The sequence below is a fragment of the Gadus morhua genome, chromosome 15 (assembly GCF_902167405.1).
Source record: "Gadus morhua chromosome 15, gadMor3.0, whole genome shotgun sequence".
Classification (NCBI taxonomy): domain Eukaryota; kingdom Metazoa; phylum Chordata; class Actinopteri; order Gadiformes; family Gadidae; genus Gadus; species Gadus morhua.
In genome coordinates this window covers 5,198,020-5,326,527 of record NC_044062.1, presented here as the reverse complement: position 1 = coordinate 5,326,527, position 128,508 = coordinate 5,198,020, and the positions used below count along the sequence as shown (strand labels likewise).

The window sequence follows — 128,508 nt, the reverse complement described above, 5'->3', positions numbered from 1 at the left end:
TTGTCACCTGTTGTTAAACATCGTTCCAATGCATCGACTTTAATTTGAAGCGTTATGTAATGTCTTATAAATGCTAATGCAGTTTTGCACCCTCATAGATTTTTGGAGAAATTCTGTGTCAGTAACCTTTACATTGTGTCTGTATACTGGAGATAACAGGTTCATTCATTTTTAACACAAGAATTTTTTTCGCTTGTTTCACGCTCGTTTATATTTCTGTCACCTAGCACCTTTCCATAATGAGTACTGCTATACTATGCTATGTGTTTGAATGGAGTGTCATTTCAGTGTGTGGGTGAATGTGTAGAGGGGAGTGCAACGTTTTGGCCAAACAGAACGCACCGGGCAGCGGTCACATGATGTATGGGTATGTTTCCTGGTTCGGTCCCCAGCAGTCATACCCTAAGCAGCAGTCACACCTCGGCCTTACAACATCTGCAACCTGAGCTCCTTGGTCTGGACGTGCACTGCATGTCATTGCGTGCAGACCTACGTGTTGTAGGCTATGTGTTGTTTCAAGGCCTTCCTTCCTGCAACTTGACCCCACTGCCGACTTGGGCCATATCTCATGTATCTGATGTTGGCTGTAGAACTTTAATCACATTCCAAACTGAGAACCATAGTCAAGAATAACTGAATGAGTATGGGGCTAGCTCATTTCTCCATGACATGTCACCTCACACAGATGCCCGTTATAATGTATTATTTCATGTGGATATGAAATATAGTTATAGGTGGATGTTACGCTAATCTTTTATAATATATAAATTATTATCATTATATATATGTAATAGCAAAGCTTGATTGGGGAAGTGACCATACTATACCTATACTCACTTTCATTACAAACATGAACAGAACTCTCTGCATGACTTTCTACATAACATCAATTGGCACACCATACATTAAATGAATCAAACCACAGCTCCACTCCAACGAGCTCGCTCAAACTCAAAACCAACCATCTGCAAAGCTCAAATGAGCACCCAAGCCATAACGTATTCATACACATAGTCACATTCATACTATTAAGAATCATATTTCTACAAACTATCCAAACAACAAACTGAAAAGTTCCCAAACGACTCACCGCAGCCAACGAGAGAAAGCGTTTGCCTCGTGTGGCTCGACTGTTTACACTTGAACTCAGGCTGCTGTGTGGCTGCCTCTTCTTCTGAGGAGCCCGACTCCCTCTGTGTCTATATTTGTACTGTGTATATGTTTGCTGTGTTGGGTAACACTTTGGCCTGTGTGGAGCGGGGTGGAGAAGGGGGAGGGAGGCGACTGGGGGGTCCGCGAGGGGGGGGCTGTAAGGTTGAAGGAAGGAAGACGACAGGAAGAGAGTTGAGGGGAGGGGAGGGGAGGGTCAAGAGGCCAAGAGGTTTGGGGGAGGATCTGAGGGATAGGGGAGTGTTTTGGGGAGGGGGGGTTGTGGCAGTAGAGCGACTGTACGTCCTCTGCCAGGGACATGAGACACCTGGCAGTCAGCTGAAAGAGACAGTTCTACGGCAACGCTGTAAACAAACAGGCGCGCTGGTACGAGGGGGGGGGTGCTAAGCCTCTCTCCTCCTCTCTGCTCTTTCCATTTCCCCTTCGTCCCCAGCTCTCCTGTTCTCCCCCCCCCCCCCCCCCCCCCCCCCCCCCCCCCCCCCCGTATATTGGTTCCCATCGCCCAAACCCCCTGTCTTCAAGATTCAAGGGATTGCATACAGAACTGCAGCGAGAAATTTCACTCCACTAAGCAGTAATCATCACCGAGGTGCCAGGCTTAATAACATGCTCACAGGGGGTCCCATCAACAGAGTAAGGCTCTACAACACAAGCCGAGATCTCTTTTCTGCTTCGCGCGTATCTCATCGCACCGCAGGGTGCCTGCAAACTGTAGTGATCGCAATCTGGCCGGCCACCACACAGCCAAGCACTGTTCAGCGGCTTGCTCCAACCTAATTTGTCGCATTTGCATGAGAAACATAAAAAGGCAGAACATCAGACTGCCATCCCTGTTGTTGTTTACTCTACCATCCTCCACATGACCCTCATCTCACGCTCCATATCCAGCCGAGTGGGCCTATCCCTCCCCTCTTCCTCGTTTGTTTTCTTCCTCATAACACTGAGCCCCCCCCCTCCCCTCCCCCTCCATCTCCTCCCGCTCTCCATCTCCAAACACAGCTCCGTATCCATGCCGACGTCATCCCTCCTCCGGCACTGTAGCGCAGCGACTCCCCCTGCGCTCGTCCTGGTGCACACACACACGCACTCACACTCACACACACGCACACGCACACACACTCAGCCGGCTCAACCAAATTGGGCTCATCCCTTCCTCTTAAACACACTGGCACCCTCACTCCCCCCCCCCCCCCCCCCCCCCTCTCTCTCTCTCTCTGTGACACTCCCACAGGCGCCAGAGAGAGATGTCTCCCATCCACCACCGCCCCTGGCAGCATCTCCTCCTCCGCCGTCGTTACCTGGTTGCGAGCAATTCCGATGCAGTTGCCCATCCTGTATTCCATGTCCTCCTGTGGCGAGGTGACTCTGGCGCTACACGGTCGGCAGAACGCCTCCCTGAAGAACTGCATGGTTGTCCTCGTCGTCGTGGGCAACGGCGGGCAGCAGCATCGCGGAGGCAAGGAGCTTTCTGCAGGAGCCGGCGGAGCAGGGTCCGCGCCTCTCTCTCCCTCTCCCTCTCCCTCTCTCTCTCTTTCTCTCTTATCTATCCTTCTGCCTGTTCACGCTTGTGCATGAGTGCATGAGTTAAATGAGTCTCCTCCACTGCATCATGGCCACTGGGTGTGCCTGTGACATAGACGCCACTGTTACATAAGATCTACGTTGGGGAGGAAAAAAAACAACCAGATTCAATGAGTGTGAAGGAAGAGCAGTCGCAGCAGCTGCACTGTACATACCCGAGCTCTGCTATAGGAAGGTGAGGCTCTGGGCTGAAGCACAGCACAGGCAGGAGGAGTGAGGCAGGGGAAAGCGCTCATACAGGGGGAATGGGAGAGAGTGGGGAAAAGGGTTTGAGAGCCTGTCGCTTTAACGGTCCCCAGAGAGCTTCTCTGCTTAAGGCATTATAGACATATGATAAGGTTAATACGCACTGGTAAGACAACATCGTAACTGAATAGAAAAGAAAGACAACGAGCAAAAAACCAACAAGATGATGGAGCACCCTATTTTTTATGCTCATTTGACAGTACTCATACCATTAAAGCCTTACTAATTAATTTATGTATATATATATCTATATATATATATAGATATATATATACATATAAACACACACACACATAAATATATGTATAAATCTATCTATCTCTATATATTAATTTATATCTAGATAATGCAATTCGGAGGATGATTTATCCAAATCCTCTTACTATGGTGTAAGTGCATACATTGCTTTGCCTGAGTGTCCCCCCCCCCAAGGGAATCAAACCCCTAACCCCGGCGGCGTGTTAATGCTTTGCTCTACCGACCGGGCTGCAGAGGCGCACTTATGGTTCTACAGCAGCATAAGAGCCGGCAGTGGAGGGAGACGGGAAAGGGGGGAGAAGTAAGAGAGAAGGGAGGTTGTGTGAGGAGTTAATGCAGATCGGTTTCACTTCCCAAAGAATGCAAGGCTCCAACCAAATCATGCCATCTTCAAGTGATAATAACTCATCATAAACTTAAACCGGCTACAAAGATAGATGTAAACGGCTTTTACCTAGCCATTGTTTAAATCATTTTTTTCACATCACGTTTGTCGTAGACCACTAGATGTCGCCAATTCTGACTTTCTGTTCTCTGTGTTTTCCCGACTAATTATGTCTCTTGTTAGCAGACTCACACCTGCACCCTGTTAATTAGTCACGTGATTTGGTTAGCCATTTGTCTCACAGTATTTAAGCCTAATCTTTTCACTCTGTCTCTGTTGAGTCTTCACTGAACCCCAGTGCATTTTGGTTTTGCTGATTGCCTTCTTGCCTTCTTGTTCTTTTTTTTTTGAAAAGTTCTTTGACTTTTTGAGTTTTGGATTACCCTGTGGATTTGTTCGCTCTTTCTGAATTGATCTTGTTGCCAACCTTTGCCTGTCTGCTTACCCTGCCTTTCGGATTACCCCTTGAATTTACTGTCAATGTGTTTTGCCTTTTTGGATTCTTGGACTGAGTTTATGTTTTTTGGATCCACTTCGCCGTCGTGTCAGGAATCACAACGAGAGTATTTCCTTGCATTTGCTTGACTCCCCAGAATTTCCTGTGGTCCTGGGTTTCCCGTGGCTGAACCGTCCCAACCCACATATTGATTGGCCGACGGGGTCCATCCTTGAGTGGGGTCCAACTTGCCATGCCACCTGCCTTTTTTTTTCTAGGCCTTCCCCCGTGTCCAAGTCTCCAGATCCCTCCGAGCTAAGCAATGTTCCAACCAAGTATCTGGAGGTTTTTAGCAAACAAAGGGCCAGCACACTTCCACCCCATCGGTCTTACGATTGTTCCATGGAACTCATGCCAGGATCAAGTCCTTCACGTGGTCGGATCTTCTCGCTCTCCTTGCCGGAAAGGGGGACCACGGATGACTACATGAAGGATGCCCTCTCCACTGAAAACAGCCAACCCCCTCTGGACACTGAATACCAAGTAATGCCCTTTGGACTCACTAACGCCCCAGCTGTTTTCCAAGCCCTGATAAATGATGTTTTGCGTGACATGTTTAACCATTTTGTGTTTGTTTATTTGGATGACGTTTCGATTTTTTCCAAGTCTCATCACGAACACTGACGACATGTGTTGGCACATAAAAGTCTCATGTGTGTCCAGAATTTTAATGAATCACTTGTATGTAAAACCAGAGAAGTGTGAGTTTCATGTCACTGAGGTGGCTTTCCTGGGGTTCATCATCAAACAGGGTCAGGTTCTGATGGACTCAAGGAAGACTCAAGTGGTGCGAGACCACTTGAGACCCGTTCCTAAGACCTGTCCCTTTTGCTTCGCACTTGAGTCACCCTAGTTTCCTGTGTACCAAACTGTGAAACTCGGGCCATTTCTAGTATCATTCATATCAATTAAAGCATGGAGGTGTCATGCCAAATTTGTACCGGCTGCCAAATTTGTACCGGGCACGTCAACAGTTGTCCGTTGCCAGGCAACGGACAACTGATTACGTAAGGGTTGTCCGTTGCCGGGCAGGTTTAAAAAAACATTCGCGCTCATGTTGTCAAAGACGAAATAACATAATACAGATAACGGATCGCTAGATAACACTTGTTTTTACTTTATATATTTGTATTGTATTTAAATGTTTAATCAAATTTAGCTAGTAAACTGAGTGTTTAAAGCGGGTTTCAAAAAACATTCGCGCTCATGTTGCCAAAACATAATACAGAAAACGGATCGCTAGATAACACTTGTTTTTACTTTATATTTGTATTGTATTTAATTGTTTAATCAAATTTAGCAAGTAAACTGAGTGTTTAAAGCAGGTCAAGGACGAAATAGCATAATACAGATAACGGACAAGTGCGAATGAACGAGCTTGAAGGTTCGCGAATGTTCGTGAACCTTTCACGTCATTCGACGCGATGGCAACGGACGACGCGATCATCTGTTGCCAGGCAGGTTTGGAATGGATTACGTATGGATGACGCGTCCGGTACAAATTTGGCAGCCGGTACAAATTTGGCATGACAGAGGAATGGTCATGGACATAATAAAGGATGGACCACGGACTGGAAAATGGCCGCCCATTCATTCCTATGCAAACTTAGGGTTAAGAAATTAACCAAGGTTTTCTGAGATATGAGTGAGGTATCTCACTATGGGACACGCCCCTCGCGCTGTCCCCCAGAAGCAATTTTACACTACGCCAGTCGTGACTGGCCAACAGACGTGACGTCTGCCTGCAGAGGAGGGGCTCCCTCCTACTACATAAGCCCCGTCGTCACGTCATCTCTTCAGTCTAGGCAAAACACCTCTTCCTCGCTCCGGGCAAGGAGGGTGGTCTGGTGAGATACCTCACTCATATATCAGAAAACCTTGGTTAATTTCTTAACCCTAAGTTTTCTTTCAATATTCATTCGGTATCTCACTATGGGATATAGTAACTCCCGTATTGCCAAAGAAGTACCAGTGCAAACCCATCAAACAGGCATGTTCACCGATCCAACGCTCAAGACTGTGTGAGACAGATTAGGCGCAGTAACATCCAACCTGTAGAATCTAGCGAAAGTGTGAGGCGTCGCCCAGCTGGCAGCCGCACATATCTCTTCCACTGAGACCCCCTGAAACAGTGCCCAGGATGCGGACATGCCGCGAGTCGAATGTGCGCGCAGGCCGATAGGGGGTTCCAAACCCACGCTACTATAAGCCATGGCTATAGCCCCCACGATCCAGTGTGATAAACGCTGCTTCGAGAGAGGCTTCCCCAGATGTGACGTAGCACATGATACCAACAGCTGCTCCGATTTCCTGAATCCAGCCGTCCTATCAACATAGACGCGTAAAGCCCGCACCGGGCAGAGCGCATTCAGCCGCTCCTGCTCCTGGGAGGAGAAAGGGGGAGAATGGAAAGCCAACAGCTCAATAGGGCGGTATGACAACGCAGAGTCGAATACCTTGGGAACAAACGCAGGGTTCGGCTTTAATAGAACCTTTGAGTTCCCCCGCAAAAACTGCATACACGTCGGGCTAACCGACAGCGCATGGATGTCACTAGTGCGTTTAGCCGAGGCCAACGCGAGCAACAAAGCCGTCTTAAACGAGAGCGTCTTAAGCTCTACCTGTTGTAAGGGCTCAAACGGTGGGCGTGACAGTGCATCAAGCACCGTAGATAAATCCCAAGGAGCAGCCAAGCTCCGCAACACCGGCCGAAGACGGCGTGCACCTTTCATAAACCGGCAAACGATAGGGTGCTGACCTGCCGATTTGTCCCCAAAACCTATGTGACAAGCCGATATAGCGGCCAAGTACACTTTGACAGTGGAGAAAGCCCGGCCTTTATCCAGCAAATCCTGTAGAAATGTCAGAATAACAGGCACGGGACTCTGGAAAGCTATTTCCCCAGCTTTCGCGCACCAAATCCTCGAACGCACGCCATTTCCCTTCATATGCGCTACGCGTGGAGGAAGCCCTGGCGCCCTGGATAGTCGTAATGACATTCAATGGGAGTCCAGCCGTCGTTAGGTTCATCCTTTCACGGGCCAGGCCCATAGAGCCATGCGCTCCGGATGAGGATGGAAGATTTCCCCATGCGCTTGCGTCAGGAGGTCCCTTCGTAAAGGCAGAGGCCAAGGCTGGCCGCACAGCAACTGGACTATTTCCGCCAACCAATATTTCCCCGGCCAACGGGGGGCTATAAGGATCAGCGCATGACCCTTCTCTCGAACCCTTGCGAGAGTAGGAATGATCAGTTCTAATGGGGGGAAAGCGTACAGGAGGACGCGCGGCCACTCGTATGCCAAAGCATCCAGCCCCATTGGGGCGCTCCGACCGGTTAGGGAATAGAACAGAGGGCACTGAGTGTTCTCCTCTGATGCAAAGAGATCGACCTCTGCTCGACCGTATTTCTCCCATATCTGGTTCACGACCACGACGTGGAGTTTCCAGTCCTTGTAGCGAGGGTCGCCCCTGGACATTAAATCTGCACCCCAGTTCCGCGCGCCCGGCACGTGTGTTGCTCTCAGCGACAACAGGTGGGCGTTGCCCCAAATGGTCAGTCTGTGTGCCAACGTGTGCATTTGAGGGGAGCGCAGCCCCCCCTGACGGTTTATATACGCCACCACCGTGGTGTTGTCCGTCCTGACTAGAACATGTTGCCCTCTCAGAAAGGGAAGAAAATGTTTCAGCGCCAGGGACACCGCCTGAAGTTCCAGGCAGTTTATGTGAACAAACTGCATTTGTGAGCTCCAAGTGCCATTTACTGATCTGTCCTCGTATACGGCTCCCCAGCCCGCCCGAGAGGCATCCGTTGAAAGGACCTTCCTCGCCAGGACAGTTCCCATGGTAACGCCTGTAGTCAGAAAGTACGCGCGTCCCCAAGGGCGCAGCGCCGAGACGCACGCCATGGAGATCAAAACCCGGCGATGGCCATGGCACGTCGGGTTCAGTCTGAGTGATGCAACCCATCGCTGAACCGGCCTCATATGGAGGCGGCCAAGTGGGACTACTACCAGCGCCGACGCCATCAGACCCAATAGTCTGAGGCACGTTCTGAACGTCAACATCGTCCCCCTGCGAAAAAGTGCCAGACAAGCCTGAAAGGCTTCCACTCTCTCCGCGGATAGACGTGCTTTGAACGTCACTGAATCGAGGCACAAGCCTATGAACGTTATGCTTTGAGTAGGGACCAAAACACTCTTTTTCACGTTTATTGTGAAACCCAGGGACACTAGGTGCGATATGAGCACGCTGGTCTGCGCCTGAGCCTCCTGGGGCGACTGTGTGGCTAGAAGCCAGTCGTCTATGTATGTTGCCAAACGCATTCCCTTCAACCTGAGGGACGCGATGGCAGCCTCCGTGCATTTCACAAACACCCGTGGACTTAACGAAAGGCCGAACGGGAGAACCAAATACTCGTACGTTACGCCCTGGAAGGCGAACCTGAGATATTTCCTGTGAGGGGGATGAATGGCGATATGGAAATAAGCGTCCCTCAGATCTATGCTTGTGAACCAGCCTCCCGGGCGCACGAAGCGTATGAGAGCGGCGTGTGTCAGCATCCTGAAATTGTACTGTCTCATGTATCTGTTCAGAGCGCGTAAATCTAATATCGGCCGGAGGCCCCCTCCCTTCTTCGGGACTAGAAAGTACCTCGAGTAAAAACCGCTTTGGTTTTTCTCCGGTGGCACTACCCGAATTGCCCTTTTGTTTCTTAGAGAGGTGATTTCCTCCTGTAGAACCTGAGCATTCTCTCCACGGGCCTGCGACTGCAGTATCCCGTTGAAACGGGGAGGAGTGGACGCAAATTGGAGCCTGTAGCCGGCGGTTACAGTTTTTATAACCCAATCCGACGCTCCACATGTCCGCCACTGTTGAGCCCGGCCAGCCAGCGGTCCCAGCGTCGCTGGTTCCGCTGTCGTGCCGGCCCGAACGGGCGTGGTGGGTTGCGCACCGGAGCGCATGCCCACCAGGCACCGTCTTATTACGTTCTGTTCCTTTTTTATGTTTATCATTTTTTTCATTTTTTTTGTTTTCACAAGCAGCTGCGCCCTCGGCTCGGAGCCTGGATGCGCGCTGGCAAACATTTTTAATGAATAATGATTTGGGGAAGGGGGACACATGTGTGATGTTGGGCACTGGTGTGTGCTTGTACACATGCATGTGTCTGCGAGACACTGCTGCGGCTCCACCGAGCTCTCTGCAGGTCCGACCCTTCTCTCCTTCGCGTCGTGAACTGTGAAGGCTGTATGGCCTTCTGCACGCCTTTTGCAGGGCTTGGAACATGCCCTCTGTAACCCTTCTTGGAACTGGGTTTGGAACAGAACACCTAGGGGGGACGGCGACGGCGTCTGGCCGGGCCTGCCGCACCCCCCTGGTCGCAGCGCCTCAGGTAGCGCGCCGTTTCTTCCCGGCCCCCTGAGTAGCCGAAGGGGCTGCACGGCCACCTGGCGCCACCCCGGGCGCGGGTGGCTTCCTCGCCCACGCGCCACTGTGCTCCGGCGCCTTGTTCTGGCCCCGGCCGGCCCCGTGGGTTGGGTGGGGCTGACGCTTCTGGCCGCGGTAGGCCGGCGGAGGAGCGCGGGGCTGGGTGAACACCTAGCCGGGTGCGTTGGCGGGGAAAGGCGCTCTTCTGGGAAGACACAGTCGCAGCGCCTCACCCTCCCTCTTTTTTTCCTCCCAGCGTTTCAGCATGACATCATACGCCGGGCCAAACAGGCCTTTCGGGTCCACAGGCACGTCTAGGAGTTGGGTTTTCTCCCTCAGAGAGAGACTGGAGAGGTTCAGCCACCTCGCCCTCTCCTGAGCGACCATCAGCGCCATGGCCCTTCCGGACGCCTGGACAGCGCTCCTGTGAAGGCGCAGGCACAGGTCCGTCACCACGCACAGTTCATCCCAAAGGGCTGGGGTGGGTGACGAGGACATGTCGAGCTCGAGCTCAGCCTGGTAGGCCAGCAGCAGCGACGACGCGTTGAGCGCCTTCACCGTCGTCGCCATCGCCTTGTAGCCCTTCTCGGTCATTGATGACTGGAAGGAGTCGGCTCTGGACGGCAGTGTAGGGCTCGCTGAAGTCATGGCGGACTTCTGCGTGGGGTGGAGGTGCGACGCCAGCAGTGGTTCAACCGGAGGAAGATGGGAGAACCCCTTTTTCTCCATACCGGCCCAATCCAACCCCGATCCACCCTGGACGGGGATCTTGGCTGAGAGAGGCTTGCCCCAAGACCGGGTCGCTTCCTCCAGGCACTCGAGAAAGGCCGGAAGTAGCAGGCTGGTTGAAGCCTTCGCCTTCGGGAGTCGCTTGCCCTCGTAGCGAGATGTGGCGGTCTCCACCGGGGCCTCCGGCCACTCGATGTTTAGCCGCGCAGCCGCCCTCTTGCAGGCCTCGTGTAGGTCCATGCTCACGGCCGGGTTCGGGGAGGGGGTGCACGCACCGCCCACCACCATAGGCGACGCGGTGCGGGGGGAAAAGGAATCATCATCCTCGTCCTCGTCAGAGCCGAGGCTAATGGATTCCCCCCACGACTCGGAGTGATCGCCCTCGGCTTTGTCGGGCCCTTCCAGCAGGCTAGCCTCGAAAGCGTCGGGCTGAGTCAACTCCAGCGGCTGGGAAGCGTCGGTGAGGTCCACCTCCGATCCCCAGCTGGTTCCCAGTGGGGCGGAGAGCCCCCGGGAACCTCCCGCTAGCTCCGGTAGTGGCGGGTCGGTTACCCCCATTACCGGATCATCTGTGCTGAGCTTCGCCTGCTTAGTCAGCCGGCGTTTGCGGGTTTTATTTGTAAACCGTGCGCAATGCTCGCAGGTAGGCGGGAATGCAAGGGCAGCCTTGGCATGTTCCAGCCCAAGGCAGCGAATGCAGGCGGTGTGGCTATCCGCTCCCGACATTTTGTTCCCGCACGCGCAGAACTTTGTCGGAGGCTTCCCCGAGCCCTCGGTTAGGGTAGGTTCAACCTCTGACTGCATGTTCTCGCCTTCCGTTTATGCCGGCTGCTGTTTGGTGACAGGTCAGCCGGGACACGGGTGTAGCTAGTGTAGATGCTAGCAGCTAGTATGGATACTAGCAGAGGCTACTGTTTGGTGACAGACTAGCTTACTTCTTCAGTCTCACAGAGGTCAGAGGTAGCGATAGGCTAGCGTTCGGTGACCGAGGGGTTAGCTCGCTCAGTGAACAGTGTGCTAGTCCGTCTACAACTTCTGTCTGCGAGGTGCTTCTAGGAGCGAGAAGAGGTTAAAGACTGAAGAGATGACGTGACGACGGGGCTTATGTAGTAGGAGGGAGCCCCTCCTCTGCAGGCAGACGTCACGTCTGTTGGCCAGTCACGACTGGCGTAGTGTAAAATTGCTTCTGGGGGACAGCGCGAGGGGCGTGTCCCATAGTGAGATACCGAATGAATATTGAAAGAAAACGAATGAATATTGAAAGAAAACTGCTCAGTGGCGCATGGTAACATACAGGAGCGATTTGCTTCCGCGTTATGGGGCCAAGACACGTGACTTAGTCCGTGACGTACCGGATGCAGAGATCTTCTTCTTCTTCTAGTTTAGTGGTGGATCATAGTTTTTCCCCATATACCGCCACCTACTTGACTACTACACAGGAGTTTGTGACAAGGATGTTGGCAAATGATACTTTAAATCGTAAAAATAAATTAAAAGAAAAAACCAAACAAACGAAACAAAATAAAACAAACTAACAAAAGAAATGAATAAATAAAAAATAAAATAAAAAAATATATATACTTAAGGTTAAATTATTCTAATTAGGTTAGTATCTTTTAGCTAATTTATCAGCAATTTCATTGCCATATATTCCATGGTGGGCTGGAATCCAACAGAACTGAATAACTAAACCAAGGCTTATAATATTTAAAAGAAGATGCTTTACCTCTATCACCAAATCTTCACATACTGAATTATCTGTTATAAAACTTAGTATCTACAAACCATCTAAGAGCGGTTATTATTGTGGCCATCTCGATTGAGTATACTGATAAAGTCACCCACTCTATATCCATATCCTTTTTCAAATTCTGGAATATATATGCCAATACCACATTGTCCTTTGGGATTTTTAGAACCATCTGTAAATATTTTCAGATATCCATAGAATGAAGTATTTAAATAACTTGAGCAGGCATTGGCAAAACTTTGCTTGGTGAGATGCTTGCTTTTTCGAAATGGAATAAGATGCAGCTGTTAGTGTAGAGCTAGGAAGCAACAGCGTAGAGCATCCTGGAATAAGGTTTAACTGCTGTGGTTTATACTTAAAAGACAAGGTTCATTTCACCAATAGGGGAAATTACATTTTTTTAAAAAGCATTTCAGTCTCTTGAAGCGATAATCCAGAGTGGGTGAAACTGACACTTTTAGGACCAATGCCTTCAGCCTTCTCCACTCTGAATTGTAATTTCAACAGTTTTCAATACTGTAAGATATAATCCAGGTCCTTAATCTTTATTCAATGATGCTCTTCTCTGCGTATTTGATAAATCAGTAATTATAACCTTTTTGGTAATCATTTGCGTTTATCACACTGTTCATTCATTTCACTGTTCTTCCTCTCATTCCTTTCCTTACTTCTTAGGCTACCTGTCTTTGTTTCCCCTTCCACTCTTCTGCCCCAGTCAAACAGCCCAAAAAAGTGTTTTGTTAAAATTTGGGGTGGGGGGTCTTTTAATAAAAGCTTTTTATATTGTAACACTTGGTTCAAATCCTATTTCTTACACATGCAGCCATTTAGACACCATTCTATGATAGCTGATAACCAAGGTACACACTGTAATACTATAATCAAGAGGACATACAGGCAGTTCAAATAAAAAGAGATAGAACTTTATTGATCTGGAAACTTCATAAATATGTAAGATTGCTCCATATAATACCATAGTAACATAGTAAACGTATGTAGGCCTAAAAAATTCAGTTCAATGTTATTGCTTAAGAAACAGATTCCTTCCAACTAACTATTTTACGAAGAATGCAATCAATAATTTATATAAAAGTAAATGTTTACATATCGACCAGCAACGAAGTTGGAGTAGCCTACCCAAATATTGAATTGTAATACACCAACATTGTCAACTGTCATACATAGCTAACCATAACCCTGTCATACATAGCTAAACAAGCAAATGAAAATGAAATACCTACCAACGCAACTGAAATGTTAATATTAGACAATTAACAATATTATGAAAATTACGTAGGTCTCCCATAATCATTCAGGTAATCAATACGTCCGTGCCTGTTACAGCTATTTCAATGATGTGTGTTATATATCCGTGTTCAACGCCATTCATGTTAAGTAAAAGGACAAATCTCAGACTTTGGAAGTTAATGGAGTTAATGGAAGTTAATTCGGAATTTAATTTAATTCGGAAGTTAATGGAGCCGTGCACTTCAAAATAGGTCCATAGCAAGGAGCCGTTTGTTTCCGTACGGCTCCTTTCAGCTGCCCACCCAACATCAACTGCTAATAAAACGCTTGAGGAGGCGTTTTGAAAAGAAAAAACTTACAATTTTTTAGAACAGGGTAGAAAGATAATTATGAGCCTTTGATTGATATCCAGACATTTTTTGCGGAGACACAATCCTGTTCCCCACTTGTATTGGAGTGGACGGCGATATCTACTTCTGGGCCACATGAAATGACGGACCCCCGTCCACTCCCAGCTAAAACAGCTGCAATACCAGGCTTGGCCTCTGAGCACGGGTGGATTGCGGAAGTATATGCCTATCCTGGGGGCCTGGGAATGGTACACTGATGTAAAAACTGATGTTTTATTTGAACACATTTTCTTAAAACATTTTCTTAAAACGGTAAATAAAAGCAACCAAAAAATACAAATAGGAAGGGTTGAGGAAAATCCTTCAGAAAATAGACCAAATTTGGCAGAATTTGTGAGGAACATGCATACTCTAGAATATAAAAAATACATTTTAAAATAAAATTGATACAAAAGGCAATAACCCGTCATTTAGTTTGCGACTGGTGGCTGGATCATCGACTCTTGGATGTCTAAGTCTTCTCGGAGCTCCTGAGCGAGAGAAGCACACAGGAAGGAAAGGTTGACTTTGACAGTGTATCAAACAATGACAACACAACATCACATTAATGCTATTTGCAATGATTCAATACCCATTGATTGGTCGTTTTAAGGATAATATGGTTAAAATAAACGGAGGCAAACCCCAAAAATATAAATGTAATGCTATTGTATGGCTATTACACAAATGATTGACTTTAATTTTTTTGTATTTCAAATATGCAGGAAACACGTCATTGAATGACAAACAAAAACAAGGCTCTATTTTTCTTTTTTTTTTCTTAACACATTTGAAAAGGAGTAAGAAGAAGTATACACTTGTTTGATCCGACCCCCTTTCATCAAATCATACAATAATTATAAAATACTACGTTAAATGACACTTGCAATTTATGCAATTAATACCTGAAAAACGAAATACATAATATTAAAGTTGCCCACTTGGAAGCACAAAACAATGCAACATATTATGCCACCAGGTGCGAGTGTGATTAGCCATTACAAGCAATTTTGAAAATCTGCCTCTTCTGACAGTAAAGGTGGGTGTGTCCACCTAGATGTGGACTGCCCAGTGGACTGCAGCAAACGTTGCTCATCTATCAGATCTACATCTAGCTGGACATGCCCGCTTGTGATGTCATAAGGGCCAGATTTCCAAAACGTCTTGTAACGGCTAATCACACTCACACCTGAGGGCATAATGTGTCTCCTTCAAAAGGAAGGGCTACTCACCCTCCAGCCCTGCAGGGTGATGGAAATGACGCACTGTTTACGGGCGGAGGCTCTGCCCTCTTCCAACATACCGTCCTCCACAGGACCTGAGACATGCAAACACAGTTGTATCACTATGGTTACAGTGTGTTAAGGGGGGGGGGGGGGGTCAGAAGGATAGTTTGACCTGTTCCACTACTTAATAGAAAGCATGACACGAATGGGAGAAATGGATCCACCTATCTGTGGTCACGGGTACTGCATTAATTTAATACTAATGGCTATTGGAGTGATTCAGATGGTTATTTAACTTTATCTATTCCTTTTCAAATTATGTACTGGCTATTATGTAAGGGATAATGTATAGAACGCCGGTCATTAGAGGGAAAATAAGCCCCGACAGGGTAAACCGGGCACCGACGCGTCTTGCTTCGCCCTGAAGGGGCTTATTTTCGATAATGACCGGCGTTCTATACATTATCCCTTACATAATAGCCAGTACATCATTTTAGAAGGAATAGATAAAGGTAAATAACCATATATATATATATATATATATATATATATATATAACCAATATAATATATTATAATCATTGCCAAGTTGCTTCCAATTGAGTAACTTTTTCCATTGTTTCTGCCAGCCTCCAACGTTGTATGCAAATGTTGCACGTCGTTCGCAGATGTTGCTAGAAGGCCTTGCAAGGATAAACACAGTCATTCTCACCAATGCAGGGCATCTTGTCCTCATCCATGTACATCCTTGCTAAACCATCCTACAAGAGGCAAAACACACAAGAGAACATTCACATCTTGCCAATTAAAAAAGAAACACTGCATCCACACAACAAAGATACATCCTATCAGGCTTTCAAACTTAAATCAAGTTTTTGCTAACCAGACCAAGAAACACAAAAATAGAACTGAAAAAGCCTGCAGAAACAGGGATATTGTTCCACTCAACACAATATCTTTATGGTGTTGCCCTTATATCCCAGTTGATTGCCTCTGTGAAGCACATAAATGATGGAGAATCTGTGCAACACAAAAATAATTAAACAAAATAACAACACAATGTGACCCCACTTTGTGTATGTAAAGTCTGTCCCACTCTCCAGGTACAGACCTACACATTAGGGACCAAAGGCGGAGAGGCCACAGGGAAAACCGCAGTCAGAATCTCCTCCTGTCTGATTAACCCAACTCCTCAGCCCCTTGGCCCAAGCCCTTGACTTGCTTTGAGGGTTAAGTGGAACAGCAGTGAGACAGTGAGTGGCCGTGCAGCAAAAATAAACAAAATCCTGATTACTTCTGAATAGGTCTTGTCTGGCGGTCACTTGAACAAACCCAACAACAGACACACAGATGCCAGGCAATCACTTGATCACAGAAGACTCACCCTGACTAAGAACGACGTATGGAAGATGTTCTCCACCGTTCGAGAGAACGAATGGGGGTTGATGACAAACTCATAATAGGAGATCGGCGAAGTGGCTGCGAGGGACACACAAAGCCAAATGATTAGTCGTTATGTACCTCGTGACGGGCAATGCCAGGCTGAGACGATGGACTGTCTGGATGTTTTCAGGGTATTTAGCTGACGCTTTTGTCCAAAGCACCTTAAAACCATTCATGCACACGTTCAAACATCGACGAACAGCCCAACGTTGGGAGCATATAGGGTTAGGTCACGTGTCTTGCTCAGGGACAACTCGACACTAAGCTAGAAGGAGTTGGGGATTGAACTAGCAACCTTTCGGTTACAAGAAGGGGTGTAACGATACATGTGTTCATATTAAACGAATAGGTACGGACGTCACGGTTCAGTGCATAGATTTACACAGAGAATACATACGGTGTAAAATTAAATAAAACTGACGTGCAAATTAATCAGACCGTTTGCGATGCTGCGATTTGCAACTTCAACGCAACATCATCGCAATTTTAACCAACCACCACAACTTTCCCGCAAATTTGTCCAATCAGTGGCGTCGTCTTGAACTGACGTCGACAAACAACCTTCTGCCTTACTTCCGTGTTTACTACTTCAAGCGATTCGAAAGATTGCGAAAAGGGGTCGGCTTAGCTCAGGAGGTAGAGCAGTTGTCTTGTAACTGAAAGGTTGCTAGTTCAATACCCAGCTCCTCCTAGCTGAGTGTTGATGTGTCCCTGAGCAAGACACTTAACCCTAGGTGCTCCTGACGAGCTGGCTGTCTCCTCTAATGGTTGACTCTGCCGTCGGTGTGTCAATGTGTGTATTCAACGATGCAAGTCGCTTTGGACAAAAGCATTTACATTTAAATGCCCTAAATGTAAATTGTAAAAGCAGTATTCTGGGTTTCTACATGAAAGCGGGGGGAAATTATTTTCCACTGCATGCAATGTTGTGGTGGAACATAAGCGGAAATCTTCCATTGATAAGCATTTTGCCACCGCAAAACATAACTACAGAACTGCAGGCAGGACGTCAGACGACGAGGCAGATCACTATGACACTGGCTGTTACATCCAAGTCAATTGCCAGCGCGGTAAAAAACAAGAATCTATTATTCATAGGACCATTTCTCAGTGTTTTTGTTCTTTTAATTAATGTTTTCTTCAGTAATAACTTAATATTTAACAAATTACTCTGGGAAAATTGCAGTAATAACTTAATATTTAACATCAGAAAAATCTCAACTTCATCTCAACTTTCACTTCCTCTCGCACTGTAATCGCAACAAAAACATTAAAAAACACCGCAACTTTCATCGCAACTTTTTTAGAAAAAAACACGCAACATCAGGCATTTTAGGCCGCAACAATCTCAAAAAAGGCCTGCGAAATCCTGGGGGACTGATTCATTAATGTAATGCCAAACTAATTTTAGATACGCGATCTTCAGGGACAACTGAGAGGCCTGAAAGGGTGCCAGCAAGTTCGAGCTACACACGCCGTTCGTTGATTGGTCGACAAAATCGCATTTCCGTGAGACAGGGGGATAATAAACAAACATTATCTGTGAGGTATTTCTGGACAACGGCAACAGCTTCGTTATTATTGAAAAGAAAATGGCCTTCTGCATTTTTGTTTCTTCTTTTCCCTTCATTGTACCGAACTCGTACCGAACCGTGATGTCTGAACCGAGGTATCAACCGAACCGTGACTTCAGTGTACCGTTACACCCCAGTCAACAAGCTCTACCTCCTGAGCTACTGCTTCCCCAACGTATGTACAGTACGTGGATATGACTCACGGTCCTGATTGTGGTACTGCTGCAAGTAGCCCAGGATCCTCTCCACCTCCTTCTCCGTGGCCTCCTGTTGGGACTCCTCCATCTTCTTCAACTGAAGGACAGGTGGAAAGTAAAGGCACTTAGCTAGGAGGCATCCATGGGTGTGCACGAGTCACTTCTAAGTTTCAAACAGTGCTGTGCTCTTGAAAAAAGTCCAAATAAATGAAAAATAATACTATTCTTTTGCCAGTGAACCTACACAAACCATGAGTGCTTCGGAGTTGATTTCTATACATTGACTGACATCCACCTGCATCTTTGTAGCGATTCAATATTTGCACGTGGTGTATCGTGTATATCATCATGATTAGGGTTGCCGCGGTGTGGACATTTTCACACCGAGTAATAAGCTTGTGTCAACACCGGTATTACCGGTAAAAACGGTATTAACTTTGAAACTAGGTCAACCGCCATCTTCTCCGTCAGCTCTCCTCTCACACTCAGTGACAGCGGCTGGCAGCGCGCCAATTCTCGGCTTCTTATAACGTTCTATATATAATAGTATAATATAATTTTATACATCGTAATATCACGGCCAAAAGCTCTGTGCGCCTCCGGATGGCCGTAGCGCGGGGAGCTCACGTAGGGATTGGGCTTCGCGGGGTTGGTTTACTGGCGTTGCTATGGTTACCGGTCTTGTAAAGAAGCACGCCAATTCTCGGCGCGCCAATTCTCTTCCTCACAGAGCAGAAGTGTGGCCTATTCTACACATTTTAATTTTCTTAATTATAATTATATTATTCATTTTTACTGAATTTGTTTTTTATTACTGAAAAAAAACTCGGTGTCTCCGGTGTGCAACACTGAGTAAACAGTGTTGGCCTCCACACCGGTAATACCGTATACCGCGGCAACCCTAATCATTATACTGATAAACAACCCGCTTTTTGGAAAATACTTATGTTGTTTGTGTCAAATAATGACACCATTTATTTGGCTGTACTAAGTTCTATCACTCCACTAAAAATGTAATTGACCACCAAACTCCCCTGACCTAAGCTGTCAATTTGGTACCTGCTTTACAAGACTTTTTAACCAATGCTGTCGGTCTTATACGCTGACTCTTGTAAGGTATGACTTTTGAAAATATATACATCCATCTACAAACACAGACAACCGTCAGAGACAATAGGTAATCAACAGAAGAACCTGTGACCCGTTTCAAAGTAAGAGCGTCCAGGTCCAGTGTGTTCTACCTGAGTAGGCATGATCCTCTTGGCCTCCTTGGTGGGAGCTTTCCTCTGTCGCTCCACCCGCGGCTTCGGGGGAGGGGGCTCTGCCTGGAACGAGCCGTAACTGGAGGAAAAAATCAACGTGTTTCAGATTTCAGACAGGTTTGAATACAAAACAGCCTTTCATAGGATCTAAATAAGGACTATCATGGTTTTCTGCAATCTCCTGCTTGAATTGGCTTCAAGTCCGTCTAAAGTGATGATCAGCAGAAGGAGAGTTTGATCGACTAAAAATTACGCTTTTCACATCCAAAGGAATACTTCCGTTTATCTTAGATACCAAGCCAAACAAGTCATGCAGCAAGTATTTCCCACGGAATTGATGGTGAATTACTGACAAATTACTAACAAACTGCTGGTACTGATATGAATGTTGTACCCCGCCACACACACACACACACACACACACACACACACACACACACACACACACACACACACACACACACACACACACACACACACACACACACACACACACACACACACACACACACACACACACACTTCGTCTCCAGCTCTCAAAACACACCTTTTCATCTCAGCTAGCCTTAAAGGGTGGGTATGGAATTCGCTTTTTTGGCCATTTTTGCAAAATTACTTGAAATCCTTATCATAACCCACTTACAGCCACTGAGTTAGAAGTACTGACATGAAAATTAAACAAGTCAATCATCTGTGGAACGGGCAGGGCTCGAAAAACTCCAGCCAATGATTTCCAGAGCCACCGAGTTGCATTGGACAGTAAGTACGTCAATCAAACGGTCGTACTGCAGTCCCCCTCCCCCGCGCCCCGCCCCTTCGTGCACGTACTCAAACCTCGTGACCCAGAGCAAGCTTCTGTTGGTTGTTATCCTGCGGTAGCTACTGGAGCTAGCTAACTAGCAAATGACTCGCTCTCGCGCATCTGTGTTCGCGCTCGTGCATGATTGCGCGTCCATGTACTTGGAATGGGTGGAGTCAGAGTCAGCGTTGAAGGAGAGGGGGTAGGACCATTTGAGTTGTGTGTTTTCAAAATCTGCTGGCATTTCGCAAATCCCATACCTAACCTTTAATACAGACTGCTGGGTTTAACCCAAACAAACTATCACAGATGTGTTGAGTTTGTCATTAATTTTTTTGGGGGATATTGAAACAATGGCGGCCGAAATTAGTCTCGTCAATGTGTGGGACATACTGCATGCTAGGGCTGGGCGATTAATTGAAATTTGATCGCGATTTCGATTTTAGCGTCTATAATCTTGTTTTTCGATTTTTCTTTTAATGTTTTATAGCATGGGCAGAACAGCTGGATACATATCTGTTGATTATTTTAGATTGGAACATTTTCTTTTTGACCATTTTGTGCATTTTTTTAAGGCAAAATTTGAAAGTTCCTCAGTTACAAAGTTTTTTTTGGGAGAGACATGCTGAATAAATACACACAAACATGTCAAAAATAATCGTTTGAATAATCGTGATTTTCAATATTGACCAAAATAATCGTGATTATGATTTTTTTCCCCATAATGGAGCAGCCCTACTGCATGCAGCAGGGGTTTGGTTGGAGTGGGCCCGCTGGCTCCTGCATTGGGCACACATCGTCATCCAGAGGTGAGAGACAGCCACTCACATGAAGTGGAAGGCCGGGGTGCTCTGGAAGCACGCCTCGGCTCGGCGGGCCAGCCTGTGCCAGGCATTCCGGGGAAGGGAGCCGTGCGATGTGGCCGCTCCTTCGTCTGAGCTCTCCCCCTCTTCTTCTAGCCAGTTGAGTCCCATGAACAACAGCTGTAACGGCCGGGGAGAAGGACCACACGACAACACGGAAAATTAGCCTCCAAAAGGATAAGGGTGTAAAGCGAAACCACCCATGTAATAACTAATCTTCCAGGTCTATAAGTTAACTAAAAGTTCACAGAATTAACGTTCTGATGATCCATATCTGGCTGCAATTGTGACGCATCAGACAAGACTTTTCCAGACAATGGAACCGTGTGTCGGTCATATCCTGCCATATTGCTGGTCATGAGAGTGAATTTCGTTCTCCATGTGTCTAACATGTGGAATGACAATAAAATGAAACTTGAACTCGAAATTGAACTTGTGTATAAACATAATTCAACAGCCTACAAACACCAGCCATTCAGAACAAGCCCTCCAGAACACTCACAGTATGCTGGACAAAGGTAGAAGGGTCGAAAGAGAGGCCTTCAGAGAACAGCTGGCTGGCCTTCTCCTTGCCCAGGTCCGATGCCACCACCAGCAGCTGGGAATCAAGTGCTGCCTCTCTGGCTTGGTGCACTGCCAAGGAGAAAAGCCATCAGCCAAAGCAACGAGCGACACTTGACAAAAAAGCATGTTGTTATTAATTTGAGGTGTTTATTATCTTCAATATATATCGGGTTATTTCTTCAGATACGTATTTTCCAAGACACTATAGCAGAACATATACACTTTGAAGGAATTCAAATTTCTCAGCTGCCTTCAAAGCACTAGAAAGTATTGAGTGGTAACTGCAGCTGTATGTATTTAATATGCATTATGAATTTGACGAGATAATAAACAAACAAAGTCACTGTGTGTAAACACTGCCCTCATCACACATACCTTCCTTAAAAAGTGTGTTCGCTTCGTCCAGTACTTCTGTGATTTTATTATCACGATTATTCAGCATATCCTCTCGGTTCTCTGTTGAGATGGACAAGAACATGGACAGCAGGGCATTACATTCACCCCAAAGTGAAAGTGACAACCATAAACAAAATGACAGGGCTTCATTCATGGCTCATCCCAGTCCCCCTACTCACGTTGAATGCTGCTGATCAGCACCCGGTATTTGCTCCTGATATCTCTTCTATGGGCCGAGTCAACCTCATCGTTCGTGTCGGGCAGGCTGTCAATGTTGCTGGCCCCGGCTTCGGGGTCTCGAACCCGCATCCCGTCGTCGGAGGTACCGTTCTGCGGCGGGTCCGCATCGCCGCTGCCTGTGCACCTTCCTCTTTTCATAGTCCTCCCTTCGTTCGTGGTACCGTTCTGCAGAGGGTCCGAATCACCGCTGCCTCTGCTCCGTCCTCTTTTAATTTTAATTGGAAAGCTTTATTGAAAACCCCTGCCGTTGTGCAGATATGCAAAGCAGATATAAGAACTTGAAACCACAACAGCCTTCTTCTTCTTCTTTCTTTTTTATTTGGCAGTTGGCAAACCAATATGGTGCATTACCGCCACCTACTGTTTGGTTCAGAGCTTCGATGGAGGTTATACTTTATAAACTATGCAAAATAACAAAAATAAATAAACAAAATCCTATAAATAGAAAACAACAGATTAAATTAAAATCTGTCAAATAAACCTGTTGCTTTTAGATAAGTCATTACATGTTTCCATGCTGGTGGTCTCAGTGTGGATAAGGATAGTAAACCCTCTAAGGTCAAGCTTGTTTGACCCAAAGCTTTAACATTTTTCAACAGCTCCCTTCTCTCCAAATTGTACGCTTCACATTGTAGTAAAACATGCTCCACTGTTTCTCTTCCATTACATTTTGGGCAGACCCCTGTTTCATGTTTGCCTATGATGTTCATACTGTGGTTAAGACATGTGTTCCCTATGCGTAGTCTTGTGATGATAACCTCACATCTTCTGTTCCAGTAGCCCTGTCTCCTTGTTACCACCTGCCTCTGAATTCTATGCAGGAACCTACCTTATTTTCCCTATCCCATTGTTCTTGCCACACCTTGTTGATTTCTGATTTAATTATTGTTTTAACTTCAGATTTACTTGATGGAACACCCAGCTGTATATCCTGTTTCAGTCTACAACAGCCTGGTTGTTGCAGCGGTTGATGAAAAGGATGATAATGATTTACACCGCGTAGCAAGACGGGTTTCAACTGCAGGAAGACTCGATCGGGAGGTAATTTAATTTCCGGGTCAATGTCCAGAAATGTAGGGTTAGAAAAGTTATTCGTTTACCTTTTGCGTCAAGAAAAAATAAAATAAACCAATGGTACAAGACAAACTAAATTGGTCTGATCCGTAGCGATGCAGTTATTTTAAAAACCAAAGACGAAAGCATTTAGAAAATGAGGTGCGGTGAACTGCAGGGGTCGCTGTGGTAAGGGCGACTTCGCGTTTACCTTGGAGACGGTGACCGGTCCCCAAGCCCCAAATCACATCACAACTTGGTTCGGTTTTAGCCATGCATCGGGACGGGACCCATTTCACAGCTTTGAGCAACGCATACAAATAAATTCGTAAAATAACAAATAAAAAATTGAACGCATTTATTCATTATTATTTACAGAAGTTACAAAAGGTTTTGCAATAAAGGAGGTGATTTCTCATTGACATGAGGACTATGTCAGCAGGGGCCCGCCTAATATATTGTATTTTCCCGCTAATCACCGATGCTTCCCCGTGTCTCAGCTGGAGCAGGTACATCTTTACTCTTTTTCATGTAATTAAATGCTATCAAATGTTCAAATTAAACGTAGGCCTAACAAAACATTATTATGGTACTTCAGTGACAGATGACTCAACTCTGATTTGAAGCATTGATCCCTTTTCATTGTTTTTCCACCACTTCTGTTTCTTTAGTCACAACCAAGGGCTCAGTTGATCATGTGACGCACGATCAGCAAGGTCTGTCCTCTCCATCTGATTACCTGACTAATCCCCTGTCCGGGGAGAAGCACAGACAACCTTGCTTCGGGTGGAACTAAACGTATTTCTCCAACAGGTTTCCTCTAAAGACCTAAATTCTATCTATTTTTTTATATGAATGGTCATAGGAGTTCTTAATTGCATTTTATCGACGTTAATATCCTAATTGCGAAATGGGAGAAATAACGCAACCTGTCCCTAAGTTGGTTCCGCACAATTTGGAGACTTCCAAGGCAGATAGGAGTCCCCATTCAAGATCGGGTGTGAAGAAACCTGTAGAACTTCTGATCAAGTCCCTCAACGAGCTCGTCGCTGAAAGCCACGAAAAACCGTACGAGGCGGTAACAGTGATGCACCAGACCTACGAGAAGGAGCGCAGGAAGCTCCTGCACCTATGTCGAGAGGGAAGAGAGAAAATCGTCAAGAAGGCTCCGGACGAAAAAAAATCGCGGGCCCCCCTTCCCCCAACGCAGCTCCCTGCTTTAGTAGTGGTCGGTAGGGCTGTCCACGAGAGCAGCAGGAGCGACTGTTGTTCTCCACACACTGACGGTGATGACAGCAGCCCGCCACCACAGCACTCTGTTGCGCAAGGATTCATCCGCAGCAGCAGCGCTGTGGGCAAACCCCCACCTTCTACTACTACTACTTACAAACGTAAGTGTGCGTTGAGATCCCTCAGACCGAGAAACCACAACAACAAGAACAACAACGACGACGGCGGCAGGCTGTCCACCGGCAGCAGCCACAGTCTGGGTGACCTCAGACACTCCCCGGCCACTCAGACCCAGCTGGAGCGGCTCACGGGGGACATCCACCAGAAGATGCGCGTGACGGTGTCGGAGAAGGACCGCAAGATCGCCGCCCTCATGCTGGTCAAGCGCCGAGAGGAGATTGGCCTGCTGTCCCTCCGCAAGCAGGGGGAGCACGAGCGGCAGCAGGCCCGCGGCGAGGAGGCGGCGCGGCGGGCGCAGGAGGAGAAGGGCAGGAGGAGGAGGCTGAGGCAGAGCCTGCAGCGCTGGCGGCAGGAGACGGAGGCCCTGGGCCGGAGCAGGGAGCGGCGGCACCAGGAGTTGACGTCCCTGCGCGAGCGGCAGGCGCGGCTGCAGGAGGAGCGCTGGCTGAGGTCCAGGGAGGAGCTGGAGGCCCGACGCCGTGAGGCGTCGGAGGCCGCCCGGACGGAGGCGCAGTCGCGCAAGCGCTGCCAGGAAGGGCTGCTCCGGGGCCGGGAGGAGGTGGAGCAGGCGGGGAGGGAGAAGGAGGCCCGGCGGGCGGCGGAGCGGGAGCAGAGGGCCAGGAGCGGGAAGGCCACGCGGGAGAGGAGGGAGAAGAAGAGGCTGTCGCTGGAGAACAGCCGGGAGCTCCTGCAGCACGTTCTCCTCAGAAAGCGCGCGGAGCAGCAGGCGAAGCAGGCTGAGGCGGAGGCCAGGGGCGCCATGGAGCGGCGGCTCAGGCGCTCCCGGGAGGAGCAGGCACGGGCCTCGGAGGGGCGGCGCAGGGAGCTGCGGGAGCGGGGCTCCCTGCAGACGGAGCACATCCAGCAGGCTCGCGCCGCCGCCGAGCAGCAGAGCCGCCAGCAGCTCCGCCACAAGCTGCTGCTGGTGCAGCTCAGCCAGCGCCGCACGGAGCGCGCCGCGCGCCAGGTCTCGGCCCAGACCCGGGCCCGGGCCCAACAGGCCCGGCAGCACAACCTGGGCCGCCGCCTCTGCCACCAGCAGCTCCGGGAGCGGGTGCGGAGGGAGGAGGAGGCGCGCAGGGAGGCGGTGGAGAGCCAGGTGGTGGCCAAGGAGCGCAAGAGGAGGGAGCTGCGGGCGCAGCGGGAGCGCACGCAGGAGGAGGCGCGCCGGGCGGCTCGCGCCTCCTTCCTCATGAGGGAGAGCGTGAGGGAGCAGAGTGTGAGGCGGACGTTCGACCGCATGGCGCTGGAGGCCCAGCTCTGCGCCCGCTTGGCAGGAGTCAAGCTCTGAGAGACCTCCTGCTAGGGTGCTGCTGCTGTGTCCTCCTACGGCTGTGTGAGCAGCATGTGGACACTGTCATGATCTGGGGAAGGCCCCGCTGAGATGTCATGTGGTCGGACATTATGGGGGGCAGGAGGGGTCAATGCTCCCCCTGAGTGAAATCATGATGTCAGGTGCAAAATATTATAGGTTTGATTTGGTCTACATTTCATTGAGGAATAGTATAAGTTTACATGACCAACAGTTCTACGTAAGTTGAAAATTTGGTAGAGCCTAAAGATCCCGCTGGCTGGGGAGAACGTTAGCGGCTGGGTTGCAGTTTCCCCAGATTTCAGCCGGCTCCTCCCCATGTTGATCCACTTCAGGACCTCAGCGATGGAAGGCCAAACCAGGGGAAACTGGACCATTACTGGAAAGCTGGATAGATCAGTCTACCAGCCTACCCAGTGGACCTTAGCAAATGTTGCTTATCTATCCATCATACATCGAGTTGGACACTCCCACTTGTATTCTCACTAAAACTCAGGAAAAACAAACGGCTTGCAATGGCTAATCACACTCACACCTGGTTGCATATCACCCCTTTAAACTAGTCTACGTGTGTTTGACCGAGCTTAGCTGTATGGTAGCAAGGTGAGCTTACTTTTTCTGCTTCTTTGCATAAAACCTTGATGTAACTAGAACAACCTGGTCTCACAGGAATCCGTGAAATGACTACGGACGAATAACTCGAAATCCGTGGACACATCACGGAAACACGCTGATTTCCGTGATGTGGCCACGGAATTCGCTCCAAAGCAAGTTAATGACGCTGATGTTCCGTGGCTCACACACGGATCCCCGTTTCAACGAGCGAGTCGACCACGGGGGCTTAACTCAAAACCCGGGGTGGTCTCACTGAAACACTTAAATTGTCCTTGTTGTGTCCACGGAAGTTGCTCCAATGCAAGTAAATGACAATGATATTCCGTGGCACACACACAGATTCCCGTTTCATTCTGTGTGTGTGTGTGCTCCCGTTTCAATCTGTGTGTGTGCCACATTTGACCACAGCGGGGGCTTAACTCAAAATCCGTGGTGGTCTGACGGAATCACTTCAATTGTCCGTGATGTGGCCACGGAATTTGCCCAAATGCAAGTAAATGACACTGTTATTCCGTGGCTCACACACGGATATCGGCGTGTTTCCGTGATGTGGCCACGGATTTCGAGTTAAGCGTCCGACCGTAGTCATTTCACGGATTCCTGTGAGACCATGTTGAACTAGAAATATAATGCACACTACAAATGGAATACAGATAGGAGCTTGTAAAAGTATGCCCACCCGTTGAACATGAACTCTGCTGAGATCTGTATTTGTTTGTTTTTATTAATCACATGGAGGTTCAAAGAGGGTCAATGGTACACGGAAATATGTTATATGAAAAAAACAGGTTCTTCAACTGTCGTCAGCACATTTAACGCTGACATTGCTGGTAAAATATATCAAGGCACTTCTGGGACATCATCAGCCGTTCCATGTGTAAATGTCCCTGAACTGGCTTTACTTGTTTTTCAGTTTTTGCCTATAAGCAGGCAACAGACACAAGTATGTATTAGGCCATGTTGTATTGGGTATCACAGTATTATGCATAGAACAGGCAAATATGTGTATTACAATGATTTATTTTCTTTATAAAAGATATTTCTTGCAAATACTACATTTTGAATAAAGTACATTTAATAAACATTGGCAATGAATCTTAAACTAAGCTAACATTGGGCCATTTCAATTAAGACATTGCTAGCAAACTTTTTGTGTGATTTACGGTTATTCAAAGAACTTCCTTAAAGCTACACCACACTACGGAGAAGATGATTGGCTGAAATCTGCCATCACTCAGTTAACTGCCCGCCCCCTGGTCCAGGGTAGACCGTTCTCACCCCAGACATATGACTCTTCAGAACACTCCCCACACACAGTGTATTCTAGATTCATATTGATATTTGATATCTGTACAGTACAGACTGTGTACGCTATCCAGCTGAATGTTATAAGAAACAAACAATGTGAAAAAACCTGTGACCTAGTTTATGTTTCATCAGTGTTATCTTAGAGGGTGCAACATCAAGATAGTGGACTACATCCAAGGATCCTATTGACAGAGTACAAATCTGCCTTCCTGGTATTCACACATGAGCTAGGATTACATCCAGAATGCCATGTCCCAGAAATGTTGTCTTCCTTTCACATCGCACAATGGAAAAAAAAAAACTTGATACTGATGAGACACACTTCCAGCCTGGTAATGAAATGCGGGATGGTCATTCAGACAGCATATCTAAGAGAGAAGTTTCCCAGAGCTCTCATTCAAGTCAATTCCCCTAGCGTCAAAGCCATGCTTGATTTGCCTTTAAGGTGTACACTAGCACATTGTTTCTCTTAGGATGTTGCATCAGTCGTCCTGCAGCCCGAGCGCCAGCAGAACAGGAATGGCTGCTCCACCGATAAAGGTCAGACTCTCCAAGAGACCCATCGGCCCCCTGGGTTCAGCGACAGCCTCCGTCAGGTGCTGGAGGTCCCCGGGCGACAGGTGGTGTCCATGGCCCGAGCTGACCTCGGGGAGAACGTGTACGGTGGCCACGTACAGAAAGGTCCCGCCTGAGAACAGCATGCCCACGCCCGTAGCAGTGAGTCGGCTCTGGGTAGAACCACCCACCTTCAGGGGGAGAACACGCCATTAAAATACATACAAACTCATAATGAGTTGCATTCAAATATAAATATATATAGAAGACACCCAGAGCGTTTTACAGATTCCAGTGTGTGTGTGCGCGAGTGTGGCAACTCCCACCCTTCCGGTTGAGTTAAAACTTTGAATCCACTAAATTACCCTGTCAAATATTGACAGCGATAAATCTCGTCCTACATCCTGTCGTCAGTCAAGGTTCCTCACCGCGGTCAAGATGAAGTAGGTGCAGATGGCAAAAATAGGAGCAGCGGCCGAAAAGGCCAGCAGGTGACCCTGTATCAGCCTCTTGTTCACCCCCATGTGGATCAAGAAGGAGACCATGCCAAACGCCGCCGGGGCCTTGGGAGTGGACCACACCAGACAAGAGTCGAGTTACGGTATCGTGTTTGGGGACCGGCGCCCGGTGAATAGGGGGGGAAGGTTATGCCCACGGGCAGGGCGTCTCTCACCTTGTGCATGATGACAGCCACGAACACTATGACCTGCACCGCCATGTCGGGAGAGGCCACCGCCGCCCCCAGCGCCACGCCATCGGCTGGACACACAAGTGGAATCGGGAATATGCACTTTTGCTGTTTGCATGCGTTTGCTATCGTGTTCAAATCCTTCAGTTCATACTAGCAGAATGAGGCAAATACTGGAGTACTTCCGAAACATGTGAGAGCTCAAAAGAGGAAGGGATCACATGTTAAGTCACATGGGAGGGGGGTCTTTTGTCTGTTACCTAAGGCAGCGAATATCTTAAGACTTGAATACAGAAAAATATGGAGTTGTTATTCCTTGAAATGCAGAGTCTAACGCTCCATTGTACCTGCACTATGGATCACTAGCCCCAAGGATGCAGTGATGCCGCTGTTGTTGGGCATGCATCCTGAACCTGGAGCAGACAACAATGCAGGCGTGAGATATCTGCTTTTAGAACAATGAAAAGTGGAAGAATAGTGAAATGTGTTTTACCGCGCGTCGCCGTGGAGAAGTAGAGGCTGAGCTGATCCACCACAAACATGAAGATGAAACCGAACACTAGAGATAAGCCGATGTAGAACCGAGAGGGGATCCTGTTGGCAAACGACACCACCGTCGTCCCACTGCTGTTGTTTTGAACAAGTGCGGTTTCAGAGGCTGTATAGGGAAAACCGATACAAGAACAACACATACAATGGGATGTAGATGACTATTTGTATCCGAGCATATGAGCTACATTATGCTCCCCCCCCCCCCCGTCAACAATCGCTCCCCCCCCCCCTCCGTCAACAATCCTCTGCCTAGGGCCCCCACACTACCTAGAATCGCCCCTGGTGATAAACATACTATTTGCCTTGGTTACACTTGGGTTTTAAGTAAGGCAAAAACTTTCGGATACAATTTAATAGAGAAGCAGTCACCTTTCCATGTATCATGGAGAAGGTCGGTTCCCTCCGGGATGATGATCGCCAGAGATGTCCCGCACAGGAGACCTGCTCCCAGGATCGCGACAATTTGTAGGCTTCGCTGAGTCGGAGGAGGTGATTACAATGATTACAGGGGCTATTTTGGTAATAATCAGATGTCTCCTCCAGGAAATGCCACATAACACCAACAGCTTCCAATTCACCTTTTCTCTGCCAAAATACTTGTTGCAAGCTGTAATCATATAGCCTGGTTGTTATGGACCATTATAACTGTTATTCTGATATTTTCTCGCTTTCGAATATTAATTGTGTACATTATAGACTACTGGAAATCTTACATTGCCAATAGATAGGACTAAACCGAAAGCATGGGACCAGTATAATAAATCATTGTTTTACTTACATCAGAAAGTTTGATTAAGAGTGGAATCCAGCCGATTACTAAACATCCAAAAAACATGGCAACCGATAAACATAAGATAGCGATTCCCCCCTCCATAGTCACGTTCCCGTATATGCTGTGTAGCGTTGTTATATCACTTTAATACTATATTACTGGAGCTCGAAGTGCAAAAGTGCGTCTGACGAACACGCGTCCATTCAAATAACTGGTGTGCTCCGACACGGAGAACCAAATGACGCTCCTACTGTACAGCCTGCCCATTCCTGTTCCCTCTTGTTACTCCGATCAAACATCACTCTCAAGCAACACCCAGTGTTTAAACAAGAGAATTACATGCTTTACCAACTGCGTAGATTGCCTTGCCACATGAAATACAGAAAAAAGAAAACGCTTACGAGGCGCATGTAGCGGACATAGTATTGTTTATTGTACAGAGAAGTGGGTCAATTGAACAGATAAATATTGCTATTTTTGTACACAGCCCTTGGGGGAAGAACGGGAAGAAGCTACCCACACATCAGCTACAGTTAATCGGATCATTCAATAAAGACTCCTTAAAAAGGACAAAAGCAAAACACAATCACAAAGCGCTTTTTAACTATCCCTGCTGAGTTATTGTACACATAAGATGATAACTTTTATTGGAGGTCAGCTTGAAAAAAAGATCCTTCAACAACAACAAAAAAAGCATTAACACAAGAATGAAACAATATCTTGACTTGGGACAGTTGGGACATAATTCCATCGTATGCCAGACATAATATGGTAAAGACTTTTCTTTTCTAATAAGATGTCACAACATGTGACTACAACGGCAAAAGCCACTACATATTGTTGTTACATTATGACAACTTCATTTTGGTGACTTACATCACCTTTTACTTTGAAGTCACTAATCAATAAAATCGCAAGCTGGGAGGGGGCGAGAGGAAACTACATTCAGTGTTAATCGTGATGAAAGGACAGAGCTGAGGGATGATCAATGCGTTAAGCTGCAGTAGTACTTCTACTACCACCCCTGGCAGGACCATCATCTATTAGACATTTAGTGATTTCTAGAATAAAAAAACAAAAAACAAAAAACTAAACAAAGAAAAGAAATCAACATAAATCACCTTTTCATGACCAGAAGAGCACCAGGTACGGTGGTGTGAAAACAAACCATCTAGATAAAACCAGAACAAACCCAGTTAAAGAAAGTAAAGGAGGGGGCGGGAAATATTCCCATAGAGAAATGACAACCGTTCTGACTTCATCACACCCACAGAGATACGTCCTTCTGTCAATCATAAGAGTGAAAGTAAAAACACAAAACGCACGTTTTTTTTCCCCATAACAGATCTCTGAGCAGCTTATTCATTCTTCATCACATTAGCGTCTCATAACAAGTGGTCCGTAGTGGCACGCGGTCGTCTTATCAGGTGCCGTCTGCAACAATGTGCCTTCATTCAAAAACAATCCCATCCACATATAATGGGAATACTCGCATCGGTTTAAAAATAGTGACATGAACTGTATAGGAAGCTTGAGAAATCCTGAGTTGGTTCATCTTTGTGCTGGCACTACATTGCACTTAGGAAGGACTAGTGGCCTAGTGTAGAGATTTACATATATTTGTTTGGGCCTCTGCATTAGCCAACGTTTTTAGGACAGAGGCACTGCCAAAAGGACAAAAGGTTAATACACACACCAGTCTCACACAGCATACCTGCTGTGGAAAGCATTCAAACTACAGTATTCTACCACAAAGGGTTTTTAAGTTCTGGCCTTTGGAATGCATCCTTGGGCAAGCTCGCTTGAGTACAGTGTACACTATCGACCAACAGAGAGGAGACGTTGGCCGTTTAACTTACAATGGAAAGGGCAAAAATCGAATAAAGGTCTTTCCATCGGTGGAATAAGGAGAAACCCTAGCCTACGATCCATTGGCCTAAGATTGAGATTCATCATAGATTATATATCAAACACCCCAAGTTGAAAACAATGCGACACCCGGCTCAAACTCATGATCACCTTCATTCTTAAACACTGAGACACATTAGACAGGACGCAGGGCATCACATTATTAAACCCATCCGCAGGACACAATAACAAACTATAATCCTCAACGCTGGTAGAGGCCCTAGCAGCGACCTTTCAGTCACTCTTGTCAGCTTATTCACAAAAAAGACCCCGACAGGCCATGAGAACCTTAGAAACATGAGATGTAAACGTCTAGACAAAATGGTTTGAGGGACGGGCAAACATAAAAAAAAAACAGAACCCCAAACAGCCGCAAGATTTTAGCAGGCCGATTGCTGCGTCCAATGGACCAGATAAGAGACCAGTGTGGTAGGTACTAGGGGCTTATCCTCCTGGCTGAGCCCATTAAGGGCACTGTAATGACTTTCCCCACTACAGGACACCCAGTCCAGAGCAGCAGAGGTCTCAGCGAAGGCCCAGAGGGCAAAAAACAAACTAGGAAGCGAACCAGTGTCAAGGCATAAGTGTGCTGAGATGGAAGCCATAACCGTCCATTCATAAAGGGTGGATCATGATTTCCTGTTAGCGTTTAAATTACCGCGCCTAGAGAAATGAAAATTACTTTGAGAAAGGCCTTCCAGAACTGTGTAGCTTCTTGTTACTTTCCAAAGCAAAAGAGTGTTAGTCAAGGGTTTATTAATTTTAAGGAGCAAGGGGAGGTCATCTAACCCACCATGATCAGGAGAAGAACTGTATGCCGGCATTTTTCTCTCCCTCTTGTTCTCCCTCTCATAAGCTGCTTATGCAGCTGCAGTATCTAGTGCAGACACTAGGGGACGCGGGCAATGGATTATGGGGAAGTCCCCCTGTCCGCACAACTTGGAAGGCATGCCTACAATAACAAACTAATACTCAGAGACGAGGGGACAACCGTGCCAGGGCTCCGGGGCGGAGCGAGGCGACAGCTCGGAGGCCCCTCCTACTCTTTTCAAGTGCAATAACGCTCGGAAAAAAATATTAAGAATAAACAAAAACAAAAAATTACAAATCCATTGATGCATCAGTGTTTTCTTGCTGCATGAGGGTGGGTTGTTAATCCTTGTCAAGGAGAGAGGGTCGCAGCGGTCCTTTCGGTAAAAGCGTATTCCCCTCCGTGGTTAAGCGGATGGATGTCTGGATGAGGTGAGTCTTGCGCGATTCAGAGCGAGTCTTCCTCCTATTGAGCCACAGTTCCCCTCGGTTCTTAGTAATTCTTTAGAGAAAGTATTGCCTACGTTAGTGTCGAGTTCCTCTGGTGGAGGACGAGATGCCCCTGGCGGCGGGGGGGAAAAACCGGTCCGGGTTCCGGTCCTCGCCTAGAATCCACATCTTCAGTGCACGCCGTCATCAGTGCACGCCATCAGTCTCTTATGTGTGTCCCTCTCACGCCCACGGCCTCAGTGCCTCACTTCGTTCTCGATCAGGCTGTCTTCCCCGGACTGGAACTCCTCGTGGAGGCCGTTGGTCCCGTTGAGGATCTCCTCGTCCTGCGAGGAGCCCTGGCCGTCGTCCTCGCTGGCTGAGTTCACCTCCTCCCCGTTGGGTTCCTGCAGTACCTGGGCGATGTACGTCTGCTGGAGGAGGGGGGGGGGGGGGGGGGGGGAGAGCGGGGAGAGAACCAGTCAGTCACGCCTCCACGGTGGTACTACACACAGGCGTTCATCGTTACCTCGAATTTAGCAGAAGTTTCTAATACATATGCAATACGAATAGAAATATCAATTACCGTTTGTTTGCTGGTGGCCGCGGCCCTCGCGGGAATCCCGTTCTCCACCCGGTCCCCATCAACGGCATCAATCTGGGGACAGACAACACAGCCGGCATGAGGAGAGCGCTTTCTCAATGCTGTGGAACGAGTTGATCCTTAAAACAGAACCTTACTTTGTAGTTGTGAGCACTGAGGTACTTAAAGTGTCCGAAGCAGACGTGAGAGAGGCAGATGATGATTGTGATGATCAGGACCACAAACGTGAACATGGACGTCGCCGCGGTGAATCCTGAACGGAGGGGAGAAGGAGAAAAGAGGCAATAAGTGTTTGAAACGCGAACCAAACCCTGGTAATTTCTTCCCTCCCCTTTCCTTGAGGCACGCGAGGACACCAGCAGCCTGCAGGGGGAGCCCTCACCTGTGCGCACAGTGGAGAAGAAGAGCAGCCAGAACAGACAGAGGATGGGGGCGGCCACCACCTGGTTGACGGCCCCAGAGTGGATCTTCTTGTCCAGCTTGGAGGGCAGGTAGGCGTAGTACATATTGTACCTGTCCGCCAGGTGCTTGAGCAGCATGTACATCAGCCCTGAGCGGGGGAAGGTGACACAAGTCGAACATTAACTCAAACAGTACCGCTGTGTGCCACTCGCTTGGGCTAGAAACCGTTTTTAAGTCAATGGACTGCATTTATATAGCACTTTTATCCAAAGCGCTTTACGTTATTGCCCGACATTCACCCATTCGTGCACACATTCACACACGGACAGCAGAGTCAAGGCGACAGCCAGCTCGTCGTGAGCAGTTAGGCTGAGGTGTCCTAATCGGGGACACCTCGACACTCAAACCAGCAACCTTGCGGTTACCGGTCAGCCCGCTCTACCTCCTGAGCTACTGCCGCCCCGTGCCGAACCATGTACGGACGGAGGTGGTGGCCGTTTGTGGAACTGACCGAAAGGGACGATGATGGGGCAGGTGATGCTGTAGGTCATGACCACCGTGAAGACGCACATCATCCAGGCGTAGGCCGCACCGAACTGGAACTCAAAGGCCTGGTGCTGTGGACACAAGCGGGGCACTTACTAACGAAAGCCTTTCCTTGCCAATGGCCAATAGTGTTAGTCACCAACGGCGTGTATTTCACAGGCCCATTAAAAAGCAGATCACAAATAGATTTGCTGCGTCAGCATGAGTTGGTCCTTGTTTATTTTTTTTTAAGCCATAAAACTTGGTGATTTAAGTCATAAGACTTGATGACTGGAGATAACGGATATTCCTTGGCGATAGTGAACTGTCACGCTAATAGTAAAATGATTACAACGCTTTCCTCATGACACCACCCCTCTATGGTAAACATTATAGTAATATTAGCCAGGGAGAATGGTTGACTGCTTATGCAATTTTAATACGAGTGATAAGTTGAGTGTGGTTTGCTCACATTTTGAATCTTAGATTAACCTGGTCTGTAATATATTCTGCAGGGACATCTACACAGAATCCTGAAGGAGGCCAATCAAACTCATCCTCCAGTGTCCTTGAACTCAAATTTATCCAAGAAGGTATTTAGTCACAACACCAGCTCCTATATCATATATATGAGCTAGTCAGTGACCCATTATCTGAACTTGTACAGTATCTGGTAGATGCCTCAACCTACTCCTTGGGAGTGACTGAACTGTTGACTGATATCGAGTGCAGCTAGCCCGCCTGCATAAGAGGCACCGAGTAGATAGCGCAGATGGGAATCGTTTGGAGACTCATTTATGTAAACATCCAGGCCCTAATAAGCACATTACGCCGTCTCCAATTACTCTGTTGATCTGAGTGAAAGCCTTTATTGTAGTACTGTATATAAAGTCTCTGAAGGTTGTGCTGACGTCTGAAATCAGATAACTCTGTTTCATCTTTGATTGGAGGCTTTTTTTTCCCCTCCAGTTCCTGACGTAAGCCACATGACAAACAGACGCGGTCATGTTGCCTTACCCTCTTGACGTTCCTGCGCTCGGCGACAGAGCGCGCCAGACACAGACGGATCATGTACAGGAGCAGGCCAGGGATCCGGAGCAGGTCCATGGCGTTTCCGATAAACGCCGAGGCGATGACGTAGTTCACGAAGAAGGCCCCGTTGTCGGGGAGGAACACGCACCTGGGGAGAACGCGACAGACGGACAGACAGACAGTCGGTCCAAGGCGAAAGGTCCACTCACATGCTCAAGGTTGCATATAGGCGGTTTGTTTCAATTCCTCAAGGTGAAGAGGTGTTGATAAAACACGGGCCTAATGGTTTTTAACCGCACGGTTTACAACCGCTGATCAGGCCATAAACGTTAACTCTCAATCAAATGGGCACCGCAGCAAACAGTGGCCCCGTTGCACCGTGAACATGATAAGGGCTGTATCAATTAGGCCTCCAAGCAAACAAGGTTGCCCCTCAACTGACTCAGCGGGAGCCGGCGCAGAGTCACAAGCTAATTCCTGAGGAATGTACACATATGGCCACCTGTCAGCCATCACCATAAGTGGAAATAACCAGCTGAACCAATGATTAACAGAGCAAACAAACCCGTTTCCTCCCGGCGCCCTGAGCCGACAACAGCTCCGGAAGAAAACTAATTTCTCAATTGCCTTCCGGACTCCGGAGCCTTCCGTACTTACTCGAATCTCACAGTCGCTTGGGCCAAGAAACTCTTGTCGAACAGCCAGCGGAAGAACACATCCAGGCTGCAGGGAAAGAACAACATTGCATCACCTAAACTGGGATGATTATAATCATCTAAAGCACTATATAAAAATGACAGACTCATCGACCAAGCCAACGGAAACACTTCAGGCTTTTATTTTGAAAAGTTCGAGTTTGACCCTGTAGGCCCCTATATGGAGTACCTGCTGAGTCCAAGAGAGGGCAGCAGCAGGACCATGAAGATCAGGAAGGTGTAACACTTGTGCATGGTGGTCCGATTCTCCCCGGACCTGGTTGGGGGGGGGGGGGGGGGGGGTTGGGGTCCACAGACAACGCATAGGAACACATGTTAAGGGAAACGCACATTGGAATCAGGAAGGAAGTCGGTACATATGGAGACTGAAACGGGGGAAGTACCGGGTCCAATGGGCCTCCAGGAAGGCCGAGTAGTACACGATGGTGGGCAGCAGGGCGGAGAAGGACCACAGCAGGAGGGTGGGGAAGAACTGGGTGACGATTGGATTCTGGAAACGGAGGGAGAAGCACAGACACCCTTAAACACGACGGACACGTGGGACCACTCTCCCCAGTGTGAGTGCACTACCGGAGGAAGGAAGAGGGGAACAAAGGTGGACTGCTCACGTTGAGGTACTCGACGGGCTTGGTGACGTTGAACTTGTCCATGGTGGAGATGATGATGGCCGGCGTGGTGAGGAAGAAGAGGAGGATGAAGAGGACGCAGTTGATGATGAAGCAGCGCACCCACCAGGTGACCCCGCCCACTGACAGATGCTCCCTGGGGACAGGAGGTCAAGGGGAGGAGTTAGGTCGTTAGGTTGACCCCAGAGACACTATGGACCTGGCGGGCCCCCAACAGACACCAAACACTCTCAAAAGTGGTTTCTTATTAGAGACTGCATTAGTCCTGGGGTTTACATCGTATACTTTCTGCAGTGTCACCAGAATTTCCCGTCTGGGATAAAATTCTAGTTAAGTGTGTAGCAAACAGTTGCAATTCCTTAGCATTGAAGGCTAAAACTTAAGGTGTGGCCCCATGATGGTGAAGACACACACTTAAGGTTTGTCTCCGTGCTCGTGAAGCATCACGCTAAACGCGAGGGCGCTCTCACCAGAGGACGTTCTGGGGGTCGGGGGCGTAGTTGACGGTCCAGTTGTTGGTGTGCAACGAGCCGCTGAAGGAGGACGACTTGGGCTCCTGGCGGCACTGGCACCCCTGACACTGGCAGGCGTTGAAGTCCTTCAGGATTCTGAATAAACAAGAAGAAAAAAAAAAACAGCTGTAGCAGTTCTAGCTTATGGCGGGTCGAGGCAGTTTGGGAGGGGGGGGGGGGGTAGAAATGTCTCACTCACACACACTTACACAGCGGTCATGGCCTCGTTCTGGAAGGTGACGAAGGCCATCCCCAGGGGTTTGCTGTTGACCTTGTCGCGCTCCCGCCTGTACTCCTCCCTGAGCTTGGCCTCCAGGTTAGTGTAGTAGCTCACCGCCTCTTCCTGCAGGGGGGGGGAACACAAACCTTTACCCTGAGCCTTCGCCAGAGGGCCATCTCAGTCTCTTTCCCTTAAAGTAGATCTTTCTTCTCAGTAAAATAAGTCAAATGAATATCGACCAATGCGTAATCAGTGCACAGCGGATCCTAAAAACAGGCTTGTAGGTAGCAGCACAGTGAGGCACCAGTAGTGCTGGTGTCCTGAGTGCTGGTGCTATGGCACCCACCCGCTCGCAGCCTTTCATGATGCAGCAGCACAGGTGCCCACAGGGCTTGGGGTTGATCATGGTGGGGATGTGCTCCTTGTTCTGCAGGTCCGTGAAGAACTTCTTGCTCCTGTCGGCCTTCTTCCTGTGGAGCGACCACAAATAGACACACTGAAACAGCTACTTCAACGCTTAGGTCAAGGTCAGTGTCACTCTCACACACACACACACACACACACACACACACACACACACACACACACACACACACACACACACACACACACACACACACACACACACACACACACACACACACACACACACCTTTCCGAGTTGAGGGACATCAACATGGCCACGTTGTAACAGATGCGGGCTTCCAGAACGATGCAGTTTTCATACGCCTGCCTGTAGGGAAGGGTTTGGGGCCGCACGGAGAGAGGGTAATGGTTTAGAACAGGCCTCAATGGAACGGCGTCCTGTTCCAGCAACAGCTAATTAAATTGAGCTTACAAATAAGCCCCTCAAACAAACTTAACCACTTTTATCATGTTCATGTTCAAGGCCAAACCCCCACCCCCCCCCCCACCAAACAAGAAAGCCTGATCTGATTTGTCTGTGAATTGCTCAATGGCCGTCCCGACTTATTTTCCAGTGGATCGTAATAAGGACAGTAGGACGGGAATCGGTATAATACAATTTGACAGGACAGGTGACGATGCTGTTAGCCCCTCCCCCTGTCGTAGCGCGGCCTGACACATGACTCGCGTAACCCTGCTCATTTGGCTTCCATCAGCCACAATTACACCAATAGGCCTACCATTGTCCGGGCCCATGCCACAGGGTTCATTGGAGACAACTGCCTTAAGCATGAAGCAACGTGGCTCTCCGAGGGCCGTATGCATTCCCCTCCCCACATCCACTTCTGTACATTCTTTAACAAGACGCCCGTCGAGTCGGCCAACTGAAGAAGGACACACGGAAACAACAGTCGTAAGCACGTTGAGGCCACGCTTACTCAAAGTGCTGCTTTATGTGCTTCTCCTCGGCGTACTTGGAGATCCCGTTGACGAATAAAGTGCGTTTCACCTAAAGGGAGACGGGGGGACAGGAGAGTGGTTACCAATCAGACAACACAACTCCGCCCGCGGTGGACCTGCCTCGGTGACGCCGCGTTCACACGGTACACGTCCGTCGACGGACCTCATTGACTTTGCACGGGTCGCTCTCGAAATGCATTGTGGGTGAATCCGTTCCATCAGCTCCGTTGCCTGCGTCAAAAGTCGAGAACCGTCCGACAGATCCGTCGGACAGTCAGATCGCGTCCCCCATACGTCAGCCACGCCCTCCCTCGACGGACGTGTACAATGTGAACGCAGTGCAAGGAGGAGGATGTTGAGGGAACGGAGACGCGAGGGAACCCACCAGGTCGTCCTCTTTGTAGTGCATCTTGGAAGTGTGTCGCCGCATGCTGTACACCGTGAGTAACAGGTAGAGGAAGGCGAAGGTTGTGTGCAGCCACAACAGTGTGTTACTGTGGAAGAACACAGAAGATGGGGATTTGTCATCATCGCCGTCAAGACACCGGAAAATACCTCGGCAGCTTGGAATCTGGACTGATACCAAGTGAAGACGTGAGATTTGGTGTTACTCACTCTGCGTCCAGGTTGACGATAGTGGTGCGCCCGAAACTGTAGGCATTGTTTTCTGCAGAATCCCCAAAATAAATAAGAATATGAAATTCAGAGGATGCAGAGATGAAACTTGCATTCTAAAATGGACTGATTGAAAGCTGTGTAGAGATAAGGCTAGGCAAGGCTTCATAAACGCCAGAGAAGATTGACAGGATTCCTGAAATTTCAGACTGTGCATAGTAAAGGCTGTATACATGCAAAATTGTGTAGACAATTGTAAAAACAATTTGCCACTTTAAAGCAACATTACTCTCAGAATATCCTTTTTAAAATAGGGTGAAACGTGGAAGTTAACTTAAAGGCCCACAACCCCAAAAAGACTGGATCATATGCAAATGTATGATTCACACAGTGCAGACGAAAAGATTAAATGATTCCACTGGGTTTTGTGGCGTGACCATAATTGAGGGTTATAATTGAATAACTATGGAACCTAATATGGCATTTATCAAATCAGATCATCGCTAATATGTCGGAAACCGATGTCCCAGAAAGCGCTTGAAATAAACATCCCAATGAAGACCTCAAGGAAGGTTAAAAGACATCAGTCGTTTAAGGAACGGCTTTGGTGGGAGGAGACACACGCACTTAAAGAATTGGGTTTCAGTCTCCGCCACCGGCTTACGCACCAAGTAGGTTTCCAGAGAAGTTGACCGGTAAGACGATGCCGACGGACAGCACCCCCACCACCACCAACAGGCCTATGATGTGGCGCTGGAAGGAGAGGTAGTGCACCGCGTCCTCCCCACACTTCTCCCGGATCTCGTCGTCCCTAAGCAGAGCAAAAAACCAACGTCAGACCAGGCCTGACACACACACACACACACACGCACACACACACACAGACACAGCTTTACAAAATGTAAGGGGAACTCTACTGGGGGAAACATTTAATTAATTACACAGATGTGGATGAGACTCATTCCGTTACGGTGTAATCTTCCCTTTATGGTAAACGTATTTCCTGCCAAGAGCTAGTGGCAGCACAGGAGCATAAAAGCATTCCACTCGCCGAGTTGGAAGAAACTATGGCTGTGTTAGCTTGCTAGCCAAACAGTGCAGCGCGCAATGGAGCAGAATATCAACTCTTGTAGTTTGTGGGACAGCCGGAAGCTGGAGCAATGGCAGTGGGTTAAGATTGTGCGACTACACTCGATAAGAAAGTTGGCGGAGGGTTGAACTCTTTCCACTGATAAGAGACTTTTCCACCAACAAGGTGTGGAATTCCCGTCGACGTCGGGTCCAAATTACTCATCACATAAACCGCGGCTTGACTCACTTGATGCGGAAGATGGCCGTAAGCCAGGAGCAAAAGCCCTAAAGCAGAGAAGGAAGAAAAGGAGGAGAGGGCAGAGGTATGAGCCTGGGGCGTCCGCAATGTCCTTCACATCAAGTAAACAAGCAATGTGTTCCGGCACGGATTCAGCCGCCCAACGCAGGGTCCACCCACCGTATCCCGGTGGTCGAGGTCAACGGAGCTGGACACGGACGCTGGCCGGTCGTAGCGGTCGTAGGTGTCCGACGTCGTGCCAGAAGCCACGCTGTAGCATAGGAGAGGGGCGGGGGGGGGGCGGGAGGAAGAAATAACAACACACTATCATGTAAGCGGCATGTGTTTTCACCTGACTCCTCGGAACAATTATGGAGGATTAAGGTGGGGTAGGGAGAGTTGTGTTTGTGGCTCAGGGTGAAGAGGATGAACTTGTCGGGACAGAGGAATAACATTGAGCAAGTTCATCCGCTGACACACACACACACACACACAACATATGCCCGCCCTGAAATGAACTGTAGTGGTTCCACCATGTTGGTACTGTGTTGACAAGAGTATTGAGATTGGTTGACCAGGCAACCACAGTAGATTAAGGAATTTAAAAGATTACATGAAATGGAATTCGTATTTCCTGAAGATGACGCATTTCCAGGTAACTGCTACAGGAAGCGGGAAGAATGCGGTTGATCTTTTTGGATTACGTGGGCTTGCGGCTGTAGTAGTTTTTGTTTACCTTGTAGAAAAGCTTAATAATACGAGTATGGCTAGTGCGTGTGGAAAAGAGCTAAGAATGTGTAACCATTACAGCCCTCCTTCCCATTTCATGTAGTCTTCCAATACCCTGCATGGCCCGGAACGTTACAGTTCCATTTCACACCGTGAAGGAAGGCAACTACGGCTCACAGGAGTAGAGTCTAGTTCAAACAGGTTAGGAAGAGACACAAGACTGTGAGACAGTGTTAGGAATGAAAAGACACGAGAGACATTTAGATGATAAATAACAGGCATGCTGATGAGAGAGGGAGGCGGGTGAGCGATCCAGAGTTTGACTTCAGGGTCAATCTTTTCCATCTCGCACACTTCTGATTGAACTTTGTTTGAACACGCATCCCCGCCACCACCACCACCACCAACACCACCAACACAAGCCAAGTCAGGCATCGCCAATTTCTATTCAACTGGAAAACATGACTTGCACATGTGCCCACAGGGTGTCCTATAGGTTTTCTTTATAACAACATGACAGAACAATGACACACACAGTGGCTAGCGGAGCTCCAGACTATTGCGACATGTGCACACCTTCTACACATGTACATAGAAACATACAGACGCACACACACACACACACACACACACACACACACACACACACAACAGGTCAGGTGAGAATTACCTCTCCCTGTAAATCTCGCTGTGTGGCTCATGCGCTGTACACACACAGAGGAAGTCCACGCTGGGCAAAGAGGTCAGCACACAGATTATCACACACGCACGCACAAATAAAACAGACAGACATTGCAGAGATACTATTAGACGCGATGACAGAGACGGAAGCACCCCCAGGCAGAAGAGAACAACCCGGACAAAGAGGAACATAATGGAGAGGAGCCTGGCGGTTTTTTTGGGCGACGCCTGGAGAAGAAAATAAAAACCGAGAGCGAGATAGCATATCGGTTGTTGTGAGAGAAAGATTTCAATTCATAGGGCCAGGGCACCAGAAGAAAAAAAAGAGCGAGTAAGCAGACCAGTGGGAGAAAGAAACAGATAGAAGGAGCGAGGCCAAGAAATGGGGATGGTGTGGGGGGGGGGGGGGGGGGGGACAACATACTATTCATGGTCATCTAGGCGGCTGTATCGCTGGTCCCTCTGAGCCATGATTCTGGTCAAAATATACAAACAATAAGCAAGTCAGAATGATGACGGTACAAATAAACAGAGCTGGGAGATGGGGCTGGACGCATGGTTCTCCTTCTCAGGCTGCCCACGGTGAGTTACTGGATCCAAATACGTCTTTTAACGAACAATTGTGATGGATTCTTAAGCGTAACCCATGTTCGGTGCGAATCTCTGACCATAGTTTAAAGCAGTACAGGACACAGTGTTAAAAAAACGTTTAAGTACACAAAAACCAGGCCTATTTATTATTGGATTTTCTCCCCCCCTGCAGGGTTAGATAAGGTGCCTGCTCAGCTGGACACAGATACCCAGGGGCAGTTCAAAAGCAAACAGCTGTCAGTGGTTCAGTCTTTATCAGCTAGCGTAGAACAACAAACATCTGCCACTTACATCTCCCTCTGTTTACATTGACTCTCTTTCAATAAAACGTTTTCACCCGATAATTTGCATCTCCTCATCTATCACGATCCTCGGAGGTTAACCACATTCTGAATAATTCTCTTCTTGTTTCGACCCCAAGTTATTTTCTCAGAAAAATGTGCTGCATCTGCTGAGTCCAACTTTTTTCGGCCCATTATGGATATTTCCTATTTTAAAATAGTCTTACGTTGCTTAACTATGTGCGTGGGAAGCACACGCTAGTGACACGAAAAGACCGTGATGAACACAAAAAGGGAAAGACAGACAGCAGGGTCAGCATTTTCTTTTAGTTTGAGGGTATCATAAGACACGTCGACGCTTCGGGTCTGTTGCAAGACACAACCACCCCGCACCCTGCACGCAACCGTCTCAGCCTCCACCCACACGGGCAGCTGTGAAAACCGGTGCCGCAACATGGGACCGAGACACGAAGCAGGGCCGAGTCATCTGGTTCTTGGGGTTAAAAGTCACAGAGTACTGAGGCAGCGGCTGGTGTCTCTCTCTCTCTCCCCTCTCCCCTCTCCCCTCTCGGCCTGTGTAAGCATTCGAAAACGACGAGCGTTCAGAAGGACGCATCACACATCTGTAGTTTGGAGGGCGTCAATAAGAGCTGGCCAAATGGCTAGGTTATGTTGTAGTTAAAAATTAGCACGAGTACTGGGGTCCTGGAGATGCAGGGCGGATATGAGGCGTTATGGAGGGGGAGTGATAATGACATCAGTTGGATTTTTTGTCGCTTCGATGGCTTGTGGAAAGTTAAAACATATTCCCCATGACATAACAGCGTGAGTCTGAGGGGAGGGGAGGGGGGGTTAACATATTGCTTTAGACACAACAGCAGGCGTATGATTGTAGTTGCAAATCAAAGAGCAGTTAAAACACAGTGAGGTTTGCTGAGGCAAAATCTCATACATCAGTGAACGCCCAAAAGGTTTTTAAGCAAAAGACTGACATCATTACATTGAGTTGTTTTTCTAATGCCATGGTTGGCATGCAAAGTTCAATCTATTCAAAAACAGCCAAATATGCGTTTAATGCAAATGGACACATTATAAGTGACATATTTCCTACATTTAAATCACTTTACACCAGAATAGATTCTGAGTATATACAGTACAAGGCAGGAAAGTCCTCACAAAGTGTCTTTATATTATATTTATAAATACAAGAGCTCAAGAGGTACGACAGTATATCTAATTCAAACTTCCATACCGATGATACGTAAGCTCATGGCCCAAATGGCACAACTTCTCTAGAACGTGTCGTTGCTGACTGCAATGTGCCGAATTACCTGTCAGCATCGGTCACCAGTGCAAGACGACCATAGTCCCACGCTACTTTACGCAGGATCGAGAACACAAACAGCAGACCCTGGAAAACACAGGGCAGGCATTTGTTATCACCATACACTGCGGTACATTGGTAAATAGTGAACTCTTTTACAGTTCAGCAAAGCAATGCGGGCCGTTATAAGAGCACTGATGGGTGTAAACAAATGGTATGTTTGGAATGTACAATGTTTAATTACAACTAGAAAAAGAACAATCACATTGCAAAGACATGTTTTTACAGTGTAGTGTCCTAGTATACTGTATACGTTAATGCAATGCCATAGGGCTAAGTTACCCAATTAGCCGACCCATTGATTGGGCTAATCAATGGGTTGCATAATGATGATGAACACACATTGAATTAGTACTGGGTCAGTTTATCGATGGAATGGAATACAAATGGTTTCTCCAGTATGTCCACCCCATGTCAGACCGTCATGGTCTCCAATGGAATTGTTTTGACCATTTCTCACTGCAGGCTGTGCTCTGTTGCTAAGATAACAACACGGGAGCCTAGTGAGTCAGGGTAGAGACTCTTTCGGTATCTCACGTTTCAGTTTTGATTCTTGGGGTTCACGATTGGATTCAAAATAGAGTCTTGATTCATAGGGGTGCTAATTTCAGGATCTACTCCAGTAAGCTGGATGTGTGGTCAATTATGTCGTGAAAGCAGAGTACAGTGTGTACAACATTGTTGTACACACTGTACTCTGCAGTGTGTACAACAACATTGTTGTATTTAAATTATATCAAATGATTATGAAAATGGAAAACCTAAGACAAAAAGGGAAAAACAAAGACAACAAAAAGCACAAAAGGAAAGTTTCAGAATCGCACAATAAATTAAAACGCTATTCTTATTAGATCAAATTTGTTTCCACGTCCAACCCCTTGGCGTTGACGTGAGCCGTTCCCATCCACCCCCGAATAGATCTCTCACTGAGGGAAGTGGCCCACATTTTTCCCCAAGACATGCAGATCAAATTCCAGCGACTCACCAGGAAACACATGAAGTCCAGGGCCAGCACGGTGGGAACCCCCCCGAAGGGAAGGCCCTGAAGCACCGTGCTCCGGATGCGGGCCGAGTAACAGTAATCCTTGGAGGTGATGTTTGGAGGTACCGTGGGACAGGTACCTGGGCCCGTACACGCCTGGGCTCCCCAGATGCCCATCGCTAATAGCAACGCGTGACGCATCACTCACTGTAGCATTTTGGAAGTCTGGAAAAGGGGGGAAGGAACGGTTCAACACTTTGTCGTACGGATTAATCGATTCGGCCACATGACACTGGGAGCCACCAGATACAGCGAGGTTTGTAGACGCACCCGAGCTAATACAACAAAAATCAAGGCCAACCAAAGACAATGACCTGGAATGCCCTGATGTTGACTTCTGTTTGTCCACTGAAAGGGGTGCATTAACGCTTCAAGAATAATGTGCAAGGTTTGATATCTCAGTCAGAGACCCCCCCCCTATTTTAAAGAACCAAGATATTTAAGCTTTAGTGATAGGGTCATAAAAGTAAACGAGAGTAACCTCACTCACAGCACAACAGTGAGTTATTGACATATAACCAGTACTGTCTTTCACTGTACCAAAAAACAATCTACACTATGTTTGATCCATTACGAAGCCCTTCATTCATCACACACTCACACACACACACACACACACACTTGAGTTTTGACGCCACAAGCGTGTTGTAGGGTAGAATCGCGGAAGAAATAAAGTATCAAATAAGATCCCATATTTCGCCTACCTGAATAAAAACCTCTGGTTCATCCCCCTGTGAGCCCGACGACAGCAATCTCTACTATAGATGAAATTTAACGGCAGCTCTCGCCACTAATGGAAGACAAGTAGGCGGCCCGCGAGAGCCGCCAACTACATTTGCACAAGCTTACTTCTATATTTGTTGCCTTCGGCCCACAATCCATTGCATTCACAATACCGCTCATCTGCCCCAACACTAACTCATTTATCCTCCCCTTGGAATGCTGTGACATCACTTGGGAAGGAGGCTGCAGGGGAAGAACAATAGGCTGATAGAGGCCAGAGGCCACAGACTTCAAATGGGTCTTAACTTGCTCACTATACAGATACAACTGTAAATCACAACGATATCACCACAAATATCAGGAATATATATCACAAACATAAGTTATTTGCGACTGTTAAGTGATATCGTGGGAGGCACCGAAAAAACAGCTTTAGACGTCTTGGCATAATTCACCCATTCAGCAATACTACTGATAAATGCAGATTTAGTCATTTCCCGGCATCGATTCGATAACCATGTTACACACGACCACACAGCAGTTCATTTAAAAGGTCAGTGAGCTAAAGGAGTCACACTCATAGACCACTTCACTGTATGAAAGTATTCAGGGCATCTCTACAGCACCTAGAATTCATTTCAGGGGATTCACAGCTCACACCAAATGTCTCTGGCAGCCGTTCTGTTGCTCAACAAGCGTTTCCCATCTTTAATAATATATGGACGGGTTCTTCTGTATTGATATATAATGACCATTGTACTCCTTACTGACAGGACACTCTACCTTTAAAGAGATTGGAAGTCATGGTGCTTTTGTCACAGACTTACATTTATAATCATGTAGATATGCAATGCTGAATTGTAACATGATTGTAGGATTTATGCATTGCATGCCTACATTATGACTCAGCAGAATGCAAACGGTACGCACCGTTTTACCTGTTGCTATAGTGCAATCAGTCCAACGCAGTTCTCAAAATACAAATACAAGAAGGAAAATAAGGAAAATGTAGGTATTGACTGAGGGACAAGACTATAAGCAACACCATTTTGACCAGATTTATCACAGGGTGTAAATGCGAAACAGAAACTAACCTAAGATAGGAACACATAACGTGTTGATGCTTTTATTCAAATAAATGGTTAAAAAAACATGTAACACTATTTTAAGAGTTATAATTAGGTTAAATCCTGAATGCAGAGAGATTGTTAAATGCATGGTAATGTTAATAATTTCTTTCAGATAAGCTAGGTAAACCAACAGCTTGACTGATAATCAAGTATTGCAAATATTGACGCTGCGTGCATTGGTTGGTAAATCATTGACACGGCATAGCTCCACGGGACTATCACAATGAGTGTGATGTCCGCGTCATCTGCGTAGGCGTGATATAATCCTGTGATGTAAATAAGTACAATTATAAAAAAGCAGATCATATAAAAACAGTTATAGGTTAAATAAATTAAGAAAAACGAATTAAACAGGAGGTAGGCTAAATGACTGATGTAATCCTGCCACACAATATATTGCTGCCCTTCTGATGCTGAACTGAAGATTTAAAAATGAAAATACCAATCCATTCATACAATATCCAACTCAACGTTGTGTGACATAACTTGATGGTCAAATATCCATTCTGAACGACAATCTGAATAGTGAATAGTTGACTTGAACCTAAGTCTAATCTTAAACGAGGATGACAATTACGTTGTTAATTAATTATGAGAATCAGTAATACTATCCATGGCACCGAGGGCTGCATGGGGCTGAGCACAAGTGGGCCTACGTCAAAGAAAGGACCTGTTAGGAAAGCGTTCATCAATATTTTATCAGCCTGATCCAACCAAGGCGAGGCTGATGAATACAAAACTAAAACGTACGATGATGCCTGTTTTAAGTATACTTGTGCCATCAGATATGCACAGAACCAATATCAAATCATTGCTAATGCTGTGGCAGCTTCATGGTCATCTTTAAGCACTCTTAATCTGCCATGGAGAGGATTTGCAAACTACGAGAGGCTGTCAGCGATTGGCTCGATTTGGATTGATAAACCAAGATTAGCTTGATCTATACGTCTTAAGAATACTCCACTGAACACCAGAGTAAGGCAGAGAGGGGGGGTGAGGACAGCGGAGGGACACACATCGCAGCAGGGCGTTTATATCGGGTGTGTTTTGAATAATGACACGAAGCCTTGTGTCCGCGATTGGAAAGTCCTAACGCCCCAGATGCAACTTAATGAGAAAATGAATAGGACACCCAACTTTTACCCTACTCCTTCACAATGTGGCCACCCAAGAAGGGATTTCCCTCAAAGTCAGTGACTTTCACATTAAGCTATGTAAATTATATCCTCGCCATACGTGATTTATTACAAGTAACTCAGGGGTTACCACCAGTGAATAGGGACCGGGGTATAGCACAGCCAAACCACATCACAGTAGAACCATGGGTAGATATAAAGCAACTTACCGTAGTATTCCTCGGTATACAAAGGCGGAATATCAGCCCGCAACCCGGGCTGAGTTAGCAGTCGACAATAACTATCCTGCTGTGAATAACAGGTGGAGGCTAGCTAGTGTTAGCCAATTCTTGGTGTAATTCAACCGCACTGTCTTTCCTTGGTCGAAACCGACACTAATGCGCCCCACGACCACCTTTTCATCAAGGAGAACGAAATAAAAAACTTGAAGAAAGTTACGTAAATGGAATCGTCTTAAAGAAAGAAGAGGGTACGGTTCGTTCAAGCAACTGGCAGCCGGTTTAACAACTTAGCTCCAGAGCCTCCTACGACGTGCCGACGACGTCCCGAATCGGGGCGTGGCCACGTACGTGACGTAAAAAAAACAGCTGTAGAGAAACTAGACGAATATCCCCTAGGAGCGCTCCCGAGTGGTTCTACCATAGACGTGTCGACAAAGCCGCCCCATCGGCCGTTGGATCTTACGTAAACGTCGCAGCCATATTGGAGCGACAAAAATTGGCATGCAAACGAGGCCAGAAAGCGGGAGTTTCGGTTCTTCTCGATAAAAAAAGCACTACAACTTTCACATTTCTCAACCAATTTAAATGTGTAGTTTATATTCAAGGGTTTATGACATACGTTAGTTAAAAAAAACGAAACAATATCAAAATCATTTTTGTACAATATGATTTAACATGGATACATAAAAACGACTAAGAGAAATTGGTAGAGAAATGGGAGCATTATATTTTTTCAAAATTAAGAACAAAATATTGCTCCTGTTTCTTTGTATTCGTTTATAGGCCAGTCTTGCCCTCTCAAATATGGCGGCGTGTCGCCGTCTCAAATACGTCTACGTAATGAAGCAACGGGTCGAAGCGTCTGTGTGTACGTCTATGGGTTCTATGTTTGTATATCTATGTTCTTTTGGACTGTCGCGTTTGTGCCTTCCACTAAAGATTGTGTCACGTGTGTAGGTTAAAGTTACATACATATATACCCATGTATCCTACATATAAAGTTGTGTGGGACAAGATAAATCGTGTTATTACGAATTAAAAAATCCAACACATTATTACGATATCGCTCCGAGAGAGTGATACCTCAGCGGAGACTGTAGATTCATCTTGTAACCTGTAACGCCTGTCATTAGCTAGCGCTAATTCTAGCTCGGCGCATGTCAGTGACGTTGCACCTTTGACATTGGCATGAAGCATGAGAGTAGCTGACAAACTATACTCTTGTCTGTTTGAAACAAACGTTTAGCGTTTGAATCTAATCGAGATCTCAAACCGACTGTGTCCATATCTAGATGATAGTACATATTCGCTTACGGTAAGAACACATTTGATCCCCTGAATATAAGTTTCCATGGTGGCTAACGGCGCAACACTTTCGGATTGCTGATTTTCGTTTCTGTCGCTTGATCCGTAGGTTGTAACGTTATGGCTCTTCTAAACCGCCTCGCAAAATGCAAATACATGCATCTTGCATGTCATGCTCTGCGTGTGGATGCGTTTACCCAACACAGTGCATTCAGGTGAGTCAATTAAGCTACACGCTTTCCAGTTCAAGTATTGCCAGTGTATGTGTTTATTTGTTGCTGAGATATTGAGGTCATACTAATATCTGATGGCGAATGTGACTTTTTTTGTTTTGCAGCGTATCAGCGGTGTCCGCTGCCATACAGAAGATGACCAGAGTACGTGTTGTGGATAACAGTCCGCTTGGCAACACCCCTCACCATCGTGCACCAAGGGTCATCCATGTGTACACCAAGAACGGCGTGGGGAAAGTAGGAGACAAAGTTCTGCTTGCCATTAAAGGACAGAAAAAGAAGGCACTTATTGTTGGACACAAGATGCCCGGGGAACGCATGACGCCACGTTTTGATTCCAATAATGTTGTCCTGATCGAGGACAATGGTAATCCGACAGGGACCAGAATAAGGGTCCCTGTGCCTACGCATCTTCGTAAACTGGAGGGAGACTACTCCAAATTGTTGGCAATTGCTAGCAGATTTGTATAGTAAGCAACCATGCAAACAATGATGCTGTCACTATTTCATTCATTGTTCTTCCTGTTTTGTAATAAGATTGTATGCTTCAATGTCTCTATATTCTGGTTAACAAACGCATTATCAGTATGTCTACTTGTTTCATATATTTAAATTGAAACCTTTTTATTCATGTTAAACTGTTCTTTATTTGGCTTGTTGGTCAGTGCCTTATTGAGAAAAAACAACCTGCATGGATAATGTTTATTGGTTTGAGGCACACAATACATTTACAACAAACATGACTTGCATCTCTTAACTGTGTACATTCGACCTGGGTTAAGTGTTAAGGCTGTAGGGAAACAAACCTGTGATTGCCACTGATTGCAGAACGTCAAGCTAAAAAAAAATAACGATTGTGTCAAAATAATACAAATGTATATTTGAATTAATATTCAGCAAAGGAAAATCAAATAGATATAGTAGGTTCCCATTCAGATGGTATCTACTGCCATCTAGTGTTTTAAGTTATGTTACCATGAAGTAATTTGGCTAACGTACGAAATAAAATATTTACATTTTTGATATACTGCTACAAAGTTTGCGGTGACACTAAAGATTTGTGTAGTGGTGTTCTGATGTCATTGGTTTAAAAGACATGCAGAAGTACAGCCAACATGTAGCATTTGAGTCAGCCAATGCAAAATGGGTTGTCGACCTCAAATGTTTAAGTTAATACTACATGCTTTGACATATTCTATTTATATAAAGAAACAAATGCAAGCACAGCCTAGTAAACCTGTCTTGGGTTCCAATTTTGCATAGTTACAAACTAAGAAGGTACAGGCAAACTGCTAGCATTGTTAGACCTGATTTCAATAACCGTTAGTTGTTATTTTGCAAGGACAGTTACATATGTTGTGAGCAGATATGTGAGAAGGCTAGTTTCGAAGCTGGTCACAGCGTATGGAAGGGCACTGTTGGCTTGCGAAAGGGCCCTCTGCCAGGCTGAGGTAGGTCCTCCTCAACCACACATGGTTAGGTACAGCCACTGAAAGTTAAACAAAGGAAAAGTGGGATTGGTGTACAGAAATGTTTCTCACATGAATTCAAAGTGACCCTGAGCAAAGATGTTACCTCTGTCAATTGCATTTCAGCCACTCCTTCGTCGTTCTTATTTAGCTCCTGGAAAGATCCTGTGGAATATAATTCAAATTTTGAGCATTCGTTGGCTAACAAATAAATTGAGCAATGACACCATTGGGTTAAGACTTTAACCTTAAGGTAAAAAAACGAAGTACTCACTAAACATTGCTTCAAGCTTGACCAAGCAGCAAATGAAGTTGTCAAAGTCAATCATATCATTGTCAGCATACCGCGCCACCAAAACCGTGTTCAGTTTGTTGTTCAGTGTAAAACCTAAACAGAAATAGTAAAAGGTTAACTTCCTGGGGTTGTTCCGTGAATACATCCCCTGTACGTTTCATTCGTTTTATCTTGAACATTACCTGCTGCCTCAACAGCCATACGCATCTCATACGAGTTCATGGCCCCAGATTTGTCCAGATCGAATTGCCTAAAAATGAGCTGATGACAAAAAGGAAAAATTAATTGCAGAGGCTGACGATAATTGTTAATTTAAAATTAAAATACTATTGATCAAAATATTAATACAAATATTACCAGCCACTTTCGAATCTTGTTCCACAGAATCTGGAACTCCACCATGCCTAAGCGAGCGCTTCCATCTTTCTGTTTATTGTGTAAAGGGACTGAACTTCACAATGCAACACTAAATCTGCTGTTAACACAGGCCTATTGCTGTTATATTTAAAAATGATTTTCAGGGGAAACAGATGTTATTTGGTGATTTTCCATCATTCGAATACCTTTGTGCTGTATTGAAATGCTCCCCCAGAGTTCTCCTATTAATTATTTACAGGCCACCCACATACTCTGCAAATTTTTTCGATGAATTCACAGAATTATTGTCTAGCATCTCCACAGACTTTGACTGTCTAGTTATAACTGGTGACTTCAATTTTCATACTGATGATTTGAATGACAAGTGTGCAAAAAAACTTTTTACCATTTTGGACACATTTGAAGTGTCCCAACATGTGAAAGAGACTACTCATTGTAAGGGCCACACTCTAGACCTGGTTATCACAAAGGGCCTCAATGTTTCTGATCTCTCTGTGACTGATCCTTCCTTGTCTGACCACTTTTGTGTTTTCTTTAATATATCTTTTATTCCCAACATACAGACAAAATAGAATACTGTCAAAAAACGGTATATCAATGAAGAATCGTATGTACTTTTTAGAAAGGCCATCTCCTTACTACCACCTCTCAACCCATGTTCTGCTGATGATCTTGTAGAAAACTTTAATTTGAAAATTTTGAAAGTCATGGATGTCATTGCACCTTACAAGGTTAAAACGATTTCTGGAAAGCAAAAGGCACCCTGGAGAAAAGCTGCTTCTGTAACAGCACAGAAAAAAGAATGCAGGAAGGTTGAACGCATCTGGCGTAAAACAAAACTTCATATTCACCATGATATCTACAAAGAGAGCCTCCGTGCCTACAATTCAGACTTAAAAAGTGCTAGAGAAACATTTTTCTCCAATATCATTAAATCCAATAATAATAATGCAAAAACCCTATTTGCAACTGTTGACAGACTGACCAACCCCCCAACACAAATTCCACCTGATCTCCATTCCACGCAGAAATGCAATGAGTTTGCAGCTTTTTATACTGATAAAATTGAAGGCATCAGACGCGCCATCAATATCTCCACTTCAAACAAAAATGTTGGACTACCACCCTGTTCAGGCAAAAGTAACGTGGCAGGGATGGCATGCTTTAATGTTATTGACTCTAAAACTCTTGTGGAAACTGTTACACAACTAAAGCCATCCACCTGTTGCCTTGATTCTTTACCTACCAACCTCTTTAAGAATGTTTTTGACTGCCTAGCAATAGATATATTGCAGATAGTTAACAACTCTCTCCAGTCAGGCAACTTCCCAAAAGCCCTGAAAACTGCAGTCATTAAACCCCTTTTAAAAAAGCGGAGCCTAGATACCTCTATTATTAACAACTACAGACCAATATCAAATCTGCCCTTCATAAGTAAAATCATTGAGAAAGTTGTCCTCCAGCAACTTAATCACTTCCTGGCATCAACTGGTTGTTATGACACCTTCCAATCAGGATTTCGACCCCTGCACAGCACTGAGACCGCCCTCATTAAAGTTGTAAACGACATCCGTCTTAACACAGACTCTGGCAAAACCTCAATACTAATGCTACTAGACCTCAGTGCTGCATTCGACACTGTAGACCATACAATACTTTTGGACAGGTTAGAAAACTGGGTGGGGCTTTCAGGCACAGTCTTAAATTGGTTCAGATCCTACCTACAAAATAGGAACTACTTTGTTTCCATCGGCGACTTTGTATCAGAATCAACCAACGTGATGTGTGGAGTCCCACAAGGTTCGATCTTAGGACCCTCTTTATTCAACATCTACATGCTCCCACTAGGGCAAATCATGCATAATAACAATATTGACCATCATTGCTATGCTGATGACACGCAAATCTATGTATCGCTATCACCAAATGACTATCGGCCCATAGATCTGCTGTGCCAGTGCATTGAGCAAGTGAAAGACTGGATGTGCCGAAATTTCCTTCAGCTAAATGAGGATAAAACAGAGATAATTGTATTTGGTGCTAAAACGGAACACCTTCACTCTCTGTCCCTGAAAACCTCAATCAAAGCCAGAAACCTAGGGGTTATCATGGATTCTGATTTACATTTCGAAAGTCACATCAAATCAGTTACAAAATCTGCATATTATCACCTTAAAAATGTAGCAAGACTTAGAGGGCTCATGTCCACCGAAGACTTACAAAAACTTGTACATGCCTTTATCACTAGTAAGCTTGATTACCGCAATGGTCTCCTTACAGGTCTCCCAAAACAAACTCTAAGGAAGCTTCAGCTTGTTCAGAATGCTGCTGCTAGAGTTTTAACAAAGACCAAAAAAATTGAACATATTACACCAATTCTTAAATCGTTACATTGGCTTCCTGTAGGTCAGAGAATTGATTTTAAAATCATGTTGCTAACCTATAAATCCCTACATGGTTTAGGCCCAAAATATTTAACTGATATGCTTCCACTACATAAGCCTTCTAGAACACTAAGATCTTCTGAGACCAATCTGTTAATTATCCCCAGAGTAAACACGAAACATGGGAAAGCAGGATTTAGTTACTATGCAACAAATAGCTGGAATAAACTCCCTGAGGATTTAAGACTTGCCCCAACTCTGAGCACCTTCAAAACAAGATTGAAGACTTTTATGTTTGCTTTAGCTTTCTGCTAAATCTTAAATACTTGACCTTTATTTTACTAAAATGCCTTTTTAACTTTCCCTTTATTTTCTATTTTTACCAGAAAAATACATGACATTTGCTGAGTAATGAAGTTGTGTCATTAAGAGCTTGACGAAGAAACTCTTTTGAATTTGTTTGTTGTTTGTTGTTTGCCTTTGGTTCTGGGCTAGAGTCCTAGAATAATCACTGAATATTTGTTTGTTGTTTGCCTTTGGTTCTGGGCTAGAGTCCTAGAATATTGTAATAGATTGTCCTTAAGGTCGGGTTGTACTCCCGACTTGGGTTCCAGAGAGTCTGTTGATCTGATCTTAAATAACTTTCAATTTAATTTTCTCACTTTCTTAAATACATTGCACTTTCAATTTTACTTACTAAAAAGCCTTTTTAACTTTCTATTTTACTCATTTCTTTGCATATGTTTTCTTTTACTTATCTATTATTTTATTTTATTGTATAACAATGTTTATATGTGAAGCACTTTGAGTCTGCCTTGTGATTGAAAAGTGCTATATAAATAAAGTTGCCTTGCCTTGCCTTGCCTATAAATATGCTGTTTATTGGCACATATTACCACTTGCAGTTACTTTTTGTATCATCAGCAACAAGATGTTAATTGATAACATTTACCATGTAACCCAGACATAACATTGTTGAGGATGCAGCATAAAAAAGACTAACTAATATTTATCTCAAGACACATTTTGCAAAGATAAATCAGGTATTTAACCTGAGGTGAAAAGTCTAGTTATTGTTGAAAAGGATACATCCATGAGATTCACCATGGTCCTGCAAGACACCAGACTGAAGCCATCCGTCTGCAGATCTTGGTCTGAAATCACAAAGCGTTGGAGGACAAGGACATTCAACATGAAGTTGAATGTTACATAAGGACCTTGGCACTGCGGCAAATTTAAAGTTTGTTTGATCCGTGGTCTGTAATTGTAAAATGTTGATGTTAACTTACGTCGAGACACCACTCTGTTCAGAATGGTCCTCAGCTCATGAACAGAAATCTCCATGTCCTAATGAGAAAACGAGAAGGTTGTGTATTCATATAAAAGATGCTTGTGATGTGATAAACTCAGCAGGAGTTAAGAAAACCTACCTCGCCCGCCAGCTGGGCAAACATGGACTTGAAGGAGTCATCGATATCATCTTCAGAGATATCGCTCTGTAAAAAAAATAATTCTTATTTTACACTTGTGCAATGAATACAGTTTAAACAGCAACGAACATTTGCAAACTTCATTTTTAGAAACCTACCTCATCATCCAAATCAGCAGAAATGACATCATCGAGTTCTCTATAACGAGGGGAAAAATACTTTTAACGTCCCAAAAAATACTCAACACACATAAATCAATCTCCAATAAAATAATAATATATGCCCTACTCTGTTTCGGACTGCTTCTCCGTGAAGACTCGGAGGACAAAGTCCGCCTCTTGGTTTGCCTCGAAGGTGGAAGGGACGATGAGGTACTCGCCAGGGGGAAGACGAAGGCGTGTGCTCACCTCCCGCAGGTTGATGAAGGTCTCCGAACGGGCGCAAGATGATTTGGTCAGGAAGAACTGCTTCTTCAAGTGGACGTTCTGGCAGCCCTTGAACTGAGGCAGAGGTAGGGGAGCAGACTTAGAGGTCGATTGGGCATCAGATGCAGTTTATAATTGGTTTTTAGTTGATATCAAAGTGCTATATCTTAAATTATGATTTTGGTTCAAATAGTGTGGTTTCTGAAAGACGTGGTACCTCCTCTGGTATCTGTGTAAAAAACAAAGAAGTGAAACAAAAAAGGAAGATTAACATTGGAAATGAACAACAGAATTACATTGAAACATAATTGGGGCACAGTGTATTCTCTACACACCTCATAAATGGCAAAGCCAATGGTGTGCATGTCTTGGCCTTGGCGGCGGTGGCGTCGGCGATCCTTCTGCATAAGAGCCACCAGGAAGCTGCAGGCAACCTCATCGTCTTCTGGGTCGTCATCTTCCTCCAGCAGGGTGATCTTGTACTGGGGGTTGATCCAGAATGTATCTGTGCAAAGGTGGTCGCACGGTCAGAATTTGCTTGGCTGATGAATGTATTTTCCCTGTACTTTTATACATAAAACAATCTGTACATCAGTATGGGAAGATGCTAGGCGTGTTAACTGCCATTGGCCTGTTCAATAAGATGGTAGTGGCTGATGTTTATCTGTTGTGTCGCATTCATTTTGAAAGGTTATAGACATTGGCTATCAGCCAAATTTATATTTGAAACATTAGTATCTGCCAAAATGTTAACCATTGGCGGATCCCTAGTATAAATACACTGGTAATTACAATACAAATTGACCAACACAAAACCAATCCTGATGTTTGCATGAATTGGACTCACTGGGGCAGTTCCTGCAGCCTCCAGCAGAGCTTCCCCTTCTCCACGACCCGTGGAACTTGATGGTGTTCCAGTGGCTGAGCCCTTCATCACTCAGGGCATCTGCGGTCAAATTACAGATCTCCAGGCGGGAAAACTGCCTCAGGAACTCATTGAAGGACATCCTGGGTTGGGAAAATTGGAAGCCATCAGCTGACAAGCTGCGGATACAGTGTGGGGAACGAGTGGAGCAGAGGTGGAAATCTGTGGTGTTCATACCAGAACTCCCCGTCTTCCATTTGGCAGTGCAGATCCTCTCTCTCTGATGGATCGATTTCATCCCATTCTGGAGAGCTGAAACAGGAGAAGGTATTTCGATTTTTTGATAAAATTACGGTAGAAGAAAACAAAGCTGCAGCAATACAAAAGGAATTGGTTATAGTCCAAGTCAAATGGTCCTGGGTTCGATCCAAGTCCACAACCTACTTGTAGGCCTCTTCGATCCTCAAACACCTAATGACACGCATCTGAATTTACAAAAGATTGCTTTGGATGAAAGCATCTGCTGAAAGTTAACCAACTGGAGCGGTGAGATGACCAGGGATGAGTATTTGAGTAGCAAGGTCTGTGCAACCAGGTTTGTTTCCCATTTACCTGTCACTCCAGGCGCCGGTCCACTCCACCTGTCCCCAGGGGTTACGCACGCGGATCAGCCTCTCCATGCGGCCTCGGTAGTCCACCTTCAGAACCCAGGAGACAGTTGTCAAGCGAAGAACAAGACTCACGACTCTCCCAGAATCAGACCTTAGGACTTTTATTCAGGGACGCTTTTCATTCAGCCATCGAGTTTTTCCTCGCTGACTGTTTTATTGTTTGAATTGTCAAGCACCTACAGAATTTCCTGAGAATTAAAGGTTTAGTATTAATAATATAATAATAATAAAAAAAAAATATATATATATAATTATTACCTATAATAATAATAATAATAATAATACATTTCATTTATAGTGCCCTTTCATCCGATCCGAGCAAAGATTGGAGCCACAAAAGCAAACATATAACCTTTTGACCGTTTTTTACTCCCCAGTTTGTTGTGGTTCAACCGGTCAGGTTGTTTACAGTCGAGACAAACGCGAAGAGCCCCACCCCCTGGAACACGATTGGTCGAAATCAGATAAGAAGCAAAAGAGTGACATGCCCAGTTGACACAGATTTGAGCTTACCTGCCATTAGACTTTAGATGTTAATCTTAAATTAGATTTGTGAGACTTTGTGTATCCAAACACGTGTGGATAAGCAAGAGAACACACACACACACACACACACACACACACACACACACACACACACACACACACACACACACACACACACACACACACACACACACCTGCTTCAGGCCGGTAAGTGAGTAGGCGTGGCCTTTCACAAGCTTCTTGAATGTAACAGCTTCCATGTCCAAAGTACTGGTGATCTGTAATGACATAAAACATTCAGTCTCATCTCGATAAGAGCTCCAGATACATAATTCCTGAAATGCTTCTAATGGAATTATGTCATTATTTTTTTTTCAAGGGGTGGAAAGTATTGATGGGCAAGGCCTGTGCCGCATGCCGGTAGCCCCACGCACGTCGATGGAGCAGCCCAGTAGGGACCCTCTCTCCAGGGCTTTGCTGATGATGCGGTACAGGTCCTTGGGAGCCTTGCGCAGTTCGTACATCTCCGACACACCCCCGGTGAAGTCCTCGAATCCCTCGGTGGTACTGCCTCCCGAGAGGGCCTCGTAAGAGCCGTTCAGCCTGCAATCAAACCACCACAAAACAGAACACTCAGGCCCCGAAAGCTAAAAACTCCATTACCCATCAACACCCCCTTCATAGATGTGCATTCGTGTGTCAGGGGTTCAAGCGGTATAGGTGCTCAAGAAATATGCTGTGGCACTAAATAATTTAGCAGACCCTTTTTAGAATACTCACTTTGCGTAGGCCTTCTCCATCAAAGCACTCCAGAATTCATTGCCCTCCGCAGAGTGGACAAACATAATCTCCCCGTCTTTGACAGGCAATCTGTCATCAATCACCACGTCTGTCCATTCGCCGAACTGCCAGAACTGAAAAGTCATAAGCAGGAAGAAACTGGTTGACTTGGCGCTGAATCATTCATGAAGATGAGAAGGAACTCTTTGGAGATGCAATCTGATGAGCCGCAGACGTTAAAAAGACCTGAAAGTGGAAGATCCCGGCGTAGTCATCCTGGAAGGACTGCCCGTGTGGGACCACCCGGTGGAGCAGCGTCTCGTTCAGGGTGAGGGATGCGATGGCGGCCAGCAGCCAGCAATCACCTGGGAGAGGGCGATGTTTAGGTTCAAGGGGTCGGAGAGGAAAGCAACATCCATAGGAAGGAAGACTTCACTTAATGCTTTTGGCGTAAAGGAATTGATTGTCCTTTTACAAGGTTCCTTTTAAGATGGTTCTGCTGATAGATATATTGATAAATACATGAATAAGTAAACACACAGAGAATGGGATAATGGACTCTAACAGACTCACCGAGTGCTCCCTGACAAATGTCGGTTCTGGTAGCTCCGCCCACGATAAACTGAGGACTATCGGTCAGTTCCTATGGGTCATAAAAGCTCAAGTCAAGACAATAGATCAGTTTGTCTTGAGACTTTCAAGGTTGAAGTCTGGACCGAGCAGTTGGACAGGGCTGTTCTAAAAGACACATATTTTCCTCACAAGCCTATGGGCTGTGATTTCAGCCAATGAAACAAGATACATCATGTCAACGAAATAAAAAAATAAAGAAGAGTTTTCTGAAAATGACATGAACTGCTAAGTCATCGAGTGACTCCATCTCAAGACTGTATTGGTTGTAGAGGAAACTGACAAATTCCTATGTGTAAATGGAAAGCTTGTGGACCGGATTCTAAATTGTCAACACCACCAATCTAGATTCCAATGCGACAGACACACCCAATGCAAAGCATTATACACCAGAGCCATCAAGTCATATGCCTGCGCACTCTCTACAAGATTGTATATTTAGATCAAATTAGACAAGATGTATTGTACAAACTAGATCCACGCATCATCGCATGTCAACAGACTCGGGCAGAACTTTCAGACGCATCCAAGCATAACTTATTCCACAGAATCTGTTACACAGCTTAATGATTAACTAAGATTGGCTTCCTACCGTAGGCCTCAACCACTCCACGTCCCTAGTCTTGGCGGAGTAGGGAGCCAGCTCCTTGAAACCCAGGGAGGGGGGCTCTGCAGGGAAGCAGGGGTCCTCAAACAGAAAGCCCCCCTCAAGGCATTCCTGCTTGAGGGCCTCATAGTCCTGGTTGGAGAAGCTCACGGCCTGCTCCTTGGAGCCCATTCCTTCTGCTCGCAGCCTGTTCTCGTATATGCTTGCAGATATCCCTGTGGCGTGATGCATTCTGTGGGGAGATATAAATATGGGGGTAGCGTGAGTGGGTGTTGGTGGGTATAAATAGCAGCATGCTAATCAGTCAATGGCGCACTCGTCTAAAAGCCAAAGCACAGCAAAGAGGTTAGCGTTTAGCTAAGCATCGGAGCAAAACGGCTGGGGATCCAACTTGGTGATCCATTAGTCTGGTCTGTGACTATTTAGGCGACTCGTTTACTTTCTTACTAGTTGTGACTTAGTGCACACACGCACACGCACACGCACAGTTAGATATTAGTTAGCATATTTTCAAAGCCAGATTCTGATAATAATGCCATTGGTTTTTAGCTATCCTTTAAACTGTTCAGAATGAAGTCCCTGTAAGGCCTATATGGGATAGCTTCATAAAAGTTGTAACTAAACTATAACACAAATGTGTATGAGTGAGCTTTGGGTGGAGCAGCGATAGTCAATGAAAGAAAAGCACCATGTTGAGCGAGTTAACAAAGTTCAGAAAGTAAACAAGAGAAGGAAACGTGATACCTTCTGAATATGAGAAGGCTATAGGGGGGAAATGACAAAAGGGAAACAATTGTTAGCATTCCGTTGTCAGAATATAGGTTAGTAGACATAACCGTGATTCCGATTTTTACCAGCCCTTAATTTGTTAAACTATGAATTTGCTATAGTGTTGGCCTTCATTTTCCCAATATCAACTCCTCTGTAAAGTAATTTTAAAGTAACAACCGGAGGACGTGAGTGTGAGGGCCAACACCTCAGCTTTCAGAAAATAGCCATGCAATGAAAATCTCCACGGTTGTTATAACACAAGACAGCTCTTTGTGGGATAATGACCAGAGTGGGCACATCCATTAGTTGCTCCATCGCACACTGAAAGAATCGTAATGAGCAGAGTTTCTGCAATCTGATGGGATCACCAGAGGACTAAATCGGTGGTAATTGAATTGCACTGATGGGCGTCAGATAGGAGGAAGAAGAAAAGAGCTGTCCGATGCTGTTGTTTACGTAAACACCCCCTGCTTGGGCCCAAATTCTGAATGCCCGCTGGCCTGTCAAACAGCAACAGAACAGAAGGGATTTCTGTTTCCGGGCCGGTGAACAGCTGATCCTTGCAGTACTGTGGTGAAGTCATCCTTTACATTTCGCCCGCAACAATGCACTTAACAAGCGAGGGTGCCCCTCTCCATAGCGCAACAAAAACAACAACTGGGTGGCGTGGCTGGGTGGGTGTGGAGGGGGTCACTACACAAAATCAATACATCCGCCGGCGAGGTGTATGCGCAAATTCCCGTTTTCTTTCTTTCGTGCGAAGGGTTATTTCGGACTTGGCTCTATGATATCAGGAACAGGCCAGACATGCCTCCTACAGTACGGGAGCACCTGTTCCTAAGATACAAGGCCCGAGTGCTATTGTGTGTCTTGCACCGAAGTACATGTCAGTGATTTAGGGGGAAATACAGGCTACACTATCCCACTCCGATTTGTGGGCCGATTCAAGGTTGCTTTAGTGCATGTTGAAATCAAACTCAAAAACTCGCATGAATGAGAATGTAACACGTAATGTGATTGCTATGGGGTGATTACAAGAAAGATACAAACCCGCAAAGGTTGGGAACCGTTAACTATTACCCTGGTGCACTAATTGAGCTGTTGACAATAAAATGAAGAAGTCAAACATTACTTACCACCTTTAGAGACTTTCGACTTCGTTGATCACAATAAACCTTTAAATTCAAGTAAATCTCTGAGAGTACCCTGCTCGGACATCCACAGTCAGCGCACTCCACTCGGCCGTCAGTGCTCACTGCGGAATAGTCCATTCGTAAAGGGGGTGGGACCACTGTCGCCCCGACAGGTTGTGCAGACGATGGGCTAAATCAAATAAATGATTGAATCGCGAATGATTAATAATTGAGTGTAATTGCAATAGTGGATCTGTGTTCAAATTGAACTTTGGGCAGGGCTAATCGAAAAAGATTACAATGCAGATATTCACTTTTTACTCTGTTTACCAAAGGCTGACGACACTCGATATAGGCCTACCGTGACTCAGGTCTTCATCTATCAAACCGATGTTACCTCATTTTTTAACACTAATGTTTACACTGTAAACCAATGGAGTAACCCTGACGGACGGGGGCGCCAGTGCCCTTAGATTGATTTTATTTGGTTATTCGTTTTGACATCAGGCGAAAGCATTACTCATCTTCTCGCAGCCTTTACATACCATTCGATTCGATTCAATTAAATTCAATTTTATTTGTATAGCCCTTAATCACCATTACAGTCTCAAAGGGCTTAACAGGCCAAATGTTTATGACTATCAAATAACATCCAGTGTAACTCTGGAGTAAGACTAATTTAGTTGATTGAGTGACTCAAATAGGCTAATGCTTTTAGTTTTTTCACATAGCCTATATATCTAGCACTTGTGTGTTTGTTTTTTCCTGCTGTGGAGGATGTTCTAATCACAATTAATAGGCGTATTTTGATGACAAAGAGGTGTGGTTAAAAGAAAAAGAAAAGAAAAATAGGTATCCAAAGATACTTTGTAAATACCCTAATAATATGATGAAAATGTGTAGGTTGCCATGTGTTGCTACTGAAAAGCCCATCTCAGTGTAGGGTTTTTGGCGTACCCTTGTGGTTGCCATAAAGCAATGTCGACTGGTTCTGGGTTCTTCTAATGCACGTTGAGAGCTTCACAAATCCGTGACATCGCTTCACCAACATGATATTTTGCAGAAAAGTGGAATACAACCCGAAGGTTGCCATGGGAAACAGGTGCAATATAAACCTTACATGTCCTCAATTAAAATAACCAATAATTAAATTAATTAAAAACATTATAATAAGACATCGACAAGAGCTCAACCTGATTAAAAACCTGATATATAACTATATTGAGAATGGTGGCTCTGTGGAAAAGTTTAATGTTTACACCTACTCAATGTAGGCACAAACTGCCTACTAATAGTGTAGTCATACTATTTTAGTTTCAATGTTAAGTTATCAACATCTGAGGAAATACTCTTGATATATTACAATTAATTCCTCTTGCCTTCCTTCTTATGATAAAATACACGTATAATCCAGTCACTTGAATAAACGATATATATGCAGTTGCTCAAATTGTCCACATGGGGGAGGACTTTCCCTCAAAAGCTTTTCACGGTCAACATTGTAATTAAGCAGACAAAGGGAAACCAGCAATCTTTTTGTGACAAAAGCTCAGAAAACATAAATAACCATTATGTGTAGTCTACCTTACGATTATGTTCGTTTTATTTAGTTAGTTTAACCAAAACCCTTGACTCTAAGAACCGCCTTTTTCGTGGGATACCTCCTCTGACGTCAGGAACATTAACTTTGTTTTCCCAGTAAAAAGGGCTTTACTTTGGCCAGAGTCTGAGTGTGTGTAGACAAAGTGAATCCGGTGTGCAATGTTGACACTGTTTGTGATTGAGCGTGCTCAAAACGTTTGTAAAAGAGCGTCTTAATGCTTTGGAGAGACGCAGGGGACTCGTCTGCCCAGAGAAGCTATGGCCAAGAAGTCAACCGCAGTCTTGTCCAGAAAAGCTCTTTTTACAGCGATATTAGCTATTACTTTGGGAACATTGACAAGTGGTAAGTTGCTGTGGTTGTTGTTGTTGTTTTCTTTATTGGTGCCATTGTGTGCCGTTCTTTCTTTCTTTGTTTTGTTTTCTTTGTTTTTACAAAAGCTTCTCAGTGCTATTCACATCAATATAAGTGTTAATTTTCTGGGGAATTTAGGGACATTGCTCCTAATTTGAAGGTAACCGTTAACAGTGCGGCCCTTGGGGTTAATTATTAATATTGTATGTTCGTTTTAAGTAATATAATAAAGAGAACGGAAAAATCAGATTTTTTATTATAGGACTATATTTAATTTAATTGTTTTTTTTATTTGCTCGTGACAACATTGCATTTTAAACAAACCGATAGCGCAAGCCTTTATCGAACTGGTGCGAAATAATACATTTTGTCACAAACTATTAACACTGCAATCGGTTTTTTTTTGTCACTTTACATTTCTATACAACTCAAACAGACTCCAACAGCCTATGCCTCCCTTTCGTGTGAGCGCATTATTTGTCGATGCTAACCCTTCTTTTGGAATGATCTACAACTTGTGTTCACATAATCTAAAGACATACCGTTACCATCCACAAACGCACAGGTACATAACGTTCTCATTCGTGTAATAACTCCGTTACAGCGTTGCACCCGGCTGCCTTCACCAGACCGTATGGGCGACAGGGTCGAACCCCGAAGCCCACACGCAGCGCGTCCGAGGACTTCATTGCCAAGAAGTCTGCGATGAGACTTCATTTGAGCCAGGAAGACATCAAACAGTTGCAATTCAAGCCCACCATGGGCTCTGGCTTCATTAAGCTGTCAGAAGGACGCGAAGCCAAGTTCAACTGCTCCATCGACCTCCCGGTGCAGCTGGACCTCAACATCGTGTGGCTGAAGAACAACGAGGACCTGGCCGCCAACATGCAGGTGGTGATCAATGAGCTCCAGACCACCAACGATGGAGTCACCACTCTGCTCTCCACCGTGTGGTAATTATTGCTGCAGGTTGCGAAGTCCAGAAGCCCTTCTAGTTGTTTGTATTCATTCTGGCCACCCAGTATGATAATGATGATGATTATGATGATGGTGCATGAAGATGATGAGGAGGAGGAGGAGGAGGAGGTCAATTAGTGAGGATGGGGATGATGATGATGATGATGATGATGATGATGATGATGATGATGATGATGATGATGATGATGATGGTGAGGAGAAGGCCAATGAGTTAGGATGATGATGATGATGATGAGGATGAGGATGATGATTATTACGATGGTTGGTGATGATGATGATGAGGATGAGGGCATTTGGTGATGATGGTGATGATCATCATCATCCGAAGGACATTGGGGGAGTATGGTGATGATGATGGTGATAGTGATGACGAAGGTGAATGTGTGTCTGTAATGTGTGCGGCAGCATCAGCCACGTGCAGAGGGTCGACGCGGGCCAGTACCACTGCCGGCTGAGCCTCGGCGACACAACGGTAGAGTCCCCGGCGGTGCTGATCCAGGTGGAAGGTGAGACACGACAGGCTCCAAAACCTACTCCTACCACCAGCCGATGGTGGATAGAATTGACCAATTGGTCAGAATTGAAAAAAAATGTGCACAGATACATATTAAAACAATTGCATGAGCTGTCGATTTTTTCCACTCGGGCCAAATCGACAAAATGAAAAAATCATAAAAGTACATTTTCGAACCGATCTGTTGATTGTCGTCAGTACCGGACCGATATAGAGGCCATGGTTTTACCGATTGATCACCCGGTTCTTCCAGGTCTTCCGACGTTCATCCGACAACCAGAGGACGTGAGTGTGAGGGCCAACACCTCGTTCGTGTTGTCCTGCGAGGCGGTGGGCCCCCCAGGCCCGATCACCATCCGCTGGCTGCGGGACGGCACACCGGACGGAGACTTTCGCCCGTCTCCCAGTAACCACACCGTCCCAGGTGAGACACCAACATGCACACGCAGCCAAACGCTCTCGCAGTGTGTCCCGCGCTGGGCCAGAGGATACTGGGAGACTTTTGGAGAGATACACCTCATGGTCTGTTTCTCTCACTCTCACTCTCACACTCTCTCTCTCTCTCACTCTTTCTCTCTCTCACACACTATTTCTCTCTCTCACTCTTTTTCTCTCTCACACTCTCTTTTTCTCTCTCTCTCTAACACACACACAAAAATTCTCTCTCTCTTTCTATCAAACATTCTCTCTCTCTCTCACGTCAAAATACGATTTATATTAACCAACTAATGCTTATACAAACCTAAAGATAAAATCTGTCAATTGGTCTGATTCCTCTCCTGACCAGCTGTGGGAATGTTGAACTCCTTTCAAGAAGAGATAAAGAATGTAGTTGGTCTTACTCAGCTTGTCTAGTAGTTTCTGTTCTGCCTTGTCTGTGCTTCCTCAGCGTCTGTCGTACCTCAGTGTCTGTCCTTTGCTTACTTCAATAGTTGCACCATGGTCTGTATCACTGTTGGTGGTGCTTTACTATGGCCTGGCCCTGGGAGAACTGGGATATATCGACAGCTTCGATAAGCATTATCATAGGAACTAATCCAAGCCAGTGTTTAAAAGGATAGACAGCGCTTAATTAGTTGTTTGTTTGGTATTCAGCAACCAAGATTGAATTCCTTAAAAAATAAAAAAACATTGTTGCAGGGTTTAATTGGTAGAAACAGCCTACTCCTTTTGTACTTTACTCCCTTTTATTCACAGTCCCCTTTGCTAGGAATTGCAGTTAAATGATGTTGAATGGGGCTAAAGAATGCGTTTCCAAAACGCAAGCCAAGAGGCTAAAAAGTAGAGGGTCAGGGCTTTGTTTTGGTTCTGCTTGTGTCCAGACCCAACCATTAAAGGGCGTATTGGGGGTTGGGGTTGGGGTACTGGTGGTAGTGGTGGTGGTGGTGGCTGCGGTGGGGAGGGGGGCAACGCAGAGAGAGAGAGAGAGAGTGCTCGGGGGTTGGCTCCCGGGACAATGGCTTGATTCATGAGTGAACACACGGCGCTGCAGGGGTGGGTGGAAAGTGAAGCCTGCTGTATCCAGGCTGGGCATACAGGCCGGGCTTCATCCACACTGATGCACCAACGGTCACAACACAACAAGGGCCTCTTCCTATATATCAGTCAACATATGCCCCCCGCTCAGTCTGCTTGTTTGACTCTAATAATAACAATTATAGGTAAATCTCTGTTAAATGAATTGTAAGCCCCATCCGGTTTTTTTAATATGACACAGTTACACAATGGTGACAGTAATTAGTGCACTCTTTAGTCTACAATCAGCCTCTATTTAGTCCCCCTTATTGCCCTGAACGCACTGAACTCTGAAGCTAAGTGCGGCCTCTCCAAAAGCAAATGAACGTTACGTAAAAGCCAGTCCTACAGTAGGGACGCTCGCTTTCTACCCGATCCGTTGTTAAACGCACTCTGCACCCTGCCACGGATTCATGCACAGCGGTTGAAAGAAAAAAAAAGGAAAAGCAGCTACGGAATATTTTGGGACGGACTGGTGAAATGGAATGCTTCCAAACCTGATAATTATAGGCCCCTTGGTCCACAGTGCTTCCATATGGCTTATTATATATACAGTTGGTCCAAATCACAGCCTAATCTCTGCCATTTGTTGTTCCCATTTGAGCGGCGACTAACTTTCGATGACCTCTCACTTCTGTAACTGCCCTCTGAGATGCAAATGAAAGGGAAAGAACAAGAATAATTCCCAATTTGTTCAACTTTTTGTAATCATGTTTCATTTTATTTTCGCTTTTACTCTACAACATGTGTTCTACTGGCCAGTCTCATTCACCAACCTTTTACACTTTATTCCTCAAACCTGAAGTCAGGCAGGTGTCACTATTGCTGCTGTTTGTACAGTGATCTTTGTCCAACTGGCATGAGATTGAAAAGCCTTTTTTTTTTACAACCACAAACCAGCTGGCTCAATGCCAAATTTGGCCTCACTCATGGCATTCTGTGAATTCTGATCATTAGCCTAGAATTATGGTTTCGACATTAGTTTGCTGAGCCCTGCCTTCAGTGGTATTTGAATGTTATTACCGATCAGTGCCCTATTCATACTTCCCCATCTACTCTCTACTTTCTACATTACTACCATGGTTCAATGTTACAAAGGTCTTTTTATCAACTGCAGTGCAGTGGGGTGAGCCACTGAATTATATGACTCTCTTAGCTGCCTTTGGACTTTGATCAGTTAAAATATGATAATTTGACTCGCATAAAGAAGTCTGATTGATAGCAGTTAAAGGCAGACTCAAGGGAGCAAAGACTGCGGAAAGGCTCTCTGGTTCCAGGCAACTGACAAAAGGATGGCTTCGGATTTGCACTGTTCGAATAGTTCCCAGCAACAGAGGGGACAGTGGGCACAAAAGAGACATTATTTAGTGGCTATCGCAGGCCTTTTGTAACTGGGCAGAGTCGTGTGCTGATTGAAAGATTTTGTGAACAGTCCGGATCACATGCCTGTTGGCGATAAAAAATGCAGAAGCAATTTTGTGAAACTTTTGAGATAAAAAAAGGTGTGAAAGTATGCAGTTGCACATGATTATTTCAGATCCTGATATATTGTCACTTTCAGAAAGAGAGATAGCGCATTGTTAATAAATTAAAAAATATATAAAACTAAAAAGAAATTTACCAGCAAAGGATGGTGCGTTACCCTGGTAGGCTTCTTATAGCTTCCTATACCGTGAAGCATTGTCAGGAAGTATAAAGGTGTTATTTTGTGTTATTGCATATCACAGGGTCACAGTTTTCTGTACTTATGGTTTCCCATGTGTTTCACTTGGTCCCCAGGAGTGGACAAGTATACTCAGTTCAACTGTGAAGCTTACAACAAAAAGGGTATCAGCACTTCCAGAGAAGCAAATGTCCACATAAAAGGTAACATTTTAGACTTAGTCTTTCAACCACCAACAGACTTATATCATACAAGCATTGTCTAAGGGAGGGCCCTTTTGTAATGAAGTGTTTGTGTGTGTGTGTGTGTGTGTGTGTGTGTGTGTGTGTGTGTGTGTGTGTGTGTGTGTGTGTGTGTGTGTGTGTGTGTGTGTGTGTGTGTGTGTGTGTGTGTGTGTGCGTGTCTGTGTGTGTGTTTGTGTGTGTGCTTGTGTTTTTTTTTCCCTTCCCTCCTCTCCTCGCATGAAGTGCTTCCCCAAGCCGTCTCTGAGGTCGCGGTGATCGAGAGGCAGTCCAACAAGCTGATCTTGAGTTGGACCGCGGGACACGACGGTTTCGCTCCATTAACCAGGTGTCACATCAGGGTGAGCATCACACGGGGACACCATTAACTAACCTGAACACTGGCTGTCCAGCTAACTAGAACAATCCCACGAGGGTAAAACGCAACCACGAAATGAAATGAAACCCTTGCCGTCAATTTTGTTATAAAGTCTTTTTTGACTGTATATCTCTGATACATGAACCGTACTCGGTCTCTCCCTGCGTCTTTCATCTGTTGCTTTTTCACCCAAACATGGCTTGTGAAGGTTAACTTCATGCCCCTGCTCTCCCCACCCCACCCCCAGATTAAAGAGGTGAGCCGGAGAAGGGGCGAGGTCATGAACACGAGGCTCATCAACGTCACGGTGCCCCCCTTCCAGTGCGAGGTCCCGGGACTGCAGGCCCTGACCGGGTACAACTTCAGCGTCTCCTGCAGCAACGACATGGGCTCGTCCCCAGGCAGCCCCTGGATGCAGGACACCACCACAGAGGGAGGTGGGTGTGGCCCCCAGACTACCAGGGGGCTAGGCTAAAGGCTGGCGCACGCGGCTGCCATGGTTCATGCCTCCAACCAGATTTTGTCCAAAGGATTCTTTCGCAGATTTACGATGTTGATCTGGATAGGGTGTTGTCTTTTGGCAACAGTGGAAACTTGAGGGCTGCCTTCCTTTGGGGCCCTCCTCATAAGTGGATACGGTCTTTCCAATTTCTCTAAAGAAGGCTATTATAAAACCATAACAACATTTAAGCGAACACTTATTACATAAAAAAAGTATTTTAGGAACTCGCACTGAAATGCTTCATCCATGGCAGGAATTCTCTGAAAGAAATAGTAGCCAAGTGTGTTGCTTTCCTGTGGGTACGCAATAGGAAATAGGATTGACATCACAGAGAAAACATACTGGGTGCGGCCGATTCCCAGTTCCTTCCGGGAGACCCCATGGGGGAGTTTTTAGTTGACTGATGAACCAATATAGAAGATTACCAGATTTTTGTCATACATGGAACGTCGTAAACAAAGTTACAAACGGAGGGATCATTTTGTAGTGTTTTTGTGGTGGGTTCTCAGAGTTTTATTGTAGTTTTGCCATGTATGCCATTATGAAGCCTTAGAGTGACATGCCTGTTTTTATTCTCCTTTCCTCCTTCTCGTTCCCTCTATTGTTCCACCTCTTCTTCTTCTTCTTCTTCTTCTTCTTCTTCTTCTTCTTCTTCTTCTTCTTCTTCTTCTTCTTCTTCTTCTTCTTCTTCTTCTCCCCAGTGCCGTCGGTTTATCCGCGTAACGTCACCCTGCGCCTGAATGAGACGATGCTGGTCGTTAGGTGGAAGGCGCCGCCGTCGGACAAGATAAACGGCATCCTACAGGGTTACGACGTCATCGTCAAACACGGGACACGAGAGAGCAAGGTGAGGGGATGGACGCTGCTGCAAGTACTCTGAATAGTGGGTCTCAGATAGTGGATATTCTTGTTGGCTCTTACGATTTTCTTGTTTTTCTGCCAAAGCTTAATTGGCTTAGCTGATTTAATCAGAGTGAGAGATACAATGCTGACCTCGTCCATAACCATCTATTACTATGAGTCATTTATGACAAATCTGTTTTTAAAAAACTGATTTTGACCTCCTTCCTGTCTGGCTCTGACTCTAACAAAATACTTTCCATTCTCCGTCCTGCAGTGTGTGTGGTATCATTCGTAGCACTTTTAACACTTCCTGGAAGTCCAGGCATGGGATCCTGAATAAATAGTGGCAATTTCTGGGACATGTGTTGTTGCCTGCCCCCAGTCCCCTGATACGATCGGTGTTGTCATGGTTCTGTGACTGCACTCGGATACTCTCTAGTACAATGCTGTGCTTCCTGTCCCCCATAGACTTGTAGTGGTAGGAAGAGGAAGTTGACTCCAGTGTTTTAAACCTGGAAAGGGCCCTTTTTCCTTTTTTCTCCTTCGTGCCCCTAAGCATGAGTCACGCCAAGGAGATGGAATATGAATACAATGCACGGCTCGACGTCGGGCCTGACAAAACTCATGTGCGTTGTCCGGTCGAATGGGTGATGTCATGACACACAAAGCCTTTGTTTTAATGCCCGCGATGACTGGAAATGAGTGAAAGGCCAGTTGTTGTAACTGACGTGTGATCTGCTTCTGTATTGTCGCAAAATAAGACGACAAAAGCACCCTCCAAAATGACAAACAAAAACTAAATATATCTTGAATAAACGTATTTATCCATGTGTATTGTCCTAGAGGAAAGGATATCTGTCGTTTATTGTTACTTTCCTGACACATATTTTATTATATGTTAATCATACAATCGCTTTCCCTTGCCCCATGGGTAGGATTCATCGAGTGTTGCACGTGTTATTGTCGGGCTCTTTGACCCCCACGCATCATCACGAGGTGTTGTGAAACACAGGACTGCGTTCATCACGTGTCACCGAACCTCTGCAGCTTACCGGACGCTTACTCTTCTTCCCTTTTTCAAATGCAGCCCTAGCTTTTGGGAAACAAACTCGCCCACCTCTGACACTTAAAGTCTTAAGATTAGCTGACAATTGGCTGACAGCTACAATCCATATCCATATTCAATGGTATTTGTTGGCGTTTTATTCTGTTTAACAACAATTGTGTTCATCATCACAAATAGATGAAGAACGAAACACAAATCTCATCAAATCCCATTTGTGTCTCTGCTTACGTCAGACTCACAGCGACTCCACCACGGCCTATGTGGCTCTGCTGGAATTCAACACCACCTACAGCGTGGAGGTGGCCGCCTGCACCCAGACAGGGCGAGGCATGACCAGCCCTCCGGTCTCCATCTTTGTCCCCGAGAACAGTAAGCTCCTGTCCCCTCCTACGCACCTCCTGGACTCCCTCCTCCTCCGAGAGCAGACGGGCTGAAAGAGTAAACCAAACCGCCTTATCTCTTCTTTTATTTTTCTTGGTTGCAGCCTGGATCCTTTCCCCGTCCTCCAGCCCGGACACCAGGGGGTCCGACTCCTACTACGTGGTCTTGGCGGTGGCGTCTGGGGCCTTCCTGATGCTGGTGGTCCTCTGGTTGGCTATCTGTGTCAACAACGGCACGCTGAACTCTTTGTTTGGGTACGTTGGCATGTGGGTCTCGAGTCATAAACTAAATCTGGTCTATTTACTGCTGTTTGCTGTTTCGTCATTATCTATCCGACCCTTTCATCCACACTGACTTAAGTGGAAGTTATAGTTGCTGTGACTCGCCATTCGTGAAGTTTGTGGATAGTCCGTGGTCCACCGTCATGGAATTTGTGGTTCCCATTTCTGTAGCAAAAATTTGGATACACATTTCGCACACGCTGTTCGCAGAGCTTTAAAATGGTGGAGGTGCGCGACTTGCGGTCAAAAGCTGTATGAGCCGAGGGGATTCGAGGTTGACGCCGACTGGCGCGGTTCACGCACAGCGACTATAATGGGCCATTACAGTGAATCTCATACGGGTTATTAAGGAGCAGATGTATCCCTACACACTATCCAGGACTATCTAATCAACATCTGTGCTAATTATTTGGATGTGACCTTGCTGCATCTGCTAAATGCTTTTGGGGATGGTTGGTTCTTAAGCTTACACGTCGACAGTAGTAGTTTTTCAGTGACTTATATCCTTCCTTGAACATGCAAACATCTGTTGCAAGTCCTTATCGACTAAATGTTTCCGATCTGAGTTCATATACGAGGTTCCATTTCCTGTAAATCGCCTATTGTCTGGCCCTGAGGTCCACAGCTGGTATGCTGAATTCGTTGTGCTGCCAACCCAAAAGAAACCTCTTCCTCCTCATAAACATCACCATCCCCCTCTCACAAAACACCTAACAGCTGCCCAGGCTGAGGAATTTATTGTCAGGTCTGTGACTCAGTGCCGCCAAGCAGAATGGTGATAACAGCGTTTCACGGGATGCCAGCCCAACAGCAAAACAATAGCGGACTAAAGCCACCCCTCTTTCCCACAGAGGGCTCTTACTATCATACGTAGGACTGTTGATGTTGCAGAGTGTCTCATTTTGCCCTGTGCTATTTGTGATTCCGTTTCCCTTTTCTTTTGCGTCTCCCTGGCGCCCTCTGCAGGCGGCTGTTTGGAAGTGGAGACAAGCAGCAGCCTGTCGTGCAGTACAAGCCCCCAAGGAGCTACAACCGCTCTGTGGTGGAAGTCACACGTATGTTCCGGAATGAGGAGGAGGGATACTGTAGTGTGTGTGTGTGTGTGCTGTACCTTTATGATTGTGCCGAAGGTATGTTCTACATTAATAATAGACGTTTGTGTATCTTCTCTGTAGTTAGGAACCTCGGGGTTAGCGAGGAGCTCCAGGCCAAACTTCAGGATGTCATGATCGCTAGGAGCCTGCTCTCTATAGGGAAGATCCTGGGAGAAGGTGAGCGGAGTGACGACTGAATGTGTCCAAGGAGAGTCACAGTTCATGAACACATGCAGATGTTTATTTATCATGCGTATTCCGACAGGTGAATTTGGCTCAGTGGTGGAGGGACATTTGAGGCGACCCAACGGGACATCGGAGAAGGTGGCGGTGAAGACCATGAAAAGTGAGCTATAGTCTCTGGATGAGGCTACTGTTTAAAAACACTACACGCACAAATAGAACCATTCACAATAATTTTCAAATTTTCCAATTAAATGACTATATATACTCACAATTTTTCCATTTAAGCAATTTGCTAAAAGCTGCTCACATTTTGTAATTTTCCTTCCTATCCAGTGGACAGCTTTTCCCAAAAGGAGATTGATGAGTTTCTGAACGAGGCAGCCTGCATGAAAGACTTCCACCATCCCAATGTCATCAGGCTACAGGGTAATACTTCACCAATATAATGTAATAATCCACACTTTAGCCTACTCAAAATTGTAGACTCACATAACTGGTACCCACTGTGATTTGATTACAAGATGATGAGGAGAGAGCTAAGTGTGTTTCCCTGTGGGTTTTTGTGTTTGTGTGCGTGCACGTGTTTGTATGTTTGTGTGTGTTTGTGCGTGCATCTGTGTGTGTCTGTGTGTGTCTGTGTGTGTGTGTGTGTGTGTGTGTGTGTGTGTCAGGTGTGTGCTTGGAGGAAGGCTCTGGACATTTCCCCAAGCCCATGGTCATCCTGCCCTTCATGAAGCACGGAGACCTGCACAGCTTCCTACTCCGCACCCGCCTGGGAGATAGTAATGTGGTGAGGAGTTTGGGTTCTGGGGTTTCCTCCATGCACTGTACTGGCCTCACACAGCCAGACCCTATCCACTCCACTTGTTAGGTCTGAAGAGCCAGACCCTATCCGCTCCACTGGTTAGGTCTGAAGAGCCAGACCCTATCCGCTCCACTTGTAGGTCTGAAGAGCCAGACCCTATCCACTCCACTGGTTAGGTCTGAAGAGCCAGACCCTATCCGCTCCACTTGTTAGGTCTGAAGAGTCTGCCGTCAGCATGCTTGGCCCCACAGGCCAGTCTAACCCAGATGACGTTCATGCTGCCCTATTTCCAAAGTAAACACCATTAGCGTCATCAACATCGCTCACTGGGGTTCAACGGTTGGCAAACTGAATTTTGTTTGGAGGCCAGCAGTGTAGAGTTTCTAATCTAATATCTGACTGACAGTGAACAGGTGTCTTTTTTTATAAAAGTAGTAGTCGAGTAAAACCGCATAAAGAAGCATATTTTTTTGTTAATATTCTTTTAATTATTATTATGAGATTGTGGATTTTGAACATTAGCCACCACTTAAACAAGTTATAAAGTTTCCATTAACCTATTCAAAATTTCGAATCTTTCTTTGTCTTATCAGGATAATAACTAACGTTTTTTTCTTCTTTCTTAATCTACTCAGTTCCTGCCCACTCAGACGCTGCTGAAGTTCATGGTGGACATCGCTACGGGGATGGAGTACCTCAGCGGGCGCAACTTCCTGCACCGCGACCTGGCCGCGCGCAACTGCATGTGAGGCTTCCTGCTGACCCTCACGGAGATATCAGACCTAGTGAACAGGGAAGGCCATCTGAAGTGTTGAAACTGGGGACGCACAAATATTAAATTCCTTTCATAAGCTAAGATAAACCGATATTGATTAGTTATTTCGTCATGAACAGGAAATCAGACATTTTTATTTATTTATTTATAAAAAAACATTTATAAACCATTAATATCTGCCTCACCACCAAACAATACAGGCATTGCTCAATTCGGCCGATATTGCCCGATATACATCGGGGGACAATATATCGGTGCAATGAAAACTACTGTACTGTATTTTTTTACAAACAGATTGACATGATTTCAACATTACTTTAGGCAAGGCAAGGCAAGGCAACTTTATTTATATAGCACTTTTCATACACAAGGCAGACTCAAAGTGCTTCACATATAAACATTGTCATACAATAAAATAAAATAATAGATAAGTAAAAGAAAACATATGCAAAGAAATGGGTAAAATAGAAAGTTAAAAAAGTCATTTTAGTATTAAAATAGAAAATAAAGGCAAAGTTAAAAAAGCTTTTAAGAAAATGCAATGTATTTAAGATTTAGCAGAAAGCCAAAGCAAACATAGGACAATATAATCCCAGATTTAGACCAAACTGTAATGCTCGAGTCCTCCTGATAGGCTGCGTGACGACATGTCGGTGTGCGTGGCTGATTTCGGCCTGTCTAAGAAGATCTACAGCGGGGACTACTACAGGCAGGGTCGCATCGCCAAGATGCCCGTGAAGTGGATCGCGATGGAGAGCCTCGCTGACCGGGTGTTCACCATTAAGAGCGACGTGGTGAGCGTTTCCTCCTGCGGACAAGAACGTCCCCTTTTAACACGCTCTGCTGCATGACTAGTTGATGTGGTAATAATGGATCGTTATCGGCAACATCATGATTTTTGCGGATAACGATCAGCACAAAATATTCTTCTTCTCTGTAATTACTCGGGTGCTTTCCAAAAATTACGCAGCCATTACTCGTTGCAACACTCATTGTGTAACATTTAAATGTCCCTATCTTAAAACTGAAAGGAATGTAATTACAGCCCAAAATTCCTGAAATAAATACACATGCACTACTTCCCAATGCTATCTAACAGCGCTGATGATAAAGAGGTATTGACTTTGAATATGAATATGAGGTACTCATATTCATATTCTGAAGAACACTGTGTTTCATGCAGTGGGCGTTTGGAGTCACCATGTGGGAGATTTCCACCCGAGGCATGACGCCCTACCCCGGGGTGCAGAACCATGAGATCTACGACTACCTGCTGGAGGGCCACAGACTGAAGCAGCCGGCAGACTGCCTCGACGACCTGTAAGCCTTTAACATTAACACAAAATCAATCAGGGCTCAAGCGATTCAGTTCATTAAAGTTATAGGTTTTTGGAGACTAGAATGATTGTCTTTACGTTAAAGAGTATTTGGATTTGGAAGATATATCCCATTCATCTTCTTTTTGGCAGGAGAAAAAATATACGTAATACTTAATGATTGTTAAAGTACATGGTAAGTGGACTGAATTGATATTGTGCTTTTCTAACCTATGGCCATTCAAAGCAATTCACAATTAGTGCCCCGCATTCACCCATTGCACACATTCATGCAGACAGCTTGCCAGGGGGCAGTTAGGTTGAGATGTCTTGCTCAGCGACACCTCGACACTCTGCTGGGAGGTGCCAGGGTATCAAACCAGCAACCTTCCTGTTAAAGACCCGCAAGCAGCTGACAGTGCTTGTGTGTGTGTGTGTGTGTGTGTGTGTGTGTGTGTGTGTGTGTGTGTGTGTGTGTGTCTGGGTCCAGGTACGAGATCATGTACAGCTGCTGGAGGGTGGACCCCCTGGACCGACCGCTGTTCCCCCAGCTGCTAGAGCGGCTGGAGAAGCTGGCGGAGAAGCTCCCCGAGTCTTCCAGCAAGGACGACATCATCTACATCAACACCAGCTTCCCCGAAGAGGAGCACGACCTGGAGCTGCTCGGCGCGGATGAGGACCCCAACCCGGGCCTCCACGGCGGCGCGTTCGGTGGGGCGTGTGGCTCTCCCTCCCCCGCCTGCGCCCGTCGCGCCCGGGCGCCGGGACACTCGGTGGTCACCGCCGACGTTCACGGGAGCAACCGTGACGGATGCAACCATGACGACGGCCGCGACAACGGCGCCGACAAAGGCGCCGACGACGCCGACGGTGACGTTGACGTCGACGGCGATCGTTACGTCGTCGTCGTCAGACCCTCGGACCCTTCCTCGAGATCCGCCCCCTCCGCAAACCTCGTTGCCGTGGAAACGCCCCTTTTGCCGAGAGACCGTTCGGCGCGAACGGCGGCAAACGGAGCGGGCGTGGATCACGGGTCATGTGACACATCTTCCCTGCTCTAAGGACAAGGGCAGAGGACAGAGAACATGTTTTCGAGGGGCAGCAAAAAGTGTGTGTGTCTAAGGACTTTTGGAGCACATTGACATTTCGCAGTCGGTTGTTTTGTGTTGATTTTGATTAGAAGATGTACAAGGCAAGGCGACGTACCCTCTCCGTGGTATGCCTACACACCAGTGTTAATAGGGACAACGTTTCGGATGTCCAAATGTTTTAATAAGCTTTTGATATAACTGTGAAATAGTTTACTTTACTGAACCATTGCTTCGTCGTGAAAATCGTGGAATATTTATTTTATAACCCTGAGATTTTGCAGCTTACACTAAAATGTTGTAAAGGATTTGATTGACCCTTTGCAGAACCTGTGCATCTACAATATGTGTTCTTTAAAAATTAGCTCTCTCTACGTTAACAAAGTCTAGACTACTCCGCAGACGACTACTGAGGAATAGAGACCTTTGCTTTGGTTTGGGCAGCATTAAGAGAGGATGGACTCATCTTCTGCTTTGATGGGGTATTTTTGCAGCAGAAAATAAATATTATACTATTTATCAACATTACAAAAGGTTTGGAGTAAAAGATATCAAGTGACATCTGCAATTGTCACATTGCCATCAACAGGTTTCTCTCCAGTGCAATAAGTGTTTTTAAACATTAAAGTTAGGTTTATATCCTGTGCATTTTGTCAATGAACGAAAGCTTAGGGAAATGTATATAAAACATAATATAATACGTTTTTAAATCGTTGGTGCCGTTTATAATAAAAAATGCTTCAAACCGTCATAGTGTTGTACCGCAATGTTTTCATGAAAAGAAGGTTGGATTAAAAACAATCATAAATAACGGTAAACCTTCTATGATAATTGGTAAAGATGCCAATACTACATTGTGGCATTGGTCACATTGGATAGCTTTTTCTTTCTTACATATTATTTATTAAAGTGGTAAAATGATTCTAAGTAAGTAGGCTAAGTAAGTATTTTATTTCCTCTCTCACGAGAGAAATTTGCTTTGGGCAAACAGAGAGCATCGGCGACACATACATTAAGATGTTACGTATACAAACATAAAAACATGAAATATGAAACACATTGCATTACAAAAACACATGGCCTCACCACCTGAAACCCATTGCAAAAAACATAGTCTAAACACTACACCCTAGCGCGTACAAGTATCCATAAGGATGATGTACTGCCCACTAGTTATTGCACTATTTCCCAACCAGTTATTGCACTATTGCCCCACCAGTTATTGCACTGTTCCATCACGGAAAGCTCCCTCCACTAAGTAGCTTATTTGATAGCGGAACTAGGGAGAAATTTGATCTATTTAACCTACAAAATGGGAGCCGGTATCTTTTGCCCAGAGGCAACAGCTCATGTTTAGGACATGGTCTGTGGCTGAACCTTGCTTCCTAACTGTGTCCTCAAAAATCTCCTTTAAGGAGGATGGGGGCTGGGTCCCCATTATTTTCCCTGCCCTCTTAACAAGGTTCTGGAGTTGTGCTTTAATTCTTATAGCGTATTATGGACTCAATCGTAGCTCTGTAAAACAACATCATAATGTACTTATCTAGACCATGGACCCTTAGTCTACGCAAAAAATATAGCCGCTGACAGATCTTTGAACAAACCTACTCCACATGAAAGCTCCGCTGTAACTTGCAATCCAAAGTAATACCCAAGTATTTGAATTGAGTGACTTGCTTGACTACCTGTCCTTTAATGGACACAGGCTTATGATCACCCACGCTCCTGGGATCAAAGACCATCTATGTTGTCTTTGTCGCATTTAAAATAAGGTTGTAGGGTGCGATTTGCCGGTGGGGATGGTGGGGATTATCCCCCCCTCTGGTTTACACGTCCTACCCTCTGCTGAATTATTTTTATCCTCGGTGGGGATAAAAATTATCCCCCCCACCCAAAGTATTTTCACCATTACATCGTAATAATTAACAACCAAAATACACAGGGTCCGTCTTCATTTTGATTGTGCTGTGATTTTGATCTACCGGGAGCGAGTCAGAGGCGTCGCGCGTGAGCGCAGGCTGGATGACAACGGGATAATCTCTGCCGCCGCCGCTCTAAATCCATCAAACTGGCCATCTGATGAAGACGAGCGCATCCTCTACGGCGATGAAAAACTTCTCGCCATACACAAAACTCTTGCTGTTGAGGCCGCAACCAGTCCCATACTCCTGAAGGAGTTCGATGAGTTTAAATGTCACGGTGTCACAGGAGAGAGCATGCGCAAAGTTCTCACCGCTGTCTCCACGCTCCTAGTGTGCACAGCCGAGTGTGAAAGAGGTTTCAGCGCCATGAACCACATTCTTGCAGATGGCAGAAACAGAATGAATGTTTCCACACTGCACAATCTGCTTTTCATCTCTGTAAATGCACCAGATGTTGCTTCCTTCCCGGCCCGCAGATTTGCAGAGATGTGGTTGAAGCAGGGTCACCACGCTGCTATCGATCCGCCAACAGGAAAGCAAAAAAAAGAGGCTGAAGTGCGTCATCAGAGCGGACTGTTTTCGTAGTCTGACCTATAGTCTACCCGATTAACCCATAAAATAAAAAAAAAACGTCTTGACAGCACATTGTGGTATTTCATATTTTCTGTTGAACTGATATCGGGAAAAAAAATATATATTTTTTTATTTGGCACATTTAAAAACAATTTTAGCTATGAGAAAATATTTCTGCAAATGCAGTGGTTAAGTTCACGTTCAAAATAGGCCTACCGCCTACGTTATGAAGCCTAAGTGTAAGGTTTAGATACACAAGGTCACAAGATCAACTGTTTTCATAAGTTTTCACACTGTTGTGTGGTTATTTTTCCTGAATAAAATGTCTCTCAGAATTATCCCCCCCTCTGGTTTTTTCACAAATCGCACCCTGGTTTTGTCCGTCACACCATGATATGCGATGCACCTCATATGACACAGTTGTGCCTGAATGAGTATACAGAAGGCTCAATAGAGCCGTATCATCAGAAAACTTAATTACGTAATGCTCACTGTGCTTACTTTTACAGCTATTAGTATATAATGTAAAAAATAATTGGAGAACTTATCCTGTGGAGCTCCCATGTTGATATTATTTACACTAGAGAGATATGGATGACATTTTTTTCTTTATTTATTTTTGCCTAAGAAATTAATTTCAACCTTTATTCATATTTGTACAGGAGAGCTGCAGATTATGCAGTTGACTTATGGTGTACAACAGAAGATTTACCATTTTTTTATTTTTATGATTATTGAACTTAGCAGTATAAACGCGCAGGCCAGAGAGACACCCAATGACGCGGATGACGTAGCCGGTTCCGGGAGCGGGACTCGATGCGGAAGTGCTCCGCCTCCCCGTGCCACAGCAGTCAAGATGAGGACGTGGAACTGCCTGCCTAGAGTGATGTTCAATCAATGGCTATTTCAAATCCTGTTAGCGATTTTATTAGGTAATGTCCATAAAGCGACGGCCTCTCCCGAGCCCGGAAAATGGGAAATTACCTTTGACAACGTGAGTAGTACCACGAAGTGTGATTGTGTGACAGATAATTTCAAGCATAGCCCAGGACATTAGCCTCCTAAGCTAGCTGGCTAAAAACATTGAGCATGGGCTGCAACGTTATGTTGATATAATCGTGATCTGTTCTATATTGCACATGAATTACTTGGTAAAAAAAAGAAAAGAAAGAAAAAGCTATTTATTTGTCAGTACGGCAGGAAAGCTTCAGGCAGATCAAACAGGAACTCAAACAAGAGCCGATTGTTTGCATTTGCTGTCTGACGAACCTCCTAATACATTCGATTTAGATTTTAAACTAGTTCAATCATGGATTGTCAGTACCTATGTTTATCATTAATCTGTAATTTCGTTGACTTCGACTTGATAATACCTGAAGTCGGTCAAAAGGAAAGCGTAGCCAATCAGCCACTGTTATCAATAATGCAAGTTTTGAGAAGTTCTGGTTACCTACACTGATTGCGCTCGATATTGGTATCCCGTTGCAGGGTAAAGTAAGCTGCCTAATGGCCTGCCTGGATCGCTGTCATCACCCTAATCTCTCTCACACACGCACACACACGTATGTTTTCAATACAAGGCTGACATTCATTCCTTACCGTAATAGACTTCAAGACCGTTGCTGTTGAAGAAAGCCATGTATAAAGACACGGACATACAGTTAAAAGGTATGCAACTCCTATCTAAACTGATGCATATATTCAACGATTGACTTCTAGATCACTGTACACCAGCATGCCCATTAATAGTAATTTTCTATATATTTTTTTAGTTGTGGGTGTTGGCTGTCCGGAAATGGTGACCTTCACCATTCAGTGGTACTTAAAGTTCTACCCGTGTCAGAATGAGTTAAGGAATATCGAGGTGAGTACCCCAAAAACCTAAATTCTCGGTAGTCATTCAAAGAGTTGTTGTATTAGAGATGTTCTTTTCATAATCCAATCTTTGTTGTGTTCTGAAGAGGCTAGGATCTAACTGTCTGCTCCTCTCCCCAGGAGATGTATGATAGAGTACCTCTGACTCGTGGGAACAGCCTGGACCCCAACCCTCAGCGAGTGGGCGAGTACATCGAACACATACACACCGACCTGATCTGTAACAAGGGCCAGAGCACCTTCGCCATGCTCAAAGTAGGAGTCTTTTCACCCACCGTCTTGTATTTTAAGGTCTTTTAGACTCTATGTCTTGAATTGTGTTTCAGTTTACTTTATAATCATTGATTTTTGCATTATGTTTTTCTTGTAAATGTTATTGTTTTACCTAAACAAATGAAATATCTGGTTCTTCTTGTTCTTGGTGGTGGTGTTGTTGTTGTTGTTCTTCATCTTATTTTTTCTTTATCTTATCATCTTCTTCTTCTTCTTCTTCTTCTTCTTCTTCTTCTTCTTTTTCTTATCTATTTCAGAAAGCCAAGGCAGGGCCTCGCAATCAAGCTCCCCCTGCGATCAATACCTCCCCAGTAAGACCAACTCATTGCTTTTGTATGTCATGAATCCGACTACTACTCTGGTTCTTCTGCTTAGCGCTGACTGAGATACTACGAACAGATCTACGAGCTCATGTTCTATATGCGTCTGGTCCCCCTCCTGTTCAGACAGATTTCCAGCAGACCTGGTCCTGGTCGGGCCAATCATAACCGTTGATCTAACATGGGGCGGGTTTGATACTATGAATGAAGGGTGGAGAGCCCAATGGGAGCAGAGTTTTTCATAACCAACCACGATGGCTCCCACTGATGTGACTTGTTTCGTTAACATGGTCTGTCAAAAGACACTTTCGTCTGCGTCCATTGATAACGGCCTTTGAAAATCGAAAACAAGCCGAGAGGTTCCAGACTCGGAAGCGTATTTTAATCGTTCATGGGATGTCAGACTACCGAGCTACAGCTCAGTCATTATTCATCGGCAGTTTGTCACAGTCTCGATTTTAAGCTGGATTGTGCTTTGAGCTCAAGTCGATTCGGGTGTCAGGTAAAATGGGAATCGTGAATTGTACTTTGTGCTCCTCTTAGTATGAGAACTACACCAGGTGGTTCACCGAAGAGATTGTCAATGTCAACAAATCTGTGAAGCCCAAGGATGACGTCATCGCCAGCACATGGAAGGACGGACCCTACCTACTGGTGGTCAGCATTAAATCCAACAAACCAGACGTCAAATGGAACCTAACAGGTGAGCTTAATGAGACCAATCACATCTGTGTCATTCACAGTTCATAGTAATGGGCAGCATCGGCCATGCATTGATGTTGACATGTGGGCATTTGCCAGATTGGATGGCTCGGGTTGTTCTCTTTATTTGTAGATATGTTATCTCTACTGGTTTTCCTCTTTTCAGTGAACGTCATCATGAAAGGATCCCATGGCTTTATATCAGTCACCGAGTGGCCGCTCATGATTGTGAGTACAATCAGTGATTACATACTCATATATTTAGAAGACGACTGCGTAAATTGGTTCCCGATATTTCATGGTCAGCTTGAATCTAGTCAAAGGACACTCACTTCAACGTCATCCAATTGACAAGCCATTGAATATGCAGTGCAGTCTAATACGTACCTTGTAGACACCACTGAGCAGAAGTGTAGACCAAGCTAGGCTGAAGTTTAGACCCACCGAGCTGTAGTGTAGACCAGCTGAGGTGAAGTGTAGACCCCACTGAGGTGAAGTTTAGACCCAGCTAGGCTGAAGTTTAGATCCAGCTAGGCTGAAGTTTAGACCCACCGAGCTGAAGTTTAGACCCACCGAGCCGAAGTTTAGACCCACCGAGCTGAAGTTTAGACCCACCGAGCTGAAGTGTAGAACCCACTGAGCTGAAGTGTAGACCAGCTGAGCTGAGCCGAGCCGCAGACTCCACGGAGCTGAAACGTAGACCCCTATAAGCGGAAACGTAGACCCACTGGGTGTGACTCCGCCTCGTCCCCTCCCAGTTCTACATGGTGATGTGCATCGCGTACATCCTGTACGCGCTGCTGTGGTTCGCGTGGGCCGCCTGCTACTGGAAGGACCTTCTGCGCATCCAGTTCTGGATCGCCGGGGTCATCTTCCTGGGCATGGTGGAGAAGGCTGTGTTCTGCGCCGAGTACGAGAATACCAACGCCGTCGGATCGGCATGTGAGCAACACACACACACACACACACACACACACACACACACACACACACACACACACACACACACACACACACACACACACACACACACACACACCCTATCCATATTTCCTCGTATTAATATTTTAGTTTGTCTATAGACATGCCTTTACCACTTCCGTTTTTATGTTTACTGTTACTGATATGCGTGTGATATATTAACTTATGCCGCTTTATCATGCCATGTAGGCGATCCTGGCCTTGTACGAATTGCATTGTACACATTGCACATGTTATACTTCACATTTTATCTTTTGTACTTTGTGGCATGACTTTACTATGATGTGACCTGGAGTGAATTTAAAAGCAGACTCATGGCTTTCTGAACCCTCACCATCTTGACTTCCTCTGTTGGCTGTGTTCTCCAGCTCAAGGCCTGCTGATCTTTGCAGAGCTGCTCTCTTCCCTCAAGAGGACTCTGGCTCGCCTGCTGGTCATCATCGTGAGCCTGGGCTATGGCATCATCAAGTTAGTCTGCATTATTATTATTAGAGCTGGGTAAAAAAATAAATGTATCGATTTTGGAACGATTTCATTTACATTTTGCAATATCGATTCATAGGGCATGAGATCAAAAGTTGTGTTACCATTATGATTATTTTTGCACTTTAATAAACAAGACCTTATTGCAATTTGCAGTGATGGAATGTTGTAGTTCAAGTACACTTTCACTTGCAATTTCCTTTCTAATTTCAAAATTGCACTCTTGAGACAGTTTTGTTTACAGCTCAATTTTAAACAAGTTTGCACTTAAAACCTGTTGTTTAGGGTGAAGACAAAAAATAAACTACATTTGTATTTTGTAACACAGTTGAGCCATTTTCATTATTTAAGAGCAGATTGAATCGAATTGTGATTAATCAATTCAGAACCTTTATGAATCGAAATCAAATTAATTTAGGAAATTGGCCAAGATACCCACCCCTAATTATTTAAAATATCGACCCACACACTAGCAGGTGTTTTAATTGTATGATGATTGGCATGTGGTGTCAGAACTCACCCGTCCAAGGATCCAAGCAGTAATGAATTTTCTCTCCCCCCCTCTCTCTCATCCTCCCTCCCTCTCTCCCCCCCCCCCCCCACTCCCCCCAAGGCCCCGCCTGGGGACGGTGATGCACAGGGTGATCGGGCTAGGCGTGCTGTACTTTGCCTTCGCTAGCATCGAAGGAGTGCTCAGGATCACTGGGGTGAGGCTTACACGCTCATTCAGTGCGTTCAATGTGGATTAAACCAGTTGGATGATCCACAGACAAAAACGGGCAGTCCTGTTGAAATCAAATGGGGCTTGTGTGGGTAATGATGACATCACGGGCGGGCTGGTGGGAATACTATTGCTTTTATTTATTTGTGTTTTAAAGTGTTACTTAATTGTGACAGCCTTTTAGTTTGAGTGATGTTCACTCTAAATGGTATCTTTTATTTACTGATCACTATAAGCAGTGTGCGTCCAGATGTTGAACAGTGTGTTTTAATTTTGTTACGTTGGGTTTCCCCTCACTAAAGGGCATAGACAGCGGCACAGTAATCATAACCCTGATTATCCTGGCCGTGTTTGACTCCTGTTTCCTGTGGTTCATATCCTTACAAAATACGTGAGGCCGTCGTTCCCTGTGGGCCAATGAACCTCGGCCATCGAAATGCTATGTCTGTTATTGCTGTCTCAGAAACCCAACCCCTCTCTTCTCATTGGTTGAGCTCAGTGATTGCTTCTGTGTGTTCTTCCCAAGTACTATTCCTCCCTTTGGTTCTCCTCGTGGGTCTTCGCTTCAGTATGGGAGGGTTTCAATCATGCGATCGGAAGTTCCACCGAAAAAGATCAAGCTGCCATCTTAGAACTTGTTGAGCGACCACTTGCGAATAACCAAGCAACCAGTGGTGTTAAAAAGGGCACCAAGATGGCGGCTTGGTACGTGAAGGACATCGCTGTCACGACTTGACTCAGGGACAGGAACTCAGAAGCAAAACTCAAAAGACGGCAGTATTTTTAAACCAAAAACGCTTTACTAGAAAATACTAAGAAAAAACGCTCTCATGGAGGTTACAAAACTATAGCAAAAGATGCTCGCTAAGGAGGATACAAAACACAATTAAATGCAGTAGAATCTGCAAGTGTCTGGGCACAAAGAACTAACAAACATGGGTGAGACGAATCAGGGACCAGGGAGGCTATCGCAGTTGAGGAAGTCAAGTGCCTGAAACGAGAGGGAAAAGGGAACTACAAAATAAAACAGGAAGGGAAAGACAAGACATGAGTGACTTGACACGAAAATGCTCAACAGGATTAACAAACTTTGCGTGACATGACAATCGCACATCGAAACCCTCCCATCCAGGATTTCCTGACTGATTTACTCCTATTCTCCTTTTCCTCCTTTGCACGCTCCCCCTGTCCCTTCTCTACGTCACCTCTCCCTCCATCTCCTCTGCCGTCTCCCCCTTCCCTCCTCCCCCCCCTCCCCCAGGCCAAGGACTCTGACCTGGCCTTGCTGGCCAACATCCCTCTGGCTCTGCTTGACTCCTCTCTAAGCTGGTGGATATCCTTTGGTGTAGCTTCCAAGCGGGCTCCCCTCTGCCTCTCCCCCCGCTCTTCTCCCTCTTCTTCTTCTTCTTCTTCTTTTTTTAAATACTGCGGTTGTAATTACCATTCCTAACAATGGGTGCGACTCCTGCAACTACTTAGCTGAAACTGATATAACATATATAACATGGTGGACACGTTTAGCAGGTATTAACATAATTTGCCAATGCATTTTTAAACAAATTCTTTGTATTGTGAGGTATTTTGTGTCACTGTGTATATTCTAGGAATGAGTTGGCATCAATCCACCCCATGGCTCCCTGACTATGGACCCTCTTAATCCATTCAGGGCACCAGCGATTAACCATCTATGTTGTAGCTTAAAGCTCCAGTTGTAGTGTCAACATATGAACTATGCCGTACTGTAGATACAGTCTGACAAAGGGCTTACCGTATAGTATAGCATGTATGATCCTGAACGAGCAGGTCTGCAGGTAACATCAGGGATACATCCACAGTGTGTGCGTATGACGTCGCTGTGTTCTCCTTGACTGCCATGAACATATTTGTCAGCCTGGCACAAACCATCAAGACTCTGAAGCTGCGGCGGAACCCCGTGAAGCTGTCCCTCTACAGACACTTCACCAACACGCTCATCTTCGCCGTCATAGGTCAGTCCGCCCACCGCCCGCCTTCCGCCATCCCGCCCCGGCCTATCAGGAGTGGTTGTTGTTTATTTGGAGCTTTTGTGTATTGGTCCAATGAATGGGAAGCAAACGTTCATTTCAAGATCGCGTTTGTTTGTTTATTGATATCCCTGAGTTAATCATTACTGTATGCCATTCATTTAAAAAAAATTTAACCATAAAATGTGTTTTCTTCTTGCGTTCAGCTTCCATTATTTTCATGGTGTGGACTACCAGGAAGTTCAGACTGGCAGAGTGTCAGTCGGTAAGTATACCCAGTCCAACGTTGGTGTTTACCGTAGCAAACACATCCACATCCACATAGCTCTCCTTAAAGGGGTCCCCCCCCCCCTAGGACCTCTGACTGACCTGAGCTCCTCCCACTGTCCACAGGACTGGATGGAGCTGTGGGTAGAGGACGCCTTCTGGAGGTTCCTGTTCTCCATCATCCTGCTGGTCATCATGTTCCTATGGCGACCATCCGCCAACAACCAAAGGTACTGACGGGAGGGAGAGAGCGAGAGAGAGCGAGAGGGAGGGAGAGAGAGGGAGAGAGAGGGGGAGAGAGGGAGGGAGGGAGGGAGAGAGGGAGAGAGAGAGAGACCCCCCCTAGGACTATAGGTCTCTATGCCATACAGTAAAGGCCACATAGTACTCAGTATTGTGTAGTGTCTTATCCTAGCTTTCTTTGTTGCATACGGGGAATGGGTTAACCTAGCAATTGCAAGTGTTTGGCACTTGGTTCTATGAATATCTATACTGCACCGACGGCGATATATTGTGGTTTCCTTTTCTTCAGACAAATGTACTTATTGTAAGTCGCTTTAGATAAAAGCGTCTGCCAAATGCCCTAAATGTAAATGTAATGCCACTACAAGGTTTGATGTCTACGCGGTCGGCTCACTAGCAGACCGAGCTAAATCAACACTCATGATTTGTCTGATTAAACGCCAAAGACGAGCAGTAGGAGACCGCTGGGCTGTGAGGCTTTGTGGTTGACGGATGTTGGGCTGTCCTCCCCAGGTACGCCTTCACCCCCCTGATCGACGACTCAGACGATGACGAGGAAGTGGAGTTCCTCGCATCGACCAACCTCTGTATGTGGAGTACATTGTCCTCAAATATATTACCGTACAGTAGTGTGTAGTGTGAACTCGCTTTACATCAATAAATTATATAAGTATAGTGCAGTTAACTTGAAAAGGGCTTGTTTGCAGAATAAGATAAATAGATAATTAGAGGTTCATGTTATAGCAAAGCAAGAGTCCTGAAGTACTCCTTTCAACCATTAGACAACATGCAACATTTAACAGGCTAGTCTTAAACAACCTTAAAGCGGAGCTTATGTCATTGTGGAGGGCTGGTGGGAATACTATTGCTCACCGTGTAAATTGTCCTCTAATGTATTACCGTAAAGCAATGCGTAATGTGAACACATTTTTCTGTTTTCTGTTTTTCTTTGTTTCTGATCCTAGCGGAGGGGATAAAGTTGAGAGCGGCCAAGAACGAGACGAACGGCACGGCCAAGCCTGCGCCCGCCACCGCGGTCAGTAGCCTCCGTCACCGCCACACCTCCGTCACCACCACACCTCCGTCACCACCACACCACCACACCTCCGTCACCCCCACACCTCCGTCCCCACCACACCTCCGTCACCACCACACCTCCGTCACCACCACACCTCCGTCACCCCCACACCTCCGTCACCACCACACCTCCGTCCCCACCACACCTCCGTCACCACCACCCCTCCGTCACCACGACACCTCCGTCACACCACACCTCCGTCCCCACCACACCTCCGTCCCCACCACACCTCCGTCACCACGACACCTCCGTCACCACCACACTTCCATCCCCACCACACCTCCGTCACCACCAGGCCTCCGTCACCACGACAGCTCCGTCACCACCACACCTCCGTCACCACCACACCTCCGTCACCACCACACCTCCGTCACCACCACACCTCCGTCACCACCACACCTCCGTCACCACCACACCTCCGTCACCACCACACCTCCGTCACCACCACACCTCCGTCACCCCCACACCTCCGCCACCCCCACACCTCCGTCCCCACCACACCTCCGTCACCACCACACCTCCGTCACCACCACACCTCCGTCACCCCCACACCTCCGCCACCCCCACACCTCCGTCCCCACCACACCACCGTCACCACCACACCTCCGTCACCACGACACCTCCGTCACCACCACACTTCCATCCCCACCACACCTCCGTCACCACCAGGCCTCCGTCACCACGACAGCTCCGTCACCACCACACCTCCGTCACCACCACACCTCCGTCACCCCCACACCTCCGCCACCCCCACACCTCCGCCACCCCCACACCTTCGTCACCACCACACCTCCGTCCCCACTACGCCTCCGTCCCCACCACGCCTCCGTCACCACCACACCTCCGTCACCACTACACCTCCGTCCCCACCACGCCTCCGTCACCACAACATATCCGTCACCACCACACCTCCGTCACCACCACCACACCTCCGTCACCACAACGCCTCCGTCACCACCACACCTCCGTCACCACTACACCCCCGTCACCACTACACCTTCGTCACCACTAAACCTTTGTCATGTGGTCTAGTTCACGCTGTTAATCTTTGTCGGAATTGGAGCCCGACCGATACTGGGGAGTCAAACAGAACATAATATAAAAAGTTAGTGTTGAGTGTTTATGGATGTGCTCAGTTAAAGCATTGAGATTTTCTACTGACACAGTAGAGGATTTATAAAGATGTAATTATAAATCGACACAATTTCCCCAAATTTCCATGTAAGCGCTTATTGGGCGATGTTGGACTATCACAGATGTATCATGTCGGTGTACAGTATATGTTACTCTCTCTACAGTAGATGGATCACACTCCTGCCTAATCCAACAGGGGGCAGTGTTTCACCTTTTTCTCTCTCGTTCTTCCCTTGATGTTTGTTCGACACGCAGGAGGAAGACCTGAAGTGGGTGGAGGATAACATTCCGAGCTCCCTTACAGACGTGTAAGCATCCTATTTATATGACTTGAATCCCGGCAAAGCCTTTCCTTACACGAGAGCACGGCGAGACCCCAATCCCCTGATAACAGTCGTTTCTCCTGTCCGTTGCAGGGCTCTGCCAGTGCTGCTGGATTCCGATGAGGTATGAATCGTATTATTACTCGTGCGTTCGCGTAAACAGAGAATAGGTTTCCAAACCAGACCCAAGCTGAACCACTGCCAGTGGGAAAGGGAACCCCTGTATGTGCCTGATGGGAGCATGCCCAGAGAAGTCTCGAGGCAATTTCTTTAATAAAGTGAAGCGGATGTTGATTGAACTGTTTCTAGATATTATTGGTTTTCTCGCACACAATGAAAACATCAGTTTTATGTTTTTTTTTGTTTTTTCAGGAGATCATGACCACCAAGTACGAGATGTCCAAGATGGAGTGAACTTGACAACTTTGCCCCCCACCCCCCCCCCCCAAACACACACACACACACACACCCCCAAGACCCCACCGCACCAGAAGGAGTTTCCAGCACAAGCGGTGGTCTGACGGGGGGGTCTCTCCGTCCCGTCAAGGGGGCTTTCCGCGTTCCTTCTCTGTTCTGTTTACCCGTGTTAATGTGACACAGCGCCCCGTGATTCCTCCTGGTTCTCCCGACGAGCCGACCGGCCCCTCCGGTTGGACTGGGGGGAGACCCGCGCTTCGTCCCATCCAGGTGGGCTCACCTCACCTGCAGAGATCACCTGGTTCCCTCTGCGTCGTGGCGTTCAGAGAGCCCAGAGGTGGGCTTCACGGTGAGCCTCTCCTCCGGCGTCGGGGAGACGGTATCTCTGGGGCGGTCTTATGTCCGAGACCCTGCGTCTCCCGCCGTCTTCTCTGCTGCGATAGATCGCCGCTCTGCCCCAGCATTTGGAGCGGCAGCGGTCGTGTATTAACAGATTAAATATTTATTTCTTTTGTTATTTTTTAATTTTTTTCCGCGTGTGTGAATTTATATCTAATCCAAGAGCGAGTAGTTGACCACATGCATGATCTCTAGTAAAGGATTATATGTATTTGTTGATTTGTTTGCACAGTTTTATATGGCGTCCTGTACAGTAATGTATGTGGTCGTAGGAACGGATGCAGAGATAAATTGAAGTGGGTTGTGTACAGTGTTGGAGATTAAAATGGAGACATGTATGGAATGGATCTAGTGATTTTTTTTTTAAGTGCTTTTTTGTAATTAATATATTGGCCCACAAACGCTTTATATCAATAAATTCTATTGTTTCATGTTGTTCAGGTTAAAGTATATTGCAGTTAACTTGAAAAGGGCTTGTTTGCAGATTAAGATGAATAGATAATAAGACTGTTGCATTATAGCAAAGCAAAATGGGGAGTAGCCAAGATTCCTGAAGTACTCTTTTCAACCGATTGAGAACATACAACATCTAACAGGCTAGTCTTAAACACACTTAAAGCGGAGCTTATGTCATTGTGGAGGGCTGTTGGGAATACTCTTTCTTTTATTTATTTGTGTTTTCAAGTGTACTTAATTGTGAGGGCCTTTTTAGTTTGAGTAATGTTTACTCTAAATCTAAATGTATGTGAATGTGTGTTCCCCCTTTTGGTGGATTATTTGACTCGCGCCGTAAAATGTAGTAAATGATGTCACCTTTTTTTTGAAAAATTCTCTTTTCTTTTCTGGAAAAAAATAATCGCTGTGGTGGATTCTTAAACGGTGCTCTCCCCGTCATATTAGTTCTGCGTTTGTGGCGGCCCGATCCAGCATCCCCCCCCCCCCCCGGCTGGCTCCTGGCTCTATGCAACAGGTCCACGTTATGGCACAATGTCGTCACCATGGTTTTACAATGTAGTTATTAAGATTCCTGTGTTTTCTATAAATCTAAATATGTGAAGGAAACCTGGAATAATCGCGTTCATGATGGCAAAGTGCTACTTTCTTCTCCCCCCTCTCCCTCTGGGTTGATGTGTGGCAGTCTGCCCTGGACGGGTGATTATTTGTACAGATGGGCTTTGGCTCCATCCCGCTCTTTCCAAGCTGCACAGGTGGAGAGGTGTTCGCGTTCTGGGACCTTTTTCTTTTCGGGGGGTTCTTGAATTTTACGTGCGGTCGGGGACTCTCCCTTCTCTTCGTTTCTCTCCAGCTCGGACCCTCTCCGCAAACCAAATTGTGTAAAGAGTCACAGGGGTCCCATCTCTCTTACGTCTTCAATAAAATCTATATTTTTACTTAAATTCGTGCCCTGTTCTTCTGTGCAAAACGTATTGCGGGTGATGCCTTTACAAACACAGATTCTAAGTGTAATGCTACAAAAAAAACTGAAATAATGAGTGGTGACAAGACAAGAATGACAAACTAGTCAGCAAACACCGGAAATAAACTAAACCTAAGAGAATATTGTATGCAGTGTTTTGTGACCACAATACAATATAGTCTCATGATCAAACCAAAGATGATGTGAAAGCAGCCTGTGAAGTGATGCGGCTTTAATGGAATGAATTGGAAAAATGTAGATCATGCCTCTGTTCTTTCATGCGCTCAATGAGCCGCTCCTTCTGCTCCTTCAGCCTGTGGGCTGAAGTCCATCCAGGTGACCTTCAACTCGCACTGTTTTAAGTCCATCGTTCTGAAATCTGCGTTAAACCAACCAGATCTGGTATTTAGGGGCCCAGGAATGTTGAGCTGCATTCAAGCAACCCAATAAACCCATTCTATTGACATTGTCTTATATAGCCACTACTACTACAACGAGTGTTATGATTTATTATGGCCCACCCAGAACGTAATACATCTTAATAACACAACCCTTTGTTTTGCTTCTTTGCTCTCAAAATGATGATTTGGGGCATGAATTTCCCCACATTAAAGGATCTATTGGTGACCCCTACCCAATTTTCTGTTCACTTTTCACACTTGCATTCCAAACCAACCAATCCGTCCCACTGTACCAAATAGGCCTCCATCTTATTTTCATAGGGATTCACCAGGAGCAGGAGAGGAGGGTAGAGCTTCTAGCGTTTCACTTTGAAAGGGCTCATGGATTTATGCATGGCTCTCCAGGTAGACAAGGCGAGGCGATGTTGTTCCAGGACTATACAGTACAGCTCGTGGCATGGCAATGCCCTTGGAATCCAGAGAATTTGGAATGTGGAGGTTTTTCTTTTTTTCCTGAAAAGGTCCTTATATATGTTACCTGATACCTATGAAAATATGCACCTTTCTGCTGTGATCTAAGCACTGCAGGGTTCACTATGGGCATATTAAAATCTATGGCATGTTCTTACATTTACATTTACATTTAGGGCATTTAGCAGACGCTTTTATCCAAAGCGACTTACAATAAGTACATTTGTAAGTCAAATGTTCTTCTGATACAGGTCTTGGAATTGGCATTCATTTAGATTTTTGATTACCAATAACCTATGTAACATAATATATAATATAGTAGCAGAATCAGATGATCCTTATCAACATTATTTTACCGATCACCCCAGCCTACAGGTGTGCCTCAATACCAAATGCTACTTTTATTTATTGGTTGATTCTCCACTTTGGGGTCGTGACCCCATGCCGGGTTTGGTTCCCAGGACAAAGGTCCCAGAACAGGTTTGAAAAAACAACCCCCCCAGTAGGACCTCTGAGGGGAAAGGTTTTTATAGTATACAGCCCATATTGGAGAATCAATTTTATTTTGAACATTGATGAAATGCAGTGGAATATTATTTCCATTTATTAGAATGTCAGTGAACACTTCCTAAAGGAAAGAGAAGTGTTGGCTGACAAATATATTGAATATATTATAAAAGCAAAGGTAGCACTCTCTGCCTTTTGACTCAAACCGAACTGCTACGGGCAAGCTGCCAGACGGACAGACGTTCAGGACAGAAAGACAAAGGGTCAGGACAGATCGAGAAGGCGCAAGAAGAATTTCTGAGGAAGTAAGTTGTTTGTATTTGCAGGTCAGATGTCGGTTAAGCTTGCTGATTTGGCAGACCTGTCAGAGATTGTTTTGTTCATTTGAACTGAATGTCTCCATAAATAAATGTTCCGCTGGATTGCAATAACGGGGACAACAGGGTGGGGACAATTAACCCGACACAGTGGTGCAAACTAAAGTGGACATGTCCTTAGCTTCCCTACCATAAACTATACCTATGACTTGTATGTGGCGTTGTCCAAGTTATTATCATCTCCTGCTGGACTCAGATCTCTTGGGACCAACTGTGCAACAAACATCTTTAGCACAGACACTTTACACACATTGTGTTGTGTATGAAGATAGGAGGGGATGAGGAGGATGAAGATAGAAGAGGAAGGGAAAAGATGACTAGGCCACATGTGGGGAACATTAACATATTCTCTTTCTCCCAAAAATACATTAGCGAAGCAAAAAAACGGACAAATGTGCTTTTCATATTATGATGGGTATTATCATCTGCATAAAAAAACACAGTGAGGTTTTCCTTTCATTTCTCAAACCGTCAATGAGTGTGGCTTTGACTGGGGAATGTTTAATTCAGGACCAACATTCCTGTCTTCATACATTGGGAAAGCCATGCTTCCCATAAAGCCAAGCAGTGTTTATTTAGAATCTGTGATTGGCTAGGCAAGGCTGCGATAGCCATCCCAACGCTGGTTATTCTTAAAAAGGCATATGTAATGGATTTAGAAGGAAAGTCGCAGCAAATCTTGGGAGTAATTTAGAAACATACTGTTGAACATCAAGTCAGGCAGTTTTAATAAACAAGGACTGAAGCCTCTGGCCAGCTTTATTTTTAGTTCAGGAGAAATTGTTATAGGGAGTCATTAAAATACCAGCTATATTCTGTTGTGCTCGGTCAAATCAAGGATAGATAACGGTGTGATCACACAAAGTCTTGATAACTTACGGTATATAAAAACATAGCAAAACATGACCGTGTACATAAGTGCTCCAATGTTCCAGACTGGTAACACAAATGACTTCTTTGAGAAAGCCAACCGGTAAAAAAAAAGAACAAATATGAATGACATACAGTGAGAAAGAAGATACAACCGATGCATATATTTAAATTGACAAAACCAGCAATAATATTTCCAATAAATAATAATTACTACGGTTATAATGTCGAATAGGGATTTGTGACAGTTTGGCGTAGAAACTAGGGTAGTGCATTAAATGGGGCGAATGCTAAACTACGCAAAAATAACCTAAGATGGGCCCAAAACAAACACAAAAACGAGAATCTTCAACAACAAAAAATACATAATCAACCTTCTCCCTCTGAACCACTCAATCCACCTCTCTCACATTAATCCACAAAATAAATCCGCTACGGCACAGCGCTCTCTCTTTCAGTACCGGACACCCTTCCCCCAAGTCCCCCAAGCCCCCCAAGCAATAACGCGTGACACTCGAACAAAACAGCTTAGGTAACTGATAACTGAAGCAACGTCACGGCCAACTACCCGATCAGCCTCCACAGACCGCCGGTTCCATACTCTTTCTTTTACTTCTATAATATATTTATCAAACTTTTGTTTTTGTTGTTTTCGTCCACCCCCATCCCCTCTCAAGTCCTCGCCCTCTCCCGGGGGGGGGGGGGGGGGGCCCGCTGACCCACCCACCCGTTCAGAAGCTGTACGGGGACACCAGCACGTGCACCTTGGCCACGTGCTTGGCCTGGAAGGTGCGCTCGCTGTACTCGGACATGTCCACGTCCACGCTGAGGTCCAGCGGCCCGCGCAGCTGCTGCACCAGGAGCAGCTCGCCCGTCTGCCGGTCCGACCGCTGCATGACGAAGGTTCCGCGGGCGTTGCCCCCGACGATGCCGAAGCGCAGGCTGTCGGGGCCCGCGCGGCCGGGGGCGCTGGCGGTGGCCATGCGGAACAGCGTGGCGGGGGTCTTCAGGTTGGAGGGCAGGGACAGGTAGTGGAAGGACACCGTCTTGGGCGCCATGTGGCAGGGCCGGCTGGTCACGGGACAGGGGTTCCTCTCGCATTGGCTGTTGGGGGGGGGGGGGGGGGGGGGGGAAGGACGCAGAAGGTCAAGGTCAAGGTCAAGGTCAACTTTATCGTCGTAGGAAATTCATTCATTACACGCTCCATTGTTATGCAGCCTGCTGTGTATCATTAAAAAAACATTAATACAAAACACGAAAAGAAGAACAAGGACAAGACAGACAGAGCAGCAAGAACATAGAAAACATGACAAGCATGTATGAGTAAATAAAATAGTACAATATTTCACTGAGTATGCTCATAGTTTAAAATGCCTATGAGTTTTTATGTATTTTGTTGTACTGTATAATTGCTGTAGCCACAAAACACTTGCTGTACCTAGTGGTCGTAATTTTTTTTTGCAAGAGTCTGCCATTTGACCTGTTGCTTCTTAAAAATTTCTGATGAAGAGGGTGGATCATGATAACACAGTCAGAGGATGCATGGACGATGCGTAGGAGGCGATCGGCTGGTAGGATTAACCAGGGCTCCCTCGTGTTGTTAGTCAGAGAGCGGCAGTGGGGAAACGGCCGGGGAACGGCAGGGATTCGTACAATAAGCGAAAGTGTATCTGGTTTGGATTTGCGGTTAAGAACTCTTTGCCCAAAGAATTGAATCATTTATATCGAGGATTGTCCACCGCAAAAAGTTGAAATAGAATTTTTGTTCAGTGGTCTCGCATCCATAAGTCTTCTTTACCAAACTGTCCCTGGTTAACCTCTCATCTATGAACCTCACACGCACACACAAACACACTTTCCACACACATACGGGAAACGTAGAACCTCCAAGAGCCTGGTGCGAAGAACCTCCAAAAGTTTGGAGGAGACAGGAGCGATCTGACATGACAGAACCTATGCACACACACTCAGAAGGACATGGACCTGCCACTCACAGCCCTGCTGCTAGCCTAGCCCTAAATGTGCATTGTTGACGTCTGACAATTTGACAAAAAGGCGGAGGACATTTTCTTTTTTTGAAGGTCTTCCTATATGATTTGTCCAGACACTCCTCTGTGTACACTCCGACACTACAACCGACCCCTGGCCTGCCTAATATTTCATTTTACAATATTAATACTAATCTATTTTACACAAGTCCAGGCATTCTCCCAGTTAGACATTTTTCCCAACATATGTTGACCCACTCTGCTGGCGGTATGACTGCATCTGACCTCATAGACGCTTCACTGGGAATAGACAGGGCTACGTTTCATGCCCTTAAATGAGGCAGCTTGTGAAGAACTGGCGACTCCAGGTGTAAAATGCCAAGCCAAGGGTGCTTGAGAGATTATGATGGCTCTGGCGACGTTGGCTATGACTTAAGGGCTGAGGAACATGTGTTGAATACATTAAGAGAAAGAAAAAGAGGTTTGCGTTCATCGTATGATGTCTCTTTGAGATGATGCAATGCTTTTCTGTTAGAGAGATTAATACTCAGATAGGCTGATGCTCGGGTTGGATTGTCAGCTAAGACGAAAGTCAAGACGATGTCGAGGAGCCTTGCTTGAACTTGTTATGTCTTTCAAGACGGAAAAAAGTAAAGAAAATTCTTTCAATGTGTTTGTAGTTTCGACGGCACTGAGTCATCTCAACTCACATAGAGAGTGTGTTCTTTGTAAAGCACAGTATGTGACTCCAATTCCTGCCATTTCCCAGGTGCATGATTTAAGGACACAGCTATACATAGAAAATAAGTAAATTACCCCCCCCCCACCCCGCTCGCGAAAGAAAAATAAAACGGCAAACACACGAATTGCTTGGAGAGCCCATCATTCATAGAGCAAGGAGGGCCGAGCTGCAGGCACTCACAGGGGAGAGGTCTTGACGTAGCTGATGTTGCCATGGCCAGGGGGACACTCGGGGCTGACACACTGGAAGGCCCCCCCAGTGTTGATGCACGTGGTCCCTCGGCTGCAGTTGTGTTGCTGGCTCAGACACTCGTCCACATCTGGAGGAAAAACAGAAGGGAAAAAGCATGGATGAGGTAGCACAGGGAGGAGGAGAGGAGAGGAGGGGCGGAGGAGGGGGGGGGGGGGAGGCGAGGGGGGGAGGAGAGGAGGAGGAGGAGGAGGGGGAGGAGAGGAGGGAAGAGAAGAGGAGAGGGGTGAAGAAAGGGGAAGGATAGGAGGAGAGAAGACGAAAGCGGAGAAGAGAAGGAAGGAGAGGGGAGGAGAGGGGAGGAGAGGGGAGGAGAGGAGAGGGGAGGAGAGGAGAGGAGAGGAGAGGGGAGGAGAGGGGAGGAGAGGAGTCAGGCCAACTTTCTTCAGTCGGCCTGACTGAATCCCTGCTTCCTGGTTACCACAGCATGGCGGCACTGGGCTATGACTGTTTATTTGGATTTTCAGTTGAACCCCCCACTACACACACACACAGACACACACACACACAAACATACACACACACACACACACACACACACACACACACACACACACACACACGGTTTGCGAGCGCACCTCATGTCCTCCAGATTGTTTTTCCTGGGAAGCGGTGAGCTCATTTGTTCCGCTGGCAAGCAGAAAGAGCTCAGGGGGTACGTTATGATAGCCACGCCGGCCACTGGGGGCGGACAAACTCCTGCTGCACAGGAGCCTCAGGAACCCGCACTACCAGCCCTTCCCCTGCTCCTCGTGCACACCACGGGGATCCAGGGGCTTTGGCCCGACACCTGTTGTTCTCTGAGCTCATGAACCAGCGGGATCCTTCAGCCCATAGGCCTGTGAATGGGCCTTTGTCCCCATCCTGTCAAGGCTCCATGAGGCGACAAACCTGCTGATACTAGGGCTGGCTTACTGGGCAGACTCAGTCGGGGAGACGGGGGAGAGAGGGGAGAGGGGGGAGAGGGGGGAGAGGGGGGAGAGGGGAGAGGGGGGAGAGAGGGGAGAGGGGGGAGAGAGGGGAGAGGGGGGAGAGAGGGGAGAGAGAGGGGAGGGTTGAGAGAGGGGAGAGGGGGGAGGGGGGGGGAGAGAGGGGAGTGGTGGGGAGAGAGGGGAGAGAGGGGAGAGGGAAGAGACGGGAGAGGGGGGAGAGAGGAGAGGGGGGGAGGGGGGGAGAGGGGAGAGGGGGGAGAGAGGGGAGAGGTGGGGAGAGAGGAGAGGGGGGAGGGGGGGGAGAGGGGAGAGGGGGGAGGGGGGGAGAGAGGGGAGAGGGGGGAGAGGGGGGGAGAGATGGGAGAGGGGGGAGAGAGGGGAGAGGGGGAGGGGGGGGAGAGGGGAGAGGGGGGGAGAGAGGGGAGAGACGGGAGAGGGGAGAGAGGGGAGAGAGAGGGGAGAGTTGAGAGAGGGGAGAGGGGGGAGGGGGGGAGAGAGGGGAGTGGGGAGAGGGGGGAGAGAGGGGAGAGGTGGGGAGAGAGGGGAGAGAGGGGAGACGGGAGAGGGGGGAGAGAGGGGAGAGGGGAGAGGGGGGAGAGAGGAGAGAGACGGGGGAGAGGGGAGAGGGGGGAAATTTTGGCCTGAATTCACGTCTGTCTGATTGTTATTGAAGTGTGTCTCGAGACAAGCAATTTCACCGCCCCCTGTAGAGTCGGGAGGGCAGAGATTTACTCAGACCGGTTTTATATTATTGGGTCTGACTTGGTGGGGGGGGGGGGGACTGTGTGGGGGGGGGGACTGAGACTGAAATCAGATATTACGATGACAAGAGCCAATGGGAAGAATCAAATGGCCTGTCCCTCATAATGGATGACCCAAATATGTGGTTGACAATCAGCCATCGAACCATGAATTTCTTCCTGGTGATTTGTCAATGGCTTGTCAACTGCTGCCTAAACTTTTGGTCTAATCCCTCAAGACAAACAGGCTTGAAGCAGTCCTTAAAACATTGGTTCCAGTATAAATGACGGCACCGTTCATTAGAGGTGTCGACAAATCCAGCGGCTGTCATAAAAATTCCTCCCGGATCTCATTCCCGCCTACATGAGTGGACGTGTTCACGCGAGTTCTCAGAGACTACCAGAGAACCTGGTAGCAGAGTCTTAATGTGAGAAGACCCCCCACACGTCCTCAGTCGACCCGAGGGCAAGGTGGGACTTATCGTCAAGACCAGTCCTGTACCGTGTGTTGACAAAGTCGGCCCCCCGATTTTAAAAGTCACCCAATGGGTCCGGGGCGACTCACTTAAGGCTTAGTTATGTTTCCCCGTCGACGCAACGCAAGGGGATTTACGGACCCGTTTCATCCTTGTGGACCCTTTTTGCAGCCAATGCAAGGGCCGACATTCGCATCCCGAAAATTGTACCCTTGCGTCGAGGCACAGCAGCAGCGAAGGGCTGCGATTGGTCCGCTCTCTAAAACCCGACGCAGAACCAAAACGGGGTTCAAGACTGCGTTGAAGCGTCTGCGTGGTCATTGCGTTGCGTCGACGCTGGACCGTAACTGAGCCTTTACCTTCGCAGCTCCGTCCGTCTAGGAGGAGCTTGTAGCCGGTGGGGCAGGCGCAGTGGTAGGACCCGGGGACGTTCACACACTCGTGGATGCAAAGCTTCCCGCCCTGGTCCAGTCGGTACACCTCACACTCGTTCACGTCTGAGGAGAGGCAGGGGGTAAGGCGATGAGATGAGCATGTATACAAACATATACACACACACACACACACACGCACGCATTCATGCACGCATACGCACGCACGCACACATACACACACACACACATACGCACGCACACAAGCACAGACACACACACAGCCCACTTCAGAAAACCTATACATCGAAGTAAAACATGTTAAGAAATAATGTTAAAGAATATGCGCTATGCATGTTAATCTCTGCGGCAGGGATATGCATGGACACACAACCCTCTACGACGCAGGAACAATGCAGTCATAACCACAGCAGTGCAGCAGGGATACAGGAAAGGAGCCGATGTCCACGGCGCACCCTGGCAGATGGAGTTATCGGAGGTGCCGCTCATGTGGAAGCCTGCGTCGCAGCTGCAGTGCTGGGCCTGGTCCACCTTCGCACAGCGAGGCCGCCTGCTGAAGGCCGGGTCGTTCATGACGCTCCACTCAGGCGGGGCTGAGGGGGGGGAGAGGGAACAAAGAAGGACTCCGATTAGAGAGAGAGAATTAGGGCCTGACATGTTGACAGGCACACCGCTGTGAGAGAAGACGGTGTTCAGAGAACAACGACTTTATATACATTCACGAACTCGAAGGGCAATGAAATCCTTATGAGATCCTAACGGTTATACGCTGTGCACAGAAAGAAGACAACCGTGCATGGGTGCACCAACCCTGGATTACAAATGCAGTTACCAGATCCAAAGTAAAATCCGTGTCTCTGTTTATAACGAGATGGAGGGGGAGTTCACCTGTCTGGGTGGGGTGCTGGCACTGAGACCCACTCCAGGTCACGGGGCAGGTGCACTTGTACTGCTTGACCCCCTCCACGCAGGTACCCCCGTTCTGGCAGGGGTTACTCCCACACTCGCTCAAATCTGGGGGGGGATGGGACAGAGACGAAGCAGACCTCTCATGAATGGGAAGACGATAAACTCAGGTAGATGGTCGGGAAAACCCAGGCTGGACGAAGCAACAGTAGTGCACTGACATAAACGGTAGCGAATGCTATCAATTGCAGTGGTGTGTGGTGTGAATGCCGGATGACTTTCTGGTTGTTGCAACTGACACGCAGCAGGCTGTCTACAGTGTCTCCCTTGTAAGGGGAGATGGAGGGTGTGAATGAGATTACTGTTAGCCCCTTCGTGCCATCCAGAGTTGGCAAACTTCAGGTGTGAGAACCGGTAATGAGCACGAGGGATGAGAGACCGGTCCTATCATGTTGTCTACAGTAGGCTACAGTGTCGTCTACCGCTTTTTTTTTATTTTTTATCTCTGGGTAAATTTATTTTGGTGGAATCCAGGAAGGTACCTGCGTGATTGGCTGAAAACCACCCCTTCAAAACAAGATGAAACGATAATCCTTACAAGTCATTTTTATCACACATACCTCTCTCTTACACATATCTCACAAATTCAATCCTAGAGCTCATACATTTTGAAGTTTTAAGGAAAATGTGTGTATCCCGCCAACGGTGGATTGCAAATGCAGTTAATTGCCATTACCCCAAGATATTTTTTAAGATTGAAATGCTACAAATTATCGATCTCTCTCTATCATTATAAAAGTATGAAAGACTTGAATGTTCCATTTAATGAGAGATGAATACTTGGTCATTACAGAGAAGGATTGCCAGAGGTTTGGTTCAGATGGTTCGCCCACATTCCAGATTCAACACATCACATTAGGACCAATGCCCCATTCCACATGCGGTACTTTTCAGTAACCATTAATAACTGATACAACTTTGGACGATACAACATTTGACTAGTAGAGTAGTCGACTAACCCGAGAGTTAAGAGATCTCTTACTCTGATTTGCTCGGAGTGGGACATTTCTGGAAAATCACCTCAAGACGGCCTCCCCAGACTATGTTTGCTTAAACATTAGGTAAAGCTTCTTGGAGCCTTGCAGAAGATCTAAAGTGTGACGACTGAAGGAACAAGCCACGGCCCCCAGTGTGGCAAAAGCTTAAGGTCTAAATCCACAGATATTAAATGACCCCTTGTTTGTTTGACTTCTCCAGCGGTTGACATAAGACCCTAACATGTATAGGGCCAATTCAAGCTCCTGGTTATTTTTAAACTAGGATGGAAATGTGTGCTATTTTCTTTCCGAACTCCTACCGTTAGTGCTTTTTCAAGTAAGACTAATACCATACGTTCGATAGGCCGAATGCGCTTCAAGCACAGAGATAACACTGTGCAGAAGCCGCTGTTTTGTTTGCTTTTTTTATACATTAACGTCAACAAACAAGAGTACGTGCATGTGCCTTTCGGTGGAATTTCTGAAGGAATGTCGGTAGTGACCCCCTCCCACCCCCACTAAAGCTTGCCATCAACAGCGTGCTTAGCATACTTGCATGCTCACAGACCATGCAGCTCCCCTGGGTTGAATGAATGGGGGTGGGGGTGTGGGTAGGGAAAACCCTGTCAAAGTCCCCCAGGTAACCCGACCAGCGTCTAGTTATCTTACAGTACCCGGGACAACTGATTCTGTTCATGGCGAGCCCCGGGAGAGACACAGGGAGAGCTCAGGCAGCGCCCCGAGCAGGAATGCGGTACAGGTGTTTTTCTGTGTTCCGAGACATTTAATGCCACCCTAACGAGGGTGTCATTCAGTATGGGCTTCGAGCCGCGGCCGTCCCCGAAGAATGGACCTTTTCTTCCGCTCCTCGCCTTGTTGCCTGGTTGTGCGCGGATCTCCCCGGGAGGGGGAACGCGGCCCACGGACTAAACCCTGCCTGGCATTAAGGGATTCCTGAGCCAAGGTCATCCTGAATGGGTGTGTGGGTATCATCTGGCCCCGAGTGGAGCTTCATACAGCGGCAGCGGCAGACAAGGCATTCCATCCACCAACTGATGGTGAGGTGGCAATGGATACCGGCTGGCTGTCTGTGGGATGGACGCATGGGAGTGTGTGTGTGTGTGTATGTGTGTTTGAGTGTGTGTGCGTGCATGTGTGTGTGTGTGCACATGTATAAATGCATGTTTGGGTTTCATTTTATCAATGCTCTTTACATGAATATATTCTTACTGTAACATTATAAAAATCTACATGTAATTTTTTTGTATTTCTTGTTGTTATTAATGTTAATGTGTTTGGGTCCTCTATACTAGATGACCTATCAGACATGATCATCACTGGTGTGTGTGTGTGTGTGTGTGTGTGTGTGTGTGTGTGTGTGTGTGTGTGTGTGTGTGTGTGTGTGTGTGCGCGCGTCTGTGTGTGTGTGTGTGTGCGCCCATGCAGGTGTGTGTGTATGTGTGTGTGTGTGTGTGTGTGTGTGTGTGTGTGTGTGTGTGCGTGCGCGTCTGTGTGTGTGTGTGTGTGCGCCCATGCATGTGTGTGTGTATGTGTGTGTGTGTGTGTGTGTGTGTGTGTGTGTGTGTGTGTGTGTGTGTGTGTGTGTACCTTTACAGAGGGTGCTGGTGCCGCTCCAGCTGCCGTTGTCCTGGCACACGCGCGTCCCAGGGCCCACCAGGCGGTAACCATGGGAACAGGAGAAGTGGACCTCGTGGCCCACGACGAACTTGGAGCCGAACTTCTTGCCGTGGACCGGAGCATCCAGGGTCGGGCACGCGGTGGGGGCTGGGCGAGAGACAGAGAGAGAGAGGGAGAGAGAGAGAGAGAGAGAGAGAGAGAGAGAGAGAGAGAGAGAGAGAGAGAGAGAGAGAGAGAGAGAGAGGGAGAGGGAGAGGGAGAGGGAGAGAGAGAGAGGGAGAGGGAGAGAGAGAGAGAGAGAGAGAGAGAGAGAGAGCGAGAGAGAGAGAGAGAGAGAGAGAGAGAGAGAGAGAGAGAGAGAGAGAGCGAGAGAGAGAGAGCGAGCGAGAGAGAGAGATGGAGAGGGAGAGAGAGAGAGAGAGAGAGAGAGAGAGAGAGAGAGCGAGAGAGAGAGCGAGAGAGAGAGCGAGAGAGCGAGAGAGAGAGCGAGAGAGCGAGAGAGCGAGAGAGAGAGAGAGATATAGGGATAGAGAGAGAGAAAGGCAACAGGAGCAGGGAGGTGAATCACATGTGTATTAAGTCTCCCAACATCCTCTGGTATTCCCGGCCCCAGGATATACACGTGTTGCTGGGAGTCTTACTACACATATAAGTCTATTAATATGTGTATCAAGCCTCCCAGCGGCCTGTGGTATTCCCGGCCCCGGGATATACGCCTGCTGCCGGGGTGATGGAGGGCCTTCATGGGAACCGACCGTCCGAAATGTCTCTCTCCCGAAAGCCAGCGCACAACAGGAGAGAACAATTTGTGATTAGGGGTCGAAGCCCTATCAGATGGGAACCACAGCAGAAGCCCCAGTGGGAGAATAGATGACATGCCTGAAACGACGTGCACATTGCGTGCATATTTTTGAATCGACTTCGAAGTAGTGAAGATGTTATCTGGATGTTGAGCTCCCCTTTGCATGCACACTCATTACGGAGGATGTTAGGATTACATGCAAGGAAAACAAAGAAAACCCTGGCTGACGATGCAGCCTGTCCAGGTTGTTATGTAGAAGGGGAATGCTGTTGGTATTAACTGTGTTGACCAGTCTCTAGGAGACGATACAGGAACTAATTAGACCAATGTTTTAGTTTAGGTGGTTAATAGTTATAGCATGGGGACTTCACATGGTGACTTTGTAACAACCAGATAGTTATACACTCTAGTTTTTCACTGAGGAGTGGTTTCAAGAGGAGCAAGACGCAGACTTGAATCAGGTAAGAAATAGTTGCTCCTGCGCCAAAGAGGGACGCATGAATTGGTCTCAAAAAGTTATATTAAGAAATGAGAAGAGCTGGTTGAAACGGTTCCACTCTTTCCCTTTATCTTTTTTTATTTTATTGAGCCTTGGATCCAATGAAAACCAAAGTCAGATCCGGCTCCTATTCTCCTGCCAAGAGCCGTCCAGTCCACATAGCTACGGGGAAGGCTGGTCGGACACCAGAGAACGTCCCGTAGCCTTGGTTACAGCTGCCAAACGACACAAAGCTGCTTCCTCCTAGGCCTGCTGTCAGTGCTCAGCTGTGTAAACCAGCGCGCTCCGTTGGGTGGCTCTGGGTTATCCCGTAATGGCAAAAGGAAGCCATTTTTGTTCCGTGCATATTTTACGGCGGCGGTTGGATCCCAACCGACCTCGGCGAAAAACTGAGCATTGCCAATTGACTATTGACTATTGACTTGATGCAACAATGAAATTAATTATATCAAAGCTAAACCCTTCAATCTGTGTAGACATTGACAAACATCTAATTTAACAGATATTCAACAGTTAATAAATTAGATGGTAAATATATACTATGTATATTTTCCATTTGGCTGATGATTTTATCCAAAGGTGTCTTACAATACCATGAGCACATTCTTCCCCAGTGGAAATGAAAGCCCTAACCCTGTCAGTGTTAATGCCATGCTCAGTGAGCTCAGGTAAAGGTTATGGCTCTATGCATCGGGGGCCATTTAAGTTTGCATTGAATGGACTCCTTACCCACAACTTTTTTATAAATATACGCTTTGTTTAAATATCTATGGTATACAGGGTTAGAAACGTAGTGGAATGCTGCTCAAAGGTTTGTATCATCATACTATTGGAAAAAAAAAACATATTAAACCTTCCCATTGTTTCAAAAAGGTTCAGATGGAGACATTATTCCGCATATACAACCGGTAAGGACCGGACGGATCACCTGCAGACTGGTCCGCCTGGGGCAGCTTGGACACAGAGTTCTGCAGGGTCACCAGCTTGGACTTCATGATGCGCAGACCCTCCGTGAACCTCAACTCCTGGCCCTTCAGGAACTTCTCCATCTGACGGAGAACCCCCACGACCTGGTGCTTGTCCATACAGCTCTGTAGAAAAAAAAAAAAGGAAATAGCGGTAAGACATGTCGAAAGGGATCTGCATCAAAGCCCTTTAATTGGAGGACTTTTCGGAGAAATTAACTTAAAACGAAAAAAGCGGAACATGACTTCAGAAAGGGGTTGGAGAGGGAGCGCACCGCGAAATGTGGAACATGAAAGTAGCCAACAGAACATAAAGAGCAGCTGCACGGGCTGAGGTAGCCCGAATGGGAGCCAGCTTCTTAATGAGTGCGGTTGCAAAGCAAACACAAGGTTGTATCTCGTGTCCTATTTCCCTCTTTTCTTTCTTAATAATATTATCCCGCCTGATTTTTCTAGAGCTACCACCCAGTCATTGAGGTTTATATTTACCAGTTATGGATACCGAATCCATGGCAGAATGTAGGGCCCTAAACGACGCAATGTGCACGTACTGTAATTATTATTAGACATTCTGAGCCGTTTCTGAGTTATTAAGGGGAATGTGTGCTTTGCCAACTCTGTAATTCTACCTTGTAATACATTGGAAACTTTGCCTATGAAACCCTGTTTAATTTTTCAATGGATAGGGACAGTTCAGGGGTCAGAGGTCACAGTATTTGGTGAACACCAAGAATCCCACAGTAAGTATTGGACAAAATGTTTGTAAGACCAGCTCTCATGCCTCACAGTCATACGGTTGTGGGTTCAAGCATTACTGTGACCTTTCATATTCTTTGACACAAGTATATTATTTGACACCCAGACATGCTGCTGGGTGTCAAACACACTTGCCACTAGGCTATCAAGTCAGTTATAGGGTTTTGTAGTAATCTACTTCAAATATTTTGGAAAGATAACATATACTTTATGAACTGATCACTAATAAGAATAACTGACTTATAATCAAACTTAGTACCATTTTGCTGGGACTCAATCACAGTAGCCACTAAGCTATGAAGTCGGTCAGGTTTGTTATTCTACTTTACATATGTTGTATAGCTAGGTAGATGTACTTAGTTTATAGCGTAGGGTTACCACATGGTCTTAGATAGAGCACATACCACTGATGTGAGTGCATGACGAGCTGGGCCAGATGAAACCACGTTATTTACATGTTATTTCATCCTCAACACCGCTTAAGAAATTACTGTACCACATAATGTACACATTGAGGCAAGTTCACGTGGTGCTGTTTTGTCCTAAAATCACTCCCTCTCTCCCTTTCTTACTCTCTCTCTCTCTCTCTCTCTCTCTCTCTCTCTCTCTCTCTCTCTCTCTCTCTCTCTCTCTCTCTCTCTCTCTCTCTCTCTCTCTCTCTCTCTCTCTCTCTCTCTCTCTCTCTCCTACCTCATGCGGCAATTACTTTATAGCTCCACCACAATGGCAACACACAGCTGGACAAAAGCTGTGTGGCAGATGTCTGTTAGATCCTGGTTCAAATCACTGGTTATCTGTATATTTTGCATGGCAGTGTAAGGTACAGAGTGAAAAGGCTTGTTCAATAACAAATCCCTAGTCCCTGGTAGACCTGGGAGTCTTGGACAGGCTACGGTGAGTTACTTGAGTGGAAAAGCTCGATAAGCCATTCCAAAGTTCCCTCTGAGGAAAAGTCTCTAATCCTTTCCTGAAAAAGTGCATTAGGCACAGGCTAATTGGGAGAAACAACATGCCCCTACGTCAGTATACAATGGAATGGGAAGTAAAAACAAGAAATTATCTTGAAGGATGTTTCTCCTTGGCTGCATACCCCTCGCAAATATACTAGTATGCCTACTGACAATTCAAACAGTACAGTAGGCTACTGGCAATATACCAGAGCAACAATATCGTAGTCAGCTGTAAATATAGGAAAACATTTACCTGTGCTGGTCAGCACTGGTCAGCATAATATAGCACACATATACATAGGCAGCAGTCCTTTCTCCTTACATCACTGCATGTGTGGAAAACATTACTGCATATAATGTGACAACTAGGTAGACGCACGCGCACGCAGCCCCCCCCCCACACACAAACACACACACACACACACACACACACACACACACACACACACACACACACACACACACACACACACACACACACACACACACACCACACACACAGTATACAGTAGTAGTATAATAATAATATATACACCCCAGTTAATACAGTTGAGTTGACTATACGTTACTTTGCACTTCATAATAAACACTATAGGTCTCGGAGTTCTTTTTTCAAATCGACTTACAATTTATTAAATAATAACATAACATAATTATACACATATAATGTAAAGTCTACTGACCTGAACGGCACCATGGCAGTTGTAGACTGCGGCCAGACAGAGAATAAGCATACAATTGAAACGGAAAATCGACAGTACCATCTCCAATGTTATGCAGTCACAACAATATGATAAGAAACTGCTTAGAAATTATTCCAAGATTTGAACGTCGTCAGGTATAAAAAAAATAATCCCAATCAATTTCAATCAAGCCAGTCGATGCATGTTGCCAGGTCGAAGTTATAGGTGCGCTGAAAGTCTGCAGCCCAACTTGAGAAGATGCTCATCAGGTGCTCTGGGTGCAGAGATGCAGTTCAGTGTCTGAGCTCCAGAGCTCCAGATCTCCTCGCCACCTAGGCTTCCTGCTTAATCCCTCCCACTGAGCGACTCTTCAACCATTAAGCCGCGTCTCAGAGTAAAAGTTAAATCTTGTCCATTTTGAGGACACGATTATAAGCAATGATTAGCCGAATGCTACTGAGAGGATGGTCGCATTAGGAACTCTTAAATATATGAATATAGATTATGGATTGTATGGCGAAAAACTCACCAATATTGTACCTCTATGGACCGCTTGGGTCATCCTCTTCGTGTATGCATGCCTCTGATTTCACAAAAACCAACGTTTGTCATGCCTGACCATCTTATCTATGACATTTACAAAGTTTTCTACAGTTATCGAACTCTTCACAGACTTATTGACAGAAAGTTGCTATAACATGAAAGACGTTAATTTTGTCAACCCAGCCCATAGTTTGTCAATCGCACTGTTGTTCATAGTCTTGCAGCAAAACATGAAGTGGATTTTACCTGATCGCATAAGGATCCTTAATTGAGTGGAGCGTGTAGGCCTAGTGGTCTGTTTAATGTTACTTCTGCCCAAACGGAATAGCGTGTTGATTTTATTATGTATTTATTTTTCAATCTTGTTTGTGTGGGATATTATACATTCTTTCGAAATAAGACGAATCAATAGACAATACCATAATATACCAAAACAAATTGTTTTAACCTTTCATTAATATAACTCTAGCTCCATCTGGTGGTCAATAGCAGAACTGAATCGCTTGAATACGCGATGCGCGTTGTCAGTTGGCGCGACACCACACATGCGCGCTTTTGCGTCTTTCTTAAAAAGGACGACAGATAACCAACTGAATTTTAAGCGTTGGGTTTCGCACACAATCGTATCGCGATGTAATATAACATAGGCCTACATCCGTATTTTGTACGAGAAGCGAAACGCCTCGTGCTATAGATGCTGAGCATAACTGACAGACTACCCAACCAATGAGTGTTGACCTGGACTCGTGTGGGAAAGCCCCCACACCACGGCTGGCCAACTGCGTGCGAGAGTACCAACCCACCAAGTTAGATCGATCCCGCCAGAACCATATATACGTGGACAGTGCAGCGGTGAAGAATGTTCTCTGCAGACCTCAGAAGCCATTTTGAGATGATGCCCATGTTGAAAATGCCAAGGAAGATGCTGATATCAACGAAAAGGGTTACAATTCTGTGCATTTCTCCCTCGGTCTCCTCTGTTTCACCATGGCAGCTGTCAACCGACGGGACAATAGCAAAGCGGGGTATCAAGCTGTGCTTGCTGAGTTAAAACGTCATTGACATGAAAGAGGACAATGTCTGTTTATTGTCTCTGTTGTCGAGACATGTAACACCGTGAGTTTTTTCTCCAGTCTGCAAATCTTCCAGCATCTCTCACCACCACCCAACGTCTCCCTGAGTGATTGTCATTCACTCTGGTACCGGAGAAGGGAGGCAGATCCGTTTCCAATGGCTTCAGTGAGCCTTGTTTCCAGTCCCCAAACCCCCGTTCTTGACAAAAACATGACTGACTCTGAGCTTGCAGGGGACGAAAGGTCGAGTAACAATCTTATGCAATTCTTAATGCGCTCATGTGTGCGTCTCAGTGCTGTGGGTCTACATGCTTGTGTTATTGTTTATTTTATCATTTATATTTTACCTTTTTTTTTTTTTTTTGTAAGGAAAACATTTCTTCAGGGTCCCCTCCCCTCCTCTCTCCTCCTCCAACCCACAATTATTTGCATGCCTTTGAGTGCAATGGAAAATGCTATCTACATTTCCTACATTCCCATCACATTGTTAGTGCGCCATCCACGACCATTTTCATGCAACATGCGTCATCAGTTTATTATTGTCAACTGAAAATTGTTGTCCCATTGTTGCCATTTGCAGAAGGCTATGCAAATATAAATAACTCCAGTGTGCCACGCCCATTCGCTCACTATCGCCCCCTACCAAGCAACATGCGGTACTGCAGGAGCGTGGTTATACGCTTTCGTTTTGGCTCAGCTTCAAAAAACACCTGCGTCCTTGTTATTCGTAACCTTATCCGGTTTATAGTCAAACTGTGGTCTCTGTCTTGATATATGCAGCATTTGCTGCAGTGTTTAAGTTTAATATATATATATTTATATACATATATATATATATTTTCTTTTACTTAAATACACATTACATTTCTGAAGACAAATAACTGAAACAGTGCCGAGACAGAAATGGGCATCAGCCTCTTCATACATATTGAGCTGAAGAAACATCTTTTATAGTCTTGAGACAAAAACGAATGCCTTCAAATCAGTGATCTTTACATGCCATCCTTCTCATTGTATCCCATTGTCCAGAGAACTTCCACATCTAGTAACATGACCAATCAACACATATTCATCTATGTTTTTGTTTTGTGTAATGGCATGAATGTTTGCTGTGCAAAATAACAAGAATACTTTTTTTTGCCTGTTTTCCTCTCAACCCCTATATAATATCAACAGCTAGTTTGGACAATTGACACATCTTATCCTTAAGGATGGCAGTGACGTGGCTTGTGTGTGTATGGGTGTAAACATCGCTACGGGTTAAAAGTGAAATATTTTAATATCCATGAAACTGGAAGGCACTTGGAAAACACAAATTCACAATATAATTATTATTGATGGTTTATTTGATAGGGTCATAAGTATCATGGTGTTTAAAGCACATGCCAATTTGCCACACACGTCCCGTACTCACAATTAAATACCAGGCCTTGGGAAGTAACCACTTGCACTTAACACCATCTGATGAAAGTTGAAGAGCAAGCACTTTTTGTGAGACCCAGTTGGTTTATATGGTACTCAACTGGTACCAAGTTCACACGGTTCTAAACTGGTACCCAGTTTCTATGGATTCAACTCGCGCCAAGGAAACGTAAACAGTAGATTAAAGTAGCGTTTTTTGTTTCTCTCTAAAGAGAGGACGGTGAACTTGAGGACGGGGAGATAGACGATGAAGGAATTGGAATCGAGGAGGAGAAGGAAACCAAGGAGGCCCCTGAGGAGAAGGACAAGGAGGTGAAGGAGAAAGACCCCAAGGAGAAGGAGCTGAAGGAGAAGGAGCGCGAGGACAAGGTCCACAGGCACTCCAGGAAACGGTACAAGAAGACCAGAGAGAAGCACAAGTCCAAGAGGAGGCGCCGCGACCGGCAGAAAGTATATCAACACGTTTGTTTCTTTCAGCTTTCGTTCACTGGTATCACTGGTGTTACACTTAGGCATGCAAAACCATATTTGCAGAATGAGTCATAATGCCCTTGTGGCCCCAAAGTAGGTTCTCCTCACTGCATTCAACACTCTCGCTATCTCCCCTCTATCTCCCTCTATCTCTCTCTCTCTCTCTCACTGTCTCTCTCACTGTCTCTCTCTCTCTCTCTCGCCCTCGCTCCAGCACCACTCGCCCTCCAGTGCGTCCAGCTCCGACAGCTACGACTCTGACTACGACCGGCCTGAGAAGCCCAAGACCCGGAAGAGCCAAGGGTCCAACCAGGAGTCTAACGGCCAGTCCTCCCAGGTGAGCTCAGCAGGCACTAACCCTTCAAACACGTCATTAAGGAGCAGATACGACGGAGGCTTTTTGCTCAAGGAGGCCTTCAGGTCAGGTTGATGACCTTGCTCATGAAATCCAGTACTCTGTGGTTGTGAGTCGAGCCCCCTAATCAACACATTGTTCTGCTCCTCTGAACTAAATAAAGACAGACATACAGTATATGTTAAAGGTTGTATCGCGAATGTTGGGTGACGTCACTTCTGTTCGTATTTCAAGTGAGATCCTAAACAAACAGAGCCCGATCGCCCCTCCCTTACGCATTTGGTGCATCCAGCAAAAACTGTCATGAACGCAGCGCAAAACCCCACAACACCCGCCCCTTGTCTGTGATTGGTTGGAATACTATTTATTTTGGTTTTGAGTGGTTGGTAGCACCATTTGTTTGTGTGTGCGAACTCGGAGCATAGGGTGCCTACAGAGACGTGTTTTTTTTGACGGCCTGCTTATGGGGCGGGCAGCTAGCGGATTGTGAGATGTGAATGTGATCAATTATGTTTCGGCCTAGAATTGCTGATGCAACCTTTTAAATAAATTTGCTCTTCCAAAAAAAAGAAGAGCATGTTACATTTTTATTTTGTGTGAATTTATTTATTATCAGTGTGTTCAGTTACGATGGACTTACGGTTTTAATGAGCCTATTAAACAGTTTCTTTGCCTTCTTTTTGTGTTCATTGCTGCGTATTCATCAACCTTGATTTCTGTGTGTTTCTAAACCTTTCTGACAGCGCGGTCGGGAGTCCAGGGGCGGGCTCCACGCCACCTCCCAGAGGAAGTCCCCGCAGGCGAAGGGCGCCGACCCGGACAACAAGTACAGCGACTTCGGCAACGAGAAGTACGACTACGAAGGAGAGGACGACGACTACGAGGACGACGGCTCCGAGTTCGGGCCGTCCAAGGAGTCCGGGGGCTTCGGGGGCGGGAGGGGACGGCCCGGCAAGGACCAGATGAAGAGGGCCAACCAGAGGGGCCTGCAGAAGCAGCAGCAACAGTGTATGAGCGCATGTGGTGACACACACACACGCACATTACAAACATACATTCATTTATACACATACACACATACTTACACACAAACACACATTACATACATACATACATATATACACATACACATACACACATACTTACACACAAACACACACGCACATTACAAACATACATTCATTTATACACATACACAAATACATACATACTTACACACAAACACACACGCACATTACAAACATACGTTCATTTATACACACACACACACACACACGCACGCGCACGCGCGCGCGCGCGCACACACACACACACACACACACACACACTGGTTGATCAGAATAAGTAATAAGGCAAGAGTTATGGTTGCCATATTGACTGATTCAAAACGTAGTGTTTTGGTCAGGAATTAATGAACAGATTTGTTAAGATGTTTTAAGGTGACATATAATACCACCACGTGTGAGTGCGTAGCCGTTACAAGCCGTTTTGAAAGTCTGCCTCTTCTGACATCACAAGTGGGCGTGTCCACCTAGATGTATCCTGCATAGATCAGTCTACCAGCCTATCCAGTGGACTGTAGTGGACCTATCCAGTGGACGTTGCTCATCTCTAGGTGGACACGCCCAACTTAGGATGACAGAAGATTTCGAATTTTTGAAAACGGCTTGTAACTGCTAATCACACTCACACCTGGTGGTATAATAGGTCACCTTTAATTCAGTGAAGATTTTTGTTTGTTGTATTTGACATGAAAAGTATCTCTCCTTGGTTTCTGAAGGCATGTTTTGAAAGCCCTAGTGTTGGCCCTAGGCCTAACAGCTAGTGCTATTCAACCAATATAAACCATATATATATACCGTAATATAACCAGTGTGCGAAATACCCGTCAATATTCGGGGGGGGTCCTCATCCCCCAATTGTTGCGCAATACCGATCTAAATTATCTCAATATGCAGTTGACCTATAACATTACAATATTTCATGGATGCAAGCAATCAGTCTATAGCCTACATGACAACACACACACGCACACAACAATTGTTGATAATCCGATGTGCTATAGTAGCCTATTCGTAAAGCAACACTTTAGCCAATGCAGCCTCCTACATCAGTACTGACATAGGAGGCTGCATTGGCTGAAGTTGTTTGGATGCACGATGTTTTATAACAAGGAGAGGCAAAGTTGTGCATTACAATGCAAAGACACCAATAATTGGCACCAATATGGCACAATTAGAAGAGCAATCAACAACTGAATAAATGCCAGGTATAGCCTATCGGAGACTGTCACACAATCAGTGCACTTGCGAATGAAAGCCTGCAGTATGACTGATCGTGTGACATTATTTAACCATCCATCTAAATATGATCAGACAGATACATCATTGAACACATGTACAAAGCACATTCGTCCAACCACGGTGGATGCTGACCACATTTTACACAACAAGCCAAACATCACCACGGCAGGTGCGCTCTCTCTCTCTCTCTCTCTCGCTCTTTCTCACACCCTCTCTCTCTCGCACGCATGTAAACAATTAGGCCTACTCCAACTTGCAAGGCTAGGCTGCTTCACTAAGACCACAACCAACCACAAAGCCTTGATAACCATGCAGTATGCCGAAGCCGGAAAGGACATGCATGCACACAGTCGCACACACTCATCTTATGCACAGTGCACCCTAACCCTCACTGCAAAGGTTTAAAAGATAGCCTCTTGCCTTAAGTTAGAATAGACCCAAAGTGTGTGAGTGATACACTCTTGTTTAGCTTTTGCTTGCTAGCCGTTTTTAGTATGACTTTTCAACAGTACGTCTTTCTTCTGTTTGGCTAATTTGCATACGCACACAGGACTGGCTGGCTCCGCTTGGCAAAAAATAACATATTTGTGAATAAATGTTTTGAATTCTAAATACTGGACATGGTGAGCTTAAAAACATTTAAGTGACCATTAGTGACAATAAAATATCTTTACGAAATTTTCTTTTTTTGGCAAACTTTGAGACCCCCTCAGATTTTGCTTTTGAGGCTTTCAGGGGGTCTCATTGGTAAATCGGGGGGGTCGTGCCCCCCCTGGACCCCCAGTATTTTGCACACTAAAACAATAACATTAGTAGAACAACATAATCCCTGGTTTATGATTGGTGAGTGTGTGTATGTCGATGTGTGAGCTAGCCTAGAGATAAACATCAGGACCCAGCTGACTTCTGGACTGTCCCCTGGTTTCAGTCGGAGGTCCGAGGGGCCGGGGCAGGGGCAGCGCGCCGGGCAGAGGACGGGGGATGCTGAAGAACAAGAAGCTCAAGGGCAAGGGCTGGGGGGGACGGGGGCGGGGCCAAGGAGGAGACCAGGGGATGGAGGGCGGGCCACAGGTAAGACACGCCCCCAACGGCCGAAAGACTGCTGTGTGAATGTCTTGGTAGTAAATGACCAGTAAACAGTGCTATTAACAACTCTAATTATTTAACAATTATATATTATTGAATAATTGTTTTAGTACGTGAACACTCCAAAAATAAACAAGGTAATTCTTTTTGCCGGGATTTATTTGTTTTTATTGGTGGTTTATTTGTTTTTATTAGCGTGACGAGACGCGATTGAGATCATATCCCATGATCTCAATCATGGGATATTGCCCAATATCCCGAGATAGCGAACCAATCAAATTGCGCCATCTTAGGAGGTTCATGTGTGAGATATACAAATTCTTCTTACAGCCATCTGCAAAACAGCGAAGGACACTTCCTGCTTTTTTTATTGAAAAACAAAATCTTAGTTTCTCACACGTGTGCCATCTTCAAATTTTACGGACTAACTAATCATCTTCTCCCTCAGCATCAACAGGACGGAAAGAACTGTTTTCAGAAGAAACGGCCGATCATGAGCAAGGAGTTCATCAACCAACACACAGTGGAACACAACGGCAGATACATCTGCAAATACTTCCTGGAGGGACGGTGCATCAAGGTCTGTGATGATAATGTACAGTTAATACAGTGTTGGCTTGACGACACAGCTTAAGAACCTGAAATAACACTTTTTAATTTCATTGCTGCCGTTCTGCGCCAAGATCTTTACTTCAAAGAACTTTAACTTCAAACTGTTATCTTTTGCGCTGCACAAACATAAAGCACCTATTGTCTTACCCATATTGATTTTAATAACACCCTAAGAGATAAAATGGTATAGTGTGTATATATAGTGTTGTGTTCCATGCTTGTAATAGCCTTCCTCATCAGTGTGTCCAACCATATTGGGTTTAATTTACGCTAAAACTCTTGGCTTTTTGAAAGTCTCTCTGCATTTACTAAAATATTAATGCAAGCATATTAATACTAATATCCTTTTGCAATCTGTCCTTTCACAGGGGGAACAGTGCAAGTTCGAACACGAACTTGTTGTGCCGGATAAGAAAAAGGAACTCTGCAAATTCTACCTTCAGGGTTACTGCAGCAAAGGAGATAACTGTATCTACATGCACAATATCCTTTCATACTCGCTGGATTGATACGTTATGACTGTCCAACTCCTTTCGTTCGATCACTGTTGTCTGGAATCGGGTGAAGGCTGAATTCATTTCATTATACTGTGGCTTGATACAACTCCTTAACTGCAAATTCCACGCGAATATCCTTGCAAGTTCTTCCACACGGGAGCCAAATGTTACCAAGGAGACAACTGTAAATTCTCCCACGACTCGTTGAACGACGTGACCAAAGATTTGCTTGACAAGGTGAGATCAGAAGGGCCCAACCATTCTGACCTCTAATCCCCCCCAATGTCTGACATTGAATCCCTGGCCCGACGCGGGGACAGCGGATCGGTGTGTTAGAACTAACGCTCTGCCGACCCCCCCCCGGCCTTCTAGATAATCAGCACGGAGGAGGAGAACGCTCACGAGGACGAGATCGAGCTGGAGAACCTGAGGAAGCAGGGCATCGCCCCGCTGCCCAAACCCCCCCCCCGGGGTGGGGCTTCTGCCCACGCCGGGCCAGGGCAGCCCCCAGGAGGCCGGGGCCTCCGGCCAGACCGGGAAGAAGATCCCGTCCCTGTTTGAGATCAAGGTTCAGCCCACGGTGGAGATGGCGCAGAAGATCGGCCTGAGGTGAGGGCTGAATGATTAACGATCAAACCAGTGTAACGTAAAGCATGATTTAACTGTAAAGCATGCCTTAACTGTAAAGCATGCGTTGACTGTAAAGCATACTTTAACTGTAAAGCGTGTCGTAACTGTAAAGCAGGTCTTGACTGTAAAGCATGCGTTGACTGTAAAGCATAGTTTGACTGTAAAGCATGCCGTAACTGTAAAGCATGTCTTAACTGTAAAGCATGCGTTGACTGTAAAGCATAGTTTGACTGTAAAGCATGCCGTAACTGTAAAGCATAGTTTAAATGTAAAGCATGCCTTAACTGTAAAGCGTGTCTTAACTGTAAAGCGTGTCCTAACTGTAAAGCATGCCTTAACTGTAAAGCATGCGTTGACTGTAAAGCATACTTTAACTGTAAAGCGCGCTTTAACTGTGAAGTATTCTGTAGTAAAGCGAGTCTTAACTGTAAAGCATGCCTTAACTGTAAAGCATGCTTTAACTGTAAACCCTGCTCTCAGAATATTAAGCCGACTCAATCGTTTTCATAATGCATTATTGTCTCGATGTTTCTTCCAGCGGATCCAAATTCGACGAGTTTGACGAGGAGGGCTCGGACCAGTTCGGCGGGGAATCCGAGGAGATGGAGCAGGGCGGGGCCGCCGCCCCACCGGGCTCCGGCGCTCCGTCCGGCCCTCCGCCCGAATCCCCGGGGCCCCCCATGGCCCACCCCAACGTGGGGCCCCCGCCCGGACCCCTGAGCCCGCCGGGGCAGCAGCCCCCACCGCTGCACGGCTACTCCATGCCGCCGCCGCCGTTCCCCCCCGGGGGGCCCCCGCCCTTCATGGGCAGCCCGCCCCCCATGAGCATGGGGCCGCGGCCCCCCTTCCCCCCCATGCCGGACCTGCAGATGCTCCAGAGCCTGTTCCCCTTCCCCCCGCTGGGCCAGAACCCCGTCGAGCTCTTCAGCAATTTCCTCCGAAGCCAGAGCATGCCCCAAGGAGGCACGTGGTGACGATGGCAATGCCGTTTTTTTACAGTTAACAAACCGTTTGTGTTATGAATCCCTCCCTCTCTCTGGTATTAAGGCCCAATCCCATTTCTGCCCCTTACCCCTCCCCCTTGTTTTTTGAGGGGTAAGGGGAAGGGGTAAGGGGAAGGCGTAAGGGGTAGAAATGGGATTCGGCCTAAGGCCCAATCCCATTTCTACCCCTTACCCCTTCCCCTTACCCCTTCAAAACAAGGGGGAGGGGTAAGGGGAAGGGCTAAGGGGTATAAATGGGATTGGGCCTAACTCTCCGGAACGATGACAATGCCGTTTTTTTACAGTTAACAAACCGTTATGTGTTATGAATCCCTCCCTCTCTCTGGTATTAATGCCCAATCCCATTTCTACCCCTTACCCCTCTCCCTTGTTTTGAAGGGGTAAGGGGAAGGCGTAAGGGGTAGAAATGGGATTGGGCCTAAGGCCCAATCCCATTTCTACCCCTTACCCCTTCAAAACAAGGGGGAGGGGTAAGGGGAAGGCGTAAGGGGTAGAAATGGGATTGGGCCTAACTCTCCGGACCGCTCTCTGCCTTTCAGTGGACCCCAGCGTGAGCTTCCTACAGAACCTCCAGCAGCAGATGGGGGCCGAGTCCCAGATTCAGTCCTTGCCGCCCGCGGTGCAGAAAGCTCTCTTCTTGCACATCACACAGCAGCAGCAGCAGCAGCAGCAGCATCCACCAAAGCCCCCCCAACAGCAGGGGATGGAGCCCCAGAGGGGAGACGCCCCGGAGGACAAAAGCTCCATCAGAGGTGGGCGATCACAGATGTTCAACTTTTTCTCCCTTTAAAGTCTCATCTCCAAGTTGGCTTGGATCTCAGTTGAGCCACACTTTTTGACCCAAAAAGTTTTTGCTCCTTACATATTGATCAGCAACAACCAAGATAATACTCATATTTTCGGTGTAAGTTTTGTGGGCACTAGTAAACTCCATATAACTAGTGGAGTATACAAATTTTTTTGCTAGTTTACTCCATACTGTTAACTTCATACATATAAACTAGTGCTGTCAAGCGATTAAAATATTTAATCGCGATTACTCACATTCATGTCATAGTTAACACACGATTAATCGATTTTTTTTTTCTATGCTAAATATCCCTTGATTTCTTGGTCCTATTAATTGTTTTAATTTTAATGCTCTTATCGACATGAAGAAGTGCATCGGCTTGCCTTGTGTAAAAGCCTATAGTGCAATTAAACGATGAACATGATGCCTTGAACATAGCAGTCAGGCTACTGCTTCTTTGTTTTGAGCGAAATAATAAAAAAAAAACCTTTTTTTTTTTTATCGCGTTAATCGCGCGATAAAAAAAATTGACGCCGTTAAAATTGGTTTGCGTTAACGCCGTTAATAACGCGTTTAACTGACAGCACTAATATAAACACAAAGTATCTTTTCATTAGATGATGTTATCCGTCCTCTCGGTAGATACTGGCTGTAGTGTTTGATTCGATGCTGGGCCCCACAGATGAAACCACCAACTGGTACTCGAGTGACGAAGAGGACGGCGGCTGCGTGTCGTCCATCCTCAAGTCGCTGAAGAAGCAGAACGAGCTGCACCAGAGGCAGCAGAACCAGCTCGGACCCCCGCAGCCGCCGCCCCCCCAAACGGGAGACCCCCGGCTGCTGAAGGAGAGGGCCCCGCCCAGCGACCCCCGGGTCAAGACCGACCCCCGGCAGCGACACCCGGACCCCAAGAAGGACTCAGACGGCGCCTCGGACCCCCGGCTCGCCAGGGACCCCAGGAAGGTGAGACCCGCGGAGCCGCCCGGCGCCTACCGGCAGCAGAAGCACCCGCCCTCCTCCCACAAGCCCCCCGCCGGGGACGACGACGAGGAGGGCGAGAGGGAGCTGAGGGACAGGGCCACGCTCATCCCCCTGGACCCAGGGCCCGGCCTGGCGCTGAGGGACCCCCGCAGCCAGCTGCAGGCGTTCAGCCACATCCGCGTGGACGTCGTGCTGCAGAGGCCCGCCTTCGCCGACGCGGTGGTGTGGGGGCCCGAGGACCTGCTGCCGTCCCTGGTGCCCAAGCAGGAGCACTCTATCAACCTGCCCCTGCCGCCCCTCATCGCCGAGGCCCAGAAGGACCGCGCCAACCGGCTGGAGCCCCCGCCCAGCCACGCGCCCCCCGCCATCGACCCCCGGGCGGTGGCGGCCCGCCTCAAAGAGGGCGTGGTCCGCATGCCGCCCTCCCGGAACCTGGAGAGCCGCTCGTCGATGGAGAGGCCCCTGGACCCCCGGCAGCTCAAGGCGCTGGACCCCCGGATCAAGCGCGCCGGGAGCCTGGACTCCAAGCCGTCCCTGCAGAAGGAGGGCCCCGCCCCCGGGGGAGGGGCCGCCATCGTGGACCCCCGGCTGCAGCGGGCCGGCACCGGGGTGTCGCCGGGCTCCGCCCCCGCCACCGCCGCCGCCGCCGCCCGGTCGAAACCCGAAGCGGAGAAGCTGCCCCCCCTACGCCCCGCGCCTGGCCTCCTCCACCAGCGGGGGGCTGGAGAGCCCCACCGCCCTGCTGGGGGGCATCAGCCTGTACGACCCCCGCCAGCCCAGCACCGAGCACGGCCACAAGGAGCCGCCGGAGGCCCCGAGGAAGACGGGGATCCTCAAACACCACGCCGTGAGGAAGGACAGCACGCCGTCCGCGAGCACACCGCCCCCACCACCGACACCGCCCCCACCGCCACACTCCTCCTCTTCCTCCTCCTCGTCCTCCTCCTCCTCGCGGTCGCCCACCCAACCCAGAGCCTCGGCGGAGGAGAGCAGGACGGCCGAGCCGCCGTCCAACGGCTCCCCACCCCCGCCCCCCCACCACCACCGCCTCCCGTCTCCGGGGGCCCTCTCCCCCGGGGCCCCGGCGGCGGCGGCGGCGGCCCCGGCCTCCCCGGTCAAGCCGCCCGCCGCCCTTCACATCCTCCCCGTCCAGACTCTGGCCGTCCTGACCCGACCTCAGTACTCCGACCCCCGCCTGGCCAAGCCGGGGGGTCAGGGGTCAGCGGCCCCACCACCACCACCACCACCACCGGGGGACACGGAGGACAGCAAGGAGGGGCCGGGGAAGAAGAAGGTGGAGGAGGGGGAGGAGGGGAAGGCGGAGGAGGGGGAGGGGGGGGGAGAAGAAGAAGAAGGAGGGGCCACAGGGGGAGGCGGGGGCAGAGGGGGACGACGACCGACACTGAAGGACGTGTTCAAGACCTTTGACCCCACGGCCTCCCCGTTCTGCCAGTAAGGACGGCAGAGGCCCCAGAGAGGATTGTGCTTATGTAAATATATATATATGCTTTGTATATTGTCGTTCACGCTCACCTGGCGTCCCTTCGAGGAGCTTTACATAAATCTATTTATTTCTGTATAAAGCTATGTGTGTCAAATGCCACTCTGTAGAATCGTTTGCTATCTATCCATGAGACACATTTGTCACACAATGTACGCAACGTGGTCCAGTGTTGTTTAAATGTTGGTTTTGTTACAAGCCACTGGGCTGATGGCTGTATATACTGAACTTTGGGTCGATGGATATTTCTATGGGATGAATTCAAATGAATTGGCTCAGATAGTCAAGAGATATAGCCCAGCAAGATAGAGGGTCAAAGTCTGAATCAGTAACTGCAGTTTTTGACACTTTTGTATGACTTTTAATGTTACAGACCTTTATTGGATATTCAGTTTTTGTGATATAGAGTAACAGTCCTTTTTGTAGACCATTCACCGTTTTTTTTACAACGTATTCTTTGCACATATGAAGCAAGTTGTTGTCAATGGCTGAAGTTTTTGTTGGTTTTGTGTTTTTGTGTTTAATAAACCAGCAGATTACTTTTATTTTGCTCGTTTTCGTACTGGATTAGTTGGAAGACTAGTACTGGTTTCAATTATTCAATTAATGTCAAAGTTGGCTCTCCATAAACTCATATTGAGTTATTAATATATCTTTGTTAATAACTCAATTTGTTTTCTTAATGTTTTTCATTTTGTGCTGCTACCTTTAAGAGTCCCAGCTTTACTCTATGTTTGTGCGCTCCCAAACGGTTCAGAGAAATGAGTCACGTTCAGTGTGATGTTGAGGAATTGTGGATATTTTTTTTCATGCTTTCATTTTTCATCCCATAGCCTGCGATGACATGCTTTCATATCAGGTTCTCAAGAACCCTAAATATTTCACTGCCTTTGTGAACTATAGCATTAATTATATTAAAGACATTTAACTGTCGACACTTGGTGACATGAATAGGTATTTTCAAGGATTTCAGATATTCTTGGTCAGGATTTATAACGCCAACTCATTCCCAAGTCTCGGCTGCAGTTCTTCCTTGCATCTTGCAGCCGGCCTAATGCTGTATGGATATTAAATTACACCAGCACGATTTAGCTTGTCTAAAGCAGTTATTAAAAAAATATCGAAACTAGAAAGTTCCTTGAGAATAAAACATGCCTATCCACGAGTCAATACAGGGATATTGCTTATATTTGTTTCTATAAATATTTTATTCTGGTAGACTCAACCCCCAATAGGAAAACGTTATTGTAAAACTGACTGTAGTTACAACTCGCGCCACTAGAGGCCGCTAATGGGAAAACTGACATTGCTAGTAATTCCTCCATTGTATCGTGCATTATTCTAATGGCTTAGTTTATCTTGAGTGAAGAAGGGGCCAGGCTGGGGGCCAGGGGCAGCGGGGAGGTCCTCCTCAGACCCAGGTCGTCCGTCTCGGGGTTGGAGTTCTGCCAGGCCCGGTGGATCTGGAGGTTCCTCCTCCACTGGAAGCAGAGGGCCGCGGCCTCCGCGCCGTCTGAATCGGGCTCAGGCTGCCTCAGACCCTGACAGGAGAAGACACATGTACAGACTGGGGGAAAAGCCGAATGAGCAGGAGATGGGACATGACAGAGCTAATACTACAGGGCGTTGCATCATGTCCCATGTCTGACTCATTTGAACTCTTAAAGAGACAGCGACACGGCAAATGTGAGACCATTGGTCTCACCAAAATGCTAATTACGAGAGTCAAGTCAGCAGTACTTTAGTGGCCTATGTGTTTAAAATGGGAGAAGCTGAGTAGTTGTTGCTGATCACATTTATTGATCAGCAACGACCAAGATAATACTCAAGTCATTCAACAAACATGGATATTTTCAGTGTATGTTTTGTAGGTAAAGCAAAGCAAAATCGACATCTCCCCAAGCACCCCCTTGGAACCTGCTCACGGAGCCTCACGTCCTGACGTGCCCCTGGTGGGGAATGACTTATCCGCAGTACCTTAATGCAGGCCGTCTCCGCTGCATGCACCCCCTGCAGCACCGTCTTCAGCAGGTTCTGCGCGTTCTTCACCAGAATCTCGTCCGACGACTTGCACCCCGGTGTCACAGCCTTGACGCTGCATACGTAGAAGTAAAAGAAACAACCATTAAAGGTCCCATGACATGCCACCAGGTGTGAGTGTGGTTAGCCTGTGATCTAGATCCAGCACACATCTCGGTGGACACTCCCACTTGTGATTTCAAAAGGGGCAGATTTCAAAATGGCTTATAAGGCTAATCACACTCAAACCTGGTGGCATGTCATGGGACCTTTAACCTCAATACACTTGGTCCATGAACTGGACTCAGGAGGTTTGGCGGAATCGTAGGCTCACCTGGAAATGATGCTGAGCTGGTTGGTGATGGTGAGGATCTGCTCAACGATCAGGGACAGCTCTGCGGTACACTGCTTATCCAGGCAGTGGTTGGCGATGACTCTGACGAATTGTGTGACGGACTGGCAGTTTGCTATGACCTCTTTAGCCATGCCCACGAAGGCCTCTTTGTTCTGGAGTCAAAGGAGTTTATTTAGGTGAGAATAACGCACAGTTAATGGTTGATGATCTTGTTTTGAGTGTATACCTTCATGAAAATACACATGAAAAAATAAAGAAATTATATATATAAATTAAGACAATCAACAAAAACAATTTTACTTTTTATTGTAACTTTTAATTAAGTTAAACTAACTTAAATGAATACAACTTTAAAGTTGTATTCGGATATAATGTATGTTGGTTCTCTAAATTACCAGTTATTATAGAACTCCTCACATGAAATAGAAAGATGTAAAATGTTTATTGTGTAACCATTTCTTATGATGTTGTAATAAAAATATCCCACACAATAGTCACAAACGACTCATGGGACGCTCCAGGGGAAAGTGGGGGTCCTCACCGCTATCGGCCCCTTCCTCCTCAGATACTGTGTCATGTAATAGATCCTGTCAGCCATCTGCCTGGTAACCTGGACTATCCTGTTGTCTTTGGGGTCCCAGCTTTCGGTCTCTTCCCTTAGAAACAGCGAGGTGTAGGCGAGGGAAGACGCTTCTCTGCACGACGAGAACCCAGACTTATTCTGAAGATGAAGACAAAGTGTCAGTGTGAAGCAAAACTATTATGATTTTCTATCAATTATAAGAATTATGGAAAATCTCTAATAAATCAAACGAAAAAGGAAACCTCACATGTCTTTTGAGGTAGTCTTCTTCCACCGTGACAGCTTCAGACATTCCCATATTTGCCGTGTCTACGTTTTCTGCATGGCTTTTAGGCCAAGTGGTTAACGTAATGGGTTTCTCTTCCTTTACCTCACATGGAGGTGGTGCTATCCCACCCTGAGCCACCTCTGGCCCGACGCCCTGCAGAGCCATCCTGATATGATCTTTAGCCTGCTGCTGGATCCCATCCGTTTTGAGGATCTCCTCCGTGACGTAGCGAGCCTTCGCAGACCAGCACTGTATCTGAACCTCAAGGCTGAGGCTGTCAGAGACAAACCGCGTCTCCACGATCAGCCGGGCCCGACTCACTATGTCGGAGATCTGGAAAGACAGGTGGTCGTTGATGGACCGCAGGTTGCTGCGAGCACGTGGGTCACGCACGTAGTTCAGGCATTCTTCCACCTTTTTGGTGGCAGAATTTATGTTTTCAACTATTGCCTCTACTGCGGCTTCAAATTGCTGCTCTGCCTCTTCTGCTGTCTTCTCGTCCGATTCGTGTTTGGCGGCCGTTTCAGCAGCGTTGACGATATTTTGAATCGTGTTAACGTAGTCCTTGTTTGTTTTATCAAGTTGGCCACATAAGACTCTAAGTTTAATCAGAAGACTTCTTTGAAAGAACTCAGACTTGGTTAGCTGAACAACACTTTGCACAAGGCTGAAATCCTCAGCCACCTGTAGGTAGTTCTCGGTGTGTGTTTTGAGTTCCTCCTTGATTTCAGTGAATTCTTTAGCCTTGTGGGCACTTTTACAAACTTGACTGGTTAGCCTTGCGGCCTCCTGGATCCGTAGTGAGTTTTCAGACATTGTTGACAGCTTCTTTTGGACTGTCAGTTGACTTACTACACTCGACGGGCCCAAGATCTTATCCAGAGACTTCAACAGAATCTGCATCGATAGAGCCCACAGTATGCACGGCCCCTCCAGTTGATCTACTGGACCTTTCAGTGCACCGGAAAGTTGCGCCAGGAGCCTGGTGTTGTTCTGGGCCTTGTTCAACTTGCTGTGTAACACAGTAAAACTCTCTGAACCTTGAGGTGTGACGTCGGACCGCGTGAGCAGTTGGACGACATCAGCGGATAAACTGATCACCTCCGAGAGCTGCTCGGTGGCTCTGGCGGCCATGTTGTGTGCGGTGTCACGAACCAGGGCCTGAATGGCGTGGTACCAGGAACCGGCCACCGGCAGTAGCAGCTTGCGCATGTTGTGGATCAGGTCCGAAAACTGCGCGCTGTGCTTATAAACAGCCTCCGTGCTCATAGCTGAGCTCATCGCGGTCTCCTGCGCTGTCTGAACGAGCAGTGGTGTGAGGGATACGAGATCTGCCCTGAAGCCATCTAATGACTGGGAGTCGATTGCATCAACGATACAGGAGGCGTCCTTCGCTGCCTGAACGTAACAGTTTGACAGCTCCAGGACAGCGGTGCATACCAGGTTGAGGCCTGTCACATCTTTCCCTTTGGTCACAGTCACCACCTCATACAGGAGGGGCAGTAGATCAAAGTCCCCGAGCCTGTGGATTAGGTTTGGCTTCTCAGAGACAGCTGGCACCGTTAAATCCACCCTGTCATATTTA

The 128,508-nt window shown here is 46.4% G+C and overlaps 11 protein-coding genes and 1 long non-coding RNA gene across 29 annotated transcripts in view; 5 read left to right on the top strand and 7 right to left on the bottom strand.

The window, feature by feature from the left end:
- The window catches only part of tacc2 (transforming, acidic coiled-coil containing protein 2), a 54,248-nt gene extending 51,371 nt beyond the window's left edge, over positions 1–2,877 (bottom strand). For 2 of the 8 annotated variants that reach the window (XM_030378248.1, XM_030378250.1), the window contains exon 1: positions 2,469–2,870. In XM_030378248.1, the coding sequence (XP_030234108.1) occupies positions 2,469–2,579 (111 nt within the window). In that variant the 5' untranslated portion in view covers positions 2,580–2,870. Of the gene's footprint in view, positions 1–1,090; positions 1,200–2,468 lie in introns of those variants that run through there. The other 6 variants (XM_030378251.1, XM_030378243.1, XM_030378246.1 and 3 more) reach the window with 6 other exon arrangements.
- Positions 2,878–13,880: 11,003 nt separating this feature from the next.
- Positions 13,881–23,286, bottom strand: nsmce4a (NSE4A component of SMC5/6 complex). 3 transcript variants are annotated; one of them, XM_030378288.1, is made up of 11 exons: positions 23,069–23,286; positions 22,179–22,444; positions 21,979–22,059; positions 21,542–21,672; positions 21,005–21,159; positions 19,357–19,456; positions 18,122–18,212; positions 16,286–16,380; positions 15,614–15,662; positions 14,909–14,994; positions 13,881–14,167 (listed from the first exon to the last, which is right to left on the bottom strand). In XM_030378288.1, exons 2-11 carry the CDS (start codon positions 22,375–22,377, stop codon positions 14,108–14,110), a joined length of 1,047 nt encoding a protein of 348 aa, XP_030234148.1. In that variant the 5' UTR covers positions 22,378–22,444; positions 23,069–23,286; the 3' UTR covers positions 13,881–14,107. The 3 variants fall into 3 exon arrangements, with proteins under 3 accessions (XP_030234148.1, XP_030234147.1, XP_030234146.1); XM_030378287.1 differs by having other exon boundaries at positions 22,179–22,480; positions 23,069–23,278; XM_030378286.1 differs by lacking the exon at positions 23,069–23,286 and having other exon boundaries at positions 22,179–22,566.
- Positions 23,287–23,788: 502 nt separating this feature from the next.
- On the top strand, positions 23,789–26,740 carry LOC115559491 (coiled-coil domain-containing protein 177). The gene has a single exon (XM_030378271.1). It carries the CDS (start codon positions 24,203–24,205, stop codon positions 25,991–25,993), a length of 1,791 nt encoding a protein of 596 aa, XP_030234131.1. The 5' UTR covers positions 23,789–24,202; the 3' UTR covers positions 25,994–26,740.
- A 593-nt stretch (positions 26,741–27,333) lies between these two features.
- On the bottom strand, positions 27,334–30,794 carry LOC115559499 (zinc transporter ZIP9). The gene is made up of 7 exons (XM_030378289.1): positions 30,511–30,794; positions 30,102–30,207; positions 29,674–29,838; positions 29,528–29,593; positions 29,166–29,251; positions 28,921–29,055; positions 27,334–28,683 (listed from the first exon to the last, which is right to left on the bottom strand). Exons 1-7 carry the CDS (start codon positions 30,604–30,606, stop codon positions 28,420–28,422), a joined length of 918 nt encoding a protein of 305 aa, XP_030234149.1. The 5' UTR covers positions 30,607–30,794; the 3' UTR covers positions 27,334–28,419.
- Positions 30,795–30,915: 121 nt separating this feature from the next.
- On the bottom strand, positions 30,916–49,821 carry LOC115559489 (CSC1-like protein 2). 7 transcript variants are annotated; one of them, XM_030378264.1, is made up of 24 exons: positions 49,484–49,821; positions 46,229–46,450; positions 45,191–45,270; positions 43,412–43,462; positions 41,758–41,848; positions 41,587–41,624; positions 40,937–41,079; positions 40,269–40,320; positions 40,039–40,147; positions 39,632–39,702; positions 38,941–39,021; positions 38,635–38,758; positions 38,278–38,411; positions 38,027–38,164; positions 37,539–37,692; positions 37,314–37,420; positions 37,100–37,186; positions 36,872–36,937; positions 36,200–36,362; positions 35,169–35,274; positions 34,638–34,805; positions 34,393–34,508; positions 34,238–34,309; positions 30,916–34,085 (listed from the first exon to the last, which is right to left on the bottom strand). In XM_030378264.1, the coding sequence occupies exons 2-24, from the start codon at positions 46,424–46,426 to the stop codon at positions 33,909–33,911; spliced, it is 2,526 nt and encodes an 841-aa protein (XP_030234124.1). In that variant the 5' UTR covers positions 46,427–46,450; positions 49,484–49,821; the 3' UTR covers positions 30,916–33,908. The 7 variants fall into 7 exon arrangements, with proteins under 7 accessions (XP_030234124.1, XP_030234122.1, XP_030234123.1 ...); XM_030378262.1 differs by lacking the exon at positions 43,412–43,462 and adding an exon at positions 42,977–43,036; XM_030378263.1 differs by lacking the exon at positions 43,412–43,462 and adding an exon at positions 42,977–43,036 and having other exon boundaries at positions 30,916–34,082.
- A 623-nt stretch (positions 49,822–50,444) lies between these two features.
- Positions 50,445–51,776, top strand: mrpl14 (mitochondrial ribosomal protein L14). Its single transcript, XM_030378290.1, has 3 exons — positions 50,445–50,810; positions 50,910–51,015; positions 51,138–51,776. The coding sequence occupies exons 2-3, from the start codon at positions 50,921–50,923 to the stop codon at positions 51,502–51,504; spliced, it is 462 nt and encodes a 153-aa protein (XP_030234150.1). The 5' UTR covers positions 50,445–50,810; positions 50,910–50,920; the 3' UTR covers positions 51,505–51,776.
- Positions 51,721–63,510, bottom strand: capn1a (calpain 1, (mu/I) large subunit a). The gene is made up of 22 exons (XM_030378270.1): positions 63,361–63,510; positions 61,439–61,685; positions 60,790–60,859; positions 60,463–60,581; positions 60,217–60,350; positions 59,871–60,039; positions 59,631–59,714; positions 58,892–58,977; positions 58,517–58,591; positions 58,262–58,422; positions 57,750–57,919; positions 57,632–57,643; positions 57,278–57,489; positions 57,148–57,187; positions 56,990–57,055; positions 56,849–56,906; positions 56,649–56,713; positions 53,155–53,223; positions 52,980–53,058; positions 52,777–52,890; positions 52,609–52,667; positions 51,721–52,522 (listed from the first exon to the last, which is right to left on the bottom strand). The coding sequence occupies exons 2-22, from the start codon at positions 61,682–61,684 to the stop codon at positions 52,496–52,498; spliced, it is 2,115 nt and encodes a 704-aa protein (XP_030234130.1). The 5' UTR covers position 61,685; positions 63,361–63,510; the 3' UTR covers positions 51,721–52,495.
- A 1,404-nt stretch (positions 63,511–64,914) lies between these two features.
- mertka (c-mer proto-oncogene tyrosine kinase a) lies at positions 64,915–79,669 on the top strand. The gene is made up of 19 exons (XM_030378257.1): positions 64,915–65,302; positions 65,916–66,264; positions 66,695–66,795; positions 67,057–67,227; positions 70,098–70,184; positions 70,449–70,564; positions 70,829–71,018; positions 71,785–71,930; positions 73,226–73,361; positions 73,477–73,627; positions 74,621–74,709; positions 74,830–74,925; positions 75,014–75,094; positions 75,268–75,360; positions 75,606–75,724; positions 76,375–76,484; positions 77,149–77,308; positions 77,698–77,834; positions 78,321–79,669. The coding sequence occupies exons 1-19, from the start codon at positions 65,218–65,220 to the stop codon at positions 78,889–78,891; spliced, it is 2,988 nt and encodes a 995-aa protein (XP_030234117.1). The 5' UTR covers positions 64,915–65,217; the 3' UTR covers positions 78,892–79,669.
- Positions 79,670–82,220: 2,551 nt separating this feature from the next.
- Positions 82,221–94,029, top strand: tmem87b (transmembrane protein 87B). The gene is made up of 19 exons (XM_030378272.1): positions 82,221–82,407; positions 83,021–83,081; positions 83,186–83,277; positions 83,409–83,543; positions 83,819–83,872; positions 84,425–84,584; positions 84,750–84,811; positions 85,342–85,525; positions 85,933–86,032; positions 86,661–86,754; positions 87,071–87,142; positions 88,648–88,756; positions 88,978–89,036; positions 89,165–89,268; positions 89,795–89,868; positions 90,247–90,317; positions 91,749–91,801; positions 91,910–91,940; positions 92,189–94,029. Exons 1-19 carry the CDS (start codon positions 82,270–82,272, stop codon positions 92,228–92,230), a joined length of 1,695 nt encoding a protein of 564 aa, XP_030234132.1. The 5' UTR covers positions 82,221–82,269; the 3' UTR covers positions 92,231–94,029.
- LOC115559504 (uncharacterized) lies at positions 87,547–88,674 on the bottom strand. Its single transcript, XR_003979592.1, has 2 exons — positions 88,537–88,674; positions 87,547–87,759 (listed from the first exon to the last, which is right to left on the bottom strand). It is a non-coding gene; the product is annotated as an uncharacterized LOC115559504 (long non-coding RNA).
- Positions 94,030–96,509: 2,480 nt separating the features above from the next.
- On the bottom strand, positions 96,510–111,203 carry fbln7 (fibulin 7). Of its 3 annotated transcripts, none has more exons than XM_030378284.1 (8): positions 110,960–111,203; positions 108,005–108,167; positions 105,746–105,922; positions 103,083–103,208; positions 102,650–102,787; positions 102,162–102,299; positions 99,586–99,724; positions 96,510–97,779 (listed from the first exon to the last, which is right to left on the bottom strand). In XM_030378284.1, exons 1-8 carry the CDS (start codon positions 110,990–110,992, stop codon positions 97,407–97,409), a joined length of 1,287 nt encoding a protein of 428 aa, XP_030234144.1. In that variant the 5' UTR covers positions 110,993–111,203; the 3' UTR covers positions 96,510–97,406. The 3 variants fall into 3 exon arrangements, with proteins under 3 accessions (XP_030234144.1, XP_030234143.1, XP_030234145.1); XM_030378283.1 differs by lacking the exon at positions 110,960–111,203 and adding an exon at positions 110,431–110,864; XM_030378285.1 differs by lacking the exon at positions 110,960–111,203 and adding an exon at positions 110,001–110,097.
- A 604-nt stretch (positions 111,204–111,807) lies between these two features.
- Positions 111,808–124,243, top strand: zc3h6 (zinc finger CCCH-type containing 6). Its single transcript, XM_030378255.1, is given in 14 exon segments — positions 111,808–112,289; positions 113,681–113,918; positions 114,154–114,276; positions 115,038–115,302; positions 117,526–117,668; positions 118,132–118,263; positions 118,664–118,778; positions 118,920–119,029; positions 119,165–119,251; positions 119,253–119,401; positions 119,961–120,385; positions 120,966–121,178; positions 121,899–122,875; positions 122,877–124,243. Coding segments are annotated over 14 exon segments (3,840 nt in total). The 5' UTR covers positions 111,808–112,203; the 3' UTR covers positions 123,654–124,243.
- Positions 124,244–128,508: the final 4,265 nt, after the last annotated feature.

Coding starts and splice junctions, on each gene's coding strand:
- LOC115559489 (XM_030378262.1), bottom strand. CDS start 46,426: ATGCGTCACGCGTTGCTATTAGCGATGGGCATCTGGGGAGCCCAGGCG. Junction 34,509..34,637: donor CTTCTCCACTGTGCGCACAG/GTGAGGGCTCCC, acceptor CCCTCCGTTCAG/GATTCACCGCGGCGACGTCC. Junction 34,310..34,392: donor TCAGTGCTCACAACTACAAA/GTAAGGTTCTGT, acceptor GTCTGTCCCCAG/ATTGATGCCGTTGATGGGGA.
- nsmce4a (XM_030378288.1), bottom strand. CDS start 22,377: ATGAAAAGAGGAAGGTGCACAGGCAGCGGCGATGCGGACCCGCCGCAG. Junction 22,060..22,178: donor GCTGATCAGCAGCATTCAAC/GTGAGTAGGGGG, acceptor CCATCTCAACAG/AGAACCGAGAGGATATGCTG. Junction 21,160..21,541: donor CTACCTTTGTCCAGCATACT/GTGAGTGTTCTG, acceptor CGGCCGTTACAG/CTGTTGTTCATGGGACTCAA.
- LOC115559491 (XM_030378271.1), top strand. CDS start 24,203: ATGGGAGAAATAACGCAACCTGTCCCTAAGTTGGTTCCGCACAATTTG.
- mrpl14 (XM_030378290.1), top strand. CDS start 50,921: ATGGCTCTTCTAAACCGCCTCGCAAAATGCAAATACATGCATCTTGCA. Junction 51,016..51,137: donor ACCCAACACAGTGCATTCAG/GTGAGTCAATTA, acceptor TTTGTTTTGCAG/CGTATCAGCGGTGTCCGCTG.
- LOC115559499 (XM_030378289.1), bottom strand. CDS start 30,606: ATGGAGGGGGGAATCGCTATCTTATGTTTATCGGTTGCCATGTTTTTT. Junction 29,594..29,673: donor CTTCTCCACGGCGACGCGCG/GTAAAACACATT, acceptor TGTCTGCTCCAG/GTTCAGGATGCATGCCCAAC. Junction 28,684..28,920: donor CCTACTTCATCTTGACCGCG/GTGAGGAACCTT, acceptor CTCCCCCTGAAG/GTGGGTGGTTCTACCCAGAG.
- tmem87b (XM_030378272.1), top strand. CDS start 82,270: ATGAGGACGTGGAACTGCCTGCCTAGAGTGATGTTCAATCAATGGCTA. Junction 83,278..83,408: donor ATGAGTTAAGGAATATCGAG/GTGAGTACCCCA, acceptor TCCTCTCCCCAG/GAGATGTATGATAGAGTACC. Junction 86,755..87,070: donor GAGTGCTCAGGATCACTGGG/GTGAGGCTTACA, acceptor CCCTCACTAAAG/GGCATAGACAGCGGCACAGT.
- fbln7 (XM_030378283.1), bottom strand. CDS start 110,511: ATGGTACTGTCGATTTTCCGTTTCAATTGTATGCTTATTCTCTGTCTG. Junction 108,168..110,430: donor ACTGCCATGGTGCCGTTCAG/GTCAGTAGACTT, acceptor TTTTTTCTACAG/AGCTGTATGGACAAGCACCA. Junction 102,788..103,082: donor CCAGCACCCCACCCAGACAG/GTGAACTCCCCC, acceptor CCCCCCCCTCAG/CCCCGCCTGAGTGGAGCGTC.
- capn1a (XM_030378270.1), bottom strand. CDS start 61,684: ATGCATCACGCCACAGGGATATCTGCAAGCATATACGAGAACAGGCTG. Junction 60,582..60,789: donor CATTTGTCAGGGAGCACTCG/GTGAGTCTGTTA, acceptor GCCCTCTCCCAG/GTGATTGCTGGCTGCTGGCC. Junction 57,188..57,277: donor GAGAAGCAGTCCGAAACAGA/GTAGGGCATATA, acceptor CCCTCGTTATAG/AGAACTCGATGATGTCATTT.
- mertka (XM_030378257.1), top strand. CDS start 65,218: ATGGCCAAGAAGTCAACCGCAGTCTTGTCCAGAAAAGCTCTTTTTACA. Junction 74,710..74,829: donor CTCTGTGGTGGAAGTCACAC/GTATGTTCCGGA, acceptor TCTTCTCTGTAG/TTAGGAACCTCGGGGTTAGC. Junction 75,361..75,605: donor CAATGTCATCAGGCTACAGG/GTAATACTTCAC, acceptor TGTGTGTGTCAG/GTGTGTGCTTGGAGGAAGGC.